Source organism: Muscardinus avellanarius (genome assembly GCF_963383645.1).
Source record: "Muscardinus avellanarius genome assembly, chromosome: 11".
Classification (NCBI taxonomy): Eukaryota; Metazoa; Chordata; class Mammalia; order Rodentia; family Gliridae; genus Muscardinus; species Muscardinus avellanarius.
Window position 1 is genome coordinate 42011933 of NC_137797.1, and position 144179 is coordinate 42156111.

Genomic DNA, 144179 nt, shown 5'->3' on the forward strand with positions numbered 1-144179 from the left:
AGATTATTTCCTTTACCAAATGTTCTTGAAAACCTTGTAAAAAATAACTTGACCATATATGGAAGAAAAAAAATCCCAAACATATCCAAGTTAATCAGGAAACCAAGCATGGGAAGGAGGTAGGGGGAGGGAAGGGTTAGGGATTGGGTAGGGGCTTATTGGGTGATGTGTGTATGTATATCTCCACAAGTTTTTTTTTTATCCCATTAAGATGTATGACTATAATGCACCAATAAAAATTTATTTAACAAAAAAAAATGCTGATGTTATGTTAGATTATCTGGGTAGTCATGTGGAAAAGGGAGGTGAAAAGAGAATCATGGGGCAATGTGAGCATAGTACACAAAAATGCACCATTGCTTTCTTTGAAGACCACTGGCCAAAGAATAGGGGTGGTCTCTAGAGGTAGAAAAAAAAGGGGGGATGTCCCCAAGAACTTCATTTTAGCTCAATGAACCTGGTGTTGGACTTTTATCCAATAGAACTGTCATATAGTAAGACCATCTTGTTTAAAGATGTTACATCTGTGGAAATTTGTTGCAAGAATAAATAGAAAAGTAGTACAAAGGTAATCAGGAGAGCTCATTTGTACGCTGAAGGAAATGATTCAGTAGAGAAGAAGTTCATATGCATGAGATGGCTATCATTGTAGAAGCAAGGCCCTTTGAAAAAGACACTGATAGTAGGACTGCTTTTGAAAGAGCCAGAGAACTTCATCTTAAAAGATAGTTCCAGGTGCAGGCAGAGGGCAGAGTTGTCTTGGAAGGATGAAGAGCTACACTCTGAGTGGTCCTACTTTAGTCAGTGCACTGTAAAGGCAAGTTCATCCATTGACAGTGAGGCTGGAATGTGGAGGTGATGGAGGTTTAAAAGATTGATGTGAATTAGTTGTTTTGGAGAATAGCAGAGGAGGCTTACTAGAATTGTGGAACTGCAAGCCAGGTGTGGTGGTTTATGCTTGTAATCCCAGCATTTGGGAGGCTGAGACAGGAGGATCCCGGCTCAAGAACTCAATTTAGTGAGACCTCTTGCAACTCAGTAAGACTCTGTTTCAAAATAAAGAATAAAAAATAGGGTTGGGGTGGAGCTCAGAGGTATAATGCCTCTGGATTCCATCCCTAGTACTGAAAAGAAAAAAAAAGAAAAAAGAATTGTGGAATTGCCAGACAGTATGGATTAGCCAGTTGACCATAGTCTTGCATTTAAAATGGGGTAAGAAAGCATGTCACACTGTTTTGAACTGGCCTTATTTAACAAAGCAAGTGCACACAGAGAGGAGGCTGATCATGATAAACTTCAGAAGTATGTATTCTGAAGAGGTGGGAGGTAGTGGTTGAAAAAAATGGATGTTCACAATTGCGATTTTGGAAGTGCATTTACAGGGGATGGTGAAATCAAGACACTGAGTAAAGCGGGGTGAAGAGAAAAAAGGTTATTGGGAGTGAGGAGGTCAAACATCTGAGATGCCAGGAGATATTAAATACATTGCCTTGTAAGGTGTTCACTAAGACCAAGAATAAATAGAAGAGAGGGGAAGACCTTCATCCAGGAGCTCCTGGGTAAGTAACTGGGAAGTGGGCTGATGTCAGGAACCAGGAGGTTGCTCCTTGTGAGGGGTGGTATAGTCTGATGGCATTAATGTCAGTCTGGAGGGGAACTCTTCCAAATATTGCATGTGTAAAATAAGCACAGAATTCTATTTTCATTGACCTTTAGTCAGAACAGAAGTTTTTATCATGAGGAATATATTAGATAGTATAAGATATAAAATTATGAATAGCCAATACATCTTAATTGGGTACAAGATGGTAGAGGTATATATGTATTTATGCCTCTACATCCATGTACACATCACTCATTTAGCCCTTCTCCAGTTCCCACCCCATTCCCACTCCCTCCGTCCTTATCATGCTTAGCTTAATGATTGACTTTGATGTTTGTAAATGTACATCATATACATTAGAGAATTTACCTCTTCCCCCCTCAGCTAGGTCACGTTATTTGCACATCTTTAGTTTCTCCTTCTTAGTCTAGAGTCCCTTCTATGATCCATTTTCTTCCTAGATTCCACATATTAGGGAAAACATCCAATTTTTTACTCTTTTGTGACTGACTAATCTCACTTAGAATAATGTTCTCCAGTTCCATCCATTTCCCCACAAAGGACATGATTTTGTTCTTCTTTATGGCTGAGTAAAATTCCATTGTGTATATATGTCGGGAATCCTGACTGACAGCTGACGGGGCTTGGTGAGATGATGAGTACCGATGACTTGAACACAAACCCACGAGCCGGGAGTCAAGTCAAGCGAGATCTCATTTATTTCTCTCCAAACCATCCTTTATATAGTACCAAGCCACAAGGGGAATTTCCATGAGAAATAGCCTAGCCTATCTGGGATAAAGATCACTAGCACGTAGTTTACAGCCAATCCCAGGCCAGTACATGAGCCATTCATGTGTGCGGAAAGCTCCTTTAAAGGTAGAAAGGGAAAAACCGCTCAGTCTCCCCACCCATAATGAATGGGGAAACCACGCCTTCCTAGCTTCCTCCAGGCGCCATCTTTGCCCATTTTTTGCTGAATCACTTTACTTAAAGTTTTGCCTTAGGCCATAGGCCGCTCAGGCCGAATCTCCTTAGGCGCGGTATAGACACACCCCATCATATATATATCCCATAGTTTTGTAATCCATTCATCTGTTGATGGACATCTTGGCTGGTCCCATAGATTGGCAATTGTGAATTATACAGCTGTAAACATAGATATTCATGCATTAGTTTAGTAGTTTGGTTTCCATTCTTTTGGGTAGATACCCAGAAGTGGTATTGCTGGATCATGTGGTAAGATCATTCCCATTCTTCTGAGAATCCTCCACACTATTTTCCAAAGTAGTTGCACTAATTTGCAATCCCATCAACAATATATTAGAGTTCCCACTTCTCCACACCCTCACCAGCATTTTTGTTGTTCGTGTTTTTAATGATTGCCATTCTAGTTGGGGTTAGGTGAAATATAAGGTAGTTTTGATTTGCATCTCTTTGATTGCTAATGATGTTGAACATTTTTTCATACATTTATTATTGGCCATTTTAATTTCTTCTTTTGTGAAGTGTCTATTTAGTTCACTTTCCCATTTTTTTGATTGGGTTATTTGTTTTCTTAGTGGTGAGTTTCTTGAGTTCTCTGTATATTCTAGATACTAGTCCTCTACCAGAGGCATAGTAGGCAAAAATTTTCTCTCATTCTCTTGAGGTTCTTTTTTTATTTTTTTATTTTTTTATTTTTGCAGGTTTGGGATGGAACCCAGGGCCATTTGACCTCCGAGCTACACACCCTGCCCTATTTTTTATTCTTTATTTTGAAACTAATTGCAGAAGGCCTCACTAAGTAGCTGAGGCTGCCTGTGAACCTCAATCCTCCTGTCTCAGCCTCCCAATAGCTGGAATTACAAGTATGCACCACCACTCCAAGCTCTGTTGAGGTTCTTGGTAGTTTCCTTTGCTGTACAGAAGCTCTTAACTTTAATGCAATCCCACATATTGATACTCCTTTTAATTTCATGTGAGTTTGGAGTCTTGTTGAGAAAGATTTTACATGTGTTTCTTCAAGAAGCTGCAAGGTCTCTGGTCTGATTTCCAAGTCTTTGATTAATCTTGAACTGATTCTTGTGCAGGGTGAGAAAGTAGAATTTATTTCTGTTTTTCTGTATATGGTTAACCAGTTTTGTCAAAACCATTTACTGAAGAGGCCTTTTATCCAGTGTATATTTTTCCCCCTTTGTCAAAAAAATCAATTATCTGTAAGTGTAAGTGTATGGATTTGCTTCTGAGTCTTCTATTTTGCTCTGTTGATATTTTTATTACTATGGCTTTGTAGTATAATTTGAAGTTAGGTATTGTGATATCTCTTGCATGGTTCTTATTTCTGAGAAACACCTTGGCTATTCTTTGTTTTTTGTTGTTCAAAATGAATTTAAAGAATGATTTTCCTAAGTTTGTGAGGAAAGAACTTAATAATTTAATGGGTATTATGTTGAATCTGTAGATTACTTTTGGAACAATGGCCATTTTGATGATATTATACTGTCTTTCCAAGAACACATAAGATCCTTCTATCTCCTAAGGTCTTCTTCTGTTTCTTTTTTAAATGTTTTATAAGTTTCCTTGTAGAGCTCTTTTACCTCCTTGGGTAGGTTTATTTCTTTTCTTTTCTTTTTTTTTTTTTTTGGTGGTACTGGGGTTCCTGGAAGCCCTTCTACCTCCGGGCTACACTCCCAGACCTATTTTTACATTTTTATTTGGAAACAGGGTCTCCTAAGCCAGCGCGTGCGGCTGGCTTCGAAACTGCGTGATCCTCCTGTCTCTGCCTCCCAAGCGCGGGGATTACAAGTGTGCGCCACCACGCCCGGCACTATTTCTAATATTTTATTTTATTTTATTTATTTATATATATTTTTTGCGGGTCTGGGGATGGAACCTAGGGGTTTTTTGACCTCCGAGCTACATCCCTGCCCTATTTTTTTTTTTTTTTATTCTTTATTTTGAAACCGGGTCTCACTGAGTTGCAGAGGGCCTCACTAAGTAGCTGAGGCTGTCCACGAACCACGATCCTCTAGGTCTCAGCCTCCCAAATGCTGGGATTACAAGCGTGCGCCACCACGCCGGGCTTCTAATATTTTATTTTTTGTGGGATATCATGAGTAGAAGTGTTTTATGGATTCCTTTTTCAGTGGATTTATAGTTGGCATTCAGAAAAGCTTCTGATTTTTTAACATTGATTTTGTATTCAGACACTTTGCTAAATTTGTTCATCAGTTCTATATGGCTTTTGGTTGAATTTGTTGGGTCTTCTAAGTAGTATCATGTCATCTGCAAATAGTGATAGTTTGAGTTCTTCTTTCCCTATTTGTACTCTTTTTTTATTTTTTGGTGGTACTGGGGTTCCTAGAAACCCTTCTACTTTCAGGCTACACTCCCAGACCTATTTTACATATATATATATATATATATATATATATATATATATATATATTTTTTTTTTTTTTTTTTTTTTTTTTTTTTAATTTGGAAACAGGGTCTCCTAAGCCAGCGAGGCTGTCTTCGAACCTGTGCAGTCCTCCTGTTTCTGCCTCCCAAGCACAGGGATTACAAGCATGCGCCACCACACCTAGCCTATTTGTACTCTTTTGATTTCCCTCTCTTGCCTTATTGCTCTGACTAGAGTCTCAGGTACTATATTGAAAATAAATGGTGATAATGGACATTCTTGTGTTGTTTCTGTTTTTAAGGGGAAATCTCAAAGTTTTTTCCCTGTTTAACATGATATTGACTGTGAGCCTATTGTCCTTATTTTCTTTGTTATGGGAAATGAAATAGAATTTATCAGAGTTCTTGTGTTTATGATGCACAGACATACATTTATGTGTACTACAAATAGTGGGCACATCTGCATGTGAAGTTACATATTTTAGGCATCAATAAATAACTATATATAATAAGACCAACAATAATTGTACATAAGATGGTATATAACAAGATCAACAATAATTGTATATAAGCTGGTATTATAGAACTATATCAGAGAGTAAATTAATAATTTACACTATTTTTCTAGACTTTTATGTTATTTGTCAATTTGTTTAAACTTATATTTTAAAAACTTTCTTGTTCCTTCTAAATATTTATTTTTATGTCTGTTCTTTTTCTTAAAGAAGGTCCACAAATTGTTTATGTCTTAGGCATAACTTATGATATAATCCAGTGAGGAAGGAAGTAAGATGTAGAGGTATCTATTGATCTGGACTTACAGAGTAGAATTCTAAGTATCTGGCAAGCTATAAAATAGATAAATTGAATTTTTCTATTAAAAATAACGCATAAAATACACTTGTGTATCCTCTACTCCCTCAAGTAACTTCACTAAAACAAAGTAAAATGATAAACCAGTATAATTTACAAGATGGACAGCCGATAGAGAGCAGAGATAGGAGCATTCTAACAAACCTACAGAAGACAAAGTCAGTAAGAAGTCATTTTTCTTGTTCTATGGATCCCTGAAGAAAAGGCTCAGAAATCACAAGGAGTAGATACTTCTGAAAAGAGCAACTGATGGTGGTAAAAATAAAAAGATTAGTTGAGAATCAACATAAGGAACAGCTGGAGTCTTCAGTCCTCTCTGCTCTGCAGGTCTCAGTAGCTAAGAGGCAGTCTCTGCCGGTCCTGTAGAGGACGAGGAGTTCACATTCTGCAGATGCTGAATCCTAACTACCTCACTGGAGAATGTCAGTACTGAGCAAAGGGACAGAATGGAAACCTGCTTATTGAGCAATGAGTCCTTTTCCCTACTTGGCACCTGAAACAGTTCACAACTGTTTGCAGTACTGGGGGTGGAACTCAGGGGCATTCTTCCTTTGAGCTACACCCCAGCCCTAATTTTTAGTCTTTTTTATTTTTCAAACAGGGTCTCATTGAGTTGCGAAGGGCCTCGCTAAGTAGCTGAGGCTGTCTGCGAACCGTGATCCCCTGGTCTCAGCCTCCCAGCCTGGGATGGAATGTTGGAATTACAAGAGTGCACCACCACGCCCGGCTTCAGTGCTTCAATTTTAAATGTGTACAAGCAGAGATGACTGATGAGTGAGTCTGTGACATGAAAGATAAAGACCAAAACGACAGAGAGGACAGAAGGGAAACATAGGCAAGAAGCACAGTGCAGGATCAGCAGAAAAAGTGAAAGCAGCTTCCTTAGGGAGAGAAAAGACGCCAAATATGTGAAATACGAATGATGCTATGATCTGGGTGTGGTGGCACACACCTGTAATACTAGTACTTGGGAGGCTGAGACAGGAGGATCGCAAGTTCAAGGCCAGCCTCAGCAACTTAGACCCTCAGCAATTTTGCAAGACCTTGTTTCAAAATAAAAATGAAAAGGGATATAACCTGGAGTTAGAATGTCCCTGGGTTCACTCTCCAGGACTACCACCACCACCAACAGCAACAACAGCAACAACAATAGCCCCTCAAAAACTAAAAACCAAAACCCAAACAAAAAACATTAGAAGCCTACCCAAAAGAAACAGGTAAAGAACAAGAAAAAAAGCTGGTCATGGTGGCGCGCATTTGTAATCCCAGCATTCCGGAGGCTGAGTGTGGAGGATTGCCATTTGTGGACAGCCTCAGCTACTTAGTGAGGCCCTCTGCAACTTAGTGAGACCCTGTTTCAAAACAAAGAATAAAAAGTAGAGCAGGGTGTGTAGCTCAGAGGTCAAATACCCCTGGGTTCCATTCCCAGACATCCCCCCCCCACACACACACACAAAAAAAAAAGACAGGAAAGAGATCTTAGAAAAATAGTGACAGAAATAAAATTCAATAAAAAGCTTGGCATATAAAGGGGAAGAAACGTCACTGAAAGTAAATAATATGCTAAAGAGATACAAAAAGACAGAAAAGGGCTGGGATGTAGCTCAGTGGCAAAGCGCTTGCCTGGCAAGGGCACCACCCTGAGTTCGATCCCCAGTCCAAAAAGACAAAAAAAAAAAAAAAGATTTAAAGTTTATTACACAAGTCTTAGCAGCCCTACACCTACTTAATAAGAGTTCAAAAGGCAGAGAACAGAAAGAAAAAAAAATACTAAAGAAACAGGAGAAGGAAAGTTTCCAAGTGAAGTGCAGATAGCAGATTTAAAAGGTTTACTGGGTCTGGGCATGGTGGCACACGCATGTAATTCCAGTACTTGGGAGGCTGAGACAGGAAGATCACAGGTTCGAGAACAGCCTCAGCAAGTAGTAAGACTCATCAATGTAGAGAGATTCTGTTTCTAAATAAGAAATAAAATTGGGCTGGGGGTATAGTTCGAAGGTACAATGCTCCTGGATTCAATCCCCGGTACCACACACACACACACACACACACACACACACACACACACACACGAAGATTTACTGGACACAACATAATTATGAATGAAGGCCAAATCAGAGCATATCTTTAAGATATTTAATAAAATTTCATTAAAAAGACTTAAAAGGCTGGACATGGTGGTGCACTCTTGTAATCCCAGCATTTGGGAGGCGGAGACCAGAGCATTGGGGTTCTCAGACAGTCGCAGCTAATTAGTGAGGCCCTTTGCAACTCAGTGAGACCCTGTTTCAAAAAATATAAAAGAAAAGCTGGGTGTGGTGGCACACGCTTGTAATCCCAGCATTCGGGAGGCTGAGACCTGGAGGACTGCGGTTCGCGGACAGCCTCAGCTACTTAGTGAGGCCCTCTACAACTCAGACCCGGTTTCAAAATAAAGAATAAAAAATAGGGCAGGGGGTATAGCTCGCAGCTAGAATGACCCTGGGTTCCATTCCCAGACCCGCAAAAAAATTTAAATAAATAAATAAATAAATAAATAAAAAAGACTAAAAAAATACGGCTGGGACTGTTGCTTGGAGGTACAGTGCCCCTGAGTTTCATCCCCAGTACTGCAAAAAAAGAAAAAAAAAAAAAAGAAACAAAAGAAGCAGAAAGCCATCAGTCTTTTCAAGAGCAGATCCTGGAACTAGAAGAAAAAATACTGATGCCTTTAAAATTATGAAAAAATAATTTCCGGCCGGGCATGGTGGCGCACACTTGTAATCTCCGCGCTTGGGAGGCAGAGACAAGGAGAATCTCATAGGTTCGAAGTCAGCCTCGCTGCCTTAAGAGACCCTATTTCCAAATAAAAAGTATAAAATAGGTCTGGGAGTGTAACCCAGTAAAGGGTTTCCAGGAACCCCAGTACCATTAAAAAAAAAAGAAAATAATTCCAACCTAGAGCTCTAAGTCCCAAAAACTATTAAACAAGGGTGAAGATAAATTAAAAATATTTTCCAACATTCAAGATCTCCAAGAATATGTTATTTATACTATCTCCAGACTACACTGAAGATGTATTCCACTAACTTGAAAGAAATAATATAGAAGAAAACATGGAATTCAGAAAATAAGTGGTCTGCACACAAAAAATGGTTTGGAGATGTTATGAAAGTATAATTCCAGGATGACCACGAAGCAAGAAGCCTTAAGACCAACCCAGACTAATAATGCAGGGAATGGACAGCTCTAGGAGAGTTGTCCCCAAGAAAAATAGAAACAGAGCTAACAGATTACTCAGTGTGGTAAATTGTATCAAGAAGAGGAAAACCTGGGAATAAATCTGTGAGTAGCATATAGAAAAATATGCCATAATTAAAAAGGAAAGGGGCATGTTGTAACTGCAGGAAAAGAACAGAATTGTTCAAGAAGGAAAACCTATTGTAAAAACATGAAAAAATGCAATGAAAATACACCACAAGGTTCTGCTGTGTATAATATATGTATAGTCATAGAACTATAAATATTGAGTATTTATTCAACAAAAAACATAGTATGCCGCTGAGCATGGTGGTACACACTTGCAACCCAGTATTCGGAAGACTGAGACAGGAGGGTCACAAGTTTGAAGCCAGCCTTAGCAACTTAGCAAAGCATTAGCATGGCACTTAGTGAGACCCTGCTTCAAAATAAATATAAAACAGGGCTGGGAGTGTAGCTCAGAGGTAGAATGCTGCTGGGCTCAATTCTCCACTACCCTCATCCCCCTAAATACAGTAGGAGTTTAGGGTAAAATAAAATAAAGTATTAAAGTATATGTAGAGTTAGTGTAAGAGAGTTAAATCCCCTCTATTGTGGGATGCCTAAAAGTGGAGCGATTAAGAAGAAGGATAGCAGATATGTAAACAAGAAAAGCCCAACACCACGAAGAACAGAACAGTAAACACAGTTCTAAATTCTGCATAGGTTTTTGTTTTGTTTTTGTAGTGGGGAGGATAAACAGATGTCTGTCCTTTATCATAATCCTTGTAGAACTAAAAACTAACGTTATATGCTTTGTACATGCATTATTTTGAGGATGGATTGCATACACTCCAGAAATATTTGCATTGAAGTCAAAATGGCTATTTCCCAATACACTATTGTAATTTCAACATATAGAAACAGGCTATTTCACATCAGAGTTAATCGCCATCTGGAAAACATTAAGTAAGACTTAACATTCACAATAAGTTTCACTATGACACTTTCAATCTTTTTGTTTTGTTAGCATCATCCTATTTCCTTTTCCTATTAAGGGCCAGTGGATCACTAAAATTGGTTATTTTAGGCCAACTCAGAAGTTCTCAACTGCCCCCTTCCCCAGGGAACCTGTGGCAATGTCACAGTAGGGGTGAGGCGGCTACTGGTATCTAGTAGGTAGAAATCAATGGCGCCAGTAAATATCCTATGCTGGACAGGGAAAACCCCCAGACGCAGATTTATACAGCCCCAAATGTCAACAGTGCAGAAGTTGAGAAATCACGCTCTGAGCCTCTGAGAAATATTTCATCAGAACTCCATCCATAAAGATTGATGGTATGTAAACATCTTGCAGTTTAGGACTGACTCAGCTAAAAATATCTTGGTGCAATGTTGGAAGCAGTCTGGTGGTGAAATGTATCTTTGGGAATATTGTGAATGGTAAAGACAAAAGGTATAATAAGTGATAACAATAATAAAACAGTGCTTTATACCTCAATAATCTCTTTCATCCATGGTTCCTCAGGCACTTTATAGACCAATAATAACCACTCTGGCACTCATATTCTGCCTTTTATCTAAGGACCTCAGGCACTTTCACAACATTCTCACAATGTAGGAAGTATCATTATCCCCATTTTATATGTAAGTAAACAGAGGCACAAAGTTAAGCAACTTGGCCAAAGCCATACAAGTCAGGAGTAGCCAACATTCCTGACTCAGAGTCTAATACTAAGAGAACCAGTCTAAGAGATGCAATGATAAGCTTACTTGGAATAAGTGTTATCCCAGTTGATTCAAAGTCTATTGTTTTCAGATTAATATTGTATAGTTGGAACCACATCTGTTCTGTCATCCTCTCTCCTCAAACACCTTCTAGAGACCCAGGACTCTGCTTGATTCTTGTTAATAGGTGAGACTAAACACACACAGAACCAAGCACACACACCACTGACACACACAGTGTCAATTCCTAAAATAGCTTAATGTATGCCATTATTGCTGATTTTATAGTCAAGAAAGTTTTAGACAGTTTAAGCATAAGCTCCAGATCTCTCAGCTATGCCAGCTGTGGTCCTATACACCTGTAATCTCAGAAGCTGAGATAAGAGGATGGCAGGTTTGAGGACAGCGGGACAACTTTGCAAGACCCCCAGCAACTTAGCCAGACCGTATTTTTTTTTTTTTAAAGAGTAGGTCTAGGAGCCGGGCGTGGTGGCGCACGCTTGTAATCCCCACGCTTGGGAGGCTGAGACAGGAGGATCGCGCAGGTTCGAAGCCAGCCGCGCGCACTGGCTTAGAAGACCTTGTTTCCAAAATAAAAATGTAAAAAAAAATAGGTTTGGGAGTGTAGCCCGGAGGTAGAAGGGCTTCCAGGAACCCCAGTACCACCACCAAAAAAAAAAAAAAAAAAAAGTAGGTCTAGGGCTGTAGCTCAGAGGTATATGCCACTGGGTTCTATCCCCGCTACCCCTGTTCCTACACACAATTTCTCAGCTACTGAACCTATGTTTGTATGTTTGTTTGTATCCAGGCTGAAATCACATCCCTTTTCAATTATATCCTGCAGCCTCTCCAAAAGAAATTCCTCAGATAAATCATGAAACACATGAATATGACTACTCAACTCCCTTTTCCCCTCCTTAAAACAAAACAAAAAAAAGGAGCAATAAATCTGTAATTGAGAATTTCAGGTGGTACGCCCAGGTTGGTACCAGCTAGGCAAATGATCATTCAGCCCATTAAAACTATTTCCAAGGGAAAGCCTTTACTTTTTCTGCTTAAGTTTTCAGAGCTCTCTTCTGGTTATATGTTCACCCCAACAGCCAGATCACAGATCAGAATAGTGTAACTTTTTCTCTGAGAAGTACAGAGCACAGTGAATAATTTTCTCTTGTTTCCATTCCTGAGACAGGCACACACTTACTGATCCCTACTGTGTGCCACCGGCAAATGAGGAATACTAAGAAAGAAAGGTTTATGTTAAGAGTATGACTCAGGGCTCTGTTACGTTTTACAAAACGGAGAGCTGACCTTTGTAGCCTATGACACTGATTTGCCTTGACATCTGACATTACTTGCCAGTCTCCTCTGGTGCCAGTCAGTGGCAGCTCACCCAGCTCAGATCCAGAAATCCCAGAAGACTTGTATCTGAGGTTAAGATTTACCTCCATAGCACATTAAGGATGGAAAAAAGAGACCTATTACTCTGGCTTATCTGAAATCAAGAATAAATGCACTTTGGGTGGGACTTTTGCTGCTAAATTCACCATCTGTAAAGAGGAGGTGTAGAGGAAGAGCTGAGAAAAAGTACGAATAAGCCAGAGATCCTCAATATAGTAACTTGTCCAAAGGAGTTTTGGTCATTCTGCAAACCTAACAGTAAACTCTTGATACTTCACTGAACAACCTCGGCCTCTCCCTTTAGTGAACCCCTTTTCACCAGGACACCCGTTTTTTCCGGGCGGGTTCGGGGTGTATTTCAATTCTGTCCGTCCTCCTGCCCGCGCCCTGTCAGCACATCTGTAACAGGGGACAGCGCCGACTAAGAGGAACGCGCGGCTCTTTTTCCCCATCCCGGCGAGTCAGGTCCTGAATCATCGCCCGTTGATCGCGCTTTCCCTCTAGCCGCATTCGAAACTTTCCCTCGAACGATCTGATTTTGTACTTAAAAGGAAGCGTGGTGGGAAGCAGCGAGGCGGAGAAGCGAGAGGGGCGTGTGGAGGGCTCCCGGCGGGAGGCTCTGGAGTCCGGACGCCAGGCGGGCGCGGGCCTGGAATGCGCGAGGGGCGTGGCACAGGGGGCGTGGCCTCGGGGGCGGGGCCGCGCACCTGAGCGCCGGCGGGGCGTGGCCCTCGGCGCTGCCCCGCCCCTCGCGGCCCCTCGGCCCTTTCCGCCGGCGCCTCGGCCCCGCTCGGCCGCCCGCCCCTCGCTCGCTCGCTCCCTCCTCCCTGCTGCCTCCCTCGGGCGGTGGGACTTGCGGGCGCTGGACGGCGAGTTGGCAGCGGCTCTTTCGGCGCGTCCGAGCGCGCGGTAGCTGCGGCTCCCCGAGCGCCGGTCCCCGCACACCCCCGGGAGGTACGGGCCGCGCCGGCTCTGCGCCGCCCCGCGCTGGCCCGGGGGCGGCGGGGCAGCACCTCGGCGCCGTGGCCGGGCGCCCTGGGGCGCGCCGACAGGTGGCGGGCGGGCCGGGCCGGCCTGGGCGGGCGGGTCGGGCCGCCGCCGCGGGACCTCATGCCGCCCCTTTTGTGTCCCCGCAGCCCGCCGAGGAGCCGCAGCCGTCTGAGTGTGCGTCCGACCGTCCGTCCGGGCTGCGGGCGCCGAGCGCGGTGGGCGCCGAGGTGAGAGGCGGCCGCCCCGGGGGAACATGGCGACCGGCGGCTACCGGGCCGGCGGCGGCCTGGGCGGCAGCACCACGGACTTCCTGGAGGAGTGGAAGGCGAAGCGCGAGAAGATGCGCGCCAAGCAGAACCCGCCGGGCCCCGCGGCCGCGGCCGGCGGCGACGCGCTCGGGAAGCCCGCGGCGGCCGGCGAGCCCCTCGCCAGCCCCCCGGGCGCCGCCGCACCTGCCCCCGGCCCCGAGGACCAGCCCGCCGCCGCGGGCGCCCGCGACCCCGAGCCCGACGGCGCCCCGGACAAGGGCCGCGGCGCGGGCCCCAGCGCCAGGAAAGGCAAGGGGCAGATCGAGAAGAGGAAGCTGCGGGAGAAGCGGCGCTCCACCGGCGTGGTCAACATCCCCGCGGCCGAGGTGAGCCGCCCGCCGCTCGGGGTGCCCAAGGGCTTGGATTGTGAGCCCGAAAGTACTTCCTGGGAAGTTCCCCGGATCCCAAGTGGCGGGCACGTGCTTCTTAAAGCTTTATCTCCGGAAAAAGTCGCAGATCCTGAATACTTGGGTAGCACTAGGCTCGGCTGTTGGGGCTTGGTCACTTTGTAGGAGAGTTGATGACTGGTGATGAAGATAGACTGTAGTTTCCCACGTGTCCAGCTGAAGTTATCAGCCTCTTTTTTCCCCTCTTCGTAGCAGTGCTTACAAGCACCTGTAAATCCACTGTGGCCTTAGTAATTTAAGACAACTTTGCTTAACCAAAATGAGTATATGCAAATGAACATATGCACAATATTATATATGTATGTGTGTATAAACACACACACACACAGTTTATAAATAGTGCTGCCCAACACAGGCACACTTTTCTTCTGAGTCATACTTAAGACAATAGGGATGCTGTAGCAACTCACAATTCTGTTTGCTTAGAGACCTCTTCATAAGTGTTCTCAAAACATTTGTGGTAGGTGGGATCCCTCCCCCCTCTGTATTTTTGAGCCGTCTTTAAACACTTCTGTAGGGATCAACAGCATCCCATTAGGTGACTGGTAAACAGTTTTACTGACAGTATAATCATACCGCCCATCTACCTGAAAGAAAACAAAACAATCCTCAACAAGTTTGGGTTACTTTAATGGTAGTTAACCGTGTTTGGGAAGTTGCTCACCTGTCTTGTTTCACCAAAGTTGCCAAATCTTTTTCTCCATTGGCTTTTTAGATTTCACTGTTTTTTCCCCTCCTGGCCTTCTAGTTTGCCAAGTTTTGCACCCCCACTAAATAGGAATTTACTAATTTTGTGGTTTAAGTAAAAGCATGTGCATTAAGTTAGGGAATAAGCCAAGTATAGGCCAATTTTTAAGTATTGATATGATTTCCATACCTGGAAGTCAGAGCATGTCTCTGTAGGGACTATTTTTATATGGATGTTTCAGAGAGATTTTTATCAGCCAGCAGAACTGTCCTTTGTGGTTAGCTATTTGTACAAAATACCTGTTATTCATTAAATTGCTTTAAAAGGATTGTAAGAGTGGTAATCAAATTTCCATTTTTTTAAAACTTAAAAATAGGAAGATCAAAGGGAAATTGAAGACAAGTCTTTGGAAAAGCTACATTCATCAACTTTATTTTTAAAAGTAGCTTATGGTTCAAATAAATTTGTCACTTTCAGTCTTTTACTCATTGTTCATCTGACATGGGTCTTATTTTGGAAAATAACTTGGCAGGTGTTAAACATCACGTTTTTATCTGGCTGCTTATGGTGATATTTTCAAGTACTTCTTTAAAACAAGAGAAATGTTTACTAGGAGAAATAAGTAGGGTATATCTTGTGAGATCCTAAGAAACATCCTTTGTTAATACTCATGCTTTGAGTGAGGGAACATAGTGCTGAGAATGTAGATGACTCCGCACTACAATTGAGTCTAATACTCTGGAATGTTTTTTGTTTGGGTGTTGGCAACTCCTAAATTTAATCTTACTTAAAAATAAACAATCCAGGGTATCCTTTTTTTTTCTGTGAAATTTGAACCTTTTTTTATTGAATAGGGAATTAAGACTGCTTTCTTGTAGTGGTAACTATAGCTCTATTTTCTTCAAGCTGCAGGGCCCAACAAAACACAGTCATATTTTGTCGTGGTATCTCATTAACAGGCATACTTCTTGAGTGCCTCCTCCCCTACATTTTCAGTTTTTTAAAGTCTTCTAGCTGGGTGTGGTGGCACATGCCTGTAATACCAGTACTTGGGAGGCTGAGACAGAAGGATTACAGGTTCAAGACCAGCCTCAGCAACTTAAGACTCTCAGCAACCTAGGGAGACCCTGTTGCAAAACAAAAAAATAAAAAGGGACAGGAGTATAGCTTGGAGGTAAAAAGCTCCTGGGTTCAATCCCAAGTCCTACGCACACATACACACATGCATCCATTTTCTCTCTCTCTTTCTCACCTTGTTTTTGTAGTAGTAAAATATGTCATAAAACTTTGAAGGTAAGTCATTTTCATGTCTTTATATTGTTGCTTTTTTACAGTTGTATACCATTTCTTCTGGTACTTTTCAGCAGTGTGATTGTCACTCCATGTGCAGTTTCTTGCATAATATAATTTAGCATTCCTGTTTTCAAAAGTCATTATATATTTTATACATTTTTTTTTAACATTCTGTGTATTAAAATGTTAGAGGACAAAATCTGATTAGTCAAAAGGGCATTTATGGTTTATGCTACTGAGGATTTAACCCAGGGACATTCTGCCTCCAAGCTACTTTCAATCCTTTTTTATTTTGAAACAAGGGCTCACTATGTTGCTCAGGCTAGCCTCGAACCTGTAATCCTTCTGTTTTAGCCTCTCAAGTATGGAAATTATAGCAATGTACTGCCCCTGGCAAATTTTATCTGATGTTCAGTAAGACTCTTACATTCAGATAGTATAGTTTTATGTAATTTGTATGAAGAGAGCCTATTTTAGTGATTGGTAAATATTAAGTTCCTTCAAAAGTACATATTAAATATCTGTGTGAAACAAACATTGTGATTTTTCAATAACTTAATTTTATTAGTTACAGAGTATTATGTAATATTGTAAAGACAACTGACAGCAGCTAAAGATACCCAAATTAACCAGGAGATAGGTTTTAGCAAGTAAGCAGTTTAAAAACTCAAACTGCAGCAGCATGCTTATAATCCCAGTACTTAGGCTGAGACAGGAGGATCTGGGTTCGCAGCTCTCCTCAGCTACTTAAGCCCTTTGTAACTTAGTGAGACCCTGTTTCAAAATAAAGAATAAAAAATAGGGCTAGGGGTATAGTTCAGAGATAAAATGCCCCTGAGTTCAATCCCCAGCACCTCCCCCCCAAATAAAAACCCAGGGGGAGGGGAAACCAACTGAAACTGATAGTACCACAAACAAAACAAACAAAAAACTGAAACTGGCTGATGAGGGTTAGGCTACAGGGGGGGGGGGTACTGTGGGTGATGAATCTGAAAGTGCAATATCCAGTTTATCTCTTTAATGAGATAAACTTGGGTAGATCTTATTTACTGAAAGATTTTTAAGACACTTTTGTCTACATTTTTACTTTTCCTCTTTTCTTGGAAAAAGTCTGCTTCAGTGACATATTTCATATCAGTAATTTTTGTGTAATCAGATTAGACAAATGCTTATTACATGTCTATGCTCAAGGCAGTATCCTAAATGCTGTAGAAAACAAGAAGAATAAGGGAGTGTATATTCTCAAGGAGCAAGGCTGTAATCTACAAAGAAGGATAAGGCATGATTATGTGAAAAAACTTAGGTACTGGTTTAACAGTTTAAAAACCATTGTAATGTGTCATGTAATTGATTATTTATTGGAAATATTGTATATTTAAAGAGAAGAGATGATTGTGCTGGGAGAAGCTATTCAGGACGAGTCTTAACCTGAGGCATTTATATTTCTCTGTATACTTACCACATACATAAATGTAGTATTTTAAGTGTCAAAGTACAGTGGTTCTTGACTTTGGCAGCACATTAATATCATATGTAGATCTTAAAAATATGCTCTTTGATACTAATTCCTTGCCCTGTCCCCTGTTTCTATTCCCTTCCTTATGATTTAGTGAACATGGGAAGGAACCCCCTTTTATAAGCTCCCCACATAATTCTAATATGAGTTGCATTGAGAACTTTTATCTGGGGAGATAAAAGTGAACAGAAAACAGGTAGTGTCCACAGAGCAATCCCAAGTAAAATAAGGAAGTGATAACTATGATGAAGAGGATAGCCTAGTTCTTGAAAAGCCTAGTTCTTGCCTAACCTAAAGAGGAGGAGGGATAGTTGAAGATCTCCTACATCATTATACAGCTGGTCAGAATGTTATTGTTTTTTTTTTTTTTCCATGAATGAGTTAATGGAGATGATTACCACAGAAAATATAATCTTTCAATAGGTAGGAGTAGCACTGGTATTATATGTGCTGTCTTAATGCTCATAGTAATCTCATGTGGTAGGTGTAACAGTTACTTTTTCCCCCCATTTTCAGAAGATAAAATGGAGTCTAAGAACTTAACGGGCCCAAGAGTATATAGACATAAATATGCACATTTATGTGTCAGTTTAAAAGAGTGCATCGAAAGTAAGTGTAGAGCAGTATTTTAAATGTTTATATGTGTATGTTGGTGTGTTGTAGGCATGTACATGCACATGTGTGCATATCTGGGAAAGGGGATTTTTTAAAGAATTAAGCTACCTTGTATTATTTAGTGTATTTCCATAATCTTTTTCCCTTAACTTTTTATTAAAGATTATCTTTTTTTGGGGGTACAAGGGGTGGAACCCAGGGGCATTCTACCTCTGAGCTTAAACAATTTAAACATCTGAATGAAGAAAACAGTGAAAGTATGGAATTAAGATCAAATTTGTAGGCTAAGTGGTTGCTTTCTGATCCTCTGTAGTTTGATTGGCAAAGTTTTGAATGTTAGGCTATCAGCAAAATGTAAATTTCTTTTTGGCTAGCAGTCTAAATATTACTTAAATCATGCTTGTTCTTCTGACAGGATGGGGCTATTACTCCGTAATTTTAACTCAGAATGGTAAAAGGGAGGATAAAGGAGCATTTAATATATAGAAAACACTTTTACATGAACATAATTTAGTTCATAATTATTCAATATATTTATTGAACATTGCAGTAGACATATTCTACTTAGTACACTTTACACATCCAGGTAGACCAAGAAGTATCTTTTGCTGTTCTCACTTTGTTCCAGACTGTCTACCTTTCTATGTGATGAGTCAGGAGAGAAACTAACAATGACTCAGAGTTGGAAAAAATTTGACTTATGAATGGGATAGGTACAATATAAACACCAAAGCTGCTTAATAACACATTAAGCCCAACTATCTTAAATGTTCAAGCCCAAGCCTATTGGTAAAGTAAATTGAAAATTTAATGTTATCAGAACTTGTAATGAATTTTCCAAGCCTCGATGCCATTTCTTTTAACAGTTATAATTACATAATTAAATAGGTGACACTGATAGTGTGCTTATTAAATGCCAGGCACTGTTCTAAGTACTTTGCATATATTGGTGCACTTAATTATCATTACACTAAGGGAAAATGGGAGAGAGGGTAAGTTTACTCCCCTGAGGTCACATGTATAGAAAGAGAGATAATTTGCTTTTACAGTCTGGTGCTTAATAACCATATTTTTATATTTGAATATACTACATACCATATGCCATATAAAGGATGGTAATATAATTACCATAGAATAAATGTGGCAAGTTTGAGAGCAAATAAATGATAATTCGTATTATCAAGGTAGCAGCCTTTTTATGCTTATTTCTTGGTTTATTTTTAGCATCTATCATGTAGGTCAGAAAATACTTAATTGTAATGCTGATACATAGTGTTACAATCTAAATTTATTGCTAAATATTAAGGTTTGAAATGTTCTTACTGGTTTTAATTTTCTTAGTGATACTACATTACTTTGTATCAGAGTTTGGTATGAGGTATTTAACTTGAGTGAATGTAATATTTTACATATGAAGATCTGTAAGGCACTCATCACCTAAACATTTAGGAGCATTGAATTCAGAGGGAGAAAAATGGACCTGTAGACCACTTACAGGTTTAGTGATTTTACTTGAAGCAGTGTCCTAAAATGTGGTGCACTCCTATAATCTCAGTTCAAGGACAGCCTCAGCAATATAGCTGTACTCTTCAGCAACCTAGTGAGACCCTGTTTCCAAACAAATTGAAAAGGCTGGGGTATAGCTCATTAGTAGAATGCTCCTGAGTTCAGCCCCCAAAAGTATCTCACACATAAAACAAACAAAAACCCCATAAATGCTATAGTCTATATGTACATACCCATATCTATCTATCTGTATATCTATCTATCTGTGTATCTGTATATCCATATCAGTCTAAAATATATTAAACAGTGGAAGATATATCCAAGTAATGATACAGAGAAAGGCGTAGGGAGTAGACAATGATTAGGAGTGAGAATACTCAAGACTGTTCTGATCATGATTGCTAGGACGATGGTGGTAAGGAAAGGAAAGGAGGGATTGATATAAGTAATTCATTGGTGTTAAAATTATGAATTGGATATTTTGCTGAAAAAATCTGTATTGATAATCTAGTTCATTATAAAAAACATTAAGTGGTCTTCCCAGGCTGCATTTACTTTAAAACTTAAGTGCATTTCAACCTCATTCTGTTTACCTCTAAAAATACTAAGTCTAGCCAGGTAGAGTGCCACACACCCGTAATCCTAGTACTTAGGAGGCTGAGACAGGAGAATTGCAGGATTGAGGACAGTCTCATCAGGTAGTGAGACTCATCGACCTCTGTGAGACTTTGTTTCAAAATAAAAGTAAAATAGAGTTGGGGGTTTAGCTCAGAGGTAGTATGTCCCTGGGTTTAATCCCCAACATCATTCTTCCTACACAAAAATACTCAGTCTAGCAGTATCTCACACCCCCACCCAACATCCTCTGCTTATAATTTCTCTCTATTGGAGATACTATTTTTATTTATTTATTCTTTCTAAAATACTCAGCCTCTACCTCTAGCCTTATCTTCCAATGTAGAAACATTCCATTAATTTTGCTTTTCTTTCAGATTTTCCCCTTAATTGCTCATTTTTTTAAAGCCACAGTTTTTGCCTACTGACTTGGTTCCTCTACTTTCATTAAAGTTGCTTTTGAGCCATGTGTGACAGCTTCGTTTTATTTTCATTTTATTTGACCTTTGTAGCATTTGTCCTTATCATTCCTTTCCTTTGCTGAAGCAGCAGTTTTGGTAGTCTTTGTTTTGTTTTTTGGTGGTACTGGGTTGGAACCTTTCTACCTCTGGGCTACACTCCCAGACCTATTTTATATTTATTTGGAAACAGAGTCTCTTAAGCTAGCAAGGCTGGCTTCAAACCTGGGCAATCCTCCTGTCTCCACCTCCTAAGCGCGGGGATTACAAGCGTGCGTGCGCCACCACGCCTGGCGCTAGCAGAGTCTTTTTTAGTTGATATATTCAGAAACATTTGAGTGCCTGCAATGTGTGCCATGCTTGGTGCTGTAGATATTCAGTTATTAGTCTTCAAGGAACTACTTTTTATCCTAAGGAGAAAAGATATCAAAAAAAATAATTATAATTTGATATAATAAGAACTACGATGGAGAAAAAAAACCCATAAAGTACTGAACTACCACAGAAAAGGGTGCCACAAATTATGTAAGGGAGTCAAGAAAGGCTTTACATAAGATGAGGTGGTTTATTCCTTGGGTCTTAATTGGTAAGAAGTCTTTTCCAAATGGAGAAAGGGACAGAAACATTCAAGGTGAATGAATGTGCAGGCCACAAAACGGGAAAATAATAGCTCTGTACTACCTGTCTGCTGTATACCTAACACAGAGGAGAGGCTTTACATATGTTATTTATAATCTTTATATTAACTCACAAAGTAGAGTTTTTTTTTCCATCAGTTTAAAAGATAAGAAAGTTGAGCCTTAAATAAGTTTTGACTTGCCCAAAGGCTGCACTGGCAGAAGTTGGCTTTGACTCCAAAACTGTTTGGATTCCAGTGCCCACACATTGGTATCATTGTTAGAAATAAGTGGGATTTGTTCAAACACAGGAAACTTTGATGTGCAGAGAATTCATGGTAGGGAGTGAATGGAGAGCTGTTAAAGGGGGATGAAGTAGACCAGTTATGATGGGATCCTCTGACACATCAAGTAATCCAGACTTTATTCCGCTGTTTTTTTGTTTTATTGGTTTTTTTTTTTTTTTTTTGGTTATTGTTGGCTGGGTACTTCCTTCCTCTGTTCATACCTGTTTATGCAGTAATTCTCAAAGCTTTTGGAAAGGAAGACACTTGTCCACCTACTATGAACTCATGAAAAGGATTTTCTTGTTGAAGGATCAAGAAAATCCTATTTAAGAGTTTTTAAGTCAGATGTGGTGGCATATGCCTATAATCTCAGTTATTTGGGAAGCTGACACAGGAGGATCATAAATTGGGGTCCAGCCTCAGGAATTTAGTAAGACCTTGTCTCAAAATAGAAAAATAAAAGGGTGGGGGATATAGCTTGGTGATAGAATGTCCCTAGGTTCAATCCCTAATGCCATATAAACAAACAAAAACCCAACAAAAATCTAAAGAATTGCAAACAGCAAAAAAATAGTGTAAATAGGCATATAGTAGAATGAATTAAACCACATTTCAGCATGCTAGAAAGAGGTTAGAGACCAGTATCAAACTTGTATCCGGCGAATCTTTTGTTTTTTTAAGGAGCATTCTTTCTCTGAGCTACACCCCCAGCTCTATTTTTTATTCTTTATTTTGAAACAGTGTCTCACTAAGTTGCAGATGTGGGCTGTAACTGAGGGTGTCAGAACCCTCCTCCCTCCTCCTGTCTCAGCCTCCCAAGTACTGGGATTACAAGTGTGCCACCTCAGCTGGCTCAAGTGATTCTTCTGACTACAAAAATAATTGTAGGAATAAATTTGAGAATGACTTTGGAGGTTGGTAGAGTGGAGTGGAAATGAGGGGCTATGCTGATAGTAAATTACTAGATTCTGATATCTGTGTAACTAACCAGGAAATTTATACATTGATATTGTCCCTGAGTTTAGACTTTGCTCTGTACTGAATATAAAAGCAGATGTTTACTCCATTCTCAGGTTCTTCCTGTTCTTCCTGGAGTATAAGTGCCTGTGGATGGGCATTGCCTTTGAATCATTTTCTATGTATTATTTGTTCAACTTCTACAAATGTTCCCTCCCTCGCTAACTTTTCCTCTCTTGTATCTTAGAGGAGCTAATGTGCTTCTTCAAGCCATATTTTAGGAATAATGTTTATTTTTCATGGTAAGAAATAATGCCTTCTTATTGTAGGAAATTTGAAATAAAGCAGAAAAACAGAATTATTAAAAGATCTCAGAATTACCATTTATAAGTTAGGTATATTTTCTTCCATTTCTATTTTTATATATCATGACTATTTCCATGTATATTTTTATTACCTGCCTTTATACGTGACATAGGAATATTTTAAACTCTTTTTGAAAGTAGAGATGTTAATTATCAAATTTGTTTCTTAAATAAGATTTCCATAATCCAATAATAATTATTACTTAATAATTTTGGACTGTACTTCTGTGATTATTTTTAGGTACGCACATAAAATGATTACATGCTGAAATTTAATAATCTTAAAAATACTATTATAACCTTTTTATCAGTATCTTCTGAACATTTTTACATATCAGTAAATGTGTGTGTGTGTGTGTGTGTGTGTGTGTGTGTGTGTGTGTGTGTGTTTTGTGGTACTGGGGGTAGAACCCAGAGGCTCTTCTACCTTCAGGCTATACTCCCAGACCTGTTTTATATTTTATTTGGAAACAGGGTCTCATTAAGTTTCTGAGGCTGGCTTCGAACCTATGTGATACTTCTGTCTCAGCCTCCCAAGCACGGTGATTACAAGCGTGCGCCACCACGCCCCACAAATCTGTTGTTTTAATAACTACAAAATATACTGTAATTTGTGTTTTTCAATATAATTACTATATTATACATTTACTTCCTTGTTACATGTTAGACACCAGAGTAGGCCTTTTGAACATTTGAGTTACTATACCTGCTTTGTGACCAGAACTGTCAGGATTTGGATAAACTCTTAATTACATGACTTTTGTTCTTTAGTGATTTGTAACCTAATTTGGAGGTTGTAACCTAATACAATTATCTAAAACAATTCTGGAATATTAAAATATGTATGGAGTAAAATGTAAAATGTTTGGCCATACTGTTAGAAATAATGGAGATACCCCGAGAATTGAGTGGTTCAGGAAGTTTTGTGGAAGAAATACGAGAATCTGAGATGGATCTGAAGGACTGATAAGAAATGGACAGATGAAAAGGGGAGTCGTATTTTAAGCCAGGAAAGCAGTGTGGGTAGTGGTACAAACCTGATTGGGATAGAGCATTTGTATTAGCAAATAGTGATAAATTGGTGTAGCAGAATGGTGAAGTGTTTTAAAAACTAGGCTTAATATTTAAGGCTTATATGTTATGCTACAGGGGAACTTGAGCAAGATATGTTCATATTGTAAGAGTAGATTTTAATAAGGTCAGCTACTGTGCTGTGGTTCACAGAATAAAAAAAGGAGAACATAGAGGTAAGGATATAAATTGGCTTGGTGCCATACTTCATTTGGGGGAAGGACACATACTATGTGAAGTCATTGGATACTGTAGTAGAATGCAGTTTATTAGCATGTTCTCTGGTTTCTGTCTCTTTAACTGTTAGTATCTTCCATAGGTAACTTACAGGATTTATTTTTGTCTTGGTTGAAGTAGGGAAAGGACTTGATATAATTTCTGTCCCAGAAATGCCCACTCAGGTTCTAGGTAAAGATGGGTTTTTTTTTTGGTGTGTGTGTGTGTGTGTGTGTGTGTGTGTGTGTGTGTGTGTGTGTGGCAGTGGGAAGAAGACCAAAGAGCACTACAGAAGAGAGAGATTGCCTATGGGATATATTTTGGAGATTGAAATGACAATATTTTTTGTGAGAAGTAGAACAATCAAAGATGATAATTAGGTTTTGTCAATGCTGTGAACTAATAATACTTCAGACTGCACTTTGTGCAGTAAAATACAGAAATGCAGCCTGTTAAGAAAGGTCATTACGGAGCCTTTTCTCTATAAAATATTTGTTAGAGATGATTATCAGGAGAGAGGTTATTTAAATATATTTCTTAGTTATTTAAGTTCCATAGATGCAATGGCCCTATTTTGCAAACCAGTGATCAGGTTATAAGATCCAGTGACAACATAGAATATTTAAAGTTTGAATGGTCCTAGAAGAATAGACAATCTTTCTCTATGAAATGGCTTTCCTGCCATGCATAGATAGTTCTGAGGCTTCTTTGATTCATGAATTTATTATGCAAACCAATTTTAGTTGTTTTAAGTTCTATTAAGATCATTGTGCAAGAAACCCTCCATTTAAGATTGTTGTCTTTACATCCCTGTTGTGAATGCTTGGCTTCCTAAGGCAGGGAAAATACACAATTTGTGTCGTTCTGCAGTGTCAGCTTTAAAGATTATATAGCAAAAAGAGGGTAATCAGCTGGGCGTGGTGGTGCACGCTTGTAATCCCAGCATTTGGGAGGCTGAGGCCGGAGGATAGTGGTTCGCATATAGCCTCAGCTACTTAGGCCCTTTGCAACTCAGGGAGACCTGGTTTCAAAATAAAGAATAAAAAATAGGGTAGGGGGTGTAGCTCGAAGGTTGAATGTCCCTGGGTTCTATCCCCAGACCTGCAAAAAAAAAAAAAAAAAAAAAAAGGAAATAGAGGGTAAACATCTCACAATATTCAAGTCTTTGGTCGAATGAGGAGTCAAAGCATATTCTATTCTATTAATTACAAACAAATTTTAAGTTCACATTCATGAAGTTCACTCACTCTCAGTTCAGAGTCCAATTCGAAAGTCCAATCTGCAAAAGTGGGAGGGTTTTGGCTGCTGGCCATGGCCTAAAAGTCCTCCTTGGTTTGCTTAGAGCTCCCAGCTTGAGAGGTAGGCTAGAGGCCTTGCTTCACTCCTTAGAGGCAGGGGCCTTGGTACCTGAGGATCAGGATCACTTCAGGTAAACCACTTTGGAGGTCTAGGCTCAATGGAGCGAGTTGGTTGTGGTGGCCTGGCATTCACTTGCCTTGCTCACATTTAGCTGGCCTTTGCTGCTTCTTTATACAGGGTTTATCTGTGTAGTCATGGCCAAGTTGTTATCTTTCTTCTGATTTGTTAGTGGGCTGTGAGGGGCCCTCTTTCTTTTTTCCAATTGTTCACTTATGCTTACTTGTTTACAACTATTTGATAATACTTTACCTTGTAATATTTGTTTAAAACCTGTACTGTACTATTCACACTACTAGGGAGGCTGAGACAAAAGGATCATGGGTTTGCAGTCAGTCTCAGCTACTTAGTGAGGCCCTCTACAACTTAGTGAAATCCTGTTTCAAAACAAAGAATAAAAAATAGGGCTGGGAGTGTAGCTCGAGAATGTGCCCCTGGGTTCAATCCCCAGTACTGGAAAAAAAAAAAAAAAAGGCACACTGCTAATAAAACTTTACTATGCTATTGTATTCCACAGTGCACACAATCAAAAGCACATTGTCAATCAAACTGACCAAACCCCAAACCGACTGTTAATCAAATCTTGGCAAGTTAAACATTGTAGTATGTTATAAGAATCCTTAATCTTGCCTCCATTGTATGGAGTATTTTGTGCATGCTTCAGGCTAAGAACTTTTAGGGATAGTCTTTTAATATCTCAAAATAAGAAAAAAGAAAACATTGAAACCAAAATGTAAAGTTCAGTCAATGTCTTTGATATATCTGAAATAGAAAAAGGTGAAATTATTTAAAATGTATTCTGTCCTTCCTTACCCTGTCTTTGAAGTTTTGAAAAGTTTTTTTCAAATTTCTTGGTCTATAACATTACTCATAATTGTATGTGTATGTATGCTTGTACTTATTTATTTGGGATGAATATTTCCTTTTAGTGTGAAGCCACCTACTTCATGTCCTGATATCTCTCCTTTTATTTGTCCTATTACCTTTCTTTCTTACCAGTTGTTTGAGAAGTAAGATTATAGAAGGGCAAACAGAAACACCACCTCATCATATAACTTAGTGGGAAGAAATACAACTTTTAATGCCTTTTAGGCTTGAGAGTAAATGATTCAACTTACCTAGGGAAATAGATATTCTAGCTTGAAATATTTAAAAAACCCCAAAACTCCAAATTTTATTATTGAAAAATCAAGCAGATAGTATAATGACTCATGAATGAATCAGTGAGCTTCAATAATTATCAATCTATGGCCAACTTTATTTTATTTTCCTCAACCCTCTTTACTTTGAGGAAGTCCTACATATTATCTATTATAATTTCTCAATATCCAGTGTTCACATCTTCTCTATATTTTATATGTTCTTTTATTTTGTCCAAATAAGGTATGTGTGCTACAATTGACTGTTACAACTTTCTTTTAATCTTTTATATTATCCCTTTTTTATTTTTTATTATTTATTTTGTAGTTCATTTGTTGAACAAAGCTGGTCTTTTGTCCTGTGGTTTCCCACAGTTTGGATCTTGTTGGTTGTAATCTTATGGTATTTAATATTGTTAATTGTAATCCTTCAAACCCTTTATTTCTTATAAATTGGTACATTTGGATTTAAACTAGAGGTTTGACTAGATGTGTTCAATTTCTTTTTAAAAGGTAAGAGGCACTTAACCCCCCCCCCTTTAAAAAAAAAAGGCAAGAGGCACTTTATAGGTGTATATTACACTTTCTTCAGGAGAAATAAAACTTTGGTCAGTTGTCTTTCTGTGATGTACACAATCACTGGTTAATTGCCTAGAAGAGCTATCCCCAAACTTTTTAGTCTCAAGATTCCTTTGTGTGTGTGTGTGTGTGTGTGTGTGTGTGTGTGTGTGTGTGTTACTGGGGATGAAAGCCAGGGGGCATTCTGCCTATGAACTACACCCCCAACCCTATTTTATTTTATTTTTTTTTATTTTGAAACAGGGTCTCACTAGGTTGAGGAGGGCCATACTAAGTTGCTGAGTCTGGCTTTGAACCTGCAGTCCTCCTGTCTTTACCTCCCAAGTACTGGGGCTATAGGTGTGCACTATGATGCCCAGCTTCCCTTTATATTCTTAAACATTAATTGAGTTTCTAGAGGGTTTTTTTTATGTTTAAATATCATTATATCTACTAGTGGCTTACTAGATATTTAAAACTGATAAGTTTTAGAAATGCCTGATTATTTGAAAATAACAATAAACCTGTTGCATAATTATATAAACATATTTTTGTGAAAACTGTTTTCTAAAACAAAAACTAAGGAAATTAACATTGTTTTATGTTTCTGTAAATTTTTTATTGTTCAGCTGGAAAGAAAACAGCTGTATTCTGATATCTGCTTCACTATTCAGTTTGTTGTGATATCACAGATCAATGTAGCCTTTGGAAATTTCATGGACACTCATGAGAGAACAAGAGGCAAAAAAGTCAAGTAACATTTAATTTTTTTTGAAACTAGTTTTCACATTGCAGTCCCTGTAATTTTAGGGACTTATAGGGCTGCCTGTAACTATGCTTTGGGAACTGCTGGTCTAAGTTCATTTTTATTAGTGGTTGCAAAATGGTGATATTTTAATTTTATTTCTTATTTTTGTTTTAGAAATTTCCTTTTACCAGTAATTTAGTTACCCTGAGATATAGTTTATATAAGTAGGTAGGCTAAATTTTTGACTCTTCCTTTAGAGAGATGGAGGCTTATTACATTTGTTTTGCCATGTGAAAAAGAGATAAGGGGACTGGGGCAATATTGTATTAATTGAAACCACTGCTGCTTAGAGAGTTCTACAAAGGAGAGGAAGGCCTCTGCTAATCTGAGTTGCCTTCTTAAATTATTAAGATATGGTTTGTGTCTTACAGGTTGCTTATTTTATTTACAAGTATATCAAATAACATATTATCTTAAACTTGCTTGAGGAGTCTCAAAAGGATCAGAATCCTGTTAGTTATCAGATGGTGTCACCTGTTTGCTTCCATATAGAAATGTTGTAAAGATTGACAAGATAAAAAATGCTTGTGAATAGTTTAAAATACTTGTTTATTGTGAAATATGTTACTGTTAATGCCATAGGAGGGGGGAAATAGGCTGTGGAGTTTTGTTGCAGTTTGATTTTAGAAAACTAAAGTGTCTAATCTGCTTCCAGAATTCACTCAAAATTTGAGCCCTCTTGCAGCAAGACAGGGAGTTGTAAGCTGTCATAAGTGATAAAACCCAGAGACTAGAACTTGGAAGGGAATGAAGTCTAGAGAGCGGAGATGTATGTCAGGGCAGTGTAAGTAATAGATTAATTAGGCATAATAAAATCTCAGTTCTTGTTCTTAATCACAAATGAAAGGGGAAGGTCATCTTAATTCCTTCCTTGTGTATACTTGAAATGAAATATGAAATAAACTTTCCTGTACTTAACAATTTTTATTTTAATTGACTTCTGGAGTTTTTATGATGCCGTAGAAATATGTTGAGACAAGTTTATTGAGCCAGTTATCTATAGATCTTAAAGTATTTGGCAGTTTAAATAGTATTAAATGTGAGTTAACAGTGGGAATGATGTGAGTTGAAGGATGGAAGGAAGCTGAACCAAATAGAATAATCTGTCAGCAGAATAAATCTTTCCCAGTTAGACTTAATCTCTTGTTGTTTTTGGACCTGATGGAAATTGCTTTAGAGATAAGAACTTAATAGCATGGTTATGGTATGAGGATCTGTTTTAGCTATATATCTGCAGACTATATAAAACAAAAAATTTAAATTATTTTTGTATTTATAAACATTCTTTGAAGCTGGTTCCAGTGGCACATGCCTATAATCCCAATATTTCGGAGGTGAGACCAGGAGGACTACAGGTTTGAGGCCAGTTTCAGCAATTTAGTGAGATCCTCAGCAACTTGACAAGACTTAAAATTTAAAAAAGGAGGGGGCTGAAGTGTAGCTCAGAGGTAGAACACCTCTGAGGTTCAGTTCCACGTATCAAAACAAACAAACAAACACCACAAAAAACTTAACCAGGCGTGATGTCACACATTTGTAATCCCAGCATTCGGTGGCTGACAGGAGGATCGTGGTTCTTGGTCAGCCTCAGCTACTTAGTGAGGCCCTTTGCAACTCAGTGAAACCCTGTTTCAAAATAAGAAAAAGTTAGGGCTGGGGGTGTAGCTTGGAAGTAGAATGCCCCTAAGTTCCATCCTCCAATACCACAAAAAATAAAAACTTGGAAAAATGATATTTTGGCGGGGAGGGATTTTAATAGAAGTGCCATTCCATAGAAAATATTTCTCATAAATAAATTCTTTTATTTTTTATTTTGGGGGGGATACTAGAGATTGAGCACAGGGGCAGTCTACTTCCAAGCTGTGTCCCAGTCCTATGTTTTATTTATTTATTTATGTATTTTTTTATGGTACTGGGGATGGAACCCAGGGACATTCTACCTCTGAGCTATACCCCTAGCCCTATTTTTTATTCTTTATTTTGAAACAGGGTCTCACTGAGTTGCAAAGGGCCTCATTAAGTAGCTGAGGCTGGCTGTGAACCCAGATCCTCCTGTCTCACCCTCCCAAATGCTGGGATTACAAGCGTGTGCCACTATGTCCAGCTCCTATGTTTTATTTTGAAATAGGTTTTTTTCCAAGTTAAGTTGCTAAGGGTCTTGCTAAATTGCCCAGCTGGCCTCAAACCTGTGATTCTCCTCTTTCAGCTCCCAAGTATTGGGGTTTCAGGGATGTGCCACCACACCCAACTTCTTTCATTGTTTCAATCTGATTTTTCATGTTTATTGAGATACCCAGCAAATATTCTCATAATTGAACCCTAATGCATACTATTTACTTTTGGGAAAAGATTTAGTGAGCTGCCCTTCCTTGCGAGTTAGAAATTAAAGAGTCATTCAGTGTAAATGGAATGCAGTTGACTCCAAATATTTTATATAAATAGCAGATGGATATTAAATATGCTTACACAGTTATCACTGTGTTTTCTCCACCCTCTTTTTAAAGTATATATTTTGGAGCTTTTTAAAAAATATATCTACTTTGACCACAAAGTAGGTTTTTTTTTGGGGGGTGGAGAACTAAGCCCAGGGGTCTTCTACCTTTGAACTGTATACCCCCAGCTTTTTAATTTTGAAACAGGTTCTCATTAAGTTGCTGAGGGTGGCCTTGAGCCTGTGATCCTCCTGTCTCAGCCTCCAGGGATTGGGATAACAGGTGTGCACCACTATGCTCAGCCCATGAAGTTATTTGATATCATATTTTGGATTTAATGTCTTTAAGTTCAAATAATACATTTTAAAATGTTGACTTCTTAAAAAGTAATTTATAATTCCAAACATGATTATAACATGAATTTAAAAACATACCAAAAATGGCCTTTTAGGGCATCTTCTAGTAATTGCAGGTTTTCTATGAAAAGTTGAAAATGTGAATTTTTGGTAATTCTCTAAATGCACAGCAGGATTCCAAATGCCAACAATTAGAAAAGACTAAATGATAAAGAACTCTTTGAGTGTTTAATTTACTATGTGATTTTTTTTAAATTGAGGAGAGTATGGCCTTAATTGGTCATATTACATTTACTGATGATACATAAGGCTTTTCATAGATGCTTATTGAAAAGTGTTTATGAGGATAGGGAGAAAATGGTAGAGGGATGGGGGCTTTGTTCTAATGTATATATGATACCAAGGCAAAATGATGATGTATTTAAAATAGAATTTGTAGTTAACAGATTTCCTAGTTTTAATGGGGTTTTATTTGTTTTTGTTTTTTTTTTTTGGTGGTACTGGGGTTCCTGGAAGCCCTCCTTCCTCCGGGCTACACTCCCAGACCTATTTTATATTTTTGAAACAGGGTCTCTTACGCCAGCACGGCTGGCTTCGAACCTGCGCGATCCTCCTGTCTCCGCCTCCCAAGCGCGGGGATTACAAGCGTGCGCCACCACGCCCGGCTTAATGGGGCTTTAAAGTGTTATAAATCTAAAACAATTTAAGGGTAAATAAGAAAACTCTCTTCTTATAACTTAAAATATTATCCTAAAAGTAATAAAATCATTTCCTAGGAGTTAGATCCCATGATTAAATTTCAGATGGGCAGCCAACCTTCTTAAGTATTCTTTCAGAAATAATTTCTACTTTTACCAATAAATATGTATAGATATTCTCAGAGATTGTACCTTCAAGGCTATTAATAAACAAAATAATGGATATTTTATTTATTTATTTATTTATTTATTTATTTATTTATTTAGTGGGTCTAGGGGTGGAACCCAGGGGCATTTGACCTCCAATCTACACCTCCTGCCCTATTTTTTATTCTTTATTTTGAAACCGGGCCTCACTGAGTTGCAGAGGGCCTCACTAAGTAGCAAAGGCTGTCTGCGAACCACGATCCTCAGGTCTCAGCCTCCTGAATGCTGGGATTACAAGCGTGCACCACCACGCCCGGCTAATAATGTATATTTTAATAAAAATAATATGACTATCCTTCCTGCCTTATGGGACCAAGGATAAACTCTACTAGAACTCCCAAAGGAAACACTGTCTACAGTGTATATTATTATTATTATTATTATTATTTTTTTTTTTGTGTGTGTGGTATTGGAGATTGAGCCTGGGGGCGTATTACCTTTGAGCTACACCCCCAGCTCTATCTTTTTTTCTTTCTTTTTTTTTTTTTTTCTGGAAACAGGTAGTTACATATCATAGCAAGGTTTCATGTGTTAAAAACTTAAATGAGCACAGATATTTACCTATTTCCCTTCACATCCCACACCTATTCTCCTCCATCCCCCACAAGAAAGTGAAATTGATAATAAAACATCAAATATTACCTGTAATATTACCTGAACAGTTTCCTTCTCCAGCGTCCCTTTCTCCTTCTCACCCTTAATTCCCATTGACTACCGACCTGCCTTCTAGTAATTGCATAATTTATGGTTTAATTTTTAGGTCTTTTGTCTTGAGTTGACCTTTGTGCATGGTGAAAGAAAGGGATCTACATATGGATATCCAGTTTTCCTAGCACCATTTGTTGAAAAGACTCTTTCCTTCAGCATATGTTTTGGCACCTTTGTCAATAATTAACTGGCTGTAAGTGTGAGGATTTGTTTCTGTATCTTTTGCTTCACTGGGCTATGTATCTGTTTTGTGCCAATTCATGCTGTTTTTGTTACTGTAAGCTCTGTACTGTAATTTGAATTCACATATTATGATGCCTTCAGCGTGGTTCTTATGGCCTTAGAATTTCTTCAGCTATTCTGGATCTTTTGCTTTCCCTTGTGAATTTTAGTGCTTTTTTCCCTAGTTCTTTTAAGAATGTCAGGGGTATTTTGATAGAAATTGTATGGAATCTATACATCAGTTTGGGTAGTATGGCCATTTTGATGATGTTTATTCTGCCTATGCAGGAACATAGAAAATCTTTCCATCATCCAATTTCTTCTTCAGTTTCTTTCCTCAGTGTTCGGTGGAGACCTGTTACTTTTTTGGTTAGATTTATGTCTAAGTATTTTATTCTTTTTCAGGCAGTACTGAATAGAATTGTTTTCCACATTTCTTTTTCAATGGGTTCATGGTTGATGTGTAGAAAAGCTATTTTTTAAAATTTATTTATTTTTAAAATTTTTATTGGTGCATTATATTCATACAATTTATTGGGGTAAAAAACTTGTGTGTACAAATATGTACTCATCGCTGATTTAACCCCTACCCAAATCCCACCCCATTCCCTCCCCGTCCCTCCCTCCCTTGCTTGGCTTAGTGATTGACTTCAATATGTTTAAGTGCATTGTGTGCTTTAGAGATTTTCCTCTTCTCCCCTCCTTTCTCCTCCTTTAGGTTGTCTTGTTTGCTTCTCTTTTCTCCCTAATTCTCACTTATTAGGGAAAGCATCTGATTTTTTATTTTTTGTGCCTGACTAATCTCACTTAGCATAATGTCCTCCAGTTCCATCCATTTCCCTGAAAATGACATAATTGAGTCTTTTTTGATGGCTGAGTAAAATTCCATTTTGTACATATCCCACAGTTTTGTAATTCATTCATCTGTTGATGGACATCTTGGCTGGTTCCATAGTTTGGCTATGGTGAATTGTGAAGCTATGAACATAGATACACATGCATTAGTTTGGTAGTTTGGTTTCTTTAGAAAAGCTATTTTTTAAAGTTAATTTTGTATCAGACAACTTTGCTGGCTTTTTTTTTTTTTAATCAGCTATAGAAGTTTTCTCCCATGATCAAGAGGGTGGAGCAGAGCTGCTCACTTAAGAAGAAGGGAGGGATGGAGGGGAGGAGAGGGAGGAGGAGAGAGAGAGAGAGAGAAGAGTGATGGAGAGGGAGATAGATACGTGAATGAATGAATGCCAGTGGGGCTGGGGAGAAGATACAGTCCCCAAAGATGTGCTTCCAAGGACCCATTCCCTTCAGCTAGGTTCCACCCCTCTTAGTTTCCACCACCTCCCAGTAGTCCATTCAAATTACAAATCCATCTACGGATTAATCCACCGATGAGGTTAGAACCCTTATGATCCACTCATTTCCTAAAGGTCCCATTTCTGGGTGAATATTGCTATATTGGAGATCAAGCCTTCAATACCTGAACCTTTGTGGGACATTTTGGATCCAAATCATAGCACCACCTAAACATTTTCCTATTTAGCAAAACTGAGTTGGTGTCTGAGAATTTGCATTTCTAACATGCTCCCAACTGATGCTGATGCTGTTTTTTGTAAGAATAGACAATTTACCGAGGTCTTAGATATATATTTTTTATTTTTTATTTTTTTATTTTTTGCGGGTCTGGGGATGGAACCCAGGAGCATTTGACTCCGAGCTATACCCCCTGCCCTAGTTTTTTTTATTCTTTAGTTTGAAACTGGGTCTTACTAAGTTGCAGAGGGCCTCACTAAGTAGCTGAGGCTGTCTGCAAACCACAATCTTCCGGTCTCAGCATCCCAAATGCTGGGATTACAAGCGTGTGCCACCACGCCCGGCTCAGGTCTTAGATATAAAAGAACCAGAGTCTCAGGCATGTTTAACTAATGGAGGCAGTGGACATGTGGAGTGGGTGGGGTAAGGTCCTTACCTGGGGTAGGAGAAGAGTTCAGCAAGTTAGGTAAACTTGGGAAATCCTAAATTATATATCATTTTCTTGAAATTTCAGAATACACACAAATATACTAAAAGATTTAGGAAGTTCATAAGGAAAGAAAAGCAAAGTTTTATGTGATCGCCTTGGGGACAGAAGGGAGGGGTTGCAGTACATTGTTTTTTTCTAAGGCCACCCAGAAATGGTGGGATTAGGTGTTACTGAGAGAAGAAAAAATCATCTGGATTTATGACCAAAAGAACATGTTATCAGCAAAAGGGTTCTAACGCGCATTTTCCCAGTTCTGAAATCCATTTTGCCTGTGTTCTGAGTTGGACCATGTTTGGAGTCACTTTAAAAGTATTCCTCTTGTATGTAGATGAGTATTAGGCACAGTAGGTACTCCATTAATCAATTTTCCATTCACCAGGTGATCTTTTTGGTTCCTGGATTGATGATGCACCACTGAATCATTTTAATTTTGCGAGTGTGAAGGTTTATATGGGTTTTGCACTTACCACTTTGAACTACATCTTTTTGCATTAAATTTCACAGTTACTCTGATACACAATGAAAGGGGTGGTGAATAAAGGCCTTCTCTTTTAATAGCTTTAACAGATTAGGTAGGCATGAATGTCAGGAATTTTTGTAGCCTTCAGTTCACTGAAACTTTCGGATTTCCCCGTTTGGTTCCTAAACAATTAGCCACATGTGGCTTCTGAGGACCTGAAATATGAAGAGTTATGAGTTGAGATGTACTGTGAGTATAAAGTACACACTGGATTTTGAGGGCTTTCTTTGAACAATAGTAATATTAAATTATTAAAATAATATTCAAGTATTAAACATTTCATATTTTATGAGGAAGTATGTTGAAATTATTTTCTTATAAATTAGGTTAAATTAAAACACATTATTAAAAGTAATTTTGTTTCTCTTATTTAAAATTACATGTATCTTTAATTGCTTATTTACTTTTCTTGTATTGGTGACTATCAAGCCCAGGTCCTCATGTATGCTAAATGTATACTCTTACCACTGAGCTATCTCTCCAGCACCTTGTAGTTTATTTCTGTTGACCAATATAAACTTAGGGAGTATAAGAGTCACAATAGAACTATCCATCTTGTAATACTCAGGCATTTGTTAATGGATAAAAATGATTTTGTATGGAAGGAAAAAGGTAAACTAGGTATTGAATTAGATAATGTTATAGAATGATGAACACAACATGAGGATGGTGGTGCATGCGTATAATCCCAGTACTTAGCCGAGATAAGGAGAATCAAAGGTTCAAGATCAGCTTCAGCAACTTAGCAAAATTCTCAGCACCTTAGTAAGACCTTGTTTGTTTGTTTGTTTATTTATGTATTTTATTTTTTTGGTAATCATACATCACTTTGGAATACAAGGATATACAAACACATATCATCCAATCTCCATCCCATTCCCTCCTCCTCCCTCAATCCCATGCTTAATTGGTGATTATCTTTGATATAATTGTTTACGTACCTCATGAGTTTTAAAAAGATTCCATCTTCCCCCATCCCCTCCCCTCTGATTGGTCATCTTAATTGCTTCTCAATAGGGCCCTTTCTACTACTCGACCTCCTCCTATTACCCCTTTCCTCCTAGTTCTTGCTAATTAAGGAAAGCATCCGGATTTTATTTTCTGTGCTATTTCTCTGTGCATGTCACATTGCAAGTTCCGATCCCACTCTTGACGGCCCCACCTGGCCACCCGGAGGACTCTGATCTCAACCTTGCTGGCTCCAGCACCGGCCTTGCCTCATGGGAGGGCCCAATCCTGGCCTCGCTGGCCCCTGTACTGAACTAACCCCTCGGCTGGCTCCTCTCCCGGCCTCAGAGGCCCCAGCACCAGCCTAGCCTCACGACAGGCTCCGATCCCGGCCTCGCTGACCCTGGCACCGGCCTAACCCCTCGGCAGGCTCCTATCCTGGTCTCTCAAGTCCCAGCTCTGTCCTTGCCTCACAGCAGTTTCCCATCCCGGCCTCGCTGGCCCCGGCACCGGCCTTACCCCTCGGCAGAGTCTGATCCTGGCCTTGTAGGTCCCAGCACCGGTCTTGCCTCACAGCAGGCTCCGATCCCGATCTTGCTGGCCCCGGTACCAGCCTAACCCCTCGGCTGGCACCGATCCCTGCCTCAGAGGCCTCAGTAGTGGCCTTGCCTCACGGCAGTCTCCGATCCTAGCCTCGTTGGCCCCAGCACTGACCTCACCCCTTGGCAGGCTCCGATCCTGGCCTCAGAGGCCCCAGCACCGGCCTTGCCTCATGGCAGGCTCTGATCTCGGCCTTGCTGACCCTGGGACCTGCCTAACCCCTTGGCAGGCTCCGATCCCGGCCTCGGAGGCCCCAGCACCGGCCTTGCCTCACGGCAGTTTCCAGTCCTGGCCTCGCAGACCCTGGGACCAGCCTGGCCCCTCGGCAGGCTCCGATCCCAGCCTCGGAGGCCTCAGTAGCGGCCTTGCCTCACAGCAGGCTCTGATCTCGGCTTCGCTTGCTCCGGCACCGGCCTCACCCCTTGGCAGGCTCCGATCCGAGCACCCTCTTCACCCAGCAGGTTGTCACACGTTCCCAAGGTGGTAGTAGTATTCTGCTTCTGAGGTAATTTCTTCAAAAGTTCAAGGTGTATTGCATCAGATCTCTGCCTCCCCTGAGTACTTGCCGCTGCTAATGTGACTGCCTCCACCATTTCAAATCTTTCCCAAGCTCTTTGCTCTTTTCCCATACCGCAAAATGTCCAGTGTTCCTAAGCATGCGTGACAGTAGCATTCGACCTTTGGGGTAATTTCTTCAGAGGATCTGGGTGGTTGGATTAGATGTCTGCCTCTCCCAAATCCAAGTCTCCACTGCCATCTCGGCCACTGCTGCCACCACCGCCTTCCTCCTAGGTTTCCGCGATACTCTCTCCTTACAGGTGATGTCCAGGATTCTTAACGGTGTAGAAAAGCAGCAGTTCTCCTTTGTGGGGAATTTTTCCAAAAGTTCCAGTTCAGATGGATATGTTTTGTCTGCATCTCCAATATTCTAGCTGCCGCTGGGCCCATCTTAACCCCTCTGGAATATTTTTCTTTTTTCGTTTCCTTTTTTTTTTTTTTTTAATAAGCAAAGAGAGTATGTGTGGTTTGGGGAGGATGTGGGATCAGGCAGTCAGTAGCGATGAAAATTTTTTTTTCTTTCTGGGTGGGAGGGGGTAGCCTAAGGGTGCCCCACCTGCGCTGCCCACCCTCCCGGGGTCAGGGCCATGCGGCCCGGACCTCTGGGGCCTTCTGGGTGGAGGGTGGGGTAAGACCCTGTTTTAAAACAAAAAATAAAGAGGGCTAGAAGTGGCTCAGAGGTAGAATATCCCTGGGTTCAATCCTAAGTACCACAAAAAAGAAAAAAAAAAAGATGAAAAAGAATCTGTTATCTATAAATTGCTTGGCAAAAGCAATTTGTATAAATATTTTAAAGTTATATTAATAGATAATCTTCTGTAAATGTTAATCATAAGAGCTACTTTTTTTGGCGGGTTTGGGGATAGAACTCAGGGGCATTTAACCTCCAAGCTACACCCCCTGCCCCATTTATTATTCTTTATTTTGAAACAGGGTCTCACTAAGTTGCGGAGGGGATCACTAAGTAGCTGAGGCTGTCCACGAACTGCGATCCTCCGGTCTCAGCCTCCTGAATGCTAGGATTACAAGCATATGCCACCACGCCTGGCTCAAGAGCTACTTTTTATTTGGAGAGAAAACCATTTTACATGAGCTCTTCAGTGAGGTGAGTCATAGTTTTTTCTTTTTTAATTTAGTCATTAATACTAATTTATGTAGTGTTATGTCACTTACAGGTTTATTATACATGAAAGTGCTTCTCAAACTGTTACCAAACACTTCTGGTCAGTAGAGGTAGAGTTCTATATACTAAGGGGCTCAGGTTGTACAATCACAGCCATCTAGTTCTTTGAGAAGTCTCCTGTCACCCCAGTTGGGTAATACTTTTGGTGTTCTAGGATTATGTCACCTCTGCAAACCAGGATTTCATGGTGTATTCCAGGAAGGGTATATTTACCCTAAAATAAAACAAAGCTTCTGAGGAAGTTGAATCTATTAGATCAAGTGTGTATTGAGGGCCTCTGTGAGTTTTGAACATACCTAAGAGGATATGTTGTTCCTTGCATTCTTTTCCCCCCTCTCTTTTATGCTACCATTCTCACTGTTGTTTGGAGCTTAACTCTCTTTCAAAATACCTTCCCATGACTGTGCTTTGACCTTAATCACACACAAAACTCTTCCTACTGATGAGAATTGTTTGGCACTGGGGATGGAACCCAGAGGCTTTCTAACCTCCAAGCTGTACTCCTAAACTTTTTTTTTTTTAATTCAGAAATAGGATCTCACTAAGTTACTAAGAGCCTCACTAAGTAGCTGAAGCTGGCTTCAAACCTGTGCAGTCCTCCTGTCTCAGCCTCCCAAGTACTGGGATTACAAGTTTGTGTCATCACACCTGGCTGTAGTCATACATCTTAAAAGAGTACAAGATGGTAGAGGCATACATGCATATATCATCCAATTTCTACCCCATTTCCTCAAAATTGCAACTTTTAAAAACAAAATGTTATCTTTAAGTCATCAAAAGCTTGGTATCAGACAAATGAAACTGTTATGTGAAATTATCATTTTTAATTTTGGATAAATTGCTATAATACTAGATGTCAACCACTAAGCCAAGCATGGGAAGGAGGGATGGGGAGAGAATGGGGTGGGGATCGGGTGGGGGCTGACTGGGCGATGTGTGCATGTATGTCTACAAAAGTTTGTATCCCACTATGATGTATGAATACAGTGCACCAATTAAAAAAATTCTCATTAATAGTATTTTGAGTATAGATGTAATAACCAAATTCACCAAATATTTAAATATACTTAATTTTATGTCACAGGTCTTATTATCTCCCAGCTTCAGTTTCCTTACTTTTAAAATGGGGCTAGTAGCTGGGAGTGGTGGCACATGCTTGTAATTCCAGCATTCAGGAGGCTGAGACTGGAGGATCGTGGTTTGTGGACAGCTACTTAGTGAGACCCTGTTTCAAAGTAAAGGATAAAATATAGGGCAGGGGGTGTAGCTTGGAGGTCAAATGCCCCTGGGTTCCATCCCTAGACCCGCCACAAAATAAAAAAATGGGGCTGGTGTTTCTGTATTAATATATGAACTAGTATTAAAACAGATGATGACAGTAATAGTAGAAGCTGAGGTTATCACTGGACATTAAGTGGCTGTTACCGTTATTTTTCCTGCTTCATAAATAAAGTTGTGTGTGTATGTGTGGGTGTGTGTTTGTGTGTGTGCGCTCACACGCTGGGTATTAAACCCAGTGCTGATGGTGGTGACGGCGATGTATATGGTTATTCTCAGCAAGTGATTTTTTTTTTTTTTGGGTGGTGGTACTGGGGTTCCTGGAAACCCTTCTATCTCTGGGCTATACTCCCAGACCTGTTTTATATTTTTATTTGGAAACAGGGTCTCTTAAGGCAGCGCAGCTGGCTTAAAATTTGCGTGATCCTCCTGTCTCTGCCCCCCAAGAGCACGGATTACAAGTGTGTGCCACCACGCCTGGCTCTCAGGAAGTGATTTTTTTTTTTTTTTTTTTTTGCGGGTCTGGGGATGGAACTCAGGGGCATTTGACTTCCATGCTACACCTCCTGCCCTGTTTTTTTATTCTTTATGTTGAAACTGGATCTCACTAAGTTGCGGAGGGCCTCACTAAGTAGCTGAGACTATCCGTGAACCACGATCCTCTGGTCTCAGCCTCGCAAATGCTGGTATTCCACGCGTGCGCCATCACGCCTGGCTAGGAAGTGATTTTTAATCTTTCATTCTCTCTCCCTCTTTTTTCTTCTCTGAATGTAACCTAGTACATCTGCTGCTTGTTTTTGTTTCTGTTACCTTGAGTTGTCAGGTGGTGCTTAATAATTTATTTCATTCTCTGCCTCATAATACTTTCAGTTGATCAGGAAAGTACCAGATTCTTGTGGATGCCACACTAGGAAAAAAAAAAAAAACATTCTATCTGTGCTATTTCCTGTTTCCCTCATTTCATTTCCTCTGCTGTTCTTGTCTGGCGTAAATTTCCCAGTCATTGGACATCACTGTAGCTGATGGCTAAACTTCAAGCACTAACATAACCCACTTTGCTCATGGTGTATTCATTTAATGCCTTTTAATGGCCAGTTATGTCTCCCAAACTACTAATATGGGCCTAGCACAAAATACAGGGAAAGATACATTGTTTTCAGTATTTTCTTTTCATTATTGTTTCTTTTTTTAGCTTTTTTTTTTTTATATTTACAAAGAATGTTTTTTTCCTCCTTGTCTTTACTTTCTCCTCTACCCCCTTTAATCTCAATCTCAAAATCTCTTTTTTTCTCTCCGTTTTACATTATAGGCATGCGCCTCCACATCTGGCTTAATCTCTTCTTTTGGACAATTTTCTTGTTTTCTTTCTTTCTTTCTTTCTTTCTTTCTTTCTTTCTTTCTTTCTTTCTTTCTTTCTTTCTTTCTTTCTTTCTTTTTTGGCGGTACTGGGGATGGGACCTAGGGGCATTCTACTACCGCAGCCCTATTTTTATTCTTTATTTTTAAACAGGGTTTCACTGAGTTGCAAAGGGCCTCACTAAGTAGCTGAGGCTGTTCACTCTGGATCCTCCTGTCTCAGCCTCCCAAATGCTGGGATTACAAGTGTGTGTCACCATGCCCAGCTTAGTTTGTAGTCTTTTAAACCCAGCCATTTTATTTGGTTAAATATCAGGAGAAAAAATTCAAATATATGTTAACATATATGGTCATATTTGACTTTCTGTATTTGCTTAGTATCTAAAATGCCCCTGCTAAAATATATTCTAATGATTTTTAATACACTTTTATTTGGTACATTATAAGTATACATCATACTGAGGTATAAAATGATAGAACATACATACACACAATTCTTGGAGCAGTTCCCTTTGGTCCCCCTTCCTCTTGTCTTTGAGGTCAAAATTGGTAATTTTATATATGTACATAACATTTTAACTGTTAAGAAGTATATGCTAATAATCAAGAGATTTGATAAAATCTATTTTAAAACCTTTTACTTGGGGATATTTAGTAAATATGTATAAATAACTATTTTAAACAGCTATTTTTCATATTTACTTTGAGGGATAACTGGTTTATGTTCTTGAAATTTTAAGGTTATAAAACAAATTTGTACTCTTTTGAAGATTATTAAATGTATTGAATTGTGTATTTGTGTTCCTGGGGATTGTACCAAGGAGGATTCTACCTCTGTGCTATACTGTTAGCTCTATTTTATTTTGAAACAAGGTCTTGCTAAGTTGCTAAGGCCTGTAATTTTCTTGTCTCAGTCTCCCAAGCACTGGGATTATGAAGTACCATGTCCAGGCTGACTTTGATTATTATTTGTACTGATTATGTGCATCTGTATATAAACATAATTTAATTTTTATTTTTTTGGTACTGAGGATTGAATCCTGGTCTACCTCTAAGCTATATCCCCAGCCCTTTTTATTTTTTATTTTGAAACAGGATCTTGCTAAGTTGCTGAAAGTCTCATTAAGTTGCTGGAGCTGCCCTTGAACCTGTTATTCTCCTGTTGTGACCATCCAAATACTGGGATTGTAGGCGTATGCCACTGTAGATGCCTATACATTTTTAACATGAGACACACACAAAAAGTCTTGAAGTCTTATTTTTCTCTTGGTTGTCTGATAGAAGCAACACAAATTAACCCTGTTATTCATTAAAAAAGAAAAATTGAAAGAATTTCAAGTATTTAGTTTTCCATTATAGTTAGATGGGGAGATGGACCTTCAAGTTGAACATTTCCTTCTCCTTAATGAGTATATTTATTAATCACTTTAAGCTTAATTCTGGTTTAATTTCGTTTAAAGGCTCAATTAAGGATAATTAAAATTGTTTGTTGAATATGACATATTAGGGAGGTGCTGATGCCACATGTAAGAATCTGTTGGCATCTAGGATTCATGGTTTTCTTTTTTTAAAATAAATTTTTATTGGTGCATTGTAGTCATACATCTTGATGGGATAAAAAAGTTTTGGAGATACACATGCACACATCACCCAGTCAGCCCCTACCCAATTTGGATGCTGCCAACTATTGTCATCACAGCAGCGACCACGGCCACCACCATCTTGACCCTTCCCTCAATATTTTTTAATAAAAGAAAACAGTATGTGTTTTTTTCAGGAGCAATGTGTTTTATCTCCCCGCCAAGAGCGGAGGCCCATGGCTTCACCACTGAGAGCGGGTTCTGCTTCGAGTGCACCCAGCCCCGGTGCTGCATAGAGGAGCGCGGTGACCAGGAGCACTCTTGGCCCCAGGATGTGCGGCAGCCGACCCAACTACACGTGGCTCCATCTGACGCGCCCCAAACATTTTTCTTACATAGTGTGTTGTCCAGAGTTCCTGAACATGTGGGCAGGTGTAGTCTACTTTCGGGGAGATTTCCTCAAAAGTTCAGGGTGGATTAGAATGAATTTACCTGCCTCTCCCTGATACTGGCTGTTGCTGCTGCTGCCATCTTGGCCCTCCTCCATGATTTTCTTAACTGTCTAATCTGAAATAAAATTTCTCTTCTAGAAGGGCTGGGGGTGTTGTTTATTGGTAGGGCATATACACTCAAGGCCCTGGGTTTAATCACCAGCACATTAAAAATAACAAACTAAACCCCCAAAACCTTAAATCTTCTGGATCTCTTAGTTTTCCAAGTAAAGAAGCGACCCCTTATTGGAAAAGGATTAAGACTGCCCAGTTGATTTTTCTTCTGTGCTGTGATGCCTACCCCATAATCTTTTACCCAGACCACAGCAACCATTTTTATTGTGCTTTCCATTACATAATTCTGCATTTTCTAGAATTTTATATAAATGTAATCTATTTAATAAATTATGTACTTCATCCTCCAAACCTGTCTTGACTTAGCAGAGTTATTTTAAGGTCGTACTTCTTTATTTAGATTTGTTCACATGAGGTGGTTCTCTTCTTAGCTTAGGGTCTGTCTTCAATTGGATGTGCCAGTCAGTACTTAGATAAATCTAAAGAGAGACCTCTGGGCTGTTCTATCTTCCTCAGAATCCTGACTCACAAACTCAGCTAGCTATCTTGGCCTTCCTGGATGTTACTTCTGTTACTTCAGGGAGGTTGCTGGGCTCTCCCCAGGCTCTTCATCACTTGTGCCTCTGTCTGTAAACTATAGTAACTGAGGAGCTCACTGTTTTCTGTCTTAGGATTATTATTGTGTCTGAAAGCCATTATATCATGCATTTGATCTAAAATTTGTTGTTTTTTTAGGCAGGATGTTAAATCTAGTCCATGGTACTTCAGCTTTGCCAGAAGTGGACATCATTACTGAATTTATTAATCTGCATTTCCAACCCATTTTTTCCTTAGTTTGACCTGTGTGCTAGTCTATTTATTGCACGTTTCTGCTTTTTCCTCTTAAAAATTAAGTGTTCTCCTACTAACTTTATTGCTGTTGTGTTCTGTAACTTGTAAGTAGTAGTACCATTACCTAGTTTTTCCAAGTCATTGACATGATTGTTCTGAATTGGCATGAGTATCTTTCTTATTTTCTTGCCTTACCTAATATTACATACATTCATTTAGCCTATGTAGTTATAAACATTTTACTTTGTAGGTATTGCTCAGATTAATCCACTTCTTTTTCATTCTTATAACTACTGCAGTTGTTCAGGTCACCAGTCTCAGGTCACCAGTCTCACTCACTTGGATCACTATAGTAAGACCACAGTTCATTCATCTGCATCCAGCCTGCTCTCCATCTTGCATTTAGAACTGATTTTCATGACACAAATTTATTCATATAATTTTTCTGTTGCCTTTAAGAAAATTCTAAAATATTAATGTGGTTTATATATTTTTCATATTTTGGCCTTTTCTCCATCTTTTCAGTCTCATTTCATATATTTTATCTTTCATACTTTTCTTGACTTTAGGAATAGTAAATACTGAGCACCTCAAATGTGACATGCTTTCTTTCATCTTCAGACGTACTGCCCCTTACCTGGAGAAGTTCCATCCCAGCTGTATTCCTTCTCTTCCTCCTCTCCTCCCCCCATTCCTGGTACATCCCATTTGTTAATTCTTGCTTTAATTTTCTGGGCATTGGAGGTCTTGTTGAGAAAGTTACTGCCTATATGTTGGAGTGTTGAGCCTATGCCCTCTTTTAATAACTTCACACTCTCAGGTCTGATTTCTAAGTCTTTGATCCATCTTGAGTTGATTCCTGTGCACTGTGAGAGGTAAGGATTTAGTTCCAATTTTTACAAATGGATAGCCAGTTCTCCCAGCACCATTTGTTGAAAAGGCTGTCTTTTCTCCAGTGTATGAGTTTGGCCCAATGGCAAGCATAAAGAAATGAAATAACAAATGCTGGCTAGGACGTGGGGAAAGAGGAACTCTTTTACACTGTTGGTGGAAGTGCAAACTAGATTAGCTGCTATGGAGATCAGTGTGGAGACTCCTCAGAAAATGGGAATGGAGCCACCATATGATCCGGCTATACCACTCCTGGGTATCTTTCCAAAGGAGTTAAAATCAGAGAACTACAGTGACATATGCATACCCATGTTCATAGCAGCACAATTTGTAATAGCCAAAATATGGAACCAACCTAGGTCTCCATCAACAGATGAATGGATTGCAAAATTATGGGAAATTCACACAATGGAATTCTATTCAGCAATAAAGAAGAACAAAATCATGTCATTTGCAAGAAGATGGAAAGACCTGGAGAACATTATGTTAAGTGAGATCAGCCAAGCACAGAAAGAAGGGACATGTTTTCTCTAATATGCCCAAACTAGGGAGTATTGGGGATAGCAGAGGGATTCCAGATAATGGAAGGGAAACTTCAGCAAAGCTAGAATGGAAGGATAGGAAAGGAAGAAGGCTGATGTTGATTAATGGAGGAGCTACATTTGAATATGTGTAAAATAATGAATGTAGCATGATCAACCTGGGCACTTATTGTTGGGAGGGGGGAAAGGGGAAGTGGGGGGAAGAGCAGCAAGCACTGTCTGATTGTATGCCGTTTTCAATATGATCCACATAAAAATAAAAAAATAAAATATTGTTATTACTACTACTACTAAAAATAAGAAAACTAGTACATAGGCTATGTGACTTTGATAAACACATATTTGTACTTGTGCTTTCTTAACTTTTATATCATAGTACTTAGCAAGCTGAAAGAACTCTTTGATTGTAGTTACTAAGTAGAATAAAGGATATTTAAGTGTTGTATCCAGATTGTAAATCTCCCTCCAATGGATGGTAAAACACAACCAGACCTATCTTATTCTTCTTGAGAAAGGAAACCAACTCCCAGAGTTTTGTGAAGTTGATTCATGGGTACAAGTAACACATTACTTCTGCTTAGGCTATCTTTTGAGCCTTTCTGTTAAAACTGATGCAAAGCTTTGTTAATGTGAAAGCACACTCCTTAATAATAATAATTGATTACAGCCAGGCATGGTGGTGCACACTTGTAATCTCAGCATTTGGGAGGCTGAGACCTGAGGATCTTGGTTCAAGAACAGCCTCAGCTACTTAGTGAGGCCCTTTGCAACTCAGTGAGATCCAGGTTCAAAATAAAGAGCAAAAAATAGGGCTGGGGGTGTAGCTCAGAGGTAGAATGCCCCTGGGTTCAATTCCCAGAATAATAATGATAATAATGATAATGATAATAATAATAATAATAATAATAATAATAATAATAATAATTGATTACATGCTTTCCCTTATTATTGTTCTAATTTTTGGTCCCATTATAACCATTGGCGTTTTAGCCCATGCCTCTTCCCTCTCTTTGCTTGTTTTCTTTCTTTTGTGAAATAGTTTTATACTTAAGATAAATGACAAATGCAATCATATTTAACCAAGTGTATTTGTGTAATTTGAATGGTGGGTGCCATTATTGTAGACTTTTATCCATTATTCTAATTACTGTTATTGTGCCAATAAGGATGCTCTTTCCCTGAGTCATAGAACTCGAGTATTCTTCATTAGGATCTTGGTTCTTTCCCAGTCCTTTTAAGGACTGTCAAAATAACTTTTTGTTAATCTTTTCATCTTGCTCTCTCAGGTTTTCAGCCACTGTTTTAACATGTTTCACCACATAAATTAAGCTGATCTGACAATTTCCTGGTGGATAGGAAGATTGCACATCACTCAGATGGTTCATTAGTGTTTGATTTTTCTGTGATTTACCACATTACAAATAGAATGCTTTAAATCAGTTTTCTAGGCCTACAGTAAAAGTTGCAAGATAACTGAGTTCCTATTTTCTAAAATTAAAATAATTTTTGAAACTAATTTATTATTTATTATTACTTAGCCTCACTAAGTAGCTGAGGATGGCTGCCAACCTGTGATTCTCCTGTCTTGGCCTCCCAAGTACTGGGATTATAAGCATGTGTCACCATGCCTGGCTTTACCTTAATTTATTAAATCAAGAATTTGAATTTGAAGTAAAAAACAGAATGAGGGGGTGAAGTTTTAAAAAATAAGCACTGAAAAATTCAAGCAGAAAAATATGTAAAGAGATTGAAAGTGCATCAATTTTTAAAGAACTATTCTGCTTTCTAGTATAAAGCTTCTGTTCCTCAAAAGTAAATCAGTTACGCGTTATTAGATAACTTTAATTGAAACATGATTTCCTATAGTTGGAATATTTAATTTAGTCTTTTTTGTGTGTTAAGTGAGAAGGGTGATTTCAAATACTATATGTGCTAGACAGATGAAGCTAACACAGAAAATGTAAAAAACTACCGATAGATAATATAAGTTCAAGTTCTGTATTTATTCCTTTAGTGATGATGCAAAACATAACTGCAGACTTGGGATAGAACAATTTAAGTTGTTCAGTATGGAAACTCTTTGTCAAATCCTAAATCCAATTCTTATAAGCCAGGTTTCAGTCCCTCACAAACTAATTTAAATCCTCCCAGGAATGTGCAGTATTCCTGCCAAAGGTTTTTACATGGTGATTGATGAAAAGATTTGTTGAAGAATATGCATTCTTTGTAAATACCTTTCATGAACAGGTTAATAAAAGGTTGGAAAATGATGCAAGTGCGTGATGCACCATGATTTTATCTTATTTATGATTGAATTCTTCCAAAGGACACATTTGTCTTTTGAAAGGACACATTTCCTTCAGAATCACAAGTCTGAAATTTTTTCCATAGAAAAGCTTCAAAGTGACTTGTATTAGAAGCCTCTTTAAGTAGCCCAAGTCCTCACATCCATCATGTTGTAGTTTGTACTGAAAGGTATGTTTATCCAGTGGATACCTCTTGTACACTTAGTAAATTAGGCACTTAAATTCCACTGAGTAATTGGGATAAAAGAAAGGCTTTAGATAATGGAGGAGAAACCCCAGTGAAATGAGAGAAGTGGTTTAGGGGAGGGTGTTAGTGGTGGTGGTGAGAATTAATGAAGGAGACAATTCCATTAAAGTATATATGTTAATACCAATTCCAGTATTAATATCATGTATGGTGAGGGGAAGGGAGTTTGGGGGAATCCAGAGGAAGCTCACCAAGTGCTATGTGCATGTATGGCACTGTCAGAAGTACATTATGATGTGAGACTACAATGTCCAGTAAAAGCATATAAAAAAAATAAATTCCACTAGTACTGTTTAAAGTCTTTCAGGGTTTCTGCAGTTGTGTACTTAATTACTTTCATCTTTTGTTCTTTTTTTTTTTTTTTTTTTTTTTTTTTTGGGTGGTACTGGGGTTCCTGGAAACCCTTCTACTTCCGGGCTATACTCCCAGATCTACTTTTTTATATTTTTATTTGGAAACCAGGTCTCCTAAGCCAGCGTGGCTGGCTTCAAACCTGCACGATCCTCCTGTCTCCGCCTCCCAAGTGCAGGGATTACAAGCGTGCGCCACCACGCCCGGTTCTTTTGTTCTTTATTATCGTGACAAAATATACACAGTTTAAATTTACCATTTTAGCTGGGTGTGGTGGCACTGCTTGTAATCCCAGCATTTGGGAGGCTGAAGCAGGAGGATTGTGGTTCAAAGACAGCCTCAGCTACTTAGGCCCTTTGCAACTCAGTGAGACCCTGTTTCAAAATAAAGTATAAAAAATAGGGCTGGGGGTATAGCTCAGAGGTAGAATACCCCTGTGTTCCATCCCTGATTTTAAGTGCACAGTTCTGTGGCATTAAGTACACTTCCATTGCTGTGCAGCCTTCACCAGTGTTCATCTCCAGAAATATGTGTGTGTGTGTGGGGGGGGTTGGGAATTGACCACCCAGGAGCCTTCTACCTCTGAGCTATGCCCTCAATTCGTTTTATTTTTGTTTTGAAACAGTGTCTCTCTAGATTACTGAGAGTTTTGCTAAGTTGCTGAGGCTGGTCTTCAACTTGGGATCCTCCTGTCTCAGCCTACCAACTACTGCGACAGTGTGCATCACCATGCCAGGCTCCAGGATGTTTTCATCATCACCAACTCGGCATTCATTCAGCAGATATCACTTCCCCCAAGCAACCACCATTTTACTTTCTGCCTCTGAATTTGGATTACTCTAGGTACTTTATAGAAAAGAAATAATGGCTTATATTGGCTTATTTCACTTAGCATAGTGTCTTCATAGATTCATTAATATTGCAGCATATGTCCAAATCTCCTTCTTCATTAAGGCTGAATAATATTCCACTGTGTAGATATAAAAGTTATATCTGTTCATAAGGAAGTTGGTGAGTTGCTTTTTTTTCCCCCCTTTCTGTAGCACAAATTTTAAATACTGATTATGTCAGTACTTTGTGGTGCTTTCCAGATGATTGGGAAGTCTACTATGAAGGAAACCAAGGAACTTAAGCAGTGGGATTTCCTTTTTCTTTTTTTTCTTTTCTAAATGAGGGTTTTATTATTATTTTTTTTTTGTTGTTGTTGGCCCAACTTGAATATGAAAACAGCCTGATCTAACAGCAATATTTGGAGGAATTGACCTGAGTTTTGGGACTATGATCTAGGATCCAGGATTCAGGCTTATTAAAGAAAACTTCAAATGCAAATTATTTGCCATATTTTCTTTAACCAGTTTTTCTTTTTGGGTGGTAACTTGCTTTTTCTTTGAGGTTGTGTATGTTTACATTTTTTTAATTGAGTGTTTGTGTTTCCTTTTGGAATTACCTGTTAATGTTTTGCATTCAGTCACTCAGAGTAAAAATTTAAGTGTCAAGAAAGACAAATCTTTTAATTAGAAATGTAACATTTTGAGCTGGGTGTGGTGGCGCAAGCTTGTAATCCTAGCATCCCAGCTTTCGGGAGGCTGAGACAGGAGGATCATGGTTTGCGAACAGCCTCAGCTACTTAGTGAGGCCCTTTGTAATTTAGTGAGACCCCGTTTCAAAATAAAAGAATAAAAAATAGGGCAGGGGGTGTAGCTCGGAGGTCAAATGCCTCTGGGTTCCATCCCCAAACCCGCAAAAAAAGAAAAGAAATGTAACACTTTGCTTTACTTAAAAATTTTATTTCATGTGATTATGTATTATGCATTTTCCAAGTACCTAGTTATTTCTGATCAAGGTTATTTACTTCAGCACCCAAGTAGAGGTTCCATGCAGATTAATACCATAGGAGATATTTATGAAGATTTCTTTCCATCAGACTGCCTTATTCACATTGCTGTGCTGTAATGCAGTAAAGGATTGCTTTGACATTAAGGTTTTGATGGGCTCCACAAGCACTTGTATTCTAACTTTCAAATTGAATGTTCGCATAATCAAAATGAAAGCACACAGAATAAAGATCTGCATTTTCTAGTACTCAAACTAGAGGACAAACATCTGAGCCTTTTTACCAGTTTAGCTAAAGGTGATCTCTTGATATGACTCAGAAACAGTAAAAAGGAGTAGATGTTGATAAGTTTTAAAGTATTAGTTCAGTCCTTGAGCTTAAGGTGAAGGACTAACCGAGGTAATACAGCCTCTCATTGCTTGATGTAACAAGGAGACATTTAAAGTTAAATTGTGGAGAGTTCCGGAAGATGGCAACCGAGAAAAGCGGGGCTTAAGAGCCCCGCTAACAACCAATCTCCATTACCACAAAATCAGCGCCTTTCATAGCCAGAAAACACCATCACCAGAGAAACAAAAAAATCACCAGGCCAGATTTTCTCCTAAAAGTTTATAGTCTTAAGATTTATATTTAGGTCTTTTATCTATTTTGAGTTAATATTTGTATATGGGATTAGGTAAAGGTCCAACTTTATTCTTTTCCATGGAATTATTATGTTTCATCAATATTTAGTTAAAAGATTATTATTTCCACCACCAAATGTTCGTGGAAACCTTGTCAAAAATAACTTGACAATATAGGGAAGAATTTAGCTCTAGGCTTTTATTTAACTCCAATGGTTTATATATCTGCCTTTAGAATAGTACTACACTGTTTCAATTATTGTAGCTTTATATGGTTTGAAATCAGAAAATATATATCTTCTAGCTTTGTTCTTTTTCAAGATCGTTTTGGGTATCTAGAGTCCATATTTCATATTAGGATAGATTTTTTTTCTGAAAAATAAATATATAAATATATGATAGTTTTACCTAAAAAAATAGAAAAAAATATTCTCTGGTAAGAAAGAAAGTAAAAAGAAATATTGAAATGTTATCTTTAAGTCATCAAAAGCTTGGTATCAGACAAATTAAACTATTATGTGAGATTATCATTTTTAATTTTGGATAAATTGCTATTAATACTAGATGTCAACCACTAAGCCAAGCATGGGAGGGAGGGATGGGGAGAGAATGGGGTGGGTATCGGGTGGGGGCTGACTGGGCGATGTGTGCATGTATGTCTACAAAAGTTTGTATCCCACTATGATGTATGAATACAGTGCGCCAATAAAAAAGTAAAATAAAAAAAAATAAAGTTTCCTCAAAGGAAAAAAAAATAAAATAAAGTTAAATTGTGACTGGCTTCCAGTTAAGGAAGAATGTTCAGCTAGAGCCAGTGGTATTTACCAACTGTGCTTTTGAAAACATTCCATTTTTCCCTCAGATGCTCACTCAGCCTTCTGTTTTCTGAGTGGCATTATATCCTTTAGTTGGCAGAGAAATTAAAAGCATATTTAAAAAGGATGACTAGTCGTCTCCCTTCTGTTTAAAAAAATTACTGCTTTTCATGATAATGCTGGAGAATTGCTAAATTCCTTTACTTTTTTTTTTAAGTAATCAGGATGGAACTCAGGGGGCATTCTAGCCTGAGCTTCACCCCCAGCCCTATTTTTTATTCTTTATTTTGAAACAGGGTCTCACTGACTTGCAAAGGGCTTCACTAAGTATTAGCTGAGGCTGTCCATGAACTGAGATCCTCTGGTCACAGCCTCCCAAATGGTAGGATTACAAGTATGCACCACCACGCCCGGCATAAATGTCCTTTACTTTTTAAAGACACAAATCATAGAAGTGTAAAACATAGCCAAGGGTTTGTGTTCTTGTGTGTGTGTTTGTTGGATGCTTGAAAACCTCTTGACTGCTTAATTGAAAAGTGGAACTGTGGCCATTTAGAAGTTTTAGGCATTGCCTTTGCAAGATTCTTAATCATCTGAACCCACACTAAAAAGTTCTGAGTTAGGATAAGATGAACATGATGAATTTTTCCTATTAAATTCAAGGATACTTATTTTTGGTCTTCAGGGCACGTTACCATCTTTGAAAGCCAAATGCAGCAAATCAGATTTATGGCCATTTGTTTATCTACCTGTCTTTAGTCATTTTAATTACCTTATGTATTTTATGTGGATCTTTAGGAATGTGAGAAAACCATGAACTGGGAATCTAGTTCTTAATAGTTGATTTTCAAAGATTTTTCCTCCTTTGATTGTACCTTTTCTCCCTTTAAGTTTTTATTTTCCACAACTTGGACTATAGGTCTTAACTTTTGAGGCATTGATTTTTTTTTTTTTTAAGGTGGTACTGGGGTTCCTGGAAGCCCTTCTACCTCTGGGCTACACTCCCAGACCTATTTTTATATTTTTATTTGGAAACAGGGTCTCCTAAGCCAGCGCGGCTGGCTTTGAACCTGTGTGATCCTCCTGTCTCCGCCTCCCAAGTGCGTGGATTTACAAGGGTGTGCCACCACGTCCGGCAGAGGCATTGATTTTTAATGTCAAAAAGGGGGGTGCAAAAAGACTGCATGTTTTGGGTATCTATCACAGTGCTTAGCACATAGTAGAAGTTCAGTAAATGTGGTTTCTGTTAATATAACTGCTAATTCTCCTTTTTTCTGTTACCTAAGTGCTTTCTTATTTCTTCATGTAGTCTATTATGTTGGTTTTAGAACTTTAAATTAGCATAGATCTAAGAATTAATTTTATATAATGTTAACTCTTATTTTGGGCAAACATCCCCCCAAAAGAATTTATTATATTAATATAAATTCAAAGAGCATTTGTTTTCTAAAGTATGTCTGTTAAAAAGTTTCTAGAATCATGTCTGAAGGGATCCTTGAAATTTGTAATAACTCTAGTTTATCTTGCCTTAACTTACTACCCCATTTAGTAATTGTCTCTGCAGAAGTTTGCCTCATAGTTTAAACATTTGTATACAAGTGCTATTTCTTTCTTTCTTTCTTTTTTTTTTATGGTGGTGCTGGGGATGGAACCCTGAGGCTTTCTACTTTCGGGCTACATTCCCAGATCTGTTTTCTATTTTATTTGGGAAACAGGGTCTCACTAAGTTGCGGAGAGCCTCACTAAGTAGCTAAGGCTGGCTTCGAACCTGTGCATTCCTCCTGTCTCAGCCTCCCAAGCACTGGGATTACAAGAGTACACCACCACGCTCGGCTTACAAGTGCTATTTCTATAGAGTGCCTGCATTGATATTTATCTACTAGTTTTTAAACTTAGCCTTAACCAAGCAATGATATCTATGAAGTTATAGGTTTAGTATAGTAGCTATATTTTTTTTTGGTTGTAGTATAATAACTGTATTACCGTTTTGTTTGTGTACTATCCAAAATTTTATAGAGTCCTCTTTTTATTCATTACATAAAGCATGCCTGTCAGGTAGATTAATTGCATTTCTTTTTTTTTTTTTTCTCTCTCTCTATAAAACTTGAACATAACAGGTCTTTCTATTGGTGATGAAATACCGCTTATTTAGAAAGGAACCATTATAAGTACTTATTGTATATAGTTAATCTGATAATCTGAAAATGCAAATACTGTTGATATGCTTTCTTCTTTAGCTTTCTGGTACCCATGTGGCAAAGGGGACTAGTTATGCCCTACATCACTCTTTGCTCCTCATGAGGACTCCACCCTTGACTATTACAGATGCCTCAGAGCCAGACATCTCTGTGGTTACCAGCTGCAGAGAAGGAACCATCTCTGTAGGAATGGGATAGTTGCTTCACTGATGGGGGTAGGCAAATGGGTATGTCCTAACTTTGTTTTTTTATTTTATTATTTTTTGTGGTGCTGGGGATTGAACCATGGGGAATTCTACCTCTATGCTACAGCCCCAGCACTATTACATATTTTTTTATTTGGAAACAAAGTTTTGGTAAGTTGCTGAGAGCCTTGATAAGTTGCTGGGGCTGAGTTTGAACCTGCACTCATTCTGTTTCACCTTCCAAGTACTGGGATTATTGGCTTGTGCCACCACATGCCAGGCTTGTCATATATATACACACATATTACTATTCCCGCAAGTTATGCCCATCCTCCTCTTTGTCTTTAGGGGCTTCTGAAACATTAGTTCCTAATCTTTTTCTCTAAATTCTGAACATTTATATCTATATATCTATATATATATCTATAGGTTCACTGACACACATACACACACACACATACCACTTTATTGGTATGTAAATTCAGTATTCTCTGCCTCTGCTAAATTAACAATTGTCCATCTCCTTTTTATATTCTTTTTAAATTTTTTTAAATCTCGAAGATAGTATCTCACTAAATTATTCAAGCTGCCCTTGAACTTGTGATCCTCCAGCCTTAGCTTTCTGAGTAGTTAGGATTGCAAGCTATGTCACCACATCCAATTGCTTTTTATATTATATGGTTTAGCTGCTATCCTTTGTTCTGTTGCCTACAGATTATGTGTTATATGTTATCTTTTTAATTTTTCTTTATTGTCATCTTAGTGGAAGGGAAATCAGATTAAATATAGTATTTTCACTACTGTAGTTTCAAGTTCCAGGAGGGAGTGTTTCTGTCTCGCTACTCTTTCTCCATTGGCTAATGTCGCGTCCCTAGGGCTCCGGCCCGCAGAGCCCCAAGAAAGAAGACACAAACGCCGAGTCTGTTGACGATGCTTCCTCTTTAATGCTTCCCTTTAATGCTTCCCAGGCGAGCCCCTGCGTTCCCCGGCGTTTTTTCTCAATGCGCACAGCAGGCAAATATATCAGCCTCATAACCCCTCCCTCATCACTCCACCAACCCCAAGCTTCCCACAGCTAGGGCATGCGCATTTCTAACCCTCTCATAGGCGGGCTGGTGGTAGCACGAGGCGCTGTGTCACTAATCATCCATAGGACGCCTGATAGGGCTCACTGCGCAGGATCAGGGCACCGCCAGCCTCGTGAGCCTCGTGACTTGGCAACATGCCTAGGCGCCATCTTGAGTCCACGCTGGCAATAATCCTGGGTGCCATCTCGGTCCAGCCGAGTGGGCCCCGACAGGCTAACACTGTTTCTTGGGTATAAATATTTGAGATAAGGATGTGTCCATTATCTTGTTTACATAACAAGTAACATTTTACAAGTTTAATCGGCATACTTTTCTTTGAATACAGCTAAACCTATAGTTATATAAAAATTAACCTTTTTACCTTGAGGAGACCTAGACTCAGGAGGTTGTGGACATTATACAGGTGGTAAAAATCTGATTGTAACTCCTTTGTTCTTGAGATCCCAGGCTTTTTCTAGAGTGTTGCTATAACCAAGTCATAGTGAGCTGGCTCACTAGGCCCTTGAATGATATAAGGAAACACTATAATTGGAAAGTAGTAGCTCTGAAAATATTTTAGAAAATTCTTACTAATGTTAACTTTGATAGTATATTTTGTTACTTATCTCTGTTATTTTGCTGAAGAGTTGTGGATTGCATCATAAGAATACTAGATGTATTCCATAAGTCCCAAAAAAGGAGGGGGATGGTATGCAAACAGAGGAGCATTCATTTTTCCCCTGAAGAGAGCTGCAAAAGAACTGGATGTTTTAGGCAAGAGTTGGACTTCAGTTAAGGCAAGATGGGAAGGGGTAGAGAATGTTTGGAAAGGTGAGACTTCAAATATTTTTATTTAGGTTATAATAGATCTCACATAGGTCTCATGGCCTTTTGATCATAATATAAGCAAAGGTAGTCCATTAATGTTTCACTGAGTGCACTGATGGCCCCAGTGGCATTTGTTTATACTTTGTATCCAAAGTTCCCAAACATTTTCAGTTTACTGTAGTCTTAATGGGCCAGTAACTTTTTTTTTTTTTGGTGATACTAGGGTTGTTGGAAGCCCCTCTACCTCCGGGCTACACTCCCAGACCTATTTTATACTTGTTTATTTGGAAACAGGGTTTCTTAGGCCAGGGTGGCTGGCTTTGAACCGGCATCATCCTCCTGTCTCTGTCCCCCAAGCGCAGGGATTACAAGGGTGTGCCATCACACCCTTCCATGGGCCAGTAACTTTTTAACTATGCCCTTAGATACCAAATACAGTCATGCACCACAGAACAGTGGGGATACATTCTTAAAAATTCATCACTAGGAGAATTTTTTTTAATCATTTTGCAAATGTTATTGAATGTACTTACCCAAACCCAGAGGGTATAGGTCAGTCACTGGATGTGGCCTCTTGATACAATCAAGCTGTAAACATGAGATGCATGAAGATGCTGCTGGTGTTACATGGTATACTATTTCACAGTAAACTGTAAAGAAGAGTATATTCTAAAATGATGATAAACTTATAGTACAATAGATACATAAACTAGTGACAGTTTATTATCAAGTAATACGTCCTGCATATAATTGTACATGCTATACTTTTTCTTTTTCTTTCTTTCTTTTTTTTTTTTGCGGTACTGAAGATTGAACACGGGCATTTTACCTCTGAGCTACACCCCCAGCCCTATTTTATTTTTTATTTTGAAACAGTCTTACTAAGTTGTGGAAGGCCTCACAAGTTGCTCAGACTGGCCGTAAACAAGTCATTCTCCTGTCTCAGCCTCCCAAGTATTGGGATTACAAGCATGTGCCACCATGCCTGGCACATGCTGTACTTTTTTTACTATTGGAAGTGTAGTAGGTTTGCTTATGACAACATCAATGAAAACACATGAGTAATACATTGCTCTATGATGTCATGATGAAAGCTTTGACATTACTGGGTGACAATGATGTCACTAGGTGATAGGAATTTTTCATCTTCACTATAATATTACTGCTACAGTTTATGCAGCTTATCCTTGACTGAAAGGCCTCTTGTCATACATATCTGTAATTCCGTTTATTTAGTAGTTGAGTTCAAACAACTTAAGGATTTATGTCCAAATAACTTAGCAATTACCTGAATAAGTAATATATATTAAATCTTTTAATTTCTTTGTTGAAGAAATGTTTTTATTACATTTCATTTTTATGTTTTTGATACTGGAGATGGAACTCAGGGGCATTCTACCTCTGAGCTATACTCTCTTTTTATTTATTTATATTTTTATTTTGAAACTGGGTCTTGCTCAGTTCCTGAGGGTCTCACAAAGTGGATGAGGATGGCATTGAACCACAAATCCTTCTGTCTCAGCCTCCCAAATACTGGAATTACAGACATGTGCCACCATGCTCAGTTTTTTAAAAAAATTTACTCGTGTGTGTGTGTGTGTGTGTGTGTGTGTGTGTGTGTGTTACTATAGATTGAACACAGGGTTATTATACCTCTGAGCTACACCCTCAGCTCTATTTTAACTAATTTATTAATTAATTTTTGGAGCAGTGTCTCGCTAAGTTGTGGAGGGCCTTGCAAAGTTGCTGAGAATGGTTTCAAACCTGGGATCCTCTTAGCTTCTCAAGTACTGAAATTATAGGTGTGTACCATCACGTCCAACTGTTACATTATTTATTATTATTATTATTATTATTATTATTATTATTATTATTGGTGGTACTGGGGTTCCTGGAAACCATTCCACCTCGGGGCTACACTCGCAGACCTATTTTATACTTTTAAAATTTGGAAACAGGGTCTCTTAAGCCAGCGAGACTGGCTTCGAACCATGCGATCCTCCTGTCTCCACCTCCCAAGCGCGGGGATTACAAGGGTGCGCCACCACACCGGCTACATTATTATTATTTTTTTATTGCAGTACTGGAGATTGAAGCCAGGGTATTCTACCTCCAAGCTATACCTGCAGCCTTAATTTTTATTCTTTATTTTGAAACAGGATCTCACTAAGTTCGGAGGCTGGCTGAGAACCTGTGATCCTCCTGTGTCAGCCTCGAAAGTTCTGGATTTACAAGGGTGCACCACCATTGCCAGCTCAGCTGTTACATTCTTGAGTAGCCATTTTTCTTTCTAGTAGAATGTGTGCATGTCTTGGACACTGCACAACTTCTTAAACCTTGGAATCAGATTGGAATTCTACCCTCTTTTCCTGTTCCATATTGATTGGGGGGGTAATTACTGAGACTTCATTTTGCAAAGACATGATGGTATGGAAGGGAATAGAACTGTATCTCATTTCAAAATTGTAAAGCCAGATGTGGTGGTACACACCAATACTTGGGAGGCTGAGATAGGATGATTGCAGCTTCAAAGCTAGCCTCAACAACATAGTGAGATCCTGTTTCAAAAATAAAAAATAAAATGGAACTGGGGTGTAGCTCAGAGTTAGAATGACCGGGGTTCAATTCCCAGTACCACAAAGAAACAAAACAAAAACAACTGTTAACTTCCTTGAGCTAAGTGAATCAAGCAGTATTCCAGATATCTAAAGTTACTTTGCTTCCTTCAGAAATTTAAACTGTCTTTTGAGGAGCAATGAGCTTACTGCACCTGTGTTGTGCACTGTTTGGAAACATTCTTATTTAAGAATTATTAGGGCTATTATTTGGATTCTGTTTGTAATCAAAGGCAATTTATTTGGAAACAGGGTCTCTTTAGCCAGTGGAGGCTGACTTCGAACCTGTGCGATCCTTCTGTCTCAGCCTCCCAAGTGAGGGAGCGTGCGCCACCACACCCAGCTCACAGATTTTTAAAAAAGGGAATCATTAACATAAGTAAAAGTAACAGGCTTTAAAAACTTTTTGGGTGAAGGGATTATTTAAATATCAGTTATTTGATAGAGGAAATAGAAAAAAAACTGAGGTATGAAGACGTGGAATTTTTGTTACCTAGTGTCTTATTTAAATCCTCCACTGAAGTGGTTTGGACAATAGTGAACATGTTCTTAGCAATGAAGGAAGGTATGTAAATGAATACTTGATGGTTGTGACTGTTAGGCATATAATTTGATATGAACTGTGTAATGGGGAAAGCATATTATTATCATTCTTTGAAAGAAAAAGAATACTGCACAAGAGCATTTTTAGCAAATGTCAAAATTAATACAAAATCAACTCGTCTGTAAACATTTTGTGTTCTCCCTTTCTCATAAAAGTCTTGTTCTGCTCTTTTGACATAAGAGATCAAGAACTTTGGATCCTTTTAAAACAAACTAAACTCTAATGGTATGGGCTCTTAACATTTAAAAGAATCTTAAAATTTCAATTACAAAGAAGAAACATCACTTAATAAGCACACTTGTAATGAAGGAAAGGTTTTAACTTCTAAATAACTGTTGTGTGTGATTTTTTTTTTAATTTGTCACCTCTAAATGAATAAAGTAGTGTTACTCTTACCATTTGCTTCATAATAAATTGTTTGAATTTATTTACAATTGTAGACAAAAACTGACCAAAATGTTTGTTCCTGTAATTTATTCAGTTCACTGCTCATTGCTATTGGAATATTTTTCATATAGTTAAGATCCTAATGAAGCATTTAGATATTGCTCTATTTTTGCTATGTAAAATTGATATTCCACTGGGCGTGGTGGCACACACTTGAATCCCAACATTTGGGAGGCTGAGACAAGAGAATTGCAGTTTGTGGACGGCCTCACTTAGCTGAGGCTACTTAGTGAGACCCTGTTTCAAAATATAGCCTGGTGTGGCGGCACACACTTGTAATCCAAGTACTTGGGAGCTGTTTGCAAATAAAGAATAAAGAATCCAAATAAAGAATAATTAAAAAAGATATTCCTTACAGTTGAAAAGTAGCAGGTAACCATTTAAGAATGAGTCTATAGTGTACTCTGCTTCCACTCTTTCTTCTGTAGATTGAGCCACAAATCTAAATAAACCCTGTGAGCTGACAACTCAGTGGATAGTTTCTGAATATCTAGGATTTAGAAAAGGCATTATATGTAAATTATGATTTAATGAAGGCTTTTATGGGGGAGTTTTTAGAATTTTGTCAATATTTCTTGTTTGAAACATCTAGATTAGCTGACTTAAAACACACTTTTGGGCCAGAGATTGTAGCTCCGTGGTAGAGCATGTACTTAGCATGTGCAAAGGTCCTGGGTTTAGTCCTTAGCACCCAAGATAAAATAAAAATCCAAAAATAAAAATTGGAGTGGACTTCTTGGTAATTTTATAAGTCTCCTAAACTTTGAAAGGTTTTTTTTTTGTATTTGTTTTTCCTTTCAAATAGCATTTACCTGCTCTTTGCTAAATACTTCTACTCAGAAGATTTCTTGCTTTGTATTTTTATGACTGATATGAAGCAAAGATAGACAAAGCTTCTTATACCTTAAACTTGTATGTATTTTTGTACCTTCTTTGTACATAAATATTTTCGCTCAAATAATTTTCAGAATACCAAACTAAACCAGGTAAGAGTTTAAAAGAATTCTAAACCTTAAATTGATATAGAATATCTAATAATATCTGTCTTATTTTCTTCCTTCTTTTTTCCCTCCTTCCTTCCTCACTTAATCTCCTCATTTTTTCCCCTCTAATATTTATTGAGTAAGTACTATTCTTACCATTTTGCCAGGTGCTAATGTGTCAAAGGTAGACAGTGGTTCTTAACTATTGTAGAGAATAGTGTGGAAAAGTTGCCTGAAAGGAAGATTTGCCTCTGTAATGCAAAATGTAAATTGATTCTAGTGTAAGGATATAGCAAGGACCAAAAATGACCCTTTTTAAGCCTTGCACAGTGTTTAAAGATCCCATGCCATTATTCATTTTGATCTAAAATGAAGAACAGATCTTTTTTTCTTTTTGAGTTGTTGATCCTAATGTAGAAATGACTTTGTATTACTGTTATATCAATAGTAGCTTTTCATAATAGAAATAAAGTTTTATATTTCAGGACTAGGTTGCAATAGGATCACTATTATATGTTATCAACTAAATTTTATCCCTTCCAAATTTATCTGTTGAAGCCTTGAGCACCCAGTATGACTAGATTTGAAGGCAGGATTGTTGAAGAGGTAATTAAGGTTAAATGAGGTTAAAAAAACCAACCAAAAACTGGAACCCTAATCCTGTATGACTGGCCATTTGTTGTATCCTAATAGAAACACACACACACACACACACACACACACACACACACACACACACACACACACGTGTGCACATAGAAAAAAGGCCAAGGGAGGCTATTGCTAGAAGGTGACCATCTGCAAGCCAAGGAGAGACCTCAGGAGAAACCACACCTGTCAGCCCTTTGATCTTTAACGGATAGTCTCCAGAACTGTGAGAAAAATTTCTGAATTTTATCTCATTACTTGTGTCATCTTATTATGGCAGCAATGCCAAGTTATTATATGTCCTAATGTAGGTGTTTCACATATCAATTTCTCTTACTGTCTTAAAATCCTCTTCAGCTACAGTTTAAACCCCAATCATAAGCTGTTTTTAAGTCCTTGATTTCTTCCAAATCTATGTAGAGTCCCAGAATGAGCTGCATATTGAAGGCGGTCTTGACAAATAACTATTATTTCATTGGTTTGGTTATACTTTTGTGGATTTTTATATAATAGGTTGTACAAAATATCTATATTTGAGACTATATATCACAATTGGTAGAGGACAAACAAGTTATGAAATAGTAAATATTGCCTGGTGGTTAGAGAATGCTGGCTTTTCAGCCCAATTGTCCTGTGTTCAGATCACATTTCCATATGTTAGCTGTAATGGAGTAACTTTAGGAAAGTTGCTTAACTACTTCCAAATCTGTAAAGTAGGCATAATGACAGTGCCTGTCTCATAGGGTTGTCATCAAGGTTAAAAGTGAGGTTCTGAAAAGCTCTTAAATAGAAAACACATTCTATTAAACACATGAGTGCTGTGTAATATGTAACTGTTAGCTGCTCTTGCAGCTGCTGCTGTTGATTATTGTTTCTGTATTTAAGTTAATGGAAATAGTGTTTTCTCTATAAGGATTTAAAAAATTATTGGTTAATTACCTTTCTGTACCGGGCGTGGTGGCGCATGCTTGTAATCCCCGCGCTTGCGAGGTGGAGACAGGAGGATCGCGCAGGTTTGAAGCCAGCCGCGCTGGCTTAAGATACCCTGTTTCCAAATAAAAAAGTATAAAAATAGGTCTGGGAGCATAGCCCAGAGGTAGAAGGGTTTCCAGGAACCCCAGTACCACCAAAAAAAAAAAAAAAAAAATACCTTTCTGTATACTGAACAATACCTAAATGACTCAAAGACTTACCAGAATTTGAAGTAAAATGTTCCCAACATTTAATGATGGGTACATTGTATGGTAATTAGATAAAATTAGGATTAAATTTTTAGTTCTCTTTTCACTTCTTTTAGTATCTAGCCACTGCCAGTGTGATAGAATATAAATTAGTCATTCCACTGACCTCAGACTCTCAGATATGCATATACATACACTCACATACTATAATTCAAGATGCCTACTCATCAAATTATTCCATGAGTGATTTATTTTTGTACTTTTATTGATACATTATAGTCTCATATCATAATGTAGGTCATAATGATAGTGACACTTCTTTTTTTATCCCCGAGCTCTAACTCGTAGTTTTCTCCTAGGTTCTTTTTCACACATCAGAGATGCTTGTGTCCTAAGTATTAAAGAGGTTGAGGAGACACATTCTCTTTTGGTCATAAGGGTTGAATGAATTGTCTTCTTGGGTCATAGTGTTGAGTGCAGGCCTGAGGTAGAGGAAGAAGAGATAATTAAAAAGGATCGAGTCCTTGAATCTTTTGGGGTGGAGGGATGGGAGAGAAGAGGAGGATTTAGGATTAAGGGTATGCTGTGGAAAGAAAATAAGTCCTTCCTTCATGGGTGAGAGCAAGCTAGGCTAAGGTAGATTATTTTACTTGTATAGTGGTTCATTAATTTACTTTACATTTCCTAAGTACCTATAGTGTGCCAAACTCTATGCTGAGTGCTAGTTTACCTTCAAGGCCTATTTTAGTTTAAGTTTCCTTAAAATAAGCCTTAAATTTCTTAGGAATAGTTTTTATTGTGTGTATGTATGTATGTATGTATGTATGTATGTATTTTTTGGCGCTGGAGGCGGAACCCAGGGGCATTCTACCTCCAAAATATGATTCTAGCTCAATTTTTTATTCATTATTTTGAAACAAGCTCTCACTAAGTAGCTGAGACTGTCCTGAAACCTCGATCCTCATGTCTCAGCCTCCCAAATACTGGTATTACAAGCGTGTGTGACCATGCCCAGCTGAAAGGAATAGTTCTTAAAAGTGAAGTATAGCCGGGTGTGGTGGCGCATGCTTGTAATCCCTGCGCTTGGGAGGATGAGACAGGAGGATCGCGCAGGTTCGAAGCCAGCCTCAGCTACTTAGTGAGGCTTTCAGCAACTTAGTGAGACCCTGTTTCAAAATAAAATATAAAATAGGGCTGGGAGTATAGCCTGAAAGTAGAAAGTCCCTGGGTTCCATCCCCAGTACCACAAAAAAGAAATAAAAATAAAAAATATTACTGAATTCATTGTCAACATTTAGAATTGAAAGATTTTTCTACTGGAGGTAGAAAGCCTCTGGGTTCCACCCCCAGTACCACCAAAAAAAAAAAAAAAAAAAAAGTGAAGTATATATTAGAATGAATGGTTTATCTATAGTAAGTTTAAAATATTTTTAGATGAATATGGGTAAAGAAAGAGGATGTACACAGAAGCCCCAGACACAGGGGAATTTAAACCAGAATATAAAGCTCCTTGATTGGGGTATAGTTCATTATAATGAATGAATCTTCCTAAGGGGAAAAAGCTGAAGATGAGCTGTAGAAATATGAAACCAAAGTGGTAGGTCCTTCAAAAAATCTGGGCACAGAGCTTTGTTCTGCATGCAACATGACTTTGACTCTGAACTTGTTCTTCTCTAGGGTCCTTTTTCTACATCCTCCTTTTATTTAATATTTTCATCTGAGTAGTATTCAACAAATGGCAATGTTCTCTTGAAAATTCTGGCTAAAGGAGACAGAAGTCATTTAGTGTGTTTCTCAAACCATACAAATGCTTTCAGGAAATTGTTAAGCTATGAAGGATTTGCTATTGTTACTTTTGTACAAGTAGGTATACCAATACCAATTATTTTGTCAGTGTGTTTATCCTCAGTGTGTTATCCATGTTTACGAATCCCCAGACAAAGACACATTGGGTTGTAGAAATCACAGTGTAGGAAATTGCTTTATATTCTATATAGTTTTACCCTTTCCTACTTCCCAGATTTCAAAAAGTGATTTGACTGGGAAATTCTGAATGTTTTCATAAATAAATATTCCTACAAAACTAGTAACACTTATTTAAAAAATTTTAAGCTAGGCGTGGTGGTACACACTTGTAATCCCGGTACTTGAGAGGTTGAGACAGGAGGATTGCAGGTTCTTGGCCAGCCTCAGCTGCTTTGTGAGGCACTTTGCTACTTAGTGATACCTTGATTTAAAATAAAGAATATAAAATAGGGCTGGGGTTGTAGCTCAGAGGTAGAATGCCCCTGAGTACTGCAAAAATCCTCCATACTGCAAAAAAAAAAAAAAAAAAGTTTCAGGGTTCTTTTTACAATCCCTTTAGAGACCCAATTTAATTTCAGATCCTCTGAATTTATATTAATCATTGCCTTTTGTTATTGGGTGTTTGCAGTTTGATCATGATCCTTTCATTTAAAAGTTTTGCCTGTTGAGTACTAAAGGGAAGAGGTGAGACTTTGTGGCATCTGTAGAGCCTGCCTGCCTGCCTGCCTTCTTTCCTTTCTTCCTTTCTTTCTTTCTGTGGTACTGGGGATTGGAACCAGGGGCATTCTACCTCCGAGCTACACCCGTAGCCCTAGTTTTTATTTATTTTGAAACAGGATCTCACTGAGTTGCAGAGAGCCTCACTAAGTAGCTGAGGCTGGAGGCAAACCAGAGATCTCGTCTCAACCTCCCAAGTACTGAGATTAAAAGTATGTCATCACACGGCTCTTGTAGAGTGTTTCTTAAAGCATACTATATATGAGAGCTTTTGAAAATCCTGTTTCTTGCTAGAATCTATAATGAAATTGGGATTAAAAAGTAGATAAGTTATTTCTATGTATATGGCAGTCTCAAATTGTATTTTGAGGCATAATGATTGAACAAGAAAATTTTCTGCTAATAATTATTAAAAACTTTTATAGAAAGATTTTATTCACTTATATTTATTAGGTTTCCATTTTTATAGCTATTACTGACTAGAAGCTAATGATTTGGAAACATAACTGGGTCAAGTGGCTGTCTTTGAGAACTTTAAAATCTAGTTAACTGACTGGGTTTTACAAACATGATAGAAATGAACAATGCTATATAGCATGTAATCAAGAAGTTGGGCTGGGCACAGTACTGCATGCCTATAGTCCCAGCTATTCAGGAGGCTAAGGCAAGGAAAATCGCTTGAGCCCAAGAGTTCCAGAACAGCCCGGGCAAAATAGCAGACCATTTATCAGTAAATAAATAAAAATTGAGTCGAAAAATTGTAATCCGATTTTTACATTTGAAATAATCATGTTTTTATTCAGTAAGTAAAATGCTTGTCATGTGGAAAAACTGGATACTTGCAACTAGATTATCATAAATAAAAAAAGATTTCAGTTGAAATAGCATTGAGCAAAGTAGTATATAAAATGGGGGTAGTGATGGTGCACACCTATAATTCCAGCGCTTGGGAGGCTGAGATAGAATCACAGGTTTGTGGCCTGCCTCAGCAACTTAGTGAGACCCTGTTTCCAAAAAAAAAAAAAAAAAACAAAAAAAAGCTAGGGATGTAACTCAGAGTTAGAATGCTCGTTGATTCTATACCCTGTAAAATAAATAAATACACAAATAAAGAAATAAAGTGGAGTGGTAATAGTACCTGCTTGTGAGAATTGAAAACAGTAATTCAAATAAAGTATTAGGTAACACTTAGTACTTAGTAAATATCCAGTAAAAGCAGATATTATTACTAGCATTTTTGTATGTATATCAGAGTATTTGGGAGTTAATAATCATGATAGTATGGGTACAGCATGCCAGTCATTATTCTTAGCTTATTGCATATGTTATTTTCTTTGTCACAAGTTTATGGGGGTACAGCTATCACTGTTACTCCATTTAACAGATCAGCTAAAGAAAAGCATCAAGTGGTTAAGTAAATGACCAAATAGGGAAGAAGTTGAAGAGTAACTATTTTGGGACTAGATTGCCTCATTAAATTAGCTGAAGAAAAGCTGTGTGCACTGGACTGTTAAAATAATAATAGTAATTGAAAGCTAAATATAGATATTTTTGGTTATTTGTTTTCTTTGGCTTCATAGCATTGATTCACTAGGAACATAATCAATAATTTGTGCTCTATTCAGGTAAAGAATTAAGTTCAGTGCTATATCTTCCTTTTATTTTTATTTTTATTTTTTATTTTTGGTGGTACTGGGGTTTCTGTAAACCCTTCTACCCCTGGGTTATACTCCCAGACCTACTTTATACTTCATTTTATTTGGAAACAGGGCTTCTTAAGCCAAGGGAGGCTGGCTTCGAACCTGATCCTCCTGTCTCCGCCTCCCAAGCGCGGGGATTACAAGCGTGCGCTACCACGCCTAGCTATCTTCTTAAAATTCGCCATTGGTACATTTTAGAATGTTTTTCCATATTAGGAATTTATTTTTTTTTGGTGGTACTGGGGCTCCTGGAAACCCTTCTACCTCTGGGCTACACTCCCAGACACCTATTTTTTATATTTTTATTTGGAAACAGGGTCTCTTAAGCCAGCGAGGCTGGCTTTGAACCTGTGCGATCCTCCTGTCTCCGCTTCCTAAGCACGGGGATTACAAGTGTGCACCACCACGCCTGGCTATTTGCATGTTTGGTAGTTCCTTTTGAAGGTAGTTTCTTTCTTTTACTAGTGCTTTGTTTTTCCTAGCATTTTTGTGTGTGTGTGTGTGTGTGAATCAAGTCAAGAATTTTTTGTTAATAATATTCAGGCCTACTAGTTCCAACTGTAAAGCATTAAAACAGGTCTGATTATTTGAGACCTAGATGGTAGATGGTAAAAGAAAGCTTATACTATAAAATTTGGGAAAGAATTTTCACTTAAAACTAGTATGTTTCTGGAATCTTTCTTACAAAGTTTAGTGACTTAGAGGAAAAAAATGTGGTGGAGAAAAAGTCAGGTATTTTGGAAAATATTATAAAGATACATTCAGAAGTAATTGCAATTAATACCCTGCAAAATTAAGATGGAGACTTGCTTCTGAGTCACATGTTTGAACAATTAAAGGCTATGGGATGACCTTCCTCCACACTCATTCCAAAAACAATAAGCTTGCTCAAAGTATTAATGAGCAAGTTCTCATTGTAGAATTGCATTTACAGCATTGATGAACTTTGAATTACTAACAGTTTATATTACAGATTAGTACCATTGAAGTTTTTATTCTGAGCTGGACTTTTCAGCACTTGTTTGGAAACTCTTACATATTTTACTTTCACTCATTTTTATGTTTCTCACATTATAATCTTGAGCTCCCTTGTGCCCATTACCTTATTTTAAACGTATACACATGGTTATCAGCAGAAGGGTATAGTTTCTTAGGGAAACTGGAGAATGCTCAGTCAGTACTCCCTCATATCGAATAGGAGATAAGAGAAGTTAAAAGTGAGACTGCCAAATTAGGAAATAATGTCTTGTTTAGATCTTAAAGTAGAAAAACCCTTTCTTAGCACAAAGTGAAAAATACCAAAAGGAAAACAGAGTTTAAAATTAAACTAGAAAAGGATATTCACAATGCATGATACATAAAGGTTACCATTCTTATTATATAAAGAACTTCTAAGGAATACTAAGAAAATGAATAACCAGTACAACTTGACAGGACACCCTTTGTGAGGAAAACAGAGATACATAAAAAATACATAAAGCTGGCCAAAATATCACAAAAGTCCATCATTCTAACTGGGACTCAGTGAAGCCATTACTTACCTAGTATATTTGAAGAGAATTTAAAAAGGGGGGAGGGGAGTAAGACAGGCTTCCTCAACTTTCTGAGGGGAAGTTGGCAGCATATGTAAAAAGCCTTATATATCAGACAGGTACACAAAAATTTATGTGAAAGGCGATTTTGAGTATGTCCCACAAAACAGATAAAATTAAACAGTTTATGCTGTATTCATTCTGTACTATGTTGCTACAGTTTTTCTTGCAAAAGATGAGGTAATATAAGTACATCTCAAAACAGGATGTCCACAATTGTCTGAGTTAGTTTTCCTAATAGGAAGATTTATATCACATTAATGAAAGTTTAAGTAAGTTTTTTATTATGTTCTGTTTAAAATTTTTATAATTCATATTAATCAGTTTTATAATTAGGAAAAATGCTATTTTTATTAACATAAAAAGTATCTTCCTACAGTTTATTATAATTTGTTGAGAGAGAGAACCTGCACAAGCATACGCACACGCACTGCCTTTCTAATCATGAGTATAGCTATTTAGAGAACTTGATACTGTTTAGTCCAGAGATCTGGTGAAATCCCAGCAGGAGTTAGTATGATTAGATGAGGACAGACTGTCTGAGTTAGATCTGATAGCACAGTATGCAGCAACATAGGGAAGGTGCTTTAAAATTGGAAAAGAAATTGAAATGAAAATGAAATTGCATTCATTTTCTATGAATGGTTGTATTATCGGGTTTTATGTAAGTAAGATTTCTTTTTTTTTTCTTCTTTTTTTCAGCACTGGGGATAGAACCCAGGGGCATTCTACCTCCAAGCTGCACCCCCAACCCCATTTTTAAAAATTTCTTTTCTATTCTTTATTTTGAAATAGGGTCTCACTAAGTAGCTGAGGCTTTGCAAATCGCGCTCCTCCTGTCTCAGCCTCCCACATGGTTGGATTACAAGCCCTATGCCAACATGCCCAGCTGTAAGGTTTCTTTTTGTTGGAATATTTTTTTGTTATCTTAAGTCCATAGGATCAAATGCTCAAAATGTTTTACCAAGTTATAAAGCATAACTAATTTATTTTGATGAACCAAATTGGTTGCATATTTACAAAGTGAATCAGTGTGTTTAATAATTACTCTTGAAAATTTACATATTTTAATTTATTCCACTTAGTTCCCAAACTTTCTAGCTTAGGGATGTGTATGTGTATAACAATTTTATAATCATTGTAATGTAGACATACAATAGCTTTCTCCAGTCACCTAATTAGGAGAGATTATTTGTTTATAGAGGCTGTTATTAATTTGATCTTATTTCAAGTGTCTTATTTTGGGAAAAGTTTTTTTTGTTTAATCATTTTTTTTCTTTTTTTGGTGCATTGTAGTCATACATCTTGATGGAGTACAAGATAGTAGAGGCATACGTGCACACATCACTCATTTAGCCCTTACCCAATTCATTTCAAATGAATTTTGTCTTAGGAACAGGGATGGATAGTAAGGAAAAAATAGGCAGAGCTTAACTCATGACAGAATAGTATATGCTAGATACAGAACTAATGGATAATGAAAGGATGTTACCAGAGAAGGAGGCAGATAAAGAAGCTTTGATACTGATAAGATTGACATGGTATTGCTGAAGAAACAAGTAGAATCTATCTTCACTCCCCTAAATACCTCTCATGGCTGCATTAATTGTCAGTAAAAGCATATCCAGCTCACATACATGATTTGTAATTGTGTGATCCCAAATGCATACTTCCCCTCTCTAGTAGAACTGTAATTTTTTTTTTTTTTTTTTTAAGTAATGGGGATTGAATTGAATCCAGGGGCATTCTACCTGGGCCACAGCTCAAGGCCTTTAAATTTTTATTTTGCAACTATCTTGATATTTGCTGAGGCTGGCCTCAAACCTGCCTCAGCCTCACAAGTACTCGGGAGTACACCACTTCACACCTGGCTTAATGTATTTATTTGTAAGACTCATCACTTATGAAGGAAACGAGTGTTAAAAGAGAAAGGAATGTGAAGCAATATCTTGTTGAGTTCTTCAAATAAGATTGTATGCCACAGAATTTAAGCTATCAAAATAAAGTATCAAAAGTTGCCATAAGAATTTATTAAAATTACTTTTAACAGATTTTAATGTTTAAACTGAAATTTTTAAGTTGTATTTTCTTATTTAGTGCAGTATGCAGTTTTAGATAAATAATAGCTGTAAGTCTGTAGGTGATGATTGTCTTTTCATGCCTTGCTGTCTAAGAATTCTTATTACTCTAATAAGTATATGGAATATACTCTCTGTTGTAGAAGCCTTTAAAATTGTATTAATACAAGCTGGGCGTGGTGGCACACGCTTGTAATTCCCACACTTGAGAGGTGGAGACAGGAAGATTGCACAGGTTTGAAGCCAGCCTTAAGAGACCCTGTTTCCAAATAAAAATATAAAAAAATAGGTGTCTGAGAGTGTAGCCCGGAGGTAGAAGGGTTTCCAGAAACTCCAGTACCACAATAAATAAATAAATAAATAAATAAATAAATAAATAAAATGTATTAATACAAATTAATGTTTTAAAAAAGCAAACAGTACATGAATTGCTTTTTATGAACTGAATTTTGTTTTATAAAATTCTGTTTTATAAAGTTGATAAGCAAAAGCCATCATGAAATTAATTCTTTCGTTTTAGCCAATGAATTTAATTTTGTGATACATTAAAAAACCTTTGAGCTATAGGAAATTAATGCCTCCAATATTACCAAGTCAAGTGTATTCCCATGCTACACACACAAAGTTTAGTCTTTCAAAAGCAGTGTGTTACATCTCATTTGCTCAAGAAGTTACCATGGTTGTCTAGTTATTTTGGACTTAAAGTCTCAATTCCTGCTTAGCATTAGTGCCTTTATGCATTAGTTTCTCCCATACATTCCACTATTTAGTTCAGGAAATACTTATTATTTTTAATAGGAGTATGAAGTACTGTGGTGATGCTAAAATTATGATCGTGCATTCTTTGCCTCAAACAAGGCAAACTATAAAAACATAGCACAGTGCCATTCAGACTTTTTTTTAGACAGATAAGAATGTACTTTATTAGCAATGCAAATACCATAAATACTTTTGCTGTTACAGACATTTTCCAAAATGGCAAGTAATTTTTAAGTACAATAACAATCAGTTTCTTATTCCATGGATTTGTAGGGTAGCTGTCCTGTGGAAGAATCTTGTGTATTTTATCTTATTTTATTTTATGTATTTATTTCTTTGTGGGTCTGGGGATGGAACCCAGGGCCATTCAACCTCTGAGCTACACCCCTTGCCTATTTTTTATTCTTTATTTTGAAACAGGGTCTCACTAAGTTGCAGAGGGCCTCACTACGTAGCTGAGGCTGTCTGTGAACTGTGATCTCCCGGTCTTAGCCTCCTAAATACTGGGATTACAAGCGTGCGCCACCGCGCTCAGCTTCTTGTGTATTTTAAAATTCTGTACTTTCTTTTCTTTCATTTTTGTAGGTATTTCAACTCAGACTATTGTAAATGTATTTTTCATTTGCATGACTATTTGGTATGATATTCTACAGTAGAATGGGATGTGTATTAGTTTTATTTTCTTTTTTGTGTGATGCTGGGGATTGAACCCAGGACCTCGTGCATGCTAGGCAATGACTATCAGTGAGCTGCACTCCTAGCCCATTAGTTCTCCCTTAAAACTATTTTTTTTCAAATTGCAAGATACATAGCATCGAAGGCTTCTCTTTCATTAATGAATAGCATCTCTCAGACCTCAAGATGACTAAAAGTGCATCCACATTGGTTCTTCAGTGCTTTGTTGGAAATGGTACTGATGTAGTAAGAATCACTGACTAGAGAACATTGTGGCCCAAGGAGAGACTTGCTTCAGAGAGACAGAGAAGGTATCAACTCATCCACCACATCCCCAAATGAAGGAAACTAAAAAAAACTCAGTAGCTTCTAGTTGAGAGAGGTACCGGGGAAGGGATTTTTCCAGGGAGCTAGCTAGGTTTCATTCTGTGCCTGAGGATAGCAAGATATTAATCACAGACTAGAGATTTTAAAAGTCACAGTGAAGCCGAGGGTGGTGGCTCATGTTTGTAATCGTAGCATTTGGGGGGCCAATTCAGGAGAATCCTGGTTTGTGGACAGCCTGAGTTACTTAGTGAGATCCTTTTCAACTAAGTGAGACCTTGTTTCAAAATAAAGAATAAAAAATAGGGCTGTGTGTGCAGCTTGGAGGTAGAAAGCCCCTGGGTTCCATCCCCAGTACTGGGGGTGGGGGGAAGGCCACAGTGGATTTATTTGGAAAGGAGAGAAGGGATACAGGATTAGGTTAGATTAGGGGTAAATACAGAGCACAATAGGGATGAGAGTCTGTAGAGTAATAAATGAGACTTGGAAAACTTGGTCTGCCCATGACTGAAGTAAGCATGGAAGTAAAGCCTGATAGAATTCTTCCAGATAGCCTGTAAAAATAAAACAAATCAATAAACAGCAATAGTAGTATTCAGAAAAATACAAGACATGTCAAACCCCTACGCAACTGTCATCCAGCCACAGCAGCCATCACCCATAGCCACTCTTTTGATGGCAACACTAGTAATTTTGTGTTCTGCAAGGTTACCCAGTGCATTTGCAGATAATCAAAAGTTTTGAAAAGTGCTCACTGATAATTTATTTTCTGTTCTGTTTCTTTTTCTTTATAAAATTTTCTCTTCCAGCTGGGCGTGGTGGGGCACGCTTGTAATCCCCATGCTTGGGAGGCAGAGACAGGAGGATTGAGCAGGTTCGAAGCCAGCCTGTCTGGCTTAAGAGACCCTGTTTCCAAATAAAAATATAAGAAAATAGGTATCTGGGAGTGTAGCCCAGAGGTAGAAGGGTTTCCACCGCAGTACCAAAAAAAAAAAAAAAAAAAAAAGTTCTGTTCCAGCACACTAAATCAGTTTCATAATTGACAAATAGGTTACACTTAGTTGCTTAGTTGTTGGAAAATTGAGTTCAGGGTTAGGAGTTAGACTGGTTAGGTTCTAGGTTCTAGTTGCACCCTTAATAACTTTTTGTCCTTAGGCCTGCTACTTAATCTTAATTCTCAGATTCTTCAGTTACCTACTAACTAAAATTTTTGAGAATTATATGAAATACTTGATGTTAGTTTTTAACAGTGTCTTATACTTTAAAAATGTCCAATTAAAGATAGATGCTAGCCAGGCATGGTGGTGTACGCTTATAATCCCTGTGCTTGGGAGGCAGAGACAGGAGGATTGTGCAGGTTCGTAGCCAGGCTTGCTGGCTTAGGAGACCCTGTTTCCAAACAAAAATATGTTTAAAAAAATAGGTCTGGGAGTGTAGCCCAGAGGTAGAAGGGTTTCCAGGAACCCCAGTTACCCCCACACCCCAAAAAGGTAGATGCTAGCAGGGCGTGGTGGCACATGCTTGTAATCCCTACACTTGGGTGGCAAGACAGGAGGATCGCGCAGGTTTGAAGCCAGCCTTGCTGGCATAAGAGACCCTGTTTCCTAATAAAAATATAAAATGGGTCTGGGAGTGTAGCCCGGAGGTAGAAGGGTTTCTAAGAACCTCAGTACCACCAAAAAAAAAAAAAAAAGATACTATAGTTAGGCATGGTAGCACATGCTTATAGTCCCAGTATTTGGGAGGCTGAGACAGGAAGATCACAGGTTTGAGGCTGGTAAAAAAGTATCAAGATCTTGTTTCAAAAAACAAACAAAAAGAATTGGGGGTGTACCACAGTGGTAGAATGGCTTTGGGTTCAGTTCTCAGTGCCACCAAAGCAAATAAACCATTATTACTATATTTTAATTGTCAGTCCTGGGATTTGAATGTAGGTTTCTTTCTTTTTTCTTTTTTTTTTTTTTTTGGTGGTACTGGGGATTGAACCCGATGCCTTCTACCTCCGGGCTACACTCCCAGACCTATTTGATATTTTATTTGGAAACAGGGTCTCTTAAGCCAGCTGAGGCTGGCTTTGAACCTGCATGATCCTCCTGTCTCAGCCTCCCAAGCGCGGGGATTACAAGCGTGCACCACCACGCCCGGCGTGAATGTAGGTTTCTGATTCCAAAATTTGCAGATGATTATAAAGAACATAGTTCAAAGATAGCATATCCCTTTCTTTTAATCATTTAGACATTTTTTTTTTACTTTATAACAAATTGTCAGTGTTTCTTTGATATTTCTTTGAAAAATACTTTTCAAGTAATATTTTGCTATTTTATTTTCTAGTTTAGTCAAAAGCATTACTATTTTTAAAAACTTCTAAGTAGGAGTTTCAAACATATAGAATAGTATAATGAAAGTTGATCTCATACCTATCTTTTAGCTTCAGCAATCATCAGCATATGATCAGTTTTGTTTTATCCGTACTACCACATAGTACCCTTCTCACCTCTTGTGCTGTTTTGTAGAAAATACAGGTTAGCGTATTTTTCATTCTTAAATACTTTCTTATATATACCTAAAAGACAAGAATGAATCTTAAAGAGAAATAGCATTATTATACCCAACAAGGTTAAAAAAATTAGTTACGTTGATCAAATATTTATTGTTAAAATGCCCTTTTTTTTTTTGATACTGGGGATGAAACCCAGGAGCTTTCTACCTCCAAGCTACACCTTCAGCCCTATTTTTTATTCTTTAATTTGAAACGGTCTCAGTGAGTTGCAGAGGGCCTCCCTAAGTAGCTCAGGGAGTCCTTGAACTGTGTTCCTCTTTGTCTCAGCCTCCCAAATGCTGGGATTACAAGTGTGTGCCACCACACGGGGCTCAAACTCTTTAAATAATTTTAAATAGTTTCCACACAAAGTTTTTTGATGTATTTTTTATATAAAAATACAATTTACTTTTGTATTGATTTATTTTTTCCTGTACTTGGGATGGAACCCAAGGGCATTCTACCTCCAAGGTATGCCCCAGCCCACTTTTTATTCTTTATTTTGAAACAAGGTCTAAGTTGCAGAGGACCCCACGAAGTAGCTGAGGCTGTCCACGAACCCATAATCTTCCAGTCTCATCCTCCCAAGTACTGGGATTATGGGCAATACCATGTCAGGCTTGTATCAGTTTTTAGAGTATCAAACTGCCTACTGTGTCACTTAACTGGTCTTTCCAGTTTTGGTCCCTTTTAATCTGTTGAATTGCTTTACCTGTTTTTTCCCCCCAAAACCAGATTTTGATCATATTGCAGTTTTATTCCAAGGAATTGAAGCACTCTAATTACTTTCCATGCTATATAGGGAAAAATCTAGACTTTTCAGGTTATTTATTATTTATTTTTCTTGGTGATCAGAACACATGCCTTTCCAATACTCACCTCAAGACCTGTGAGGCTCTGCAGTCTTATAAGCGAACCTTTTATCAGGTAGATCTGGCAGAAGTCTCTGGTCTTTTGGGTCAGAGTCAAAACATTTTAGACTCCCACCACTGACTGTAGTTACAGTATCATTATTTTCTTGTACTGTTCCTCCAGGCCCCAGTTCTCATAGGTTGACATAATGGAGGGCCTGGTTACACTTATATAAGCAGTCTCTTGGATCTTAAACATGCTGGAATCTCAGCCTGCTTGTTTCTTTTGTTTGCCCTTCCATTCTGTTCCCAGACAGATGCTGTCCTCCATATAGACTTTGTCTTTGAATTGCTCCTTATCAGACTCGCATCCTTGCACTGTTTTTCCTCTACCTGTATGTCAGTGACCCAGCTTGGTTTGCACAGTGGCCTTTAGTTTTTCCTGTTATATACAGTTTCTAAATCCTGTTGTCTTCCCTGCCATATTCTGGTCAGTGTCTTATTGACTTTGTCTTCATCAACGTAGAACCTGTTTCAAAATTTAAAAAAATTAATAAAATAGGGCTGGGGGTGTATCTCAGAGGTAGAACACCTCTAGGTTCAATCTCCAATAGAATGAACAAACAAATGAATGAACAGACACACTAAATATATTGCAAGGAACAAATCATCTCTTGATCAGTTTAATGGATAGAGATATGTTTCTATTTGAATTTTTGAGCAAAAAAAGCTTGGAGATGGTAATTGCTGATATTGATTCATCTGTTTAGTAACTCTTCTCTTGTAAGCTTCCCCCCACCCAGTATGTCATACTCATCATCTGAAAGTCTTCTTTTCCTTATCTGTAATTCCAAATTATATCTACCCTTAAATTATAAGGTTTCCTTTAGCCCTTCCTAACTCTTGAAATGAAGTCATTGTTCTTTATGTTCTCATATTAAATAAGAAAATGGCCTTGAACTGTTACCTATATATGTGTTCTATCTTCTTTATCAGTATAAATTTTTTTTTTTAGAATATCTTGTTACTCTTCACAAAGTTCTTTATTCAAGGTAGACACAGTCAGTTTACTTGTTGAATGAATAAGAATGAGTGAACCATCCCTTTAAAAAGCCAGGTAAGCCAATTGTGGTGGCTCACACCTGTAATGCCAGTACTTAGTATTTGGGAGGCTAACACAGGAGGATTACAGGTTCAAGGCTAGCCTCAGCAACTTAGCGAGACTCTGTTTCCAAAATATAAAATAAAAATAGGACTGAGGGTGTAGCTCCAGAGGTAGAACAACCCTGGGTTCCATCACCAATATCAAGCCATATCCTCAATAAAGCAAAAAACCCTGTCACTGGTAGCTAGAGCTTAGAGAAGAGATAGGTTGCCAAATATATGAATGTGGAGGTGCTGGTTTAAAGCAATTTAATTTATATACTGCTGGAAAGAACATCTTTATTGTATAAACTAATTTCTGAATGCATAAAGATTTCTTTAGCAGATATTTTAACATACCATCAAATAATAGTTTGATTATATTAGGAGATAAAATGGAAACTATTCTTTCTTTCAGTGCTTAGATGAGTATGACGATGATGAAGCAGGGCAGAAAGAACGCAAACGGGAAGACACCATTACACAACAGAACACTATGCAGAACGAAACTGTAAGCTTATTAGATCCAGGAGGTTCCTATCTGCCTCAGGTGAGTATGTGAAAGTACAGGAAGTCACTAACTGTGTTAAGAACAATTTTTAAGTTGCTCTTAATAACTTTCCCAGTCTCATTTTGGAAGCATCACCTTCTCTGAGGTGTTTTCAATGAATTTAACCTCTGATACTTTTTTCTTACACCCAGATACTTTTTAACTTGAGCAGTGTTTGACTTTTAGTTCATTATTAGTATTTGCTGATTAGCAGGTTAAAGTAGCATCAACTATAAAAAGGAAAAACAATTACTTCCTTGCTGTTAAAATAGTAAGAATCACTGAATTGAGTTGAACGACCAGTTCTGCTCTAGACGGTCTTTTTAATATTAGAATTACATAGCAAATATAAAAAGTTGAACAGAATGTTTCTACAAAGTCATTTTTAAAAATAATCAACACTATCTATGGTTTTTAGAATTGCCAGAAATATCTAATTCTGTATGATTATATTTATAAACTCAGCTTTACCTCAATTTAAATTACCTATTATTTTGGTTTCTGTGGCACAGAAAATTGGATTGGTAGTAGATGGTATAGGAATGGCTCAGTATAAAGCACAATGAAACAACATGATCCTATAGAATTCCCCCTCCCCTTCCCTTCAGTTTCTCCCTCCCCTTTCTTTCCTTTCTTCCTGATAGGAAGTATAAAAGCAGGGCCTTACAAAGCACATGCTCTATTACTGAATTGTATCCTTAGCTTCAGAATCATTTTGTATAAATTGTATTTGGGGAATATTCTTGATGTAATTGGTCTTAAGTTATGTTGTGGCATTTTAAGACCTTAAACTTACTGTGTATTTTTTTAGAGTTCAAGTCTTGACTTTCTAAATGCATTTTATTATAATACTTTAAAAGACATTTGAGAAGAATATACACGTCTCATTTTATTGGTGAAAAAAATACAAAACCATGTATTAATTTGTAAGATTATAAAGACATTTGGCAGAGAGGCACAGTATTTTCAAGTGGTTAGGAAACACAGATGCAAAATTCCTTCCTCTGCTTTTAGAAAGAATGTATTTATATGAAGATTCATGGAGTGATGTAGCTTCATTTATTCCTTCTCTTCCTCCTAAGTTGCTATTATAGTAGAAGATAAACATCACAGTTCTGGGAAAAGTAGTGCTCCGTTATATTGTGGTATAAGCAAAAAAAAAAAAAAAAAAAAAAAGTATCAGCATTTTGATGACTGTTTAAAATCTAAAATCTTAGGTCTAACAGAATTGAAATTAAATATGGGCCTATTTCAGTGAAGACTTCCCACAAAATGAAGGCTTAATTTATTGGTCTAGAGACGCTATAGCATTTTAATTAGGAGTCTAGACCTGGTTTCAGTTCTTAGCTATGCTACTTACTCTAGCATGCTTAACTCGTGGCATGCACAGGAGGCAGTGGCTTTAGAAGGAGGCTGATTTCTTTCTGTAAAATGAGGGCTCTACCTACTCAGTCTAATATTTTTCTCAAGCCATAGACAGATATGGAACTCTCCGAACTCAGCTGATCTGGGCTCTGAAGAGCTTTCTGCCCCATCTATTTTGCCTTCTTTGCCAAATGTTGCTCTTCTAATCTCTTTCACACCCTCTCTTAATTTCTTCTACTTTTGTGTTTGTTTATTTTATTTTGTTTATAGTTGGGATTAGTAATTGGTCATTCATTGGTGACTTTGGATTCAAATATCTATTTTTCCAGACTATTTAGGATGAGAATAGGGCTAAGATTTTCCTATGGGCTTCCCTTATTCTTCCTCATCAGTGTTGGAATGGGAACAGGAAGTACTCTATTAACATAAACTATTTTTGAACTTCTATCTAAGCTCACATATTCTGTTAAGCATAAAGGACAGATAATTATTAACAAACTCCAAAATAAAAAAAAACAGAGGGGGGGAGTATGATGGCAGTATTGGTTATTTAAAAGCTATGTGTGTTTGTAGGGATGAGGTATTGGTTCTGGGTATTAAACCCTGGAGTGATTTTACCTCTGAGCCTCACCCCCAAGCCCTGTTTTACTTTTTATTCTCAAATAGAGTCTTACTATATTATTGTGTACTGAAAGTTTTCTTAAATAGGATTCATAGGAAGACTGTATTCTTACCAATGTCTGTGAATCTTATTTCCCCTCCCTCTGCTCACTGCCTCTTTCCCTCCCACTACCTTTCTTCTTTCCTTCCTGATACTGAGGATCAAATGCAGTGTCTTGCAAAGCACATGCTCTACCACTAACTAAGCTGTATGCCTAGCTCCAGAATCCTTTTGTATAAGCTGTATTTTGGAAATATTCTTAATGTAATCTGGTATTAAGTTATTTTGTGGCATGTTAAAATCTTAAGCTTACTGTATATCTTTTCAACTAAAAAGAGTTTTTATAGTCATTGTTGGATGAAATGGTCTGTATATGTCTGTTAAGTCCATTTGGTTTGTAATATGTTTTAAGTCTCTAGTATCTATGCTGACTTTATGTCTGGATGACCTGTCAGAAGTCATCCAGAAATTCAAATCCAGATATTGAAATCACCCACTATTATCGTATTGGCATCTATCTGAGCCTTTATGTCAAGTAGTGTCTGTTTTCTGTTTTGTTACTAATATTAGCTTGAAGTCTACTTGTCCAGTATGATAGTAGCTACTCTTGATTGCTATCCAGTTTCATTTGTATGAAATATCATTTCTATCCTTTCACTTTGGCTTATGGATGCCTTTGCATATGAGGTATGTTTCTTGCAGGCAACATATAGCTAGGTCTTAGCTATATCTTATGTCTTCAAAATAAAGACACAGTCTGCCAGTCGGTGTCTTTATTTTGAAACAGGGTCTCACTAAGTAGTTGCTGAGGGTCTTGCTAAGTTGCTGAGGCTGGCCTCAAACCTCACATCCTCCTATTTCAGCCTGAGATTACAGGCAGGTCCAGCTCAGTCTGTAACTGGCCTCAAAACTGAGATCCTCCTGTGTCAGTGCTGGAATCAAGGCATGTACCACCATGCCCAGCTGTGAATTTTAAGTGGAGAATTGAGACCATTTATATTCATTGTTATCATAGAGAGTTGTTGATTACTTTTTGATTTATTTCTAATGCTTGATTCTCCATATTCTCATCTGCTTATTTATTCTTCTAATAAAATATATTCTTTCCTGAGTGCTCTTGGTTGTCTTTATCTTCTCTGTATAGGATTCTTTTTAAGTATCTTCTGAAATGCTGGCTTAGTATTTATGGATTCCTTTACTTTTATGCTTAACGTCTACAGATTTTATTATCTTCAGTTCTGAAGAATAGCTTTGCTATATGTATCAATCTTGCTTTGCAGTTATTTTTAGGACTTGAAATATATCATCCTAAGACTTCCTAAACTTTAGGGCTTCTGTTGAGAAATCAGCTGTTATTCTGACTAGTTTTCCTCTGTAGGTGATTTAGCATTTTTCTCTTATAGGTTGTAAATTTTTTCCTTGATTTGTACTTTTTTGGGGGGGGGTAGTACTGGGGTTCCTGGAAACCCTTCTCCCTCCGGACTACGCTCCCAGACACCTACTTTTTATATATATGTATTTTTATTTGGAAACAGGGTCTCTTAAGCCAGCAAGGCTGGCTTCGAACCTGTGTGATCCTCCTGTTTCAGCCTCTCAAGTGCCGGATTACAAGAGTGTGCCACCACGCCCAGCTGATATGCACTTTTGACATTATAATTTTAATGTCTCTTGGAAAGGTTCTTTCCTGGTCTTGTCTATTTGGGATTCCAAATGCCTCTGGCATCTACATGTCCATCTCATTCCAAGTTTGGAAATGTTACTGTTTTATTCCATCTCATTCCAAGTTTGGAAATATTACTGTTTTATTTCACTAAAAAGACTATCAGAGCATTAACCTATATCTTTTTTTTTTCCTTCTTCAGTACCTGTGAGTCTTCATTTAGCTCTCTTCATGCTGTCCCAGAGTTCTCATTCACATGCTGCCCAGCAGGCCCCCCCCCTCTGAGTTCCTGTGTGTTCTCTCTCTCTCTCTCTCTCTTTCTCCCTCTCTCTCCCCCTCCCTCTCTCCCTCCCTCCTTCCTTCCCGTCTCTCCCCCTTCTTTCCTCCCTCCAGTCTCTGTCTCCATCTCCATATACTCTGTTCAGGCTTGGGCATCTTGTGTCAGGCTGCAAGAAGCCCTCCTTATTCTGACATACTTTGACCAGTTGCTCTTCCCTGAGGTCTCTCTCTGTTCTTCAGAGTCTGAAACTTAATGCTGAATTGTTCATGTGGACACTCTTCATTCTACCTGAGTTCTGATACACAATAACCATGGCTCTCTGCAGGTACACATTCTCTCTAAAGCCACCAAACCCCATTCTGGGCCACTATCTTGAATGGATGATTTCTACACCCTTCTTGGGGTCTGGCTATCCTTTGGTGGGACTCCATTTCTAACCTTGCTTCATGACCACCTTTTCTCTCTTTCTTGTTTGGGTTCTAGTTTATTAGACAGACCCAGGACTTCTGCTGTGCAAGTGATAGTGGTTTGCTTGAACTCTGGCTTTCTGTGCTAAGCAGCTCTTTTCCACAGAGTTACAATAGTCTGGTACTCTGGTATGAGCATGAGGCTTCTTTCCCATCTTGCTATTCCCATAGAATGACTGTAGAATCGAATTTTTAAAGAAATGATGGGGTAGTTTAAGTTTTTCCTATAAAAATAATTTGTATATTATAGAAATTTTGTTCTGCAGCCATCTTCAACATATCTTATTAAATTATGTGTAACTATAAAGAATTTTAGTATTGATTTAACTATAAAGAATTTAGTATTGATTGAATATAAAGAAAGTTAGTATTGATTGCGAGTCAGCAGGTTATGTCATATTTTTCTCCAAAGGATTGTGGCTTTGTTGCTAATTAGTTTATTTGAATAACTGCAGTGTTATTTCGCTATATTCCATTGAGCATTTGTCCTATTTTATTTCACATTTGCTTTCTATTTGCTCCTACATTACAAGTACTGATATGCCACTGCACCTGTAAAGATTATATTCATGGATTTCCTTATTGACCATTCTAAGCTAGAATGAAGCAGAATGTTTTATTTAAACTTACGCAAAGCGCTTTGTGCTTTGCTAACATTTTCTCAGCTCTACATAGTTGTTTTCCCTTTCTTTTAGTAATATAAACCTGTCCTATTGCAAGGACGATTATTTCAGGTAAAGTATATGTGAAATCAGTTGTATAACAGACTGGGATTTTTCAAAATATCACATTACATGATCTTTGAAACTTTTCAAACCAGTTAAGTTTTAGTTGTACTTCTTACAAGCAGTTTCAGTAATAGTGGCAATTCTTTATTTTCCCCCCACTTTAGAATGGAATTGACAACTTTAACAAAGTAGTTATTAATAGAAGTTTCTAGAAATTACATAGTTATTTTTTTAGGATTTTCTTGTGGCCACAGAAATATAGAGGTTTCTAGTTTCTTAGTTAAATCTAAGATGCAGTTTATATTTGTGTAGAATTTTGTTGTAATGTGGAGGGATGTCTAACATTTTTCTCTTTAAAATTATAAGGGACTCACCAGGCATGGTGGTGCATGTTTGTAATCCCCACGCTTGGGAGGCTGAGACAGGAGGATTGCACAGGTTCGAAGCCAGCCTTGCTGGTTTAAGAGACCCTTTTTCCAAATAAAAAATATAAAATAGGCCTGGGAGTGTAGCCCGGAGGTAGAAGGGTTTCCAGGAACCCCAGTATCACCCCCCCACCAAAAAAAAATATATGTGTGTGTGTGTGTGTGTGTGTGTGTGTGTGTGTGTGTGTGTGTGTGTGTGACTCTGGCCTGCTGTAGTGGTGTACGCTTGTAATCCCAGTACTTGGGAGACTGAGACAGGAGGATTGCGCAGGTTCGAAGCCAGCCTCAGCTACTGAGTGAGGCTCTCAGCAACTTAGACCCTGTTTTCAAGTAAAATACAGAATAGGTGTGGGAGTGTAGCCCAGAGGTAGATAGAAGGCCCCTGGGTTCCATCCCCAGTACCCCCATATATATATGTGGGACTCTTCTGCTGAATTATATGATTTTTTTCATTATATGCTCAGTTTTCTCTTTTTGGCAAGAGTATAGAGATCACTTTTAAAATCCATTTATAATTGTCGATTTCTAATATGTGTGAGAAGCAGAATACAGAGTACTCTGTCTAATTTGTTGATAAGGATAGAAATTTGACTTCTAGAAACGCTGTAAAATAACATTTAGCTACAAGATGTGTAGTCTCTAATAAAGAAGACCATATTTAACTTCACTAATGAAGAATAAGCTTAGGTGTTAACTGTCTGCTTCAAAATCTTAATGATTGAAGAGCTGGTTATATAAGAAATAAGTACAGCTCAAATTCTAGTTGTGTCTTGGATATCAGCATGAAGTGATTTGATCAGCCTGTCAGAGTTCTAGTTTTACCTGCTGCACCAAGTTAGCTGTATAGAAAATACTATGTAAAACTTAGGAGATGTATTTTAAGTGGTCAGGTTTTTTTTTAAATAAATGTAAGAAAGCCCACAGTTAAAAAACAATGTAAGACAACCTGTAAGGAAATGTAGAGATCTGGTATTATTATATGAGAGCTTATTACTATATTTAGCTGGAATCATATTTAATACTGATTTAAGTAATTTATAATTGGACCAAACTATGAAATTATTGTTAAGCCATTCTAGATTAGTGTTGTCATAATGTCCTCATTTCATATTTTTATATTAAAATTCTGCTGTATTGTATTAATATAAATTTTATCATCTAATGGAAAGTGTTTTGTTTCAGGCCTCAAAAATATTATTTGTTGCTCTGTTGTTCATACCTCTTCAGTTGATGCATCAACAACCCACAAATCAGTGAATCCAGGAAAAGCTGCTTTCATTTAACACTTCTGTTTACTCCATTGCAGGAAGAGGTAGTCTGGACAATCAAGCTTGGTGTGATATATTCTGAAATATTTCAAATATTATCAGAATGAGAGAGATGTGATGTTTTTGAACTTTATTTTGGAGATTTGGCCATTACTAGCAACTTTAATAGAGGTTTCTAGTTAACAAATCTAAGATGCAGTTTATATTTGTGTAGAATTTTGTTTTAATGTGGAGGAATATCAAACATTTTTCTCTTTAAAATTATAAGGACTCTTTGTATATTCTGGATATTAGCCCTCTATCTGAACAGTGGCTGGTAAAGATCTTCTCCCATTCTGTAGGCTTTCATTTTAGGTTCTTGATGGTTTCCTTTGATGAGAAGAAACTTTTTAGCTTAATGCCATCCCACTTGTTAATTATTGCTTTAATTTCCTGTGCTTTGGAGGTCTTGTTGAGAAAGTTATTGCCTGTGCCTATATGTTGTAGTGTTGATCCTATGCCCTCCTTTAATAACTTCACAGTCTCAGGTCTAATTTCTAAGTCTTTGTTCCATCTCAGGTTGATTCCTGTCCATGGTGAGAGGTAAGGATTTAGTTCCATCTTTCTATAAATGTATAGCCAGTTCTCCCAGCATGATTTGTTGAAAAGGCTGTCTTTTCTCCAGTGTACGGGTTTGGCCCCTTTGTCAATTGACTATCGAAGTGTGGATTTGTTTCTGTATCTTCTATTCTGTTCCACTGGTCTGTATGCCTGTTATTGTGCCAGTACCATGCTGTTTTTACTACTATTGCTCTATAGTATAATTTGAAGTCAGGGATTTGGATGCCTCCTACCTGGTTCTTATTGCTGAGGATTGCTATAGAAAGCCTACAGAATGGGAGAAGATCTTTACCAGCCACCGCTCTCTGATAGAGGGCTAATGTTCAGAATATACAAAGAGCTCAAAAGACTCTACACTAGCAAAACAAATAACCCAATCAAGAAATGGGCCACTGAACTGAACAGACACTTCACAAAAGAAGAGACACAAATGGCCAATAGATACATGAAAAGATGTTCAACATCATTAGCCATCAGGGAGATGCAAATCAAAACTACGATGAGATTACATCTAACCCCAATCACAGTGGCAAGCATAAAGAACTCAAGCATGGGAAGGAGGGATAGGGAGGAAATGGGGTGGTGATTGGGTAAGGGCTAATTGGATGATATGTGTATGTATGTCTACACAAGTCTTGTATCCCATTAAGATGTATGACTTCAATGCACCAATAAAAATTTTTTAAAAATTATAAGGAACTCTTGCTGAATTATATGATTTTTTTTTCATTATATGCCCAGTTTTCTCTTGGCAAAAGTTGCATTAAAGTTTGTAATGCAACTTTAGATGGGCACCAGTTGAGGTATGTATTTTGTTTTAGTTCATATAGGATATTAAGGAACTTTATTTTTTAAGAACTTTTATAAAATATTTTTTGAAATATTGTTTGTGAAACTCTATGTGGGAAGTTTCATGTGAAATCATCATCTACATACAGTAAAATGTACTGTGAGTAGATACATATAAATCTAATATTCTTTTCTGTTTTATCTAATAAATAACTACTAGCCAGTTATGGTGGTGCACACTTGTAATCCCAGTACATGGGAAGCTGAGACAGAAGGACTACAGGTTTGCAGCCAGTCTCAGCAACTTAGTGAGAACCTGCTTAAAAAAAAAAATGAAATAGAACTGGAAGTATAGCTCAGGTAGAATGTCCCTGGGTTTAATTCCCTGTACCACAACAAACAAAAATAAAAAAACAAGCCGGGCGTGGTGGCACACGCTTGTAATCCCCACACTTGGATGGCTGAGACAGGAGGATCACACAGGTTCAAAGCCAGCCTCAGCTACTTAGTGAGGCTCTCAGCAACTTAGTGAGACCCTGTTTCCAAATAAAATATAAAATAGGTCTGGGAGTATAGCTCGGAGGTAGAAAGCCTCTGGGTTCTACCCCCAGTACCACCAAATAAAATAAAAAACAATAAAACACTAACTCCTACACTTTAAAAAAAAAGAATTAAAATTGGATGTTATTAAATATTCTTTCAGTTATTTACTAGAGATACCATATTTTTATAAATAGGGAATCTATTCTACATGTTTGTTGTACAAAGTAAAAAAGAGATCTGCCTTCTCATTGTTAGAGGATACTATTTTAATGATAGATAAGAACTCTTTTAAATTTTCTTCCAAAGGCATTGTTGCTATTTCTGTAGTAAGACCAGGGAGGGTTAAAATGCCTTTGTATCAACTGTCATAGCTTGCTTCCCTAGGGATAATTCAGTTCACAGGGTTAGAACCACACAAAAAACCCTAGGATACTGTCACCTGATTACTTCCTTCATCTGGTAACTTGCCAGGTGGTACTTTTTCTGTAACTGTAGATTACTAAGGAAGTTACTTTCCAATTTAAATTGCCAGCTTTATTTATTTAATGCATACTAGTTGAGCTAGGGTTTCAGAGAGAAATAAATGAATACAAGGATGTCTATCTTTTAGAAGTTTATATTTTACTTAATAGAGGTGAAAAATTGAGATTAAAATGATACTTAAGTGATTTAGGCTCCTCCTCCTCCTCCTCCTCCTCCTTCTCCTTCTCCTTCCCCCCTCCCCCCCTTCTCTCTGTCTTTTTTCCCCCACTACTGGATGGAACACAAGGGCATTCTACCTTTGAGCTGCAACTCTAGCCCTGTTTTGTATTTATTTTGAAACAGGGTCTCACTGAGTTGCAAAGGGCCTTATTAAGTAGTGGAGGATGTCAGTGAACTGCGATCCTCCTTTCTCAGCCTCCTAAATGCTGGGATTACAAGTGTGCACCACCATGCCCGGCTGCTGATTTAGGGTTTTCTAATAGGAACTATTGACTTGGAATGATTTTTTAAAATTTATTATTGGGCATGATATCACATGCCCAGTACTTGAGAGTCTGAGAGGCAGGTTCAAGACCAGCCTCTGCAATGTAGTGAAGCTCTCAGCAATCTAGTGAGACCCCATTTCAAAAAAAAAAAAACGAAACAAAAATAGAGCTGGGGGATGTAGCTCAGAGGTAGAATGCCCCTAAACTCAATCCCCGGTATCACCAAAATAACCCCAAATTTGTTAAAATTTTATACAGAAAAATTTATCAAGAGATTTTTCCATATTCCAATTAGCTTTGGAAAATATTAGATATCAGAGTTAAATTGTGGTAAAGATGTTGTGCTAATTGTATTATTCATTTATGGTGTGTGCGTCTGTGTGTGTATTAGTGTTACCCCTGGCCCTTTTTTGTTTTTGTTTTGAAACAAGACCTTGCTAGATTGCTGAGAGTCTCAAAAAGTTGCTGAGGTTTGACTTCAAAGCTATGATCCTCCTGTCTCCTCAGCCTCCCAAGTACTGGGATTACAGTCATGTAGGCATGTGGCTCACGAATGTCATTTGATACCCAGAACAACCAAATAAAATTGTTATCATCATTACTTCCATTTAGAGATGCAGAGACCAAGACTGATAGAAGTTTAAACTTTTCAAGCTTAACAGCGTCTAGTGGCCCTCTGTCCAGAACTTTGCTTAGTTCTTCCTCATAATTGTGTAGTTTGCTGTCTTTTGTTGTGTTATGTAGTATGTACTATTTGCTGTTTTACTTTGGAACTGGTTCTGATAAAGGGAGCTTGTTCTTTTATTTTAATCAGATGAGAAATTCTTTAATTACAGGATTTCTCTTGAAGATATAATAATTTTAAAAAATGTGGTTTTTTTGCGTGTTTGGGAATGGAACCCATAGGCATTCGACTACTGAGCTATACCCTCTGCCCTATTTTTTATTCTTTATTTTGTAACAGGGTCTCACTAAGTTGCAGAGGGTCTCACTAAGTAGCTGAAGCTTGTCCACAAACCACAATCCTCCAATCTCAGTTTCCCGAATGCTGGGATTACAAGTGTGTGCTACCATGCCTGGCTAATAATTAAAAATTTAAAAAGGTTATTTTTATTTTTTAAAAGATTGGTTTAAATTTTACCTGTTTTATTAAAAATGAAGCCATAGAAGTATTTGGAGAGCATAAACTATCAAAAATGACTACCTGGTTAGTTGCAAGGTATTTTTTCCATCTCAGGGGTTAATTTTAACTTTCAGCAATCCTTGTCTGGTAGCTTTGAATTATGATAGTAAAAACCTCACTTTTCATTTTAGCCATGTGTGGTTTTTTTAAAGTGATTTGTGTAGCTTTTTTTTTTTAAATTGAGGGCATAAAAAAGACAAAGGGCGATGTATTAAGATTCTAATGGTTGTGTTTTTAAATGCTCACTGATTTGAAAGGATTCAGCTAACTAAAAGATTTAGCTAACCCCTGCCTCAACCATTTTATGAGCTTTTAAAATATTCACATATTTGCAAAATCATTTTCTTTGGTACTGGAGGTTGAACCCAGAGGCATTCTATGTCTGAGATACACCCCCAGCCCTGTCTGTCTACTTACAGAACTGGGGATTGTACTCAGAGGCATTTTACTTCTAAGCTACATCCCCAACCCTATTTTTTATTCTTTATCTTGAAACAGGGTCTCACTAAGTAGCTGAAGTTGGCCAGGAACCTGTGATCCTCTTATCTCATCCTCCAAGTACTAGGATTACAAGCATCCCCCACCACACCTGGCTTGTAAAATAATTTTTTGAAAGTGATTGATTTGGACTGACAAATCAAATTAGAGTCTTATTTTACCAGCAATGTAAATTAAAAAAATAATTGGAATCCTCTTAAATTGATTGTTTTAAGATCAGATATTCTCTATGAACTGTATTTTATAATCAGTAATTGTATACTTATACTCGCAGACACATCCAGACTGATTTGCCATTACTTTTATTTACAGGACTCATCTAGAACAGTTTCAGGCAGATACAAAAGGTAAGGATTCTCATGTTGTATTTATATTGTAGACACAAGTATAATGTTTATCTGGCCATGACTTAACCAGAACTGTTTGGAACCAGGGGCCTTCTACCTCCGAGGTATACCTTCAGCCCTATTTTTAACTCTATTTTGAAACAGGTCTTAATAAGTTGTGGAGAGCCTCACTAAGTAGCTGAGGCTGGCCATGAACCTGGATCTTCCTATCTCAGTCTCCCAGGTACTGGGAGTGTGTATGCCACCATGCCTGATTTAAAGCAACTTTTTGAAAAGAACACTTAATACTGTTTTTTTGTTTTGTTTTGTTTGGATGCCACTGGGGATTGAACCCAGGGACATTTTACTTCCAAGCTACATCCCAGCCCTATTGCATTTTTTATTTTGAAACAGGGTCTAAGTTGAGGAGGGCCTCACTAAGTTGCTGAGGCTGCCTGCAAACCTATGATCCCCTTGTCTCAGCCTCCCTAGTACTGAGATTATGAACATTGCCACCATACCAGGCTCAACACTGAGTTCTTAAACAGAAATTACATCGTAGGCAGGAGTATGTTTTTTAGCATTGCATATTGGGACGTATCCTGTAGTTTTGTTTGTTTTGTGGTACTGGGGATTGAACCCTTGGGCATTCTACCTCCAAGCTATATCCCCGGCCCTATTTTTTTATTTTTTATGTTTGAATCATTGTCTCAATAAGTTGCAGAGGGCCTCACAAAGTAGTTGAGGCTGACCATGACCTGCGATTCCCTGTCTCAGCCTCTCAAGCACTGGGATTACAAGTATGTACCACCATGTCAGGTCTGTAGTCTTTTAAAACTTCACATATTATAAAATTATGTGGATCTGATGAACTCTGCAAAATTAAAACTTCAAATTACTTATAAAAATAAACAATACAACAAAATTTTATTTTCCACAGTTCAAAAGGCTGAAAGTTTAAAATCACGCTACAACCTTGACCAGATTTTGGTGAGGGTGCTTTTTCTGTCTTACAGATGGCCATCTTCTCACTGTATCCTCAGATGGCAGGTGGGGTGGGGGGCAGTCATTTCAGTGTTCCCTCTTCTAGGGTGCTGTTTTCTGCCATAAGGGCTTCCACCCTCATGAACTCATCTAACCCTAATTGTCTCTCAAGTTCTCCCTCTCCAAATACTACCACACTGAACATTAGGGCCTCAGCATCAGTCTGTCCACTGCATCCCTTTGTCACAAAGGAAAAACATTCTGTCAAAGGATCTTTTTGTGCATATGTGTATAGGAAGAAACTTAGAGTTTAGTATGAGAAATTGCTCAGTAGTACCAGTTAGATTATTCTCATTTTTCCCTTTGAAGCCATAAAGGTTGCAGAAGCATATGCTAACAATAATATAATAATAATAAATCTTCAGGAGTTCTGATGTTCAGTGTGCTTTACAATAGAAATCTCATTCAATTCTCATGGTTATTTATAAAGCAGATGCAATATTCACTTTCATTTTATAGATTAGGGAAGAGGAGTTAAAGAGGTAGAATTATTTTAGTAAGGTTAAAAAATTGCCAGTAGCAAAATCTAGATTAGAATTTAGCCAGCCTGACTCTAGAACCCAAGACCATCTGTGTAGATTTATACATATAAAACCTTTGTTTTTGGATATTTATATGTTAAAATTTAAAACATGTCGGTTATTCTATCTAAGCCATTTATTATTAGATGTGATTTTAAAACTAGATTATATAGATATAAAATTTAATTATTATTTTTATCATGGTTCATAGTATGTATAATTAGCAGTAGAAAGATTAGGCCAACATAAGCAGTAGTTAATATAAATGTTTATTGTTACTAGGATTTTTATTACATTTATGTTTTCTGAGTTAAAAATCATCAGTTAAATAAGTCTGAAAACATGTCTGGCACACAGGAAAACAATGTTTGCTACTGCTTTTATTTTTATTTCAAAGTCATTTTATACAATATAATGTCCTTTTAAGCTTCTAATATTTTTACATTGATTGATAATTTTTATTTCACTGCCAAATAACTTTAATTTGGCCTGTTTCTAAACTATATTCTCAAACCAAAATAATTTTTATCATCAGTTTGGGAAATAAATATAAATTTTGGTAATTTATCAAGTTTTTTTGTACCAATTGCTACATATTTAATTTTATTAGAGCTTTAAATTGTGAACAGCACTTTTCAGATTTATGTTCTCTAATTGGAATTAATAGAGTAAAACATTTTAAAAAGAAATCTTTATTGAAAACTATTTACATGTCACTGTGTTATGTCAGAAAGAAAAGTATTGCTTGTGTTACACATTTTTATTTTTAATTTTAGTTGTGACATTTTCCTTTTCTCTTCTCTTCTCTTCTCTTCTCTTCTCTTCTCTTCTCTTCTCTTCTCTTCTCTTCTCTTTTCTTTTTTTGCAGTACTATCGATGGAACCCAGGGGCATTTTACCTCCGAGCAACACCCTCGGCCCTATTTTTTAGTCTTTTTTATTTTTGAAACAGGGTCTCACTGAGTTGCAAAGGGCCTCACTAAGTAGCTAAGGCTGTTTGCGAACCCTTTCCTCCAGTCTCAGACTCCTGAATGCTGGGATTACAAGTGTGCGCCCCCACACACCCATCTGTGACATGTTTCTATGCTTGTAGTTTTGATTGTATAGCCTAGAATATGGGGTTTATTGCTTTTTGGTTTTCAAAGATTTAGCTGCTTAATACTATTAATGTTTTTAAGCTTTAATCATTTACTGTTAATTTATTTAATTTTTAACTGTTATATAGCCTCAAAAGCAAAAAATGAACATTTAAAATAAAATTGCCATGGTGGTACACATTTGTAACCCCAGCTACTTGGGAAACTCAGACAAGGAGATTATGTTCAAGGCTAGCCTGGGCAACTCAGTGAGACCCTATTTGAAAATAAAAAATAACAAGGGCTGGGGATGTAGCACAGTAATAGAGTTCCACTGGATTTTATTCCTAGTACTAGGGCAGGGTTAGAAATAGAGAAGAAAAAAAAATCACAAAATCTAGAATTTGTATCTGAAATTATACATTCTTTATAGAGTAGGAATGTGTTATGCTTTATCAACAGTTCATTATTTTCATTAATCTGTCAGCAAATTGTAGCAGGGACTGGAGAATAGATGTTTCTTGATAAGGTTATCTGCTAACAAATGAGGATGACAAAAATAAGAATAGGCTAAAAGAAAAAAATTGATATTAATATGTCAGAAAATGTTTTAACCAAAGAATTTATACACATTTGCATGTACATCCACATGCATCTGTGTGTGTACATATATGTAAACACACATGTACACATATACATAGAACTGGAAATAACTCCTATAAAGTCACTAGATGGCTCAAGAACCCAGAAAACTAAATTAAAAATAATTTAAAAATAAAATATTCTTACAAGTTAATCATTAAATACTTTTGTCTTAAAAATGTCAAGAATGTACTTTTTTAGCACTGAATCTGTTAAACTATTGATTCTTGTTTGCCTAGAATATCTCTTACATATTCACTTTGTTCATATATATTCATATAACTATGTCTATATATGTTATATGTAATATATAAAATATGCATTTTATACAAGTATATGTTTATATATAAATGTATACATTCATATAAATATGTTTATATGTTATGTTAATATATAAATATATGCCTTACATATATCGTACACATTCGGTTTTCTGTTTGTTCATGTATATATTTATATTCATATAAATATATTTTACATATATTTTATGTTCATATATATGTAAATGTATATTGCCGGACCCAACACATGCACACATACGAACGTATGTATATACATATATAATCTGCTCTTAACCTGAAATTAGTTGATATCATGAGCTGCTAAAATCTATGTAAAAGAATATAATGATGCCCCGTGTGGTGATGCACACCTGTAATCTTAGTACGTGGGAGGCTGAAATAGGATTGCATGTTTGAGGCCAGTGTATGAGAATTTAGTTTTTTTATTTTTATTTTTATTTTTTATTTTTTTTTTTGGTGGTACTGGGGGTGGAACCCAGAGGCTCTCGAAATACCTCTGGGCTATACTCCCAGAATTTTTTATGTTTTATTTGGAAACAGGGTCTCACTAAGTTGCTGAAAGCCTCACTAAGTAACTGAGGCTGGCTTTGAACCCATGCGATCCTCCTGTCTCAGCCTCCCAAGCGCGGGGTTTACAAGCGTGCATCACCACACCCGGCTGTGTATGAGAATTTAGCAAGACTGTATTTCAAAATTTAAAATTAAGCCGGGTGTGGTGACTCGTGCTTGTAATCCCAGCATTCAGTAGGCGCTGTTTAGAGTGGCTCTTTGCAACTCAGACCCTGTTCCAAAATAAAGAATAAAAAAACATAGGGCTGAGAGTATAGTTCGGAAGTACAATTTCCCTGGGTTCCATCCCTAGTTACTGCAAAGAAGTAAAAATAAGAATAAAATATGGTTGGGGTGTAGATCAGAAGTTGAACACTCTTGGGTTCAATCTCTAGTACTACAAGAAAAAAAAGATGAAATTATTTTTCTGAGATCAGATTTTTATCCAGTTTTTAAAGGGATGGATCTGATTCAGTAAAGTAAAAAACCTACTAATATGTTGTGAAATGTTAATCGCAGTTATCTCTAGGTTGATGGGAATGCTTTTATAATACTCTTTTATACTTTTTGTTTTCAGTGAATATATATCATATGTTTTAATAAGGAGTCTGAGTTAATTTTAATTTTTAGTTGTTGGTGCATGGTTTTTATTTAAAGGAAGAAAAGCAAGAAACCTACAAAGAGCAAAGGGCCATTTTAGAGGAGTGGGAAGAAGGTGATGAGAGAGAATAGGGTAATGAAAGATACTGAAAATACAGAGGCCAGTCGTGCACTTATTGGTTATTTAGAAATTTCATGATATTTCCAAACACTCTGAATATTTGATATCCTGAGAGTAGGATTTTACACATAAGGCTTGTAATTGCTAAGCTCTAAAATGTCTATGTTAGTGGGAAATTCCTCTAGGTATAATCTCTTAATACTGCCAGTCTCGTTCACATGATAGTTCAGAATAACAGTGTTATTTCCCTTAACCTAGCTCCCTCATCTTTCTACAAAAGATGTGATAATTCCCAGAAGGAGAAAGACTTCAATAAAGGGTGATATTTATCTTCAAAGATACTGTTTATTTTTTTCTTTTTTCTCAGCATTATGGTTAATGTCTTTGTAGCTGAGGCAAATGGAGGATTCTTTTTGGATCTTCATAGTTAGAGATTCATGTTAACATTCCTAAGTAGAACATTAAAAACGTTTTGGAGTTAACGAAGCAATCTTTTATTCTGCGTATTTTCCATTGTGCATATCCGGCCTATAAAATATATTTTAAAACATTTCTTTTTTTAGGAGAAACAGCTAAATTGGCAATAAAATCAAGGAACACTGTTCTTTATAACAGTATTTCTTTTACTTAGTAATATACTGGGGATATATAAAGCACTGATTTTATTTTTTAGTAATAATTATTCTTTGCTTTTAAACTTGGTCTTCTTTAGTTCTTTTATTATTTCATCGTGTGTGTGTGTGTGTGTGTGTGTGTGTGTGTGTGTGTATTTTGCTGGGAATTGAACCCAGGGTAATTCTACCTATAAGCTGTGCCTCAGCCCTATTTTTTCATTTGAAAGCAGAATTTCACTAAGTTGCTAAGACTGGCTTTGAACCCGTGACCCTTCCATCTCAGCCTGCCAAGTACTGAGATTGCAAGTGTAATCTATTGATTTCTATTTCAGTTAATTTGCTTTTGGTGAGTATTTGTTACTGAGATGTACAAGATGGTGGAGGCATACATACACACATCACCAAGTTAGCCCTTACCAAATTCCCACCCCATTTCTTCCTTCTCCCTTTCTCATGTTTGGCTTAGTGATTGATATGTTTGTTAATGTACATCATGTAGATTAAAGAATTTCCCTCTTCCCCTCTCCCATCCCCCACAGGTCGCCTTATTTGCTCATCTATAGTATCTCCTTCTTTGTCTAGAGTTCCTCCTGTGACCCATTTTCTTCCTAGCTTCCACATATTAGGAAGAGCATCCAATTTCTTATTTTTTGTGACTGCTTAATCTTACTTAGCATAATGTTCTCCAGTTCCATCTATTTCCCTGTAAATGATGTAATTGTGTTTTTCTTTATGGCTGAGTTATATTCTATTGTGTACCTATCCCATAGTACACATTTGTAATCCATTCATCTGTTGATGGACATTTTGGCTGGTTCCATAGTTTGGCAATGGCGAATTGTGCAGCTATGAACATAGAAGCGTGATGTTTTTAGAAACAGACTGTCAAACAGATGATGAGTTTTGTTAAAGTTTGAAGATAGTGATTTTGTTAACATCACAATGATGTGAAGCAAATCAAGCCTCGTATTGTGGCATATGCCTTTAATCTCAGTGCGTGGGAGTCTGCGAGAGGTTCAAGGCCAGCCTCAACAACTTTGCAAGACTCTGTTTCTAAATTTTTTAAAAAAGTGTGTGTGTAGGAGCACTGGGATTGTAACTCGGAGCTAGAATCCTCCTGTATTCAACACCCAATACCACCAAAAAAAAAACCCCAAATAATTTATTTTTCAGTTTTATTGTTAATAAACACAACTTGGTCTAAAGCATATAAAACTTTAAAATGTTGCAGTATTAAGTTTGTTTTGTTTTGTCTTTGTATGATTATATTCTGATTGTACAGAGGTAGTGATAAAAATAATGTGCTGGAGTTTGTGCCAGAATATAATCAATCCACATTCCACATCTTTTATTGAGAAAATCTTGTGTCATCAGCAGAATAGTTCCCTAGTTCTGTCAGCTGAATTAGCAGTAGTTCACTAAACATATGAATAAGCACTAATGCATTAAATTTGAGATAGAAAAAATTTAAATGTCAGTAGCTTGAGGGTTGATCTGATCAGTTAAATTGTATACTGAATTATACATTGATTTTCAGTCAGGAGTATTTGAACCTTGGGATGACCCTTGGTGATTTTATAAGATAAAACAATTTGGTTCCTAGCTTTTTGAATATGTGAGTTAAAGTTTCTGGCTGACAGCTTCATTTTTTTAAAAAACTGATCTCAGACTTCCATTCAAAAGAAGTCAAATGTTTTTCAGTGATAGATATGATCAAAGGACAAAAAGTATTAGAAATTTGGGGAGAAATTTTTTTGGTTTGCTGTGGGATGTTATATTAATTGGTAACAATCAGTAAAGTCATTAGTGATCTTGGTATTGTACATAGGCAAAAGCTATAATCAGATACCTTACAAATTTGATAGGCCATTAAGTTTAAACCAGGAATCTTTTTCATAAGTTATTTTAAATTTCACTATAATTTTTCTGGATAAAGCATTGCATAAGGCTAGCAATGAAGAATTTAAGACCAATGTAAAATGCAAATTTTGCATTTTGGATAAAAGTTTTAGAAATGAATATCCTGAGTTTACTGAAATTGCTTTAAAGTCTTTTTTATTTCTGTCAGTATATACCTATTGGACTGATTTCCCTGAGTGCTCTTAAAACAAAACATAGATATTTTTAGATACGCACAATCCTTGTAAGTAGCATTGTCGATAGTCTAACCTAGATTAGGTAAATAAACAGATATGGTAGCCAGCTTTCAAAGTAGCTTCAATGAGCCCATCCTCCCAGTATTTATACCTAGTGTGATCCCCTCATTCATTGTACTAAGGTTGATATGTGTAGCCAGTAGAATAAGGTAGGTGTTGATAGTGTGTTTCTTATGAGATTGGGTTGTAACAGACACTGCAGCGACTGTCTTGGTTGCTCTGTCATTTGCTCTGGAATCCAGATGCCTTGTGTGGAGCTGCCAATGGAAAGGAATCGAGGACTCCTCCAGCAGCCATGAGGAACTTACATTCTCCAGCCCAGTCAAGCCTTCACATAGCTGTAGCACTGACCAACGTCTTAACTAAAAACTCATGAGAGACATTGGAATCATACCACTTAGTTAATAAGCTGCTTCTAAATTTCTGACCAGCTACTCTTGTCACATGTCTGTAATCTCAGTACTTGGGAGGCAAGACAGGAGGATTGCAGGTTCAAAGATAGCCTCAGCAACTTAATGGGATTATCACCAACCTAATGAGACCCTGTTTCCAAGCAAAATATTTTAAAAAGAGCTGGGGATGTAGCTTAGAGGTAGAATGCCCCTGGGTTCAAACCCCAGTATCACCAAATATAAAAAAAAAAAACTAATTAATTAATTATTGACCAACAGAAACTTTGAGTGAGATAGCAAATATATATTAAGCTATTAAATATTAGTGTAACTTGTCATTAATAGAGGATTGATACAGCAAGCAAGACAATTCATTTGGTATTTTAAAGATTTTATTGGCATGCTACTAATCTTAAATGTAAATTGGCATTTGAGAATTACTTTTCACTCATAGCTTTTGGTTAAAGTGGAAGGATAGAATGATAAAAGTGATCCGTATGAAATGATATTATTTATATGAGTAGTTTTTTGTATTGTCTATATGTAAACTTTGAGTAAAGATTATGCAGTTTTATGCAAGTCTTCTTTCTACTCTAATTGGTTGTATAATTTTATGAGCCTGAATTTAACAAAACATTTAGCCTTAAATCTTGTATATTTTAAACTTTTATTTTCCAGAAATTCATTCTTATTTTAAGAAAAAGTAATGACCCATGTGAAGTTGGAGATTTTGAAACAAAAAAGGAAAGTAGAGTGGTCCTTCACCATATGGTCTATGAGGGCTTTACTCCATCACAGTTATTACATTGCTGGTGTTACTGTGATGGTCATACTGCTACTGTGTTATAATTAGTTGTATTCCTGTTGGACTAAAAATTTTATGAAGGCAGATTCATGAGTGTTTATTTTTTACATCTTCAGTAACCAGAACAGTGTCTGGTACTTACTAGCTATACAGTAGATAGTGGTTGAAAGAATTAATGTTTCTTTAAATTTTTTTTTCATTTTATTAGAACGATGATTAATTTTTATATTTATAAATAAGGCATTTGTTAAAACAATATATCCTCAGGGAATGTTAATTGTTTAGGCTGAATAGAAAATATTTTTTGGTGTTTTCTTATAGAATACTAGGGATTTAAACACACACACACACACACACACACACACACACACACACACACATATATATATATATATATATATAATATGTACTTTTATTTCCATAGCACAGCTACTGCCTCTGAAGATGATGTCTCAAGTAGATACCCCCGAACAGACAGAAGTGGATTCAGTAGGTATAACAGAGATACAAATGTTGCGGGCAATTTGGTCTCAAATAGCACATTGGAAAAGAAAATTGAAGATCTTGAAAAGGTATGAATTATAGGTCATTTAAAATTGATAAAATTAATATATCATTAGAATTTTTTCTCATTTCATATAGCAGCTATGAAATTAAATTGAAAATAAATTGGACCATGTAGGGGAGAGAGTGCCATAAAAGGGAAAAGAAGATGATACTAATGGGAAATACCCATGTTAATCAGTATGCCCATACATAGTCATATAGCAGCTTTTAATTGCACTTTAAATACATGACTTCTAAATATACCTTCTAAATACATAATGACTCTTAATACTTTTGTTAACAATTCTGATGATGTTTAAAACTGTAGACATGGAACAATTTTTTATATTCCTTAATATTTAATGATTGTTCCTACTCTGCCCAGTGTTATCTTTAATATACTGAACAGTCTTTGTCTTTGAAGTGGTTAATCTGAGATAGCTGTACATGCTACTTTGTGTTTATTGTAATTTCTGAACAGATTATTTGTAGACTGTCCACTGATTGTGAATTGGGTTCATACTTGGTGTTTGAAACAATTTTATATAAGCATAGACTTGATTTAGAATTATTTCTAGACTAATTCAAGTGAATATTGGCATAACTTTATTAACCATAGAGTCTCAGATTCATTCCAGACATTCAACTCCCAAAACTTTGTTGAAAATATGTTTAGTTTTACTAAATTGAACTTATTCCTTGTGATATAAAGATTGTTTTAAGTAGAAATTTGCTTTTTAAAATTTTATTTTTTTATGTTATGGTTCTTTTTAGGTCACATCTAGTCTTTAACACTCCTTTTTGTTTGGAATGATTATTTCATGGGTTTAGATTAAGAGATTTAGAGAATACATGGTCTAGTCATTTTCAAGGGAGTTTCTCAGAAAGAGACTGTAGTTCCAGAAGAGTTGGGATTGAATTGCTCGTAGCTGGCAGCAGCTGACCAACTTGGATAGCTGGCTGTTTTCTCTGAGGACTGATAATGAAAGAAGCCAACATCAGGTCTCTTTAGCTTGCCGTAATTTAATGTGTCCCACCCAGCTGAAGGCCCTGAATTGTAAATAAGATATATTTGAGAATGATGTTGCATGAGTGCATGCATGCCTATGTTTCTGGAGATTGAACCCAGGGCCTCAGGGGTGCTGGGCACTGAACTGCATCCCAATCCTGGTATGGCATTAAAAAAAATTAAAGATCACTATATATTTTAGTTTCTTCCTTTTATCAGTTGTTGATTAACTGGCAGAGCCAGAAGTAAAATTAAGTATCATTGCTTTTCTCTTTAGAATTTATCATTGAAACCACTGTGCTATATTTCTAACGTTTTTATTTGTTTGTTTTTGGAACTAGGGGTTGAATCTGGAGCATTAACCTTTTATCTACACCCGCAGATCATTTTAAGATTTTCTTATTTTGAAATAAGATCTCACCAAGTTGCTGAGGCTGGTCTAGGAATTGTGATCCTCCTGCCTTAGCTTCCCAGGTAGCTAGAACTACAGTCACATGCCAGTATACCCAGTGCAAGGCATCTTTTAATGGAGAGTGAAAAAATTAAAATTTATCCTTTTCTTTTTAATTTGAAATGGCTTAAATTTTATTTTTACAATCAGGCTATTATAAGCAGTCTATTCTTTTCTTTTAAAAAATGACATTCTCAGCCAGTCGTGGTGGCACACTCTTGTAATCCCAGCATTTGGGAGGCTGAGACCTGAGGATCACGGTTCGCGGACAGCCTCAGCTACTTAATGAGTCCCTCCACAACTTAGTGAGACCCTGTTTCAAAATAAAGAATAAAAAATTGGGCAGGGTGTGTAGCTCGGAGGCTGAATGCCCCTGGGTTTCAGCCCCAGACCCACATTAAAAAAAAAAAAAAAAAGGCATTCTGACAATCTTGCCCTCAATGTTAAAATATAGTGTATCTGACACTGTTACCTATATACTATTTTAATCTGACACTGTTACCTATATACTATTTAAGAAGATTATAAACAACTGTTTACTTCCCAATTAATGTTTTTGTAATTATATATACTAGGAAATAGTAAGAGAAAAGCAAGAAAACCTAAGACTTTTAAGATTGATGCAAGATAAAGAGGAGATGATTGGGAAGCTTAGAGAAGAAATCGATTTGTTAAATAGAGTAAGTATGTCACATGTCTCAATTTCAGGGTTTTCTTTTAGGCAATTGAATGAAAATACATAAATATTTAATTGCATTGTTCAGGTTTTTTTAATGAAATAATAATTTATGGTGAGAACTATCATTTCATTCCATATTTCATAAACTGATTTCCTCTGGACAATGATCTGTTTGACTCACTCGATTATTCTTTTGAGGATGGACTGATGAATGAATTTATTCTCTTTGGGTAAGAGTCTGGGTGGCAGCATGATCACCACAGTATATACAAGGGTCTTGGTCCAGAATTGCTTTAGTAAAGAATTGGTACTTTATTACTATAAGAAACTCCTGGTGTCTTTGTGTATATTTTCATCTTAAAAAAAATATTCAGTTGTACCTAATGCATTTTCAACTTTAGTTTTAGGTCCCAAGCTCTGTATTATTTCTTTCTGTTTGTTTTTATTGGACTTTATATAAGATAGAGAAGCACATTTACTTTAAGAAGAAAATGAACAGACTACCAATTCTATCTCTTTTTTATTTATTTATTTATTTTGTGGTACTGGGGTTCCTGGAAGCCCTTCTACTTACGGGCTACACTCCCAGACCAATTTTTTAATTTTTGGAAACAGGGTCTCTTAAGCCAGCGCAGCTGGCTTCGAACCTGCGCAATCCTCCTGTCTCTGCCTCCCAAGCGCGGGGATTACAAGCGTGCGCCACTACGCCCGGCACCCAATTCTATCTTAATTCTAATCATGTGTAGACCTGTTCTAAAAAGCTTGAAGGAAATAACTGTAGGTTATAGAGGAAGACAGTGAAATTCAAAGTTTAACTTGCTCACGGCCATATAGATTCATTGACTGAACCAAAATTTGACTTGAAGTATTAACCTTTTGTCTTGGTTCCAACTCAGGCATTCTTCTATTTCTGGAATTCAGTTTAAGAAATTCTGCAAATATTTTTGATGTTTGTGATGTATTTGCACTGTCGTAGGCACTGCGAGTATTAAGAAAATAATAAAGCCTCTTTACTTACCAAGTTTATAACCTAGTAATGATTCATGAATGTATTTTATCGTTTAATTCTAAATTTTAGGTAGATTTCAATTGTGGTAATTTATCTATCAGAATGCTGCTATCCTATACCACATTTGTGATTCAAATTGATTATGTCAAGTTTTAGTATTGTAAATAGCAGAAATAAATCTACAAATATTTGCTTTTCTAACAATTAATAGTCTGCCTTGAAATGATAATTTATGTAACTAAAAGTTATAGTGTATTATTTTAGTATTAACTAGATGGTTTTGTATTTGGAGCTAGAATTAATACAAGGACATAGAGCTGGACCATATGCTTTAAAGCTAGAGAGTGAATACCTGGCTTTAAAACCTGGTGTTGTTTTTTTTTTAGTGTTAAAACTTTTCCCTCAAACAGAATTCCATGAAGAAACTCAACATTTAAATTAAACCATATCGCTTCTCTGCATCCCAGTTCCCCCTTTTCTGTATGTATCAGTTCTGATACTTTCTTAGAGGCTTAGCCCCCCATGCACCTCCACAACTTCATTCTATCTTTAAATGCCCAGTTTGATATAGGGTTGCAGCTTAGGACCCTATACCACATATAGCTTGCATCTATGTTTTGTTCAGCCCTCAATTTGGGGAAGAAGATTCAAAATTTTAGAGTTCTGACTTCTGGCTTCTCTTGAAAAATGTAAAGATCTGACCTGTATGCTTGCAATAACAATGAAGAGTCAAACAATGAAGCCTTGCTTTAGATGGGACGTACTCCATCCAAAGTTATTTTCAGAACTTACCCTCATCTCAAAATTAATTTATTGAATTATATTTGTGTATTTTTCAAATATTCTTTAAAACATTTGTAAGTATATTTAAAGTATTATTTTCTATTTTTGTTTCCCCACCTAGGACCTAGATGACATAGAAGATGAAAATGAACAACTAAAGCAGGAAAATAAAACTCTTTTGAAAGTTGTTGGGCAGCTGACAAGGTAGAAGATTCAAGACCCAATGTGGAAAAAATATTTTAATAACTACTGATTGAATGTTATGATTAATGCTAGGATATTAATCCTGTGCTGCAATACATTAAGTAACTATGTATATTTATTTCTAGAAAATGAATGGAAGTTTATTTTCAAAATATTTCTTGTTGTTCATATTAGTTTCAAAAAAACATCAACCATGTATTTCATGAATAAGTAACATCTTTCAGTTATTAAAATGATAGGCAATGCTTTTGTTGGTTTTGTGTGATATTCAAATAATATATGGTTTAAAGTCAGAGCTGTTTGAATATATTTTATGTGTGTTAGTGCATTTTCTCCCTAAAGGTATATACATAGTCTTTGTTTACATGAATTCAAATATTTGGGGAAAATTACTACAAAAGCCTTATTCCTGATGTGTGTTGAAGTCATAGTCAGAAGGTCTTTGTCTACTGTTATTTGTTCTTTCCACTTATTCTAAGTGATTTAGAGTATAAGTAATAGTCATACTATTCTGTATAACAGTAATCTTTTAAAGAAAAGCTATTATAAAAAGTTACTTAATATCATGTTCTAGTTGGCTAAAATTAAGAGAATACTTGAATTGCTTTATAGTAAGTGAATTTACTGTTTTGTGTTTAAGTATTAGAAGATTGTTCAATTACTTTAACTTCTGAAAAAGTTGTAATTTTAATGTGTAATTTCTTATGTAGGTACTACTTTTTATTGTTCCAGTGTTTATTAGTGAATATTTGATATATTTTTAAATTGTTTATTCTTCAGGTCTTGAAAGTGTATATAGTTTCAGTGTTTAAGAAAATACACCTTTTTATTATCATATGCATTAAAATCAGAACCAAAATATTTATGTGTACTTAAAAACATTTATACATATATTAACAAAACAGTATGCAAGCAGAAATAGTACTAAAATACTTGGCCTAATTTTTAAGTTGGAGAAACACTGTGACACAGTTTTTCTCATATGAGAGACTATTCTCCTCTCCCAATTATAAGGGATTTTTGTTCCTAACTGAAATTTTAAAAATAATTATTTTTAAAGAATTATAAAAATGATCTCTTCTATTAAGTATCCTAATACTTAGGGTTGTATTATAGTACATTTTTCTGTTGAGTAAGAACTCACCCCTTCCTTCACATGCATTAAGAAGTGTCTGCCGATAATGGATCTTGAACAGTGGCACTGGTACTCTTATCATCCATTCAAGAGATGGATGTGGCTTGAACATAGTAAAACCCACTGTGGGTACCCTACTGACTTTTTTTCTTCACTTGCCAAGCCCATAAGAAAGGCAAGACATTTGGGGGGAAATTTAATGGCAAATAACAGATGTTAAATTCTTAAAATTTCTGTAGTCACCTAAGTTGCCTTTCTCCACATTCCTCTGAGACTTTTCAGAATTGGCTAATAATGAGAACCACTTGAGGAACTTAAAAAGAACCTCTGACTTTACCTCCTGAATAGGTTTCGATTAAGATCCTAGATGACAGAATTTTTAAAGCTCATGATCTGATTTTGCCTTAGTTTAGAATCAGCTCCTATCATGTTTCAGTCGTCTTATTTCCACTGAAAATCCTGAAATGATAGTTTTAGCTATCCATATTTTCCCCCTTTTAGTTTATTTAATAATTAACCTAGTTTGAGGAGAAGTTTCCCTGTGTTCATATACATACTTACTGCTCACAAAAAGTTCAATGTTACATTACAAAATGTGGTATGGTTATAGAATTACTGTATGAAGGTTTCCTTCTTGGAGACTTTTACCCAGCGTGGGACCAGTGCTGCTGCCCACGTGTCAAGGTAGAAAGCCAGGCTCAGTCTCCACCTTGGTTGTAAGGTATTCATCTCTCCTTAGTCGCACTTACACGTGTAGCAGAAATGTCCATATTGTCAGTATCCAGTCTTAAAATAAGTTAGTATATTGGTTTTTTCATAAAAAAAAGGTTATTGGAATTTTCTATTTAATTCATATATAGATAAGAAACATTTTACTTTCCAAAATTATATCATTTATGAATGTTTTTAAGACAGATATTTTGAAATTTTTTCCTTCAGTTATTGAGAACATTTTCAGCAGTGATTTTGCATAATGATACTGAAGGCAAATACAGGAGCCTAATAATTTGGGCAAAGCATTTCACATGCAGTCCTCCCCCTACCTCCTTAAAATGTGTATTCCACATATCGGTTTAAAAAAAAAAACTATTAAAAAATAAAGTAGGATCTGCTATAGTACTACTTTAATGTTTATTTGAAATGGGATTTTTACAAGTATTTGAAATGTTGTGATTTTTACAAGTTAACTTTAAGTACATGTGTAATGCAGTAGAAAACTTGGCTATTGTTAATGTTACAAGTATTTGTGAAATCTAGTCCTTTTAAGAAATACCATTTCTTATACCTCCTGGGAATTTGTGGCATAATAAAGCTCATCCAGAGTTCTAATGTATTTGATATAATTTTCAAGACAATAAGTTTATTATCTCATACTTGCTTCCTCAATTCTGATATGATGGTATGGGTTAACTTGAAAATTACCATAATATTCTTTATTCCAATGCAGTTACTGTCATAAAGGAAGGGAAAAAATTTGGTATGTGTGTTTTTATGTAATCAGGGGGATTTACTAATTACAATAGTAGATTAGCACTGTCACACTTACTCAAGTTGTTTAAAATATAGAAAGTTAAGTACCAGAGGCAAGCACATGAAGAAACAGTCTTTTCTTCTCTTTCTTAATAGATTAAAACATGTTAAGTTGTGGTAGAAGCGCAGTGTATCTTTAGGTAAAAAACCTACCTCAGTTGTATATGGTTTATGTTTTCTGGAGTAATCTGGATTTTTATAATTTGAAATTAAAATGTAAGATTTTGAGTTCACTTCTACTTTGTGGCTAATAATAAAAGTCAGCAGCCATGTGTTTAATACAATAAGACAAAACAGTGAGGACCTTGGATTTGATCATTGGTCTGATGTCCTAAACATCTATCACATATACAGTGATAATCTTTTCTTATCTTTTTTTTTCTTTAAGTAACTAATAGGTTTTGTGTAGTTTGGGCACTTAATTAGTAACTATGACTTTGTTAGCTTATTCCAAGATTTAGGCATATATTTTAATTTGCAATACATGAAACCAAGCACACCAGCCTTTCATTCTAAATAACATTTTAATGAGAGGTAATCAGCAGTCAAGAATCCAAACTATAAAATAAAAAGTTAAAATTAGTTTTGATATTCTGTTTGTTCCAGTTCTAATATGTAACAGTAAAAGCTTGACTCCTTTGCATGGTAACTGTGCTCTCATAAAGCCCATCCCATCGATGAGAATTTTAATTTAGATATCTAAGAACTAGTGTGACACTTGTTTCATTAATTGGAAAGCATGATGCTAACAGATAGCAAAGCTTGCTTAGCCAACTAGAGGCACTGTCCCCCATGCTATTCAATTTCTCCATGATGTACAGAAACTCAAGTCATATCCTCATCCCCCCAAATAATTACGTATGAGTATGTGAAAGTATGTATGGGGCGTTACATTAAATTTTTATACCTATTTCAGCACGTATACCTATTTCAGTACTATTAGTCAACTTCATGTACTGTTGCAGGTATTACAGAAGTGTTAAATAAATGGACATGGACCAACTCTTCCACTTAGCAGTGTATAATCTATATGGCATGTATCAGTAGCACAAAGTATAGTCTTAGCTAGCATTAGCCTGCCTAATGTGAATAGTTTTCTCAAAAGTACTATGTAGTAATTATCTAGCCATTACTGTTTAAGTTGCTGCAACATTTTCTGAACAGTAGAGGGGAAGAACTGATGCATATGAGGAAGTAACTTAAACATTTTTTGATGACTATGTATTAGGAAAAAAAATAAGGAATTTATAGCAGTAATGAAGCAAAAAGAATTCAGTGTATGTCACACACACAAAATTGTTGGTGATCTTTAAATGTGATTTCAAGTTAGTATTTTATGTACATTGTTGGTTACTGATCTATTTGAGCCTCCTCTAATGTGCAGTTCTCATATTGGCAGCACTCAGATGGTAATAAAATGTTAGTGATGATCACTTGGTGGACATTGATTAAGTGCCCATGCTTTGTTTTCCCCTTCTGGATACCTAATTAGGTACATGTTAGGTTTTTTTATGAACTTGTTTACCTGTGCTATGCAGGGTTGTTTTTATTTTTTCCCCCTCATGTTATTTTTTTCTAAATGTAAAAAGCAAGTAGTTGTTGGTACCAGCAAAGACCATATTAAAGCTAAAACTTACTGTTTTGTTGAAAAATCAGCTAATTCCCAAATATTTGTGGAAGAGTATCTGGATAATTTATTGACCACATTAGTATTAAGTAGATAACTTTGATCATTACCAATGCATAGATTTTCATTTTGGAATAGTCAACTTAATATAGATTCATTTTTAATATACTTTGTATGCGAGAAGTAAATTTTCAATAAAAAGTAAATTTTCATTTATTTTTCAACATTGGCTGGTTTCGTTTGTTTCCCTTGCTGTACTATTAGTAAAATCCTTTTCATGACTTTTCTTTTTGAAGTTAAAGGATACTGCTGATAATCTAGATTAATTGGTTTATGTGCTTTACATGGAAACAATATGTAGTACTTTAAAGTATGATTTGCTATGTTATTTTAGAAGGAACGTTTAAAGAAACAAAATACAGTGTTGAGATCTGAGTACATTGACGGTGGGGCTTCTTGAACTGAAAGTGCACATTTAAAAGCTGTATTATGGTTGGGGACATAGGACACTTGCCCAGCGCAAATCTCCAGCACTGCCGGAAGATTTAAAAAAAAATCATTATGATTTTGCCATAGGAATTTTTTGAAAGTTAGAATAAAATTATGTATTTGGCTCAGGATTAAGAGAAAAGTTTTCTTTCTAACTTCCTTTTTAACTTTATGACTGAAAATTGTAATTGTCTTTGTTTTAAAGTTACACAATGTCTTAATTCAAAATTTGAGCTGTTATAAACTAAATCTGATGGTGTTAAAAGAATTTCAGATCTTTTGTAGTTTAAAAAGATAAATAGGGATCTGAGAATGTAAAAATACACTGTTTTTGTAGTAAATGGTTTATATATAACCTTTTGTCTCATGTGTCATTCTTCATACACCTGCGCAAGCTAATCAGTCTTTACTCCTAGAACTCTACATCTTCTCAGTAATGTCACACGTGGCTAACAAGTGAACAAGCATTTCTGCCCATCTTTTTAGAAAACGCTTCAAGTTCTTATGTAAGAATATTTCTTTCACAAGCAAGCCTACTGAAGAAAAAATTGCAAGGTCTGGTCATCTTAATTGAAACTCGAAACTTTTATCTTAGTCTTCATCAAATCCCCAGTTTTTTTCTTCTAGATTCATTGTTTGCTGCATGTGTGCACATATTTTATAGCAGCTATAAACCATTCACATATTTCTTAGTCTCATTCCTCTAGTTTCTCTTCTTTATAAAAAGTCCCATTTTATTTTTGGTCAATTCTTGGGAAAAGTTTATATATAAACATTCATAAATATAACACACACACACACACACACACACACACATATATATATATATATATATATATATATATATATATATATGACATTGGGCTTTATGTTAAGGGAGGGATAGAACTGGTTATAATATCCTTCATAGTCCATTCATTTTATTTTGTAGTCTGACCATATAAAAAGAAAACTTTCCTCTTAAACCCAAGCCAATGCACAATTTTATTCTAAATCTTAAAAGATTCCTCTCATAATGCATTTTTATTTTTTGGTGTTGATTGAGATTAGGTCCAGGGACTCATGGGTGCTGGGCAAGTGTTGTACATCTCCAATCATGATAAAGCTTTTAAATAAAGGGAAATTTTTCTCTTTGTGTCAGTTGAGCAAAATGAAAATAAATTGTGTGTGTGTGTGTGTTCATGAGCCAGTTAAGAAAGATACATTGAGAGCCAGTCATAGTAGTTCAGGCCTGTAATTACAGTATTTGGGAGGCTGAAGCAGGAGGTTTCCAGGTTTGAGGCCAGTCTCAACAACTTAGCAAAACCCTATTTTAAAATAAAAAATAGGGCTTAGGAGGTGGCTTGGGTTGGTGGTAGAATGCTCCTGGGTTCAAATTCCAATACCAGAAAAGAGGAAAAAAGTATATATATATATTAAACTTTTATTGTATAAGTATGAGAAACAAATGTTTACTTCATTGTATGTTTTACTCTATAGTTTTATTCCATAGATAATCATTTACTACTCTTATTTAGATATACTAGGGGACAGTCTTTATTGTGTTACAAACTTCTATCCAGAAAAATATTTCTTTTAAAATGTGAACTATTTATGGTTAACTGAAGATAGGTGATGTCATCAGTGGACATGTTCGCTTTAAAGATGCAAATTATTAAGAAAAAATAGGCATCTTGCGCCAGGCATAGTGGCACATGCTTGTAATCCCAGTACTTGGGAGGCTGAGATAGGAGGATCACAGGTTTGAGGCTAACCTCTGCTACTTAATGAGGCCCTTCACAACTTAGACCCTGTTTCAAAATAAAGAATAAAAAAAATAGGGCTGGGTGTATAGCTTGGAGGTATAATGTTTCTGGGTTCAATCCCCAGTATGGCAAAAAAAAAAAAGAAAAAAGAAAAATTTTGCCCCCCCCCCAGCATCTCAGTTTGAATCAGAAATTTTGAGTCTTTATCCAGCCCCAAGGGCATTCAACCTCTGAGTATACCCTAGCCCTTTTTTAAGACTGTCTTTTGTTGCTTTCATTATGAAAGATTCTATCAGTAAATGCCTCTGCATGGATATTGGCAGCTTGATATAACCATTAGCTTAATATTATCTCTGGAATCGAAAAGGTTCTCAACTCCAAGAGGCTGTAGAATGAAGTCTTTGTTATGATATATTAAGGTTTATTTCTGTTCTTGCCTGAAGTTTTTTGGTAACACTGCTGCATTTTTGTCAAATTTTAAAACTTGATTGAGAAAAGAAATGTGTTTCAGGTTTCATTTACAGGTTTTCTTTTTTCTTTTTGCATGTGTAGACACTGGGGTGATCCTAAAGGAGTTGTCTCTTCAAAATTACTCTTATGTGCCAAAAAAAGGGGGTACTTTCTAGAAAGTAAGAAATCTGTAATTTGCATCACAGTGAGTAAAGATAGAATTAAAAGACTGTGTATTGATTCAGAATCATTTTCTTACATATGACATACTTAAACTTTTCTAAAATCTTACAATTGTTTTAGATTACAGACTGCACGGAACTCCAAAAATTACAGAAAAAAAATTAATAGTGGGGATAGTTCAGAGGGTTACTAATGCCCCTTGAGATCCTTTATTGTTAACGTCTCACATTAGTATCATGCATTTTCATAATGAATGAACTGGCATTGATGTGTTATTTACTTATTTATTTAGTGGTATTGGGGATTAAACCCCAGGAGCATATGTCACACCTCTGAGCTAGACCCCCAACTTTAAAAAAATAATTTCTCTTTTGAAATGGGTTCTTACTAAGTTGCCACTCATAGGCCTCAAACCTGCGGTCTTCTTGTCTCAAGGCTCTCAAGTGCTGAAATTATAGACATGCATACTTGATTCAGATTTTCTGTTTTATCCTAATTTCATTTTACTGCTCCAGGATATAATTCAAGCTGCTACGTTGTACTTGATATGTCTTCTTAGACTCCTTTTGGCTGTGACAGTTTTCCAGACTTCCCTTGGTTTTGATTGCCTCAACAGTTTTTACTACCTATCAGGTATTTTTCACATCGTCCTCTGGAAATTTGACATCGACACAAAAGTAGAGGGGAATTATGATCATTATCCCACCAATTTTATTTTGGTTTTCCTCCTTTTTCAGAGATACTTAAAATATTTTTATTGATTTAATTTTTTAAAATGTTATCCATTGCATTTGGTTAGTATAAATCCTTTTTTAATCTATACATTAAATTAATCCCCCATCCCACTTTTATGCCACTATTTAAATTGAAGAAATTAAATCATTTTCTCTGTAAAGTTTCCTGCATTCTGGGTTTAACTGCCCTTTTGCATCACTGGGGATGGAACCAGAGCCTTGCATATGCTAGGCAAGTGCTCTGTCACTGATCTACCCCTCCTCCCACTGTGTGCATCTTCATGGTGTTATTTATGGTGTCCCTCTATCAGCCTTTGTTTTATGTAAATTGTTGGTCCTAGAAGCTTTATTTGATAGATGGTGTGTGTTTTCTACTAAATCACATCAAAGGCTCATAATGTCTGCTTCACACACTTTTAATGCTATTAAGATTGATTAGTAGGTTTGGATGCTATTAGCATGATCGCTATGTTTTAGAGTTCATTAATCTATTATATGTTTTTTAGCAAACATTGTTGATTATCCATTATGCCATTAGGCATTGCAAAGTGATAGTTTTTAAAAAATATAATTTTATTGGCGCATGGTAACTATACATCCTATTGAGGCTTAGTGTGATAGAAACATACTTATATAGGTTTTTCGAACTGTTCTTCCTCAGGACTTCCCTTCTCCCTCCCCACCTCCCTTCCTAAGCCCCTTCAGCTAATTCAACTTGTGTTTCTCCTCATCTTAAGTCTTTCTAGCTTTCACAAATATGAGAAAACATAATTGCCCTCTACTTTCTGAGACTGCCAAACCTTAGCATTCTCTAGCTTTATTCATTTTCCTTCAAATGACATTATTTTGTTCCTCTCTATGGCTGAGTAAAATGCCATTGTTATATATATACCACAGCTTGTAACCCATTCATCTGTTGATGAACACCTAGGCTGGTTCCGTAATTTAGCTATTGGGAATTGTGCTGCTAATGCATAGGCCTGTGCCACTGTAATATTCTGACTTCGTTTCCTTTGGGAAGATGCCAGCGAGTGGTATAGCTGAGTCCTGTGGTAATTTCATTCCCAGTCTCCTGGGGAACCTCCAAACTGATCTCTGTAGTGGCTGTAGTAATGTGCAATCCTGCCAACAGTGTATAAGGGTTCTCATTCCCTCGCATCCTCACCCACGTTTATTATTGTTTGTATCCTTGATGCTCGTCATTCTTTTGTCTTACTCTTTTTTATTGGTGCACTGTAGTCATACATCTTAATGGGGCACAAGATGGTAGAGACATACAGGCACACATCACTCCTTTAGCCCTTCCCCAATTCCCACCCCATTTCCTCCCCGCTCCCTCCTTATCATGTTCAGCTTAGTGATTTACTTTAATATGTTTGTTAGCTGGAATCTCAGTGTAGTTTTGGTTTGCATTTTGTTAATTGCTAATGATGTTGGACTTTTTTGTGTGTGTGTGTGTGGGTGGGTCTGGGGATGGAACCCAGAGGCATTTGACCTCCGAGATACACCTCCTGCCCTATTTTTTATTCTTTATTTTGAAACCGGGTCTCACTGAGTTGCAGAGGGCCTCGCTAAGTAGCTGAGGCTGCCCGTGAACTGCGATCCTCCAGGTCTCAGCCTCCCGAATGCTGGGATTACAAGCGTGAGCCACCACGCCCGGCTCTGGACATTTTTTAAAAAATGTATTGATTGGGCATTTGTATTTTTTGAAAAGTGTTCAGTTCAATTGCCCATTTTTAAATTTTTTTCTTTTATAGTATTAAATTTCTTAAGTTTTGTATTTTCTAAATATTAGTCCTCTTATCAGAGGAGTAGCTGGCAAAGATCTCCCATTTTGTAGGATCTCTCTTCAAACTATTGTTTCCTTTGCTACACAGTTGTGTTTTTTTTTTTTAACTCTTATTGCCATTCCATTTATGATTCTCATTTTTATTTTGAGTTTTAGGGATCTTATTGAGGAAGTCTCAGTGCCTATATGTTGGAGCACTGATTCTATGCCTTCTAGTCATTGCAGTCTCTGGTCTGACTTCTAGGCCTTTTCTCCAATTTGGGTTGACTCAGTGCAGGAGAAATTGGAGTCTAATTCTAGTCTAATCTTAACATTTCACTGACATTAGTAGTTGGAATTTTTCATCATCAACTACTTGTTTCTCTTAAAAATATAAGAAAGAGGTTGAGCGTGGTAGCGCATGCTTGTAATCCCAGCTTTCAGGAGGGCGAGACTGGAGGATTGTGGTTCATAGACGGCCTTAGCTACTTAGCGAGGCCCTTTGCAACTCAGTGAGACCCTGTTTCAAAAATAAAAAGACTAAAAATTAAGCCTGGGGTGTAGTGTGTAGCTCGGAGGTACAATAACCCTGGATTCCATCCCCAGTACTGCAAAAAAATATATATTTTTATATATGATATATATGACATATTTCATATATATATCTGAAAAATAGTTTTGGCCAATGGGAGCCCCCTCAAGTTGGTACCTGTAATCTCTATAGCTTACTTGTTTTCTGGCATAAGATGTTCCAGTTTCATCTTGTACATTTTCTTTTCAGGATGTAAAATCAAGACTACCTTCTTTTGCAGATAACTAAAGCCTTAATAACTGTCTAAATTAACAGGTTATATAAAAACCAGAGGGCATTAATGGTGTTCTTAAATGAAAAGGCTGTAAGACACTGACACTTTTCCCAACTTGTACTTTTGTAGGAAATATTAAGAGAATATTACAAGGCCAAGCATAGAGGTGTACATTTGTAATCCCAGTACTTGGGAGGCTGAGACAGGAGGATCACAGGTTCAAGATGAGCCCCAGCAACTTGGCGAGACTCTCAACAATGTAGGAAGATCCTGTTTAAATAAATACAGCATTTTAAAGTGCTGAGGATGAAGCTTGGAAGTAGAATGCCCCTGGGTCTGATGTCCAGTAAAGCCCCATACACACAAGAAAGAAGGAAGGGAGGGAAGGAGGCAGGGAGGTCTTTTGTTTTTGGCCTTTTTGCAGATATTTTTCTCATTTTCTGTGCAAAAGATTGGTAGGCCAATCTTAGCTGTATCTTGAATTTTCTTTAAGTCTATTCTGGCCTATTGGTAACCTCAGGAGACTGAATACACAACCAAGATTTTATATTTCTGAATATTACAAGAACCAAGATTTTGTATATTCTTGGATAAAATTAAAACCACTCAGAAGTTGTATTTGGTCTAATAAATGGGGTGCAGTCACATGCCTATGTAAAAATATATAGCTATTCTAATTGAGTTTCATGTGAAAAGACATCAAAGTTGCATAAATTATATCCATAACTTTAAAAGCGATGCCCAAATTGTTCTTTAAAATTAAAATTTGACCTAGTTTCTTTGTGTGTTTTATTTGTTTGGTTTTTGTGGTGCTGTGGATTGAGCCCAGGTGCATTCTACCTCTGAGCTACACCCCCAACTTTATTCATTTATTTGTTTATTTTTGTGTTGCTGGGGATTGACCTCAGGCACCTCTACCTTCAAGCTATACTCCCAACCCTTTTTATTTCTTGTTTTGAAACAGAATCTCTCTCTAACTTGCTGAAAGTCTCCCTACTTTGCTGAAGCTAGCCTTAAACCTATCTCAGCTTCTGAAGTATTGGGATTACGGGTGTGCACTACCACTCCTGGTGATAGTATGTGTTTTAGTAAATATCAGATACATCTGAATCAGAATTGATACAGAAGTGCCAATCATTGATAAGTTTTCACAGCTGGTTATAAGGCAGTCAGTGCAGAATGAATGTTGGATGATAGCCCAAAGCAGATTTTTAGGTTGCCCTGTGATGGATGACGCCACCAAGAGCCTGCAGTGCTTGGAATAAAGACCAGTTGCTAGCAGCCATCATCTAGAGGACCACCCAACAACTAATATTGGCAAACCCTTTCTCTGCTTCCACCAATACCTTGAAATCAGCTATCATCTAGAATTCTTGAATCTTGCATCTTACTTTGATTAAAAAATATTTACTGTTAGTGACTACATTTTATTAGGCTATATTGCAGGTACAAGGAATATGAGCAGTGAACACAATATTCTATACCATTTTCTTTTCTAGTGGTCCAGGCAAAGTGTAGACATAGGGTTGAGGAATAGTGGGAGTGGTGCTTTCTTAAAATATTATTTGGTTCTGAGATAAAAAGTTGAACTTATTAAGATAGCATTAATACGTATCATGGGCATAGTTTATGTTGTAAAAATCATACTGATAGGTTAGTATTTGCAAATGATAGATTTATGCCCCTTCATCTTGAGAAATTGAGAATGGGAATTTAGAACACAGATGCATGTTTCTGTTATTTGTAACATGATTTTTTTTTTTTTTTGCCCAGAAGTCGTATCTTTAGTAGACATTTTGATCATACAAGCACTTATTCACAGTTTCTGTTCTTAAGATGGTAATGGATTTCTAAATATCTGTGTTCATATAGCTCATAAAACTCCCAAAGCCACTTGTGGTTAAGGAAAACATTTTTCTTATGTTTTTCTTTCCTTCTGAGCTTTGCAATTGAGGTGGAATTAAGTAGAGTGTACTTTACAAGCTCTTGGTGTATCTAGTTACTTGAGAAACACTCCCACTGTGGTTTAAATCATTTTTTATACATTTTTTTCTGGTAATTGAGTGGTCAGGATGCTTTATTCTTTTGTTATTCTTGGATAAAGATTATTTGTTTTTTCCTTTTGGGAAGGACATACTTGGAGGAATTCGAGCCAGTTTGGAGGATTTACCCTTGATTCATTTAGAAACTTAGGAGGCTTTTATACCCTGATTTTTAAAAACTCTTAAAAGCAAATTGTTAAGAATGATTTTACTTCCTTGGGATACCTGAGAAGGTTTTGTTACTTGGTCTCAAATGGATTCATTTATAGCATCTTCCTGGTTAACTTTTTAAAAGCTGATTATCTCTTTGCAAATGGCGAAGTAAGGCTGAGGGAGGAGTTTTACCTTGAGGCCACATATGAACTGAATCAGGTATCTATCAGTACCTGAACATAAGATCAGTCTGTAGCACAATCTGTTTAGAAGGAAAGTTTGATATTTAAAAATAATTAAGTGTGATAGTTCTCTCTCTGCAGCAGAATTGCATGGAGTGAATAGGAATACCTAGGTGAATCGAGAGTATCCCTGTTCTCAAAAGAAGCTTACACATGTAAAGAACAGAATGTATACAGCAAAGAGGAGGGAGAGATTAGTTCCTTAAAAGACTGGGAGATACTTCTTTAGGATTTAGTGTTTGAGACAAGTTTTGAGGAATGGGGTAGGTATTAGTCATAGTCAGAAATAGCTAGAAAAATATATTGAACATCTGATGAACCATTTTATTACACCTAAATTCTGTATTTATGGCTCTCAGTTCACAGTACCTAAGGAGGTACTGGTTTCCAAGTTTGAAATGCTGGAACATTCTTCCAGATTAGACTATCAGAATTTAAATCCCAGATCCACCACTATTAGCTATGTGACCTTGGACACATTGCTTTATACTTTTCTCATCTACAAGGACAAAGTAGTGCCTAACTTTGTTGCATCATTATGAAGAATAAATGAGATGCAGTATATGTTTTGTGATAGAATGCTAATGCAGTTTACGCCAGTGAAGAAGTTGAAAAATGCCAGGCTTGGCGACACTTGCCTATAATCCCAACTACTTGGGAAGCTGAGCCAGGAAGATCCCAAGTTCGAGGCCAGCCTGGGCAACCTAAAATCCTGTCTCAATATTTTAAAAAACGAACCTGGGTATGGTGGTGCATGCTTGTAATCCCAGTGCATGGGAGACTAAGACAGGAGGATTGTAGACTCATAGCCAGCCTCAGCAACTTAGGCCCTGTTTCAAAATAAAAGATAAAATTGGGTTGGGGGGTGTAGTTCAGAAGTAGAATGCCCCTAAGTTAAATCCCCAGTACCAAAAATAAAAAAAGTTGAAAAGATCATAATGGTTCTTTAAAAAAAAAAAAAATTGGGTGGGTATGAGGAAGCTTCTGGATTAGTAATAAAACTGCCATCTGGTTTTATACCTCTGCTTTTCTAGGAAGACTTTGTCCTTAGCAACTTAATTGAAGTAAATCATAGCTTTGTCCAAGGAAAGAATGTAGTAATGTTGACAGGGATGTAATATAATCACCACAGTCGCTGGTTTAAGGTAGGTACTCAAGAAACATCGAACAGAGTTCTGGAAAAAGGAAAACATCTTTTAGGAAGAAAGAGTTTCTTGAGTTAGCTTGAGAAGCTCAAAGTATTTCCCAGTTAGATTTTTCTTTCTCTGAGATCTCCAGGCTCAGCATGGGTCTGTTTTCCTACTAAGAATATCTCTTCCTGGATGACTAAACAAATACACTCCAGAGCGGTATCACTAAGCAAAATGATACAGAAACTAAACAAACAGGGTGAATTAGCTTGAAATCACGTGGGCTGGCAACAGATTTCCCTATTTTGTCACTTGTTTTATCAGTCCATCTGATGACTGGTGACCAGTATGTCCTGATAGCAAAGAATAGGCAGCACATCCAAGCAGTAGATTGCAGAGCCATGGCCTGCTCCTCTACAACAAAAGGTGTATGTGTGTGCGCTCAAGGATCCGCGCAAGTGCATGCATTGAACCCAGGGACATTCTCCTCTCAAGCCTCACACTCAACCCTATTTCATTTTTTATTTTGAAACAGGGTCTAAGTTGCTGAGGCTGGCCTCAAGCCTTCAATTCTGACTCCGGCTCTCAAGTACTGGGATTAAAAGAAGTGTGCCACCATGCTTGGCTAAGAAGCAGTTTTCTATTAATTTGTGTATACTTACTGTAAGGCAATAAAACAGGATGACAATCACAGGTGTTGGCACTAGGAATCATTTCATTTCTGTCATTGTGGCAGAAGCCAGTGGGGTCCTTGAAAGAGTCTAGAACAAAACATTTTTTCCTGCTGTATTGTCAAAGTTTGGAAAGTAATTTTTGAGCCGGTTATGGTGGCACATGCTTATAATCTCAGTACTTGGGAGGCTGAGACAGGAGGATCACAGGTTCAAGGCTAGCCTTAGCAACTTAGTGGGACCCTGTTTCAAAATAAAAAATGAAATAGGGCTGAGTGTGTGGCTTGAAGGTAGAATGCCTCTCAGTTTAATCTCCAAGAACACCCACCCCCAAAAAAGGGGAAATAGTGTTTGTTTTATAACCTAGGAAAATATAACCCAACTGAAATGTGGATAATTTGTTCAGTTATATGTACTAAGGTGAAATTATGCACACAGGCAAATTTATTATGTGTTCATTGTTGGACCTCACTTGTGTATCCAATGAATATATTCTAGTAAGATAGTACTATCTCTGCTTATCTTAAGGATAGTTAATTTACTTGTGATTTTATCAGATTTATAGAATATAAGAAATAAAGTGATAGGGACTATAAAAAATAACAGACTTAAAGAGGTAGATGGGGTTTACAAGCAGTTAAAAGATGACCTACTAAGCCAATAAGACATTAAAAAGGTACCTTTTTTATTTTTTGTGGTACTAGGACTGGAATCTAGGGGCTTCCTACCCCCAGGCCACACTCCCAGCCCTTTTTTTTTCATATTTTATTTTGAAACAGGTTCTCACTAAGTTTCTGAGACCCTCACTAAGTAGCTGAGGTTGGCTTCGAACCTGAGCGATCCTTTGGTCTCAGCCTCTCAAGTGCTGGGATTATAAGCGTGCGCCACCATACCCGGCTAAAAGGCACCTTTTAAAATATTTTTCATTTAAAAAATTCTGTCTAAAGAACAAAGCTATTCCTTAAATAATAAAATGCTACTATCTCTAAAAATAAAACTAGAGCCAAGCTGGGTGATACACACCTATAATCCTAGTATTTGGAAGGCTGAGACTGAAGATCACAGATGCAAGCCAATGCACAGTAACTTAGTGAAAACTTGTTTCAAAAATAAAAAGGGCACCAGTACCTGAGAGGCTGAGATGGGAGGATGTCAGTTTGAGGGCAGCCTCAGCTAATAGACCCTGTTCCAAAATAAAAATAAAATAGGTCTGGAGGTAGTTCAGAGGTAGAATGTCCTGGGTTCAATCTCCAGGACCACAAAAAAGAGGGGCTTTTGGAGTGTAGCTCAGTGGTAGAACACCACTGGGTTCAATCTCCAGAGGAAGGTGGAAGGGAATGTCTTTTCTTGATTTGTACTTCTTTTACTGTCACTTCAGGGCCAGGGGAAGCATGGCAGGACTGTCAGCTAAGAGTCTAGAAATCCTGGGCATTTGAGGTCTGAATTTATTTGCCTTTCAAAGGCCATAGGAAGTGTTCAGGGATCTGCTGAATAGGTGAATACAAGAATGGAATGAATGAATGAGAAACCTTGGATACTATACTTGCCTACCCTAACTCTTATCTGAGTTTTGTGACCTTTCGTATCTTACTTTATATATCCACAGTTCTAGTTCTCTATCTATAAAATGGAGTCGAATAATATCTACCATGTAAGATACTTAAGTGTTTGTTAAGTATCTGAATTAACTACTAAATCCAATTTAGATATATTGAGTTAAATTGTCTGGGACGCAAGGCCTGAGGATTTGTCCTTTGCACAAGATCTGGTGACTCTAAAGTGTCCAAAGTTTGAAAATCATGCATTTAAACTCTGCTGTTTGGGTTGAAGGCACAATGTTAGATTCCAAGATAGTAGTGATATGAATTAGACTATCTCTGTCCTCAATAATATAGCTAAATTAAACAATTAAAATATAATTAAAAATATAAAAATTATAATTTTATATAATTTATAATTTTTATATTAAAAATATATAATATAGGTCTGGGAGTGTAGCCTGGAAGTAGAAGGATTTCCAGGAACCCCAGTACCACCAAAAATATAGCTAAATGTAAATAGAGGAGAGGTTAATGAAGGACCAGCAAAGCTGCTTTTTGATCCAGAATTTATAAAAATTAAAATTAATTATAATCTATTTAAATGCCCAGTTCAGTATGTCACAATGTAAATGCAGAACTATTGGTATTATTTCTGCATGTACTTTGTCTGCTCCCTACATGTCTTCCTGATCTGTAAGGGCCATTTCTGTATATTTCCAATAGATCTTCTCCAGCCAGTCATTTTATAATTTTCTCTCAGTGACTCAGCTGCCTATTCTGGAAGGTTCTTGTGATTACTGTTTCATACTGATTATGGAGTTCCCAGAGGTGTGATTTTTTTTTCTTCCTTTTTTATAAATTAAAACTGTTTTCATTTCATTTTGTAACTTTAGCTATAAATTTTTTTCATGAAGTAAAATTTTATTATATACTAATTTTGTACCTTGTAGTATATCCTGGAATGACTTATATGACTGAAAAAAAAAATTATTTGTTAGCCAGGTATAGTGGTGCACATTTGTAATCCCAGCATTTGGGAGGCTGAGACCTGAGGATTGCGGTTCATGACCAGCCTCAGCTACTTGGTGAGGCCCTTTGCAACTCAGTGAGACCTTGTTTCAAAATAAAGAATAAAGGCCAGGTGTGATGGCACACGCTTGTAATCCCCGCGCTTGGGAGGCAGAGATAGGAGGATCGTGCAGGTTCGAAGCCAGCCTTTCTGGCTTAAGAGAACCTGTTTCCAAATTAAAAAAAAAAAAAATAAAAAAAAAAATAAAAAAAAAAAAAAAAAAATATATATATATATATATATATATATATATATATATATATAAATAATATAGGTCTGGGAGTGTATCCCGGAAGTAGAAGGGTTTCCAGGAGCCCCAGTACCACCAAAAAAAAAAAAAAAAAAAAAAAAAAAGAGAGAGAATAAAAAATAGGGCTGGGGGTATAGCTCAGAGGTACAATGCCCCTGGATTCCATCCCCAGTACTGAAAAATATTTATTTATTTGTTTGTTTGTTTGTTTATGCCCCTAGGATAACCCAGGGGCATCCTTCTACCTCTGAACTACAACCCAGTCCTATTTTACTCTTTCTTTTTTTTTAAACAGTCTTACTTGAGTTGTGGAGGGCCTCACTAAGTTCCTGAACCTGGCTGAAAATCTGTGATTCTCCTGTCTCAGCCTCCCAAGCTCCCAAGTGCTGGGATTTCAAAAGTGCATCAGAAAATTATTTTCCTAAACTGTAAAAAATAAAGCTGTTTATTAACTCCCGTTGAGGCAAAGTCAGCTTTTTCTGGCTTGTGGGTAATCCAGTTGGTTAGCTTTTGCTTTTTTACAGTTTTCCTTTTTATGTATTACTGTGCTTATTAAGTATGACTAGAGGAAGAAAAAGAAGTGAATCTGAGGGAAAAAGCTTAGCCTGGGAACTGATGGCTAAAATAAGGCTGAGCTCAGAGAATTCTCTTGACATTAAAGAAAATGTCAGAGTTCTGTGTTATTAGCAGATGTGTGACCTAATGATCCTGGCGCAGTCAGAGTATTGATCAGAGATTTTGACTTCTGATCCTGCTTCTAACTTACTGCATAGCTTGTGCAAACCAGTCTGTCCTGTCACAGGTAAGATACCTACGAATTTTGGATTCGTGGTCTAGAGGGATGTCAGTAAAGGACATCAGGAAATTCACTGAATATGAACACAATAATCAAGATACTAAGAAAGCTTTAAGTGAACTCTATGAGATAAAACTAGAAATGAGCTTTTCATAATCAAAACTATAAAGTATAATTCTTGACTTTGTACTGCTTATAATTTAAGGGACATTTTTATACCCATGAAGCTAGCTAAAGTTTTTCTTACTAAATAATGCTAAAATGGGAGCTAGGATAGTTTTTCTGGCTTCCTGTTTACCTACTACATGCTCTAACTGAAGAGTCAATATTTTTGTTCTATTTATGGAAGTCTGATAGATTTGTAGCCTGGAGTTAGGTAATCGTTGTTTAAAGGAACTGAATGATTTTTCTCTTTTTTTTTTTTTAGAATTGTGGAGATTTGTAATGAGCTATAATGATATTAGTGATTTATCACTGGTATAAAACTACATATAGGCATTATTAGCTCATACTGTTAGCAGGTGAAATTAACTTTTAAAGATCAACGTTTACTTCAGGGGTCTAAAAGTTTGGATTAAAATAATGTAAAAGCTTTTGGTTACCAAAATCAAAAGGGAGGTTTTTATTCCAATAGATAGAAAGCAAAGTTTATGTTTACATAAGAAACAAAAGCAGAAGCTGGGCAAGGTGGCTCACACCTGTCAATCCCCGTACTTGGGAGACTGAGACAGGAGGATCAAAGGTTCAAAGCCAACCTAGGCAAATTAGCAAGACCCTCAGCCACTTAGCAAGACCCTGTTTCAAAATTTAAGAAAATATAAAAAGGGCCAGGATATAGCCCGCGCGCGCACACACACACAGACACACACGTTTTTAAAAAGCAAGATAAAAGTAAGTTTATGTTCACAGATTTCACAGCATACATATGAATGTAGCATGGTTAACCTGGACACTCATTGTTGGGAGAGGGGAAGGGGAAGTGTGTGTGGGGGGGGGACCAAACAGTCTGAATGTATGCCATTTTCAATATGATCCACATAAAAATAATTTTAAAAAGATGCTGGGTAGGGGTGAAGGGGAATGGCTTCAGTGCTAACTGGGCCCCAGAAAGCAAGCATTCTCCTGAAGTCTGTATTGTTGTCAGTGTGTATTCTTGGATACCAGAGGTGTCTCTGTGTAATAATTGAATGAAGGAAGGAAGGAATGGGTTACATCTGATTCTTGTTGGCTGATTTTCCTGTTGGAAGATGATGTCTTAAGTTCAAATTCCACAACAAACATCTTACCCAAATTCTGTCTTTAGGGGCCAGTTCTTTCCAGGCTTGCTGTATTTTTCACATTCTTTTTCTGGCCTGTAACCCTTATTCTCTGACCCCTTTCATGGATTCCAGTAGTTCATTCAGTTGAGATCCAAGGAAGTCAGTAAATTAAACTTGATGTGGAATGGATTACTGAAGGCGTGTGGCTTGGGCTAGAGTCAAATTAGGTTTAGATAATCTTACTTTGATTCTATATATGTGGGAAAAAAATAAGACTAAAGGAAAAGCAAATAAACAAAAAAACGGGAAACTATTCTTGTATAGTGATAAGTAGTTTCTGTTAGGGCCAAAACTTAAATTATTTTTTTAGAAGTTTGGGGGACAAGATTCAGTAAAAGAATTTGGATTAATCTCTCTAGTCATCGTAATTGGTGTTTATTTTTCTAGCTTTCCCAAGCCAGAATCTCCAGGCTTTTAAAATATAGATGTTCTACAGACAAGGCACAAGACTTAATATAATTCATACTTTTAAATCTTTTCCAGAACTCTGCAAAATGGATAAGCCCAATTTCTGGGAAACTTTATCAACTAGGAAAGAAAAAAAAAAATGTTTGGGTGCAGAACTAAAACTTATAGCCTTGATAGAGAATTGGTCTTGAATTTCTTTTTTTTTTTTTTTTTTTTTTTGAGTACTGGGGATTGAACCACAGGGGCATTATACCCCCGAGCTACAACCCTAGCTGTGTGTTTTTTATTCTCTTCTCACTAAGTTGCAGAGGTCCTCACTAAGTAGTTGAGACTGGCCTCAAACCTGCAATTCTCCTGTCTCAGCCTCCCAAGTACTGGGATTATAAGCCTGTACCACCACACCCAGCATACAGAGCAGTCTTGACTTTCTATGTAATCCTAAAGAGAAGAAATGTTGAAAAAGTGCAGTAATGTCATGCTGTCCTCATAATTTTCTTTAAGCTGATCCCCACCCCCTTCAGTTATTCACAACTGGCCAGGTGTTGGACCTCTAAAGATCTAACCTGTGTGCACAGAGCTCAGGAAATGTCCTTTCTGAGCTGGCCAGGAACATTGGAATAAATAGGATTTTTTTTCGGGGGGGGGGTGTTCTGGGGATGGAACCCAGGGGCATTCGACCTCCGAGCTATACCCTCTGCCCTGTTTTTTTATTCTTTATTTTGAAACTGGGTCTCACTGAGTTGCAAAGGGCCTCAGTAAGTAGCTGAGGCTGTCCGCGAACTGCAATCCTCCGGTCTCCGCCTCCTGAATGCTGGGATTACAAGTGTGCACCACCACGCCCCGCAATAGAAAAATTTTTTAAAACAGCTGAGGAAGGAGGAAACTAGGAAGAAACAAATACCATGGTCAGTGAGATCTACTACCATCAGCAAGACTGGGCATGGCATTGTTCCTTGAAGGGAATTCCCTGTGGATGCCTAGTAAGTTCTTTCAGAGTAGACACTCAAGGCTAAACCGTTCAGAAATCTCCAGAATGTTGTGACATTTGCTAACAATTGAATTTCCTCTCCCAGAAGTCAGTGTTTTGTTCACTTGGTAGAGCAGACTTAGTTTTCACTTACAAAAGGGAAGAGTGTGTCCATTACTTTCAGCATATTTTGACCTGTGGATTAAAAAGTGTAAATTCAGGTCACAAAACATAAAGATATCCTATGAGGTTTTCCTAGTACTTGACACAGAGTTCTGGTACCTCAGTTGTCTGATGTTAGCAAAGCTTTACTTGCTCGAACCCTAATGGAGGGAAGAATAAGGGCTTTTTACCTGTCTACAGCAGATGACTAAGTGATTTCATACAGCTCTTTACAACATTCAGGTTAATGATTCCAAAGCAGCACATCAATTACGCTTTGGTTAATTTTGCAGAAGGAAATCCAGTTATAGTCTTTTAAAAGCATAAGTGACTTTTAACTGCTGTAGCAATCCTGAAGGTTTATTTTATTTTATTTTTTTGTTTCTCTGTGTGTGTGTGTGTGTGTGTGTGTGTGTGTGTGTGTGTGTGTGTCTGAGGGTTAAGCCCAGAGAAGTTCTACCTCTGAGCTGTACCCTCAACCATTTTTATTTTATATTTTTCTATTTTTTAAATTTTGAAACAAGATATTTCTTGCCTGGAACCTGTGATCCTTCTGTCTCAACCTCTGGGTTTGTAAATGTGTGCCACTGTGCCTAGTTTACATAAAGTAACTTCTCAAGTACTTCAGTGTTAGCTGGGGGCAGTGGGAGACATCTATAATCTCATTACTTGGGAGGCTGAGACAGGAGGATCTCTGGTTTGAGACAAGCCTCAGCAATTTAGCAAAACCCTGTTTCAAAAAAAAAAAGAGTTGTGGTATAACTCAGAAGTAGAATGTACCTGGGTTTCATCTCCAATACTGTAAAAATAAAAATAATAATAAAATAAAAATAAAAAGTTCTAAGGGTGCAATTCAGTAGTAGAATACTCCTGGATTAAATCCCTAGTAACACACACACACACACACACACACACACACACACACACATTATTTTATGTAATATTTTCTGCACGTTAAATGATTACACACACACTGTATATAGAGATTGTAAAAAGATAAAAATGAAGATCCAAGTACCTACAGGCCAGCTAAAAAGTATTATGTTCCATACTTTTTTTTACTGAAGTTACAATGGTGTTAGAGTAAATGCTATTCAAACAGAAAGGGGTCTCATTATTTTATTCTGTTTTGGAATAAAAGAAACTACCATTTCATTTGTTCAGTTTTGATTCAGAGTCTACTGGTTTTTTATGTTTTGTTTTATTTATTTATTTATTTATTTACTTACTTACTTATTTTTGCGGGTCTGGGGATGGAACCCAGAGGCATTGGACTCCGAGCTACTCCCCCTGCCCTATTTTTTATTCTTTATTTTGAAACAGGGTCTCACTGAGTTGCAGAGGCCCTCGCTAAGTAGCTGAGGCTGTCCACGAACCGCAATCCTCCTGTCTCAACCTCCCAAATGCTGGGATTACAGGCATGCGCCACCACGCCCGGCTTTTTTCTTTTATGTTTTAAAATTGAATCCTTTTTAACTGAATCTTGAAAATGTAAATTTACTGGCTCAGGTACTACTGATAATATTTAACTTAAAGTAATTGTTGCTAATAGGAAAGTGATTAGATAAAATAAGCCACATTCTAAGCAATGGTGTGTGTGTGTGTGTGTGTGTGTGTGTGTGTGTGTGTGTGTGTGTGTGTGTGTTGTGGTGTGTTTGGTACGGGGGATTTAACTTAGGGACATACTACCCCCAGCCCTATTTTATGTATCATTTTGAAACAGGGTCCCTCTAAGTTGCTGAGACTGGCCTCAAACCTGCAATTCTCCCACGTACTGGTATGATAGGCATGCACCACCTTGCCTAGCCTACTCAATGATCTTTCCAAAGTGTTTATCAAAATATGAACCTATGCAGATGCCTTAACTCTTTTGCAAAACAGAGATGTTTGAATAAATAAGCCAGGAGAGCTCCTATTGTTAAAGCTTAAGATAGTGGTGAAACTGGGTGTGGTGATGCCTGAGACTAGGATCAGCAACTTAGCAGGATTCTATTTCAACATAAAAAAAAAAAAAAATCTGGCCAGCGGTGTAGCTCAGAGGATGAATGCCCCTGGGTCCAATCCCCAGTACACAAAGAAAGGGCCAGGGAGGGCAGATGAAAGTTGAATATCTGTTACAGTAACAACTAATTATAGGAGAAAGAAGAATTAAAATTTGTCCTTCTCTCTGGGTGATAACAACTCTCTTTTCCATATCTTCCTATAGTATTTCCCAAACTTTATGAAACATGTTTGTTATTATAATGGAAAGACCTTTTATTTTTATTAAAACCGATTTTGCTGAAGTTTTCATGAAGCTCAAGTTGCCCTAAGTGTCATTCCAGCTGCATTTCTAGTGTGCTTCTGCCACCTTGTGCCTCCTGAAATCTATTGCAGCCATTAGCTAAGAAACAAGGCGGTTATTTCTTTAGGGATAAAATTTTCTTCATAGTATGGGGACAGAAGGACAAGAAACACTTCAAATACATGGAAGATATAAAGTGTGTGTGCACGTACATGCATGCTTTGCAAGGGTCTGGGAGATTGTTTACTATTTTAGATCAATATTAAAATTATAGCTTATCATTAGGAAGCCAGGCCCGGTGGTACATGCCTAATCTAAGTAAACCCAGTACTTAGACCGAGACAGGGGTTGGCAGGTTCAAGGCCAGCCTCAGCAACTTAGCAAGACTCAGCAACCTAGCAAAACTATTTCCAAATAAGAAACAAAATAGATTTGGGAGTGGAGCTCAGAGGTAGAATGCCCCTGGCTTAGGCTCCAGTGCCCCCCTTTCTAAATCATCATTAGAAACTACAAGCTTGTAAAGAAGGGTGAAGACAGGGGATTCAGTGCTGATAGCAATCAGCTCCCTAAGCAAGGATTTCAAACTCTTTCCTGTGTCTTAGATGTGTTTCTCTCCGCATAAAATCCTCAGCAAACTCTCGTGCCTAGAAAGCACTGGATAGCTTTTTAGATGTGTTTTTTTTTTTTTAACTAAGATGGCCTGTGTGTGTTACGGGAACTGTTTTCTCTTTTCACATTATCATTCCAGACCACATTCCTTTTGCTCAGTGCCTCAGACTGTTTGGTCTGCTACCTTGGAGCTATGTGGAGTTCTAGGAAGGGGAGCCTTTACCTGGAACTTTGGCCTCCCTGCTTGACGGTAAACAAGCTTCCTTTGATGACTTGTCTAAGAAGCTAAAAGCTCTCAGACTTATTTTATTTAAGGAATTAATTTAAATACATTTTACTTTGAAATGATATTTTAAGGAAACATGGATGCAAATAACATGATTGTCAACTGGCGAGCACTGATTTCAAGGATGATTGTGTAATGGTTTTTCCTGGTTCACTAAAACAGCACCAGGCCTAAGGCAGTGTACTTGCCCTTGGGTGTCAGGCTTGCATTGAAGAATCACAATTAGAACTACAGAATTATGATCCCAGAGGGCCTAAATAGGACCAAAACCATATTTACTAAGCACGTACTGCAGGGCAGGCCTGGCACAGGCTGCCTTTTTTATTTCACATTTGAGGAAACCACATCAAGTGGTTTAACCATCCAGTTGCTTGGAAATGTGCAGGAATGTGAGCTCAGGCGTGTGACTCTCACGTCTACACTCTTCATAGTAAACTATCTTTCTGTGGCAGGTGGTGAGGACAGCCATGCTTGTGGAGTCTGAAAAGGGCACCTGAGTGTGGGGTGCACCTAGAGCGACTGACTAGAAAGCTTGGCTCAACCGCGCAGTAGGGCCTGTGGGAGGTGGGGCTGCAGCCGCACACCAGCTTTCCTCTGGCTGAAACTACAGCCTACTTCCTGGTGGAACCTAGAGCTGTTATGGTTGGCAGGGAGCTTGGAAGCACTTGCCTAACCTCCCAATTCCCCTATTTGGATAGTTCTGACTTGTAGTAATGCAATAACCTCCTAATTAATCTCCCGCCTCTATTCTTGCTCCACCTCCCATCCATTCGCCACACAGAGATTAGAACAAGCTTTCTGAAGAAGAAATCAGACCTTGTCACTCCCGTGCCCTTAAACTCAAAGGGGTTCCTGTTAGTATTAGGAAAAAGTCCAGACCCTGTGGCAGCTTGTTAGCTCCTTCTAACCTGCCCTTGCTCTGCCCTGCTGGGGGCAAAACCTATCTCTGCCCAGTGGAATGACTTGATTTTTTTCCCCTCAAAGGCACCCCTTGCTCTCTCCCTCCGCCCTGGGTGTATGTAGCACGATCCTCCCCTCTTCCTTTGTCATCTTTCTCCAGCCACTTATCTGTTATGATCTCTGCTTAAAAGTCACTTCTTTCAAGAATGATTTTGTAACTCCTTCTCTACCGCCATCCAAGATGTGGAGAAGAGCACTCCCTTCTAACCTGGTCTGCATCAAACTATATAATAATTGCCTTATTTGCCAGGTGTGGTGGCGCACACTTATAATCCCAGCATTTGGGAGGCTGAGATCAGAGGATCGTGGTTCACAGACAGTCTCAGCTACTTAGTGAGACCCTTGTAATTTAGTGAGACCTTGTTTCAAAGTAAAGTGAGTGTAGCTTGGAGGTTAAATGCCCCTGGGTTCCATCCCCAGACCTGCCCCCCCAAAAAAAAATTGCCTTACTTTATATAAATATAGCTCATGTGCCATAAAAGCCACCATTTTAAAGTGTACAACTTAGTAGTTTTTAGTATATTCAAAAGGTTGTGCAAACAACCATCACTATATAGTTTCAAAACATTTTCAACACTCGGAAAAAGGAATCATACATCTGTTGACAGCCACTCCCCATTACCTTTTTGCAAAATTCCCTGACAATGGCTAATATACTTTCTGTTTCTGTAGATTTTCCTAGTATATTTTATCTTTCTTTCTGGCTTCTTTCACTAAGCATTTGACCCATGTTGTAACATCTATCAGTACTGTGTTCTTTTTTATAGCTGAATAATGCTGCACTTTTGTATATACCACATTTGTTTAGCCTTTCACCACTTGATGGGACAATTGGGTTGTTTCCACTGTGGGGATATATATATGTATGTGTATATATATAGTCTTTTTTGGAACCGGGGATCAAACCCAGAGCGCCACACCTGCAAAGCAGGTGCTTTGCCACTGAGCTACATCCCGGCCCCTGCTGTGGGGATATTTTGAGTGATGCCCCTGTGATAATGTATGTGAAAGCTGTGTGATCATATGTTTTCAATTCTCTTAAGTAATACACCTAAGGTAGAATCTCTTAGGTAATACACCTGGGTTACACGGGAACTCTATCTTTTGAAGAACTGCCAGGCTCTGCCACAATAACTATGGGACTTTATACTCCCAGTGCTTCCCTCCCTCCCTCCCTCCCTTCCTCCCTCCCTCCTTCCCCTTCTCCTTTCCTCCTCCTTTTTCTTTTTGAATGATAACCACTCTAGTAGGTCTGAAGTTATGATCACTCTTTTACTGTTTGGTGTCCTCCATGACTAAATTCTTTATAGACAAGGTCTACACTAGATGTTAATCATGATTGAACTCCTGTGCCCAAAACCTTGAATAGGTGCTCATTAAATATCTGCAAAATGGGTGAAGAGACCTACACCTTTCCTACTTGCTTTGCTTCTCTAAATCTAGAAAACACAGGGGCTAGGATAGGAAACAGTACTCCGGCTGCCAGCCCACAACACTGCTCATGAGAGCGCCACAGGATTTTAATATCCACAGTAAGTCGATGGTTCCAGGGTTTTCATAGTCTTACCTGAGAAGTTCCCCGCATGGAGATCGGCATGGGCTCTCATTTAACTAGCTCAAAATGGGAAGAACACACTCAACTCCACTGGCATTTTAATCTGTGTTTCTGGGGAAGCTTTCTGTTCCAAACACATTTTCTGAGGGCATGTGAACATTGCCTAATGAGAAAGCCATTCATCCTGGGTGAAAGTGGAGAAGAAAAAAAGCAAAACAAAAGTTCCTTTACTGGAAACAGATGGGCCACATCAATTATACATTCAGAATAATACCGATCGGAGCCAAGTTGTCATGTACCGAAACAACTCTATTTAGCCAAGTTACAACTGGGATCTCATCTACTGTTGACTCTTTCTCCCCGAGCTTTCTGTGTTTATTCATCTCGGCGTGCCAAATCTTGGATTTCTAAAGGTGATCCAGGGGAGAAGAAGTGCTTGCTCACATACTTCCTGGGACACAGTCCTGTGAACAAAGTGTCTTTAGAGGAAAAGGTCATGATGCCTTCTTGGTAAAGTCCCTGGGCTCTGAGCAGGTGAGCAGGCCAGAGGTGCCTGCTGCAAGGCTCCTGAATCCATCTCCACCCTTTGTCAACACTCCACCTCGGCAGGTTTTGCTGAGTAGGTAGCAATCCATAGCATTTCCTCCTCTTCACGGTGCGCCCTCCTGTACCTTGCTCTCATCCTTTGTTTTTCTGTACTTTTTTTTTTTTTTATCTCTAGTGAAACACAGTGTTGGCTAGGCCCTGGAGTCTAATGTTGGACTGTAGTTTTTAAACTTTGGCATTAGGTTTTCACTCCATCTTTACCGTAACTCTAATTTGTTGAGTTACAATCTCCACCTGACTCGTTTCAATAAACAGTTCCTCTATTGTGTTTTTCCCTTCAGAAACATAGCATATGGGAGAGGGTGGGAACGGAAAAGAGGGACCTTTGGGAAAGTCTTGGGTAAATAGTACTGACCTTGTGAAGAGTGTTACTGTTATTATACAGCAGGAAGAATACAAAAGATAGACAAAATAGCATAGCTTTCACCCAAATATGGGCCACTTGAACATTGGATGGTATTTTGGCAGTGTAGGAAAATTCCAGATATCTCTCTGCCTGCAGAAATTTCCCTCACCTTATCTGCCTCTGCTGATAAACTACGGATAAGTTCGACATCAGCAAGTATCAGTTGTTTGAAAGAAGTACATTAGCAGTGCCGGGGCAGAAAATTCCCTGACCAGAAAAAGCCTATTCTATCCTTTATTTGATACTGCTAGTACTTCTTGATTTAATTTTACTGAAGTCCTTGGTCACCAGGCTAGTTTGCATAAGGTGATAGTGTGTGTGTGTGTGTGTGTGTGTGTGTGTGTTACTAGAGATTGAACCCAGGGGCTTTCTATCTCCAAGCTCTACCATCAGCCCTTTTTAAATTTTTTTTCCTTTGTTTTGTTTTGAAACAGGGTCTCGCTAGGTTACTGAGCCTGTGATCTTCCTGTCTCAGCCTCCCAAGAACCGGGATTACAGGCCAGGTGTACACCACCATGCCCAGCTTTATAACTTTTTGAATACTCATCTCAGAAAGTTCAGGTGCAGCACACTATACCTAGGAGCCCTAAACTGAACCCACAGGAAGGGAAATTCTGCCCCCAAGACCCCAGGTCTCACACTGAGGTCTCTGGGTCTCTATGTATGTGTCCATGACTAATCTATGGACAACATTTGCCCTGTCTGGCAACCCTGCTTTTTTGGAACTTGAATATGAAAACACAATAGAATCTTGTATAAATAGGCTGTGTTTGATTACTTAATTATTTCTTTAAAAAGTTCTTTTGCTTTTAAGGAATAGCCATAGAGAGAAATTCCAAAATCCAGGCAGAAATGCTCTAGATTCTGAGTAGTGCTGCGAAACTAGGCAGTTTTTCCAGGTGGGCCGGGAACTTTGCCCTGCACATGTCGTGCTGTGTGCTGTGTGTCACCGTGATGAGCATCTGGACAAATCCACCCTGCGGCTGTTTATTTTCAGTGAGAATTGAAGGAAAAGCTCTGAAACATCCTGCCACAGGATGTGTGTGTGTGCTTTGCGGGGCCTGGATTCTGAAGCCTGAGGAAATCAGGGAAGTCCAGGCGCTCGGCGACGACGCTGCCCTCTAGTGGCTGTTCTGCGGCTTAAAATAGGCTGCAGGTGCGGCGGGTTCTCCAGTTCACACACACACAGGCACAGACACACAGGCAGGAGAAGCCCAGATCCTTTATGTTGAGGACAAAGGGAGGAGGGAGACCGAGAGGAGGAGGAAGAGGATTCTCGCCACCGTCGCGCGTCACAGTGACTCTGAAGGTCCAGTAGCTGGTCTTTCTGGACAGGGCTTTTGAAATTCAGGGAAAATAATACTATCCAGGTATCCAGCAAGTTATTCCAGCTAGACATCTCTGTTTAGGATTGTCCTAGGCCCCTGGGCTCCTTTGCAGCCTCCCCTTCCCTCCCCTTACTCCATTCCTAGGTGAGTCACTGCGTGCGCTGGGTGGCGGCTCCTTTTCTCCACCCTCTGCCCTTTGTGTTTCCTGCGGGCTTTTCTAGTCACCCTTTGCACTTAGCTTCAGCTAGCTTACCTCAGAAGAGCTGTTGGCCCCATTCTCAGGTGCCTGTGGGCTGGCTGTTTAGAGCGCTGCCCTTAGGGAATGACAGGAATGCTGAGAATCCCAGGGCTACTTTTCAGACCCAATGGAAAGAATGTCTGGCTCTGGGGGAGGGGAGCAAAAGCACCTGGAACCACAAGTCCCTGAGGCGCTGGAGCTGGCCCTGAAACCAAAACCTGCGTGTCTGCTTTTGGAATACTCCCAGGTCTGTCCACCTAGGAACGGAGGCCTCTGGGGAAAGTGGTATATAGTTATATGAGATTAATTTGGTTTTAAGTATTGGATATGAATTATTTATTGTGGTATTTTAGTTATAATCGACATAATTAGTAAATAAAGAGATGGCCATGTCCAATTGAATACCCAGCTTTTTATGTCCTGGAATTTATTTCAGAGTCATTTTCCATAACAGAAAATTATAAAATAGGGTTGGACACCAGACTATCCACATAGTCTCTCTGGTTCTTTGTCCACTTTACAGTGTTTATTTATTTATTTGTTTATTTTGGCATGGTACTAGAGATTGAGCCCAGGGGCATTCTACCTCTGAGATACACTTCCAGTCCTATTTTATTTTTTAGTTTGAAACAGGATCTAAGTTCCTGAGGCAGGCCTCAAACCTATGATCCTCCTGTCTTAGCCTTCAAGTACTGGGATTACAAATGTGCACCCACACTTGGCTCTTATTTGGTTCTCTTTTAATTTGCATTTCACTCACAATCATGCAGGTCGGGTCAAACCATATCATAAACCCAACTACTTTTGTACCAACTAGAATAAGCTCACAAGAAGAACATGATTCAGCTGGATTTGGTCTGATAATGTGAGGGCCCTGTTGTGAATTATTTATGTGCCTATTCTCCTGAGGCCTGCTTGGCTCTCAGTGAGGAATCAGTACTACCCTCAAGCACTGCGGCCACTGCATGCGGCACCTTGTGTCTCCATGAACATCTCCCAGGAAACAGTTGTTGGGAAAGGCAGCGTCTCCACTCCCATTTCAGAAGTGCAAACGTTAACATGTATAACCAGTTCGGTGAGAATCCTTTTCTGCATTAGGGTATAAAAATGAAAAGGTTTTATTTTTTCTATAATTGCTACAAACTGTGTCCAGTCAAAACTCTCTTTGTCTGCTGGGTTATAAACTCCATTAATGGCATCTCAGTCCAATTCTGTAACTTGTGTCATTTTCAGTTTATTAAAACAATCTTGTTGAAATCATTCTTATTTTATTTTATTTTATTTTATTTTATTTTATTTTATTTTATTTGCAGTGCTGAGGTTGGAATCCAGGGCCTTGTGTGTGCTAGGCTAGCTCTGCCACTGATCTATATACCCAGCCCTTGACTGGCTCATTTTAAAAATTTTTTTTTTTTTTTTTTTTTTTTGTGGTGGTACTGGGGTTCCTGGAAGCCCTTCTACTTCCGGGCTACACTCCCAGACCTATTTTTTATACTTTTTAATTTGGAAACAGGGTCTCATAAGCCAGCGCGCGCGGCTGGCTTCGAACCTGCGCGATCCTCCTGTCTCTGCCTCCCAAGCGCGGGGATTACAAGCGTGCGCCACCACGCCCGGCTCATTTTAAAAATTTTAAAACTTATTTTTTATTCAAAGATTGTCCCTCCCCTCCCCACAGATTAGTCTAGTAATCCTCAATTCTGGAGGTTGGGCTTGTTATACCCAAAGTCCGGGATCTCATGGGGAGAGAGACCACAACACACAATAATGCAAAGGCAGGAAGGGGGGGTGTTTATTGGGGATCTAGCTCGAGCTAGGGTCCAAGTCCTCCAACTCAGTGGAGTTCTGACAAGGACCTCTTTGTTCCAAGGCAGTTTTATACATTTCAGTCATTCGGGTGGGCTGTGATTTACATTTCAGTCACTCAGGCTATGATTTACAAAGGAATTACCTTTTTGTGTGTGTGGTACTGGGGTTCCTGGAAGCCCTTTTACCTCCGGGCTACACTCCCAGACCTATTTTATACTTTTTTGTTATTTGGAAACAGGGTTTCTTAAGCCAGCACAACTGGCTTCGAACCTGAGCAATCCTCCTGTCTCCGCCTCCCAAGTGCGGGGATTACAAGCATGCGCCACCATGCCCTGCAGGAGTTATCTTTAAATCAAAAGGAATCTTTGCTGCTGTTATCACAAGCAACTGGACAGGATACTTGGTGCCTCCCATTTGGTTCGTGCCTCTTGAGGTTGGTTGGGAGTTTTTCATCCTGACCCAGGGGCCAAAACTGGCACTTAACTATATTCCTGGGAAACTGAAACTTAGACCTCGCTTGTTTGCTGTATGGTTTGCTGTATGGATGAAGCCTGTCATGGCCCCGCTTTGGTCCTACAGGGCTGGCGGTCTGGTTTGTTCTCATTGCTAGCTCCTTTCCCACAAGTGCCCTCTGGTGGAGGGGCTGAAGCCCAAATAGGTTTCTTCCCCTACACACACACACACACACACACACACACACACACACACACACACACACACACACCTTCTTCAGCAGGTTCTGCCCACCAACCCTGACCAGGCTCCAGGTTGATATTTCTCTTAGATATTGTCTCAGTCGAATTATTACTGCCATAATCAAAACAACTGGCCACACAATTTAGAGAAAGGAAGTTTTATTTGCTCACGGTTCTGGAGATTTCAGAAGTTCAGTCCATGTCAAGCCAGGTCTGTGGAGCTCAGGGCATGGGAATGGGGAGCAGGGAAAGGGACAGAGCAAGGCTCTGCTCTCACATCCTGGAGGCTGGAAGCCAAAGAGAAAAGGTAGGGGGAGGAGAGATTTTATATAATCCCCAAGGCCACACCCCCAGGGACCCCTTCTTAGCAACCAATCCTCCTCTCTAACATTGCTAGCTTGTTTCTATGAGGGCTAGGAGGAACATTCTAAATCCAAACCATTACAGGTATAATATGTGTGTCCATATCATGGTACCTAGCTTAATGGGAAAGCATGTTGGCTTCTTTGGAGTCTATCAGAGTGGTGAGGGGCTCTTGCAATTTTGCTACTGCAGAGAGAAGCAATGCAGCACCTCCTGGCGCTTCTCCCTCTGGCTCCTTGCTCCTGCACCTCTCCTCTCTCCCAAGGCTCAGGTGCTATGTCAGTTCTATAACTTTCAGACCCCAGCCGGGTCTCCAGCCCTCAATTCAGTGATGGTGGTGGAGGCAACATTCAAATCTTACTGCATGGAAGGCCCAGGTCAGATTCTCTCTAGTGAGGGACAAAGAGAGGATAGTAGCCACTCTGCAAAATGCATCTCCCCAAGAAGTGGCCCCTCCTGCCTCCCAGCCTTCCTCTCCATCAGAGAACTGGGTCAACTGGAAGGTCTACTGTCTCAATTCCTGTGTAAAGGAGTCTATCTCCCACATCTATAAATTCTTTTAGCATGGAATATGAAGTGGAGTTTTATTCTTAGCTGCAGACTTTCCTTAGCAGTTTTTTAATATTGGAGGCTGAACTGGAACTAGAAGCATTCTACCTTTGATCTACACCCCCACCCATATTTTATTTATTTATTTTTTTGAGAGAGAGTCTTGCTAAGTTGCTGAGGGTCTTGCTAAATTGCCAAGGCTAGCCTCAAACCTAGAATCCTCCTGTTTCAGCCTCCCAGATACTGGGATTACAGGTGTGCACCACCATGCCCAATCTCCTTAGAAATTCTTGGTGTTTAGCACTCAGTACAGAGATATCATGGTTCTTGGCCTTCGCTTCATGTTAGAGTCAATTGGTCTGGAACTGGACCTTGGTATTGGTAGCTTGCTTTTTGTCTTTTTTTTTTTTTAATTCCCTAAGAATCTTGAGGCACAGTCACCAAATTGTCCGGGCTGACCTCAAACTTGCAATCCTTCTACCTCGGCCTCCCCGGGTACTAGGATTACAGATGTGTGCCATCATACGCAGCTGAGAAGGAAGGCTTTCTAAGAAAAACTTCCCCTCCCACTTGCATCTTATTGTCTGAGATTGAATCACAGGTCCATTTTAAAGCCAAAGACCAGTGAGCGGGACAGGACTCTCCTGGGTGGCTGTGCCTGTGGATGGAACAGATGCTGGGAGAGTCACCACGATTGAGGCACTCTGCTTACTTCTCCCATACCACGTTTCATGCCATTTTGTAGTATTTGCTTGGCTTTGTATTCTGAGAGCCCATGGATCTTGTCCTGTCTATCTTTGTCTCTCCAGGTCCTCTAGAAGTGCATAATTGGTTGAGAAATATAATAGCAGCCTACACGTAAAATGTACACACACATATATGTTTTCAGAAGATGCATTTTAAGTAGATGCATTTCGGGGATAAGGTTGTGTCCCTGAATTTGAATGCCCTCATGAAATCGGCAATGTAAAATGCCATGATGGCGCCCAGGCACAGTGGCACACACCTATAATCCTACTACTTGAGAGGCTGAGGCAGGAGGATGGAAGGGTCAAGGCCTGCCGCAGCAAATTAGACCCTCGGCAAATTACTGAGAACCTGTTTCAAAATAAAAAATAAGAAGGGCTGGGGGGGGGGTAGTTCAGAGGTCATTTCCCAATGCCAACAAATAAAGTAAGAGGTCATGATGGCGAAGCCGACTGGACACTCGTTTCCAGTTATGAGACTGGCAGTGGCCTGCAGTGTCTTAAGTCAATGCACGCCTCCAGCTATATGATGTGGGTCAGTCCTCCCTGGCTGCGGTGATGTCCAGGAGGCCATTCATAAAGCCAAGGCACTCCAACAAGTCTATTTACGATTACCTAAGAAACTTGATCCTCCGTTTCCTTGAAGCTGCTTAGGCTTGCGATAATACAGGCACTTGGAGGTTTCCTCGGAGGCTTTCTTGTTCCTTTCAGCAGCCACAGCACCGTCATTTGAAGAGCTTTTTGTCAGGCATTGTTACAGGTCAGAAACGTTTGCTAGAACAAAAAGAATAAATGGAGAGAGGCCGCATTGGAGTGAACAAAACACTTTACTCCAGGTAGCACCTCAGTGGCTGAGAGAGTAAAGCGTAGCTGGCTGCACTCGGTGTGCAAGAGAACATCCATATCTACTGAGAATAGAAAAATAGCTATGAACCGCAAGGGCTGGAGGTGCAGCCCAGTGGCAGAGCACCCGCCCGGCATGCTTGGGACCCTGGGCTTGCTCCCCAGAAATCGCGGCACTAGCATGCGTGTAAGCAATGATTTCTAGAGTGCTTTTGGAAAATAATTCAGACAAATCATCTTATAAGAGAAAGAGATGCCACATGGAAGGACATTATGTAAGGCTTCTGCATGCTACTATCTTAAATTGTAGGGCAGTGGACGACTTTTGGCTGCCTGCTCAGCTCCTGTCTTCTTTTTCACATGTGAACTAATGATAAAAGGATGGGTTAAGTGGGCAAGGTTTATACCACTGAACCCACATCTCTGGCTCCCGCTGACTGTGCCAGGGATATAAACAACTGACCTAAGCTGAACTGGGAAGACTTTTCTTTCTCAATGTGATTTGAAATTGGCCATGGTGGGAATATTTCACCAAAGAAATCAGACAAATGCTGCAAATCAAGCCTTTTCCTCTACCTCCCTCCCTCCTTCCCTTTCTTCCTTCCTCTTTTGTTTTCCAGAGCACCATTTAGCCAGCACACTACTGGAGAAAAGCCATATATTAAAAGATGGCAGAGCAGTAAGTCAAATGGGGCCCAAGTGAAGTCTTCCACACAAACCTCAAATGCCTAGACTTAAATGGGAGAAAAATGCATCTCTCTCTCTCTCTCTCTCTCTCTCTCTCTCTCTCTCTCTCTCTCTCTGTCTCTCTTCTCTCTGCAGTGGGGGATTGGGGATTGAATATAGGGGTGTTCTACTTCCAAGATATACCCCCAGCCCTTTTTATTTTTTTAAATTTTGGAACAGGGTCTTGCTAAGTTGCTGAGGGTGATCTTGAACCTGTGACTCTCCTGTCTTAGCCCCCCTCCACCCCAAGTACAGGATTACAACCACCACACCTGGCTGAAAAATTAGTTTTGATCTCTTTTAGGCATTATTTTTCTTTCTGCCTCTCGAGTCAAATGTAATCTTAACAAATATCCATTTGGGGCACTAGGTGCCACTTAGCACCACCTGCCTAACACACTCTCCTAGAAGGTACAGGGAAGTGATACCCAAACTTTTAGGAGCATTAGAATCAACGGGAGGCCGGGCGTGGTGGCGCACCCTTGTAATCCCTGTGCTTGGGAGGCGGAGAGCTGGTTCGGAGCCAGCCTCGCTGGCTTAAGAGACCCTGTTTCCAAATTTAAAAAAAAAAAAAAATATATATATATATATATGTGTGTATATATATATATATATATATATATATATATATATATATATATATATATATTAGGTCTGGGAGTGTAGCCCGGAGGGAGAAGGGCTTCCAGGAACCCCAGTACCACACACACAAAAAAAAGAATCAATGGGAGGCCTCGTTAAACTTAACAATGTGTTCTCAAACACACAGGAGTCATTTCTAGCACAATTCTGCTTCTGTCTCATGGTCTACAATGGCTGTCCTAGTTCTAGACATTACAAATTCATTTTAGCTAATAGGAAGAAACAGGAAGACCAACTCACTCCTTTTTTAGGATGCTCAGAAGTTGTACATAGTTCTTCTACTGAAATCTCATTGGCCAGAGCTTCAGCGCCTACCTGTGTGCAAGATGTTTCCTTTATTTGGGGCAGCAGTTTGCCCACCTGAGATGTGGATATTCATTCCCTAAGAGGAAGAAAATAGGTTTGGAAATAAATTAGCAGTCTCTGGTACTAACCTTAACACCAGTTCCAGATAAATGTCCAAGTTAATGAGCAGCCAGAAGCTCAAGTGAAAAAGAAGTTTTCAGAGTGGAAAGAATGCAAGTGGGTTTATAAGAGGGATCATAAACACCGGCAGCTCCAGATAAGGAAAGACAGGAGAGTTGCCAGTTATTTACTTTTTAGTGTGATTATCATATCTCTTTCTTCCTTCCCTGAGTTCCGAACCATTTGAGGGATAGATAAGACAGATGGAAATAAAATCACACCTTATTACTGACTAAGCTTTTTGGAGAAAAACTTTATAGTCTTGCATTAACAAGGAACTTAGTAACTTCAACCCAGAAATAAACTTATCCACCCAGTCAAAGGCATTGATGGGTTTTATGTGCTGCCTACCTCCCCATCCCTATTTTTCCCTCCTCTGGACACCACCCCAAATGCTCTCCACAAAAGGACCCCAAAGAGAAGAGAGAAGGGGCTGTACTAGCACATCTCATAGCTTCTTTCAAAATTGCCGATTACATCATCGGTGGAGACTGAAGGTTAGCGGGAGAAGTCAAGGTACGTCCATCCATATTGGAACACGAGAACTAAGTGCTCTTGGCTAATACTTAAGACCTTTCAAACCTGATGAGGTCTCGCTAATCATCCTGCTTTTTGGTTACATGAAATTCCTATAAATCCTTACCACTATTTCCACTCACTTAAACTATCACAAATTAAAACAAATAGTCTCTGGCTGAGACAGATAGGAAATTAAGGGCTACATTATATGGGAAAGAGACTAGATGCTGTAAAAAGTTCATGAGAGTGTTTTAAGACAGGATTGGAGCAAACAAAGGGGTTTTCAAGCAAGTAGTAGAACTTTACCTTGCTCTTTGAACAAGATTTTTGTTGAACTCTGGGGCATTCTGTCTTTGAACTACACCTATAACCGTTTTTTATATTTTAAAACAGGGTCTCGCTAAATTTCTGGACCCTCTTGTCTCAGCCTTCCAAGCGTTGGCATTACAGGTGAATGAATACAGTCATGTCCAGCTGGGCAAGATTTTTGATAGCCTCATAAGTGTTGCAGGCAAGGGGAACTGGATGAATGCAGTGAGAATGGGGGAAGTTGGCGCAGTGTGGCCCAGGCCTGGGAGAAGACTACACAGAATTCGCCCTTTTAGAGAGTAATGGGAAATTAAGCAAGGTAGGTAACCTGGGAGCAAGGTGTGGATGACCCAGCAGAGGAGTATGTAGTTGATAGAGATGTATATGTATATGTATATTCAAGCAGAAATTTTAGGTGAGGGTGGTGACACTTGTAATTCCAGTACTTGGGAGGCTGAGACAGGAAGATTGCAGGTTCGAGGACAGTCTCAGCAACTTAGGGAGACTCTGCTTCAAAATAAAAGATAAAAAGGGATGGTTATTGCTCATGGGTAGAGCACTGCTGGGTTCATCCTCCAGTACCCTCAAGAAGGAGTTAAAAGGCCTCTATTAATAATAGGTCTTCCACCCTTTCGTACTCAAAAAAAGAAAAAAAATACCAACTAATTCAAATTTTGTTCGCACTGCTTTAAAAGGTAAAAAGAGAAGGGAGAGATTTCTGTAAGAAAAAGTGTGGTCGGCAGAAGCTTTGGAGAGCATTGACACAAACAAATCTTCAGACCTACGAAAACATTTACTCAACTCATAGCTGTGCAAAATAGCCAGCTAGATGGCTAGCCAAGGAATCAACACTTCTTAGTGCTTCAGACTTCACGCAGAGGGCAGAGGACCAGGCAGGGGATCCAGCTGCAGGCGCAGGCGGAGGGACTCCTGAGCATGCATCCACGGAAGCAGCAAAGTTTTCCTTTCTCCAGGTGACTTGCACACTGCTGGCTTAGGGAAGACTGGTCCAGCAGGGACAGCGGCTTTCAGCCACATGGACAACTCTGACCAGACTTGGGCATTTCCTAAATTTCATTTTGACTGAACTTGTATTATCTGCATACATTTCTGGCTAGACCCATTGTATTGTAAATTGCTTTGAAGTGTTCTACTCATCTCCAAATCCTACACAGTGACTCCACCAGTAACATTCTCAATACATTTCTATGTTCTAAAACTAAGCACGGATAGTTGTGAGCAGTGTTTAGGATACCTAAGGTCAGAATCTTCTGGAAGGCAAAGAGAACTGAATTAGAATCCATGCTACTGACAAGGCTTTTAGCCCACTTTACCTTGCTTCCCCCCCCCCCCAGTAATGGAGATGGAACTATACCCCCAACCTTATTTTTTATTCTTTTTTGTTTGTTTGTTTTGGTGGTACTAGGGGTGGAACCCAGAGGCTTTCTACCTCCGGGTTATACTCCCAGACCTTTTTTAAAATATTTTATTTTGAAACAGGGTCTCGCTAAGTTGCCGAAAGCCTCACTAAGTAGCCGAGGCTGGCTTCGAACCCGTGCAATCCTCCTGTCTCTGCCTCCCAAGCGCGGGGATTACAAGCGTGCGCCACCACATCCGGCTTATTCTTTTTACTTTGAAACAGGGTCTCACCAAGTTGTGAGACCTCAGTAAGTAGCTGAGGCTGGCTGTGAACCTGAGACCTTCCTGTCTCAGCCTCCCAAGTACTGGGATTACAAGCTTGCACCACCATACCTGGCTACCTTCTTCATTTCTTCACTGCTTAAAATGGCCTTCAATCTTGTCTGCTGACAAATTCTTACTCAGTCTTGAAAACGAAACTCAGTTATTCTCTTCTAAAAATTTTCCCTTTTAGTCATACGTGGTGGTGATACCTGTAATTCCAGTACTTGGGAGGCTGAGATGGGAGGATTGCAGGTTTGAGGCTAGTCTCGGCAATTTAGTGAGACTCTGTTTCAAAAAATTAAAATAGTAGCCGGGCGTGGTGGCGCATGCTTGTAATCCCCGCGCTTGAGAAGCAGAGACAGGAGGATCGTGCAGGTTCGAAGCCAGCCGCGTGCTGCCTTAGGAGACCCTGTTTCCAAATAAAAATGTAAAAATAGGTCTGGGAGTGTAGCCCAGAGGTAGAATGGCTTCCAGGAACCCCAGTACCACCAAAATAAATAAATAAATAAATAAATAAATAAATAAATAAACAAATAAATAAATAAATAAATAAATATTTGCCGGGCGTGGTGGTGAACGCTTGTAATCCCCGCGCTTGGGAGGCGGAGACTGGAGGATCGAGCAGGTTCGAAGTCAGCCGCGCTGGCGTAAGAGACCCTGTTTCAAAAATACAAAAATAGGTCCGGGAGTGTAGCCCGGAAGTAAAAGGGCTTCCAGGAACCCCAGTACCACCAAAAAAAAAAAAAAAAAAAAAAAAATTAAAATAGGGATGGCCATGTATCTCAGAGATAGAATGCTCCTGGATTCAATCCCCAGTACCACATACACAAAAATATTTTTCTCTTCCGTACTAATTATGCCCTTTAAATATCCTTGGAATTACTTCATGAGTGAACAATTGATTACATATCTATAAACAATGAACTACTTGAGGAAAATGTCTATTTTGAAGCTTTTAACCGAATTGACAACCATAGTATAGGCAAAGCAGGCAGTCGCCAAGTGGTTCAATGTCACAGGCTCAGGGCAAACTCCCCTGAAGTCTCCCTTCCCGCGTCTAATTCTTGAAAAGAACACTGTAGTTCAAAGCTCCGATTCCTATTTGTTCTCTTAGTTCCTTGAGAAAGGTCAACCTTGAAGCTTCTAGCCGACATTTATTTTAGTGCTAAGGAATTCAGATCTCTTGCTTTGAGACTGTTTTGATAGGGAAAGAACTTTAGGGCTAAAGAGGGATAGAAACTTGGGGGAGAGTGGAGATAAAGGGTTTATCTCAGGTCACCAAAGATAAACTTTGCCTGGCTTCTAATTTCACTCAAGAGTTGAAGCATTCTAATGAGTTCCTCCGGTGAAAATCCCTGCATATCAGGAAGCCCAAATTCCACTCAAAGGAAGGGAAGAATAATGCTATTTCCACCAGTCATATGTTGAAACTGGGCCCAAAATGGTTTTAAAATCTTCAATGGTAAAGTAGCAGATACGGTGCAGATTTTTTGTTTTGCCTTTTTGTGGTACTGGGGATTGAACCTAGGGGCATCCTACCTCTGAGCTACACTCCCTGTCCTATTTTATTATTTTTTTTTAATTTGGAGACAGGGTCTCACGAAGTTGCAGAAGGTCTTAATAAGCTGCTGAGGCTGGCTGCGAACCTGTGATCCTCCCATCTCAGCTTCCCAAGTCCTGGGATGACAGGTTACAGGCATAGTTCTTGTGTTGGATGCGACTGTGTCGCCAGAAGTCGGATGAAGCTTTGATGAATTGGAGAGTTACAGTTGCTCTGTATTAAATCCCCGTCCCCCACCCAGTGTTAAAATATTTCTGGGCTTTTCTGGGGAAGAGTATGAACTCATTTCTGCACCCAAGCTCCTGGCAGCGGAACCGGCCAGACACTGATTAGGTCTTGCTTCTGTGTTGCTCCTGACTATCCGCAACTTCAGGAAGGATCTTTTTCTCTAGACAGTTTCAGGGAAGCTAGTTAGTTGTGAAAAATATTATTTTTCTTTTCAGAAACGGCAGTGCTGCTGCTTCTGGTGTCCACAGCTGCATCTCTGCGCATCTAGATATAGGAGATCATTTAATTTTAATTTCTGGGTTTCACCTGAATGATCTTTGGGTTTTGCACTTGTGATTGTGATTGTGTGTGTGTGTGTGAGAGAGTGAGAGAGAGAGAGAGAGAGAGAGAGAGAGAGAGAGAGAAATAGAGACAGACAGACAGATAGACAGATAGACAAAGGATTCCACCCAGGAACATTCTACCTCTGAGCTACAACCTCATCCCTATTTTATTTTTTTTTATTTTGAAACAAGGTTTCACTAAGTTGTGTAGGGCCTCACTAAGTTGCCCAGGCTGGCTACACACCCAAGATCCTCCTGTCTCAGACCCCGCAAGTACTGGGATTACAGGCATGTTCCTGTGATTTTCATGCATGTCACAGTCTCTCCTGGCAGAGATGTAATTGCTAAAAAATAAAATTGCTAAACAGTCAAGCCTATTATGGAAATAGAGGTGGGAAGAGGGGCGAGAGAACAAGTGAGCCATGGAATACTTATCAGCCCTTGATTTGTATTTAATATTCAGAGATTACCATATCCAGGGTAAATAAGAATAAACTCCTCCTTCCTCGTCTTTCTGATATTTTGTGCCCATGTCCTTTTGCAGGCCATACTCTCTTGTACTTAGTTTCCCAAGTTTTCTCAGTGCACGCAGGAAACGTACCTGCGTGGGATTGCCTGTCTTCCTCGCTTTTCCACAGAGTGGAGCTGTGACTGCACTGTGAAGAAGCTGACAGGTTTCCAGAGATGAAAGATTGAGCCGACAAGAGTGAGAATTGGCCAGAAGTTTCTGTTTATCAATGGTCTGCAGAAAAGAAATAACTCATCAGGTTTCGTT

The 144179-nt window shown here is 38.0% G+C and overlaps 1 protein-coding gene across 1 annotated transcript; it reads left to right on the forward strand.

Annotated features, from left to right (window-relative positions):
* Positions 1-13448: 13448 nt before the first annotated feature.
* On the forward strand, positions 13449-102461 carry PAWR (pro-apoptotic WT1 regulator; the record flags this gene model as incomplete). Its single annotated transcript, XM_080704825.1, has 6 exons — positions 13449-13829; positions 77063-77194; positions 88942-88976; positions 98201-98348; positions 100358-100462; positions 102375-102461. The coding sequence occupies 6 exons, from the start codon at positions 13449-13451 to the stop codon at positions 102459-102461; spliced, it is 888 nt and encodes a 295-aa protein (XP_080560951.1).
* Positions 102462-144179: the final 41718 nt, after the last annotated feature.